The sequence below is a fragment of the Blennius ocellaris genome (genome assembly GCF_963422515.1).
Source record: "Blennius ocellaris genome assembly, chromosome: 8".
Lineage (NCBI taxonomy): Eukaryota > Metazoa > Chordata > Actinopteri > Blenniiformes > Blenniidae > Blennius > Blennius ocellaris.
The window spans coordinates 21,475,045-21,619,223 of record NC_137657.1 but is presented as its reverse complement, the minus strand read 5'-3'; the positions used below and the strand labels follow the sequence as shown (position 1 = coordinate 21,619,223).

Genomic DNA, 144,179 nt, shown 5'->3' with positions numbered 1-144,179 from the left:
TTTTCTTTGATACGTTTAATACTAATGACCATTGCAAATGTATGTGCAACACTCGTACGTTACATTTCTGTGCGCTAGTTGAACAGCTGGTGGTTATAACAGCCGACTGCCTCAGTCCACCCACCAGCAACACATGGCCTTACGCTATCAGACAAATACTATAAAGCAATAATACACAAAAGGCATTATTTTATTGGATTGCAATTTTCAAGCTCGCCAGGCTTTGAGACAACCAACTAACCCCCCCCCCCCCCCCCCCCCCCCCTTGTATTTATTAAGAGAGCACTTGTGAGCATGTTTGCAGTCTTGAAATGAAAGGCTGTGACCACAGATCATATTTGCACATACAGAACTTGGCTTTTGTTTTACAACCCATGTTTGATTTGAGGTGCAACATAGAAGGAAGATGAAATAATCACCGCAACCATGTCTTTTGAACTGAATAGTCCTCATATGACTTGAGTAAGATGGTTCTTGCAAATACCGGACACGGGACCATAGCGAACTATAGCAGTATGATATCACAGAAACAAAGATGCCATTCACCTAATGGCGACTGAAAAATTGTAAACACAAGTGACAACCTCTTTAAACTCCCACCCTGTCTTCATCTGTCTGTGCGCGCCTCTTGCTGCCCTCTTCCCCTCCTTTCCTCGTCCCCCCCCCCCTCCTCTTTCTGTCACACACACACTGTCAGCCACATCCTCCGCCTGCCAGGTGCGAAGAGGGAGATGGCAGTCAGTAATTGGTGAAAAAGCACTTTGTCACTTTGCTGGAGGATAGATTATGTCCAATATGTTTCTAATATGATGGAACACAGAGAATAGAAATCACATCGTTACACAAAGGCAAAATCCAAAATGCACTTTGACATCCGAGCGGCTTTATTTATGGAATGTACACTTAATTTCCTGCAAACTGCACATGAATAGATGAAATCAAGTAAAGCTTGTCTTAGTTTGTCAAGCAATCAGCATGCACACTTTTTTTTTTGACGATTCTGAATTTTGCATGCTAAGATGTTTTTCATACATATTTCATAGGGATAGGCAGATTTAGGTTGATTTTTTTGTGTGAAAGCGTAATAAGAAGCAACATTCACTCATCCATGAGACATTGTTGAAGGGCTGGCTTACAATATATGTGCAAATGATTTTTTACACAGTGGTTTAAACAAACCCTCGCGAAAGCGTTAGCTGTGTTTGTTGCTTCCAGGTGCTTGTAAAGTTGTTTTTTTTCCTAACTCAGCAGTCACTTCATTATTTACCTCAATATAATGCTTGGGTTCACCAACGTTTCACTTTTCTACTATTGGCAGATCTGCCTTTTCGATAGCAATCCATCAAAGTGTAAGTATCTTAATCTCTCGATTGAAAATGCAGCTGGATTATGATGATGTTTATTTGATGTTATACCCACACAACTACCCTATGATTAAATACAGTAAGACCGTAAACAAAACCCTGAAAATTGTGCAGTGTACTTAGCACCTAAATTATACATCAACAAACGTGCGACAATAAAGACACACCCTCAAACAGTTTGGCTTAGATGTGCTTTAGTCAGTAAGAATTAACCCCCAGCTGTCTGCAACAGACATGGAAACACTGTATACTTGATAAAATACCCAATATTTTTCAAGATACTTTGCATGAAAAAGTTCTTCAGTGTCCAAATCAGTGAGTAGTAGTTTCAAACATTATCAGTATACTGAGCAGTATACTTAGCAAACTATATATGAACATGTGACGAATTTAGATATATTCTCAGAAAACAGTCACCCTGACTTCCTTACTTCTACAACTTTTTACAATTTTATTTTATTACCTCTGCATTTTTTTGGTTTCCTTATTTATTGCTTCCTTTTCTCCATGGAAACTGATAATGACTGATTGACTGGACTGACTACATCATCAAGCACAGCAAAGAGCAGAGCTCAACTTTTCTCTGTGTGTGTGTGTGTGTGTGTGTGTGTGTGTGTGTGTGTGTGTGTGTGTGTGTGTGTGTGTGTGTGTGTGTGTGTGTGTGTGTGTGTGTGTGTGTGTGTGTGTGTGTGTGTGTGTGTGTGTGTGTGTGTGTGTGTGTAAATGTCATTCACACTCAAAAGGAGGTCGATAATCTCAAGAGATGTGAACCACACACACACATTGCTGCCTCATCACCTGAGGTTCACTGCTGGGACCCGTCCATGTGTGTCATCCATGCATTGTGCCTGGAGCAGGTTAGGAGGGGTCTCGAGAGAGGCATGGCCCTTTAAGTCTCTCTCACTCTCTCTCACACATGCACATGCACTCACACACACATGCGCGCACGCGCACGCACACACACCCACACACACACACAGGTTGAAGGTGACAAAATGACACTGTGTCTCCTTGATACCTTGTTTCTGTCAAAGCTCGGTGACAACTGGTCACCTCTGACATACACACACACACACACACACACACACACACACACACACACACACACACACACAGCCAAAACCACACACACACGTTCGAACATATCAGTGTCCAGTTAATTGCAGGTAAATGCATACAAATATGTCCGTTAGATACACAAACATCTCATTGTTCACACAGTGACTCTAATTTCCCTTAAAACATTGCATGCCTGATTAAAGGAATCAGCCAGTCACCTATTGTAATTATATGGTGTCACACACCGTGGCACTTTGTGGCATATACTCCCACAAAAACACAGTGCATATAGAGCGTATTGGTGTTGCTATGCAACATGCACTTTTTTGGGGATGACAGTGTATGAAAAAGTATTAACATACACATTCACGTCGAAATAACGGCAGTCTTAGGCACACTGTTTGTATACGTGTGCACTTGTGTGTGTAGGTCTACGTGTGTGTGTTGTGTTGGCCACAATCTCTACCTTGACAGTTTAGTTCAGCTTGTGTTTGCTCTCTCTACTGAAACAACCTTGAAATGCAACAGATGTTCCAGTTCACCTCGCTGAACTTGACAAATCAAAGCTAGTCCACTAATAATGAGCTCTTGTCAGTTGAGGAAGGGAGACACACGCACACGCACGCACGCACGCACGCACACACACACACACGCACACACACACAATCATTAACAGCTAAACTGGGGTCATACTTTGCAGCTGCTCTCTCTGGATAAGATAAGACTTTGTGTTCTTGTGTGTATTTATGTTTGCACCTTTGTCTGTATCTGTGCCTGAAAACACCTGTTCAAACAGGGCGTCAGAAATATGACTGAATAAATACATCTCATATATACAGTAACCAGCCATCTGTCTCTTGCAAGGGCTGTAAAAGAGTTTGTTGGGAACACTGACTCGGATGACAGTAGAAAAGTATCATAATGAAAGATTGAATGCACTAGAGTTTAGTAAAACGTGTTTTGGGCTGGCCTTTATTATTTTCAGTGGAATCGTCTTTCTCTTGGTGAGGGTTGGTAATTTGCCATTGGCCACCATGGACGAGTAGAAGAAGCAATTCAACCAGTATCCATCCATCTTCTGTACCGCTTAGTCCTGTGAAGGGTCGCGGAGCGCCGGAGCCAATTCCAGCTAACTATGGATGAGGGCAGGATTCATCCTGGACATATCATCAATCCATCACAGGGCAAACACAAGGAGACGGACAACCACAATCACATTAAGACCTCGGGAATCTTTAGGGTCACCAATTGTTGATATTGTAGCAACTTCCAGTTCAGAAACACTTGGTGAAATCAAACGCAGTGTGTCGCCGTGTATGAGGGACACGAAGCATCGATTATATAGAGAAAACACTGTGTGAAAGAGAATAAGCTTAAATGTGGTGTTGCCTTTGGCTGTTTGAACCACAATATGAAGATTGAGGGGGGGGAAATGTCCTTTCATGTCTTTCTAAAGGAAAGCAAATGACGAGAGCATTTAATTCAAGTGGTTCGAAGGGAAAATCCTGTTGGAAGCGAATGGGACTCGTCTGCTCACGAGTTCTGTGTGGGAAACGCTTGATTTAGGCTAAATAAACAAATTAGATTTCAGAAAAGTCTTTTTCAAGTTGCCATATTATATAAAGCATATTTACAGAAAGACTAGTGTGTTATATCCACCCAGGTTATTTCCATACACACACACACACACATTTTATTTTTGTTTTAATTGGAAATGAACCCTTCAGAAATATCAAAATTATTTCTGCCTCCCATAAAGAAATACTTGTACCTCACCATCAACTCAATTCCACCATCACTTTCAAATATGAAGGTCCTCTCATATAACTAATTAAATCCTTTTACAGCTACTGAATTAAGCAAGTATGTGGTCCATCCACACTCTGTAATTCCAGTGCTGTGCATTGTCAGAGTGTGATTACATACACCAAATCCACTCGTTATCCTGATTATCTTGATTAGCTCTTGCACCACCAGTATGCCTCAACCTAAGCGGCCCGGAAGGTGTTGAGTTACTGTTTAGTATTCATTGCAGCCAGACAGTTTATGCTGTGAAAATAATCAGGAGTGTGACGTCCCCGAGATGCACGAGGACACAGAGTTCATTCATTTGCATGAATCATCCCAAAACAATTAAAAACCTTTTCCTTCATTGTTTTTTTTTTTTTTGGCATCATTGTCACATTTCAGACAGTCATCTCTCTAGATTTGAGACAACACACCCGTGTTGATCTCGAACATATAAAGAATAGGACTCTGTTTTTCAATTATTATTACAATCAGTGGCTCAAATGGCCAACACAGTGTTGCACGGCTAAAAAAACAATTTTCATGAGAACTTTTCTGATTTAAGATCAACCTGTGGATTCTATTGTTTTGATACTTTCAAGAAATGTTGCATAATGTTGCATTGCCTTTCAACCATTCACGACTTCACTACCAGATACACTGAGCTCGTTTTGATTTCGAATTGGTGCGAATGTGAAGATAACTTCACCTTTTGATATTTAGCAGTACTTCAATCTCACTGTGTGGATTTGGTGGTACTGAGAAATTGAAAACTGTGTTGAATCTTTGTCTGTCAGTGCAACGTTGTACTGAGAAAGTCTTGGTGATCAATGTATTGGCAGAGTTCTGTTTCTTCGCTTTCTGGCCTTTTTTTTACATTTTTTTATTATTATTTTCTGGATACCATTAACCGCATAGAATTCGTAGTTAAAATGAGTATGCATGCCAAGTCCTGTCAGTTGTGACAGGTTTGGAGTGAAAGGGTTCACAATCAAGATTATTGCAGTGGATCATCTACTGTTATGATTCAAACTTCAAGCAGGCTGAACTCAAAAGCACGGTCTGCGACAGACGGTCAATATACACCTCCATCAATATTTCAATATGGGAAGATTTTAAGTTTTCATGAAACCGACTGGATGTGCTCTGAGTGGGTGGTTGACCATATGGTGTCAGTGCTCTGAATAACAGATGACCTCAGATCAGATTTATCTTAGGAGGGAGATGGGGAGGGAAAAGAAAGAGAGATGAGGGGCTGCTTTGGCAACGCTCTTCATCCAACATTCATGCCAGTAAAACAAATTGACCTAAACTGGGGGGGAGAGAGAGAGGGAGAGAGAGAGAGAGAGAGAGAGAGGGAGAGAGAGAGAGGCATACTGTTGCAGAAATAGAGGAGGGAATGACAGACGGGTGAGAAAGGCGTGCAGCAGAGAGGAGATGTGAAGAGCAGAAGGATGGGGGGGATTCTTTCTATGCTGCAACTCATAGAAAGAGAAAAGTACAAGTCGCTTTTTTTTTTTTTTTTTAAATAAAGCTTAGATACCATCAGTTTTCCACACTTGAAAATATATACAGTTTCAACAACTTCTGTCAGAAGTTGCGAAATAGGTCAGAACATGTTATTGCACATATATTATTTTAAATATTTATCTCTTCTTTAGGACTGATCTGACTTTCATGTGTAAATTTGTATCTTGGTTCAATAACAAGCCTGAAACTAACTTTTTAAAAATTAGTAATGTAGTTCATTTAGTTTCACAATGCATTGTAGTCGCAATATACAGTTTTTCTGTTTAACTTTAATAGATATTCATACTTAAGTGCGAGAACTTATTCGCAGTCATTTCAGTACAGTAAATTTGAAGTTTGAATTTGCTGAACAAGGGAAGTACTGATAAAAGGGACTGAAATGGGTGGAGCTGATAGAGGAATAGAATATGATGGAAAGAGTGAGGACAGACAAAAGAAAGTTGGAGGAGTGAGGGAAAGGGGGAGTAGCTAAAAGAACACCTGTTGAGATTAGGGTTGGCACGCGACCCACTCCAACTCGCGTGGCAGCTGCACCTCAGTGGAACAATGGCAGTAAAAGGGAGAGACCCAGAAAGCGAGGGGAAAGTTTGAATGCACTACTTATCCTTTTCAGGGCTTGTGTGTGTCTCTGTGTGTGTGGCATACTAATGTTTACAGCGAGTGAGAGGGTTGGGGGGGGGGGGGTACAGAGTAAGAGAAAGACAGAGAAGAAAATGTGTGCCAAGAACAAGAGATGTGCATTGAAGTTGACTGTGGGGCCACAACTTGGTGAAAGGTCTTATTTATCTTTGAGCTGTAGAACAGAATAGAATAGAATAGAATAGAATAGAATAGACACCTATTTAAAGTACTGAATGAGCTCCAGCCAACAAGTATTAATTCCCAGTGCACTAAGTTCCAATGCAGCACTTCAAATTCTGTAAACAGTGCATTTATGATCATAAATATCGACCCAGTACTAGTTTTGATGCAAACTTGCAGAGAACACGTAGAATAAGTGCTTATACACGTCAAATATTATTGTGTCATTCAAAGCACTTTTTCCATAAAATCTATACGCTACTTCTTTAGCTTCTGTTTTAGACTTGCATTCACTTGTGTTTTCCTGCATTTCCATATTGAACTGGCATTCACCAAGCAGTATGACTTTATGAGTTAACACTCTTATACCCAGTTATGCTCCATGAACACACAAATTGGAGCCCAATTACACAGTGCTTTACTTGGATGCACTGCAGATATGAGGCCATATTGGATATAATTGTACCCAGTGAAATGCATCCAGTAACATTGGTGACTCTACTTTCATACTAATTTCCCCGCGGTGGTCTTAGTCACCTCTGACTCTCCTTTCATTAAGAACATCTGACCATCTCTTTTGATTTTCTCAATGAGTTTTACACACACACACACACACACACACACACACACACACACACACACACACACACACACACACACACACACGCACACACACACCTTTCATTTTCATCTCCAATTCATTTCATATTTTGATGGCATTTTTAAATGTGCAGAGGTATGCGTGCTCCCTTGGAAGCTAGAATAATTAAAGTGGTGACGAATTTCAAACTGAGCAGGGTATTTGTTTTTAGGGTATCAGTCCCACATTGCTTTAATTTTTTACTGCCTATTCTACTTTGTTACATTCTGGATACACCTTACACACACACACACACACACGCTGCAGAACCATCGCTTGGATGCCTCCCTGTCGCACAGAGACATTATGTAATTCACCCTCGGTAACTGTTCTCAGTGCTGGGACTGATCTCTTTTACCCTCCTAAATTCTGTGCTGCAGCAGACAGCCGTGCGGCGCCCTCTCTGGCTCTGCCACGCCATCTAGCGACGCACCAACCCCGCACTGGAGTTTATCTTAACTCAGTGCATGCTCTCATCACATCCTTTTTTTTTTGTTGTTGTTGTTGAGGGTTTTTTTTTTTCCCCTTTTCTTTTCTTCTTGACCAGTGAGGAATTACACATTAAAACTTTTATTGAAAAACCAAAGCATACAAACCATCAAAGAAAAAAAGAAAAGAAAAACAAAAAAAAAATCTATCTTTATATTGACTTTTTCATTCAAATTAAGGAGCTCCCTAAGGTAAAGAAAGTAAGTGAAATTCTTAAAAATGTATTTTAAACATCTTCAATCTTGTTTTGGTATTGTAAGACTTAATTAGGCACAACGCGTAAGTGTAATACACCATGTTGAAAGCGCACCGCCGAGCGTTCTTCTGTCACCAGGTCTTGTTTGTGTCAGTATTCACGGAAAACTGCACCTGATGTCGGTTCACAGGGGTGCGGATGTGTGTGTGTGTATATATGTATATGTATATGTGTGTGTGTGTGTGTGTGTGTGTGTGTGTGTGTGTGTGTGTGTGTGTGTGTGTGTGTGTGTGTGTGTGTGTGTGTGTGTGTGTGTGTGTGTGTGTGTGTGTGTGTCTCTCTCTCTCTCTCTCTCTCTCTCTCTCTCTCACACACACGCGCGCAGTTTCACACACGCTCGTCTGTTTCTTCGCTCCCTTCTCTTTTCCCCGTCTGGGGTTTGCGGGAGAGGGATGATACGTGCTATGTGACAAAAGACCGCCCAACCCCGCCTCAGAGAGAGAGAGAGAGAGAGAGTGGGGGAGAGGGAGAGGGAGAGGGGGGTGAAAGCGCACGGCGCGCAGTTTGGCTCGGAGTCTTCTCTCACACCAGCCTAACGATCATGATGTGTCCAACAGACATTTTTTCCTGTTTGTGATGCGCTCAGTGAGGAAGAAGAGGCTCAAACTGTTGAACGTGGTCCAGTTAAACAACAGGTCAATGATTCATGTTTTCTGTCAGTGGCCCACCTGTAGGTAAATAACTGACCAATTAAAGCAATCAGGCTATCAATTATGCAAATTATACAGAAAATCTTTAGAGGTACAAGTTGATGCCTCCTAATGCAGTATACCAGACCTGGAATCTTTTTTTCTTTTTTTTTTTAACTCCCCACTGTGTCTTTAATACATTGTAAACATTAGGTAATGCTTTACTACATTAGCTGCAATGCGCCGGCTCCCACAAGCTCTCTATTCAGCGCCATTCACAACATGTGGAAGGAGAACCAGGTGGATGTAACAAGACGAATTTCTTTAATTTTGGACTGAGCTCAGTGGTACAAACTGTTCTCAGCGCTCAAACTGCCATATGGTAAAGTGTACTATTCTTCCTATATAGCGAGCCTGCATGTTAATGGTATACACATGGGCTGGTGGTAAGAGAGTAGAAGGGGAGGGGGAGGGAGGGGGGGGGGTTCATAACATAAGCCAGTGTCTCTTTAAAAAAAATTGAAGTTTCTTGTTGTATTCTGGAATGAGGTCAGACACGAGGCTCCTCATTGCACGCGCTGATTATTATTAGATTTCATTTTAGGCCAATGGGAGCGCGTGGGGCGTGGCTCTGGCTCAGAGGCAGGGTAGCGACAGCGCGCCATTGGTGGATTTTTATCGCCGTTGTATCACTGGAAAGGATAAATGCAAGCAAGGGGGGCCGGGTCTGGAGGGCTGCTTGAAACGCGACTGTTGGTCTGCAGATGGGAGGCGGACAGTGTAACTCGCTCTAGCTTCTTTTTTTTTTTTCCTCCTTTCCCCGGCATGCATGGCTTTTGTTTCTAGGAGAGGGGGACAGAGCTGATGCTGAGAAACAAAACCAAAAAGAAAAAAAAAAAAAGCATTTACCTGACACACTGCACATCGGGAGCCCGTTGTAAGTGTCCAAAACGCACAGTGTGGCAGCCAGTCTGCAATCTGCAGCTGTCGAGACTCTGTTCAGTGTCCACACGGCTTGAATTGATTTTATAACACAGAGAGAAGAGACTGAGAGAGAGAGCAAGAGAGAGAGAGAGAGAACAATTACAGGGTACACAGCGGAGAGTCCTGTTTCACCACCACCAGAACCTGGAAATTAAACTTTTTTTTTTGTTTTTGATTTTTTGTTTTTTCCCCTAACGCATCCAGCCTTTTAAAGGCTCATCTGGACTGAAGTGTTTCCGAGTTTACCGGCAACTCAGGAGTGAATTATTTCTTGCCCTGTTTCTACTCAGCTTGAGCGGTGAAGTGGGGGAGGAAAAGAGCTGAGTCTGCTTTAAAGTGCATCAGAGGACCGAGGAGAGAGAGAGCGAGAGCGAGAGAGAGAGAGAGCGAGAGAGAGAGAGGGGGAGAACGAGCCAGCATACCGCTCTCCCTCCCTGCGTTCCACCGGGCAGCATGGTGCAGAAAATGAGCCACACGGAGAGCACCGCCGAGGCGCTGTCCTTCTTCGCCGGGGACTCAAGCTCCGACTCCGGGGCGTGCATGGACCTGGACCCGGCCGCCTCGCCTCTCTCCCCGGGCTCCACAGCCTCCTCCACCGCCGGCGACAAGTTGGGCGAGAACCCGGCGTGGTGTAAAACTCCCAGCGGCCACATCAAGAGACCCATGAACGCCTTCATGGTGTGGTCCCAGATCGAGAGGAGAAAGATCATGGAGCAGTCCCCGGACATGCACAACGCGGAGATCTCCAAGCGGCTGGGGAAGCGGTGGAAGCTGCTCAGAGACAGCGACAAGATCCCCTTCATCAGAGAGGCGGAGCGGCTCCGGCTCAAGCACATGGCGGACTATCCCGACTACAAGTACCGGCCGAGAAAGAAGGTGAAGTCGAGCGCGACCAAGCCGGGAAGCGGTGGGGACAAGGGGGACAAAGTGAACAGTAGCTCCAGCAACACCAGCACCAAGTCCTCCTCCTCCTCCTCGAGGAAGAGTGGCTCCAAATCACCCAGCAGCAGCAGCAGCAGCAGACCACACAAATCACTTTTCGGGAGCGGAAGCACCAAAGCATCACTGTTTGCCTCCGAGCACCCGGCAGAGCTCCACCACAACTCGCTATACAAGTCCAAATCCGTGTCCTCGGCGGCCAAGCAGATCCCGGACGGCAAGAAGCCCAAGCGGGTGTATGTGTTCGGGAGCAGCGCGGCCAGCCTGAGCGTCAGCCCCGCGTCCTCCGTCGTGGTGCCCGCCAGCCCCACGCTCAGCAGCTCGGCGGACTCCAGCGACCCGCTGAGCCTCTACGAGGACGCGGCGAGCGGCCGGGAGGAGGGCGCAGACTCCCCCGACAGCGGCGGCAGCAGCCTGGGCGGGTCTTCGGAGCGCCGCGGCGGGCACACGTACAGCAGCAGTCGGCGGGCTTCCTCGCCCACCCCCTCCGGCTCGCACTCCTCCGCCTCGTCCCACTCGTCCTCCTCCTCCTCGGAGGACGAGGAGTTCGAGGACGACCTGCTCGACATCAACCCGAGCCCCAGCTTCGACAGCATGTCGCTGGGGAGCTTCGGCTCCTCGGTGCTGGACAGGGACTGGGATTTGAACTTTGAGTCAGGCTCCGGGGGGTCCCACTTCGAGTTCCCCGACTACTGCACGCCCGAAGTCAGCGAGATGATCTCCGGAGACTGGCTGGAGTCCACCATCTCCAACCTGGTGTTCACGTATTGAGGTGCGCAGACTAATCGAATCAAGAAGCGGGGGAGCGACAGGTAACGACGAGCAGAGAGAACCGGGGAGCTCCTGCAACGGTGGGCGCAAATAGTTTGTGTTCAAGCCACTGAAACTAGTCCCCGTCCCTTCTTGTCCGTGCGAGGCGAGAGCTGCGGATCCCTTGGAAAGCTAAACTTTGAAGCAGGTTAAAGTTGCTTTTTGTACTTTTCTTCGGACGCGTGGACTGTGGGACTCGGTACAGCCACAGAGAGCAGCAGCAGCAGCAGCAGGAGACGAGAGAAACTGACTGAAACAGACCCGGACTGTTTCTGAACAAAAACAAAAACAAAAAAAAAACAAAACAAAAAAAAAAAACTTAACTGTGATTGATTTGCACGTTACGCGGTCCGCCGTTCACTTAATCAATGTTGTTGCTGATTTTTTTTTTATTTCGAGAAAAAAAGGGACTTTCACAACTTTTTACCAATCGCCAAGTGAACTTCACCACTAGAAAAAGGTACAGAAATAGGACTGCCGTGCAACATTTTTTTTTTATTGTGGTGTGTCACCGAGTGGGATTTTTATTGAAATCGAGGTGGGTTGGTGTTTTGTTTTTTTGTTTTTGTTTATTTTTAAGTCGAATATTTTCTCAAACGCAAAAAAAAAAAAACGTGTAAAGCATGATAGCCTACTTTGTTCCTATCTTGTGCTGAGATTTTCTGTGAGAGCAGTTTAAAAACTAGTATTAGGGTTATTTAAATGGATAGGTGGCGCTCGCTTCGGTTCTTCTCTTAAAAAAAGAAAAAAAAAAAAGAAAAAAATGGACATTGAAATAATCACCAGCTGTCGTAATCTTTCAGACTTCAGGACTCAAACGCAACTTCAAATCTGTGCTGAACTTTATACACTTCTCTATGATTCAGGACCAAAATGTTGATTTCAGATAATAGCTATAGAGAAATCCTCACCGATTGTTTTCATCCTCTGAGCTTTGTTTTTGTACATGTATTCAGATGCCATTTTATATGGGATGTTGTATTTATATACTGGGCCAAGCATTTTTGACTTGATCATTTGTTTGTTTGTTTTTTTTTATTCTTGTACACATGATCTAGTCCTGTTTTTTTGTTTTTGTTTTTTTTTGTTGTCAGTATCTCTGTGTCTGTCACATTTCCTTCTCAGGCGAAGGGCTAGAGTTAAAAAACACAACTTTTGATTTGTTTTTATATTTAAATGTACACACTTTTGGACACTTAAAAGAGAGGAAACAGTTTGATTATTTTCTCAGTGTATTTTTGTACAAATCTATATAGAAAAGGGGAGTCAAGAATCGGTGTGTGTAGCCTACTATTACAGCTGGATTTCCTAATTTTTAATACCCTGGCAGACTGGTTTTCATGCTGCCTTCAAGTGCTCATGGTAAGCTCGTAAATTTATGACGCTCTGTGCTGCCTGGATTGCTTTTGTACTTACAGCCAGCGGAGCAGACCTTATAACACTGTGGTGCCTATTGTTTGAGTTTAGAAATAGTGAGTAGGTACCAAACTTATTTTTTACTTCGAGCGGGGAGGGAAGCTGATATAAATCAGGTGCATAACTTAGGTTATAATTGACTAATTATGTCTAACTTCTACCAGCAAACACTGACAAGACTTGTTTGTTTGCCTTGTGCATCACGTGCTGGCAACAAGCTCACAAGCAGAACATAGTGCAGTTTTTAAAAGATCCAATTACGATTTTTCCCGACAGCACTTGAAAGCAGCACCAGTGTGGTCTCAGCCTACCTTCTACGTTTACAGTGCCAGACTGCAGGCTTCTTAAAGACACAGGAACGCATTATTTCTTCAGGCGACTCCTGTGAACCATGTGGGTTTTGAACAGCATTACTATTTTAAGCAAGCCACTCGCTTTTTTGCATTTTCTGTCAAGATATCTTGCCTATGACAACAACGAGGAGATTGTAGCTTTAAATTTGACTTATTTCTTGATGTTTTCATTAACTGATGTCACATTTGCCAATCAACCACTGGATTGAACAGGCTATCAATATAGCAAAGCAAACAACAAGGATGATAACATCAAGCATATTCAAATTTCTGACTTGAGTTCCGCAACACCTACTTGTACTGCGTTTCTCATTGTATTTGAATATATAATCTTTTCTACTTGTCGGCTATCTACTAGCTAATAATTGTTTTAGTATCTTTATGGCATGGTGATTAGCATTTGTATTTCAGATTCAGGTTACTAGCTGTTGTGTTTTTCAGAAAAAAATGAAAAAATGAGGAAAAACGATGAAACGTGAACTCGATCTTTGTATATTTGACTGTATCATAAAGCAAAAAGATTGTGTGTTTATGTACGTTGTTGCTATCCAGGACAGGCACTGTCATGAACTGCTATCCTTTACACATCCTTACTTACATTTAAGGTGGTCAGTTCAGACTGTTTTTTTATATATATATGAAAGCATTTTTAAATATATTAACTTTATTTTTCATCCATCCTGTGCAATATGCTGTGTAGAATTATCATTTATTGTCTCTAATCATGCCATAAACAAAGGAACCACCCTTTTTTTGAGACTCAGAGAAAGGGAGGGGAACTCATGCCAGCTAAATTGTGTCCCTTCACTGCCTGTCAGATTGTTGATACAAACTTGTGTACAGAACTTTTTCAAGGAAGGAAATAAATATCAGCTGGAACTGAAACTCGACAACTCTTTTCTTGATTCAATCCATCTCATTCACTCCCAAGAGCAGCCAGTCCACTGGACATGCCTTTCAGTGGCTCTTTAATCTTTTGTGGGAACACTCAATCGAGGTGAACACTGCAACTCATTACGAACTTCATTTAAATACTTGGGACACACATGGTCTAAACACGGGGCAGTCAACTTGTTTGTCTGGGCTTTCAAACATCTACCAATTAATTGTCAACAATAGAGGGTGCAGCCTTGTAAAAGCAAAACATTGTAGAAACAAATCACCTTAAACATGCTCAAATTCTTTGCTGAGATTTGAAACCATTTTCACTGAGCTTGGTCTGAACATCCTACTGGCTTATTGCTTTTAATGGCGTATTCTGCATTGTGATAAAATGCTCCACAGATGGTCCACCAAGCTTTTGAGAAGCTGACTGAGCTCTGGGAAAGCAGAATGGACAGACCTAATTCTGAAAGAGTTTTATAGCAGGTTGGTCTTGATTCTGTGAAAAGCCTTTGGGAAGCTTATAACTCCACCATGGATCCCAGACATGGATGCATTTATATAGACTGAGAGCAAATCAATAAGATTTTCTTAACCCCATCATGACATATATTTGATCCATTTTTATGCAAAGCCCCCATAAGGCTTACGTCTACACCATGGATTCAGACTCTTAGTAGGGGAGTGTTGATCTGGGACATATCCCATACCAATGATTACAAGGCCATATGGCATGACCTAGCTCTGTGTCTAAAAAAAAACCAAAACAATACACACATTGTGTTTGCCTTTTTACTCTATGTTGCAATTTTTGTTTAGCTCAGAAATAAGCTACATGAAAAGCTTGCATTTATCTGTTCGAACAGCCATGTAAAATTGATTTGTGGCTTTAGGGGTTAAAAATCAAATGCCTAATGCATTATTTAAAACCATGACGTTACTGGCTGAAAACAGAAAATAGATTAGTATCATTTAGGTTGCATTTGCTGCACCATCATTCCACGTTATCTTTTTTGTGTAAAATGTTGTGTTAAAAATGGCCAAATGACACCACAGATGTTCACAATCGTAACTTACCATTAAAATTTCTGGCAAAAAAGGAACAATCAAAAGATGTCAGAAAGATTAGGCACTAATGACTGATGAAAAAAAAGATGTTCTGCTTGTGTCACTTATTTGTTTGCTCAAACAAGGAAATCCCCCATAAAAAACACACACACACACACACAAAGGAGGTAAAAATCCAGCAGGAAGACCAGTACAAGGAGGTGAAGCCTCAAATGTCTCTGCTGGTTCCATCATCAATAAAAGCTGACCACCAAAATTATCCGTATGAGCACAGCTGATTAGGGATTGTGAAATTGTGACTGAAACGGTAAACATATTGTACATTTTAATCCCACATTCTATTCTGTTCTATTCTATTTCCAGCCTCTTGTGTTGTATGCTGGCTTTCAGACAGTCATGATTCCCCTTCCCCCTCTCCCAGACAGACCCTTATTGTGGGGGATGGGCTGCTTCAGCAGCAGTCAGCCAAGGGCCCTCCAGCGTAGCTGACAAGCATGTCTGTCTGTCTACAGAATGTGCATGTGTCTCTGAGGGCGCGTGTGTGCATGCATGTGCATTACACTACATGACATGGGCATCTCTGTATCAGTACAACCCCATGTATGTCTATCTCATATTTCAAAAATATATGATCGTTATGAGTCATTGTTGTCTTCCATCAGCTATTTAAAAAAAACAACAACAACTAAATAAAACAAATGATGTAACCTGAGGTAATACCATGCATTCACTTTTCTACTGTATTTATTGCATAACAGTATAATTAAATTTATGACATTAGAATTAAGGTGCTCAAGCTATTAGCCTAATTGAATATGTGGAGTCATTATATATGGTGCAGTAACACTATGCATTTTTAATGCAGCAACTGGATGCAAATTTACCCTAAGATAACAAGAAGACTTAGGCATGGGAATTAGTCTTGCTGTTACGAGTTCTCATAGGATGACAGCAGAGTACATAAAAATAAATGCAAGACACAAAAGAGATCGCAAGCTACATTTAAACTGCCTGCATGTTATAGTATTTTCATATAGAGAACCATTTGTGTGTGTGTGTGTGTGTGTGTGTGTGTGTGTGTGTGTGTGTGGTGTGTGTGTGTGTGTGTGTGTGTGTGTGTGTGTGTGGGGGGGGGGGTTGCATTGCACTATATATGCGTTGCCAGTGGAAGAAATGCATTTAAATGTGATCCATTGCATGAATTCACAACTGTTATTATGATGCTGCTGCCACAACTGAGCCCTCAGCATAAAAGTAAATTGCACATATATGCATGGTTTTGCAGTTTAATTGGCTGTTTAGCAACTTGCTTTGCAGTAGTCATTTCAGCTGGCAGTCGTATGTGTTTCGTCATGCTCGACTACATTTCTCTATTTTTCTTAACATCCATATGATGAATATGCATCATGCCGGGCTATGATATCTTCAGTGCGTCGCATCTCTTCAGAATTTCTGAACAGTCCCACCTCTTCTGTGCATGTCTGTTAAGCTCCTTTAAACTGTGTGTAGCCTGTTCGGTGTGCAGTCTCATGCCTGGCCCAGCTGACTTCTCAGTGGGAGATGTGCAGGCAGCAGCCAGGGCAGAGCAGAGAGGAGCAAGAACAGGCTGACTGCTGGAATCAGTGGCCCAGTAAAACCGCAGCGGGGGGTGGGTGGGGGTGAGAGCTCAGGCGGCGTTGGGGGGAGGCGAGGGAGAGGTATGACTGCATGTCTACGTCTGCCTGCCTGTGTATGTAGCTGCTCCAAGCTCGGCCCAGAGGGGTTGGATTGTGGTGGTGATAGTGGTGGGAAGAATGGTTACTTCCTCCCCTCCTTAGTCTTTTTATGCATCCCACTCCTACTTTCTTTCCTGTTACAAATGCCAGCTGTTATCGCTACTAACAACTCCATGAGCGCAAGTGTCCCTTCTTCATTATTTATCTGCGTCTGTCTGGCATATGAATGGGAAATGCAGTGGTGGTGGTGCTGGTGGTGTGTGTTATCGTTGGTTTTCCAGTCGGTACCTGACGGGCTCCATGTAGATGTACCCACGGGCTTGGATTCACAGAAACATCATGTAAATAGCGGACTACGGCCAGTCCCTATCTATTAAAGCAGGCCCAACATGTAGGACCACACACACTACATTTGTTATCTGCCTGTGAAAGGGTGCATAGTTAATACCTGCTCCTGTGCATATTTGTAAATGCGTGCCTGGTTTTTTTTTTTTTGTTTGTTTGTTTTTTTTTTTCCTTTTTCGTTCTGTAGGACATTGAGTTATTACAGACTGGACAAATAGCTAAACTTCCAACTGAGAAAGAAGACACAGTCATTACTTCTTCCCTGCTTCTGCGAGTCTTGCTTTTCTTTGCTCCCCGTCCCAGTCTGTGCCCCCCTTTTGCCAACCCTCCCACAAAACACTGCCTCCACTGGCCTTTTGTGTTACTTTCCTTTTTTTTGCACTGCTAAATGGAAATGGTTTGACCACATGTGCACTAAGCTCTGACAGTTGGGGTTTTTTTTTTGTCACTGCTTGATGCAAAAAGTGCTCAGTACATTTCAGCACGCAGACACGTTTATATTTTCCATTAACAACAGGTGTATGCAAATAACAGCTGCCGTTTGACTAATGATGAAAACTAAGTAGTGATTCATGTTCAGGAAATTACCAGCTTTGCTCATGCATAAACAATAATTTCAATATTTGATGTATTTATGAAATGAGGCAGGTAAACTATTTAGACGTAGCTATAGCTTTTATGCTAAAATCCATTGGAAATATAAATGATAATAAAAAACAAAAATGTCGCGCATTGACTTATTTACATTTCAACTTCATCTAAATCCTTCATGGAGGATTTTATGGATCACACATTTTAGAGTAATCACTGTTTTATAGGTTTTTTTTTTGGTTTTTTTAGTAACACACAAGTTACAATTAATGCTATCACAATGACTTTTGTGTTGGACCAAAACTACCATAGAGCTGCGTTCTCTCACTGACCATTAGCAGATTTACACACAAGTGTCAGCCAAAGTGATTGTTTCTGTTTTGATGGTAACTATTTTAGTTTACTAGAGTATTTGCAATTCATCAAGCCTTAAGTCAGTCCTTTAAGAGCAGTCATTTGCTGCTTTTTTGTCATCTTTCATTAGTTCATAATTCAGATTATTTCAAGATCATGCCCAGCTCAAGCGAGTTCTTGCAGTTGACAATACCATACTGCAAAAATGATTGATTAACTCAGACACACCAAAATAACACATGTGGACCTTTTCACTTCCAACTGAGGGATGTAAATGCAGCAGCACTAAAGGATCAGTTCAATGGTCAAACTGAACCACTCAGTGCTGACAGTCAGCTAATGAGTCACAGCAACACCACAATATCATAAGTATGTATTATTAACTCCTTCTAACGCTGGGGGACTGATAAACACACTTTTTTTCCAGTAACTACAATACTTTTTCAAAAGTCATTTTGATCCCATACTAATATTCAATATCTTGTACAACACTGTTGTAACATAGCATTAACTACTATTTCTAATCTTTCTTTAAATTTAAAATGTATGTTAACAATTTTGCTTGGGTAATATGGACTTGTTTTGTTTTTCCTCCCATGGATGCCACGTATGCATATTCTTAAGTGTGTAAACAGTTTGTATCCCAACAAGAATAACGAACATGCTTAAAATCATGCATCAAGAAGCTGTCAGACCAAGTTGAGCAGAAATGGTCTCTTCCCTTTGCAGCAGCACTCCTAATCCCAACCATTATTGATATTTACATGCACCCTGTGCATGACAAAACAATGAGACCGTTTCCTTTTGTCTCATCCTTTGTTCCCCTGTGAGCTACTGCTGTCCAGACACAATGGAAGTCTCCAGGCAATCCGTCCAGGAAAGTTTTTTTTTTTTTTATCAACCAGCAGACCTTGTGTGTACACAAACACTGGAGAAGAAGATCACAAGAAAAAAGAATTATGAAGCAGGGGTTGTCTTGTGTGCAGGTTGTAACGGTGTTACTTTTTAGTGGCCAGTGGAACAAGGGATTGTGAGGAAAAACAGCTCTCAGTGGGAAGAACCTGCAAGATAGGGGTAACAAAGAGTCATGACTGGGTAAACAAAGAAATGGAATGAAGAAGAAACATTTTTTGAAAAGTTTTGACTTATTGAAGTGGCTTTAGGAAAACCTGTTGAGCGCTAGTGGGGGACGACTGATTAAAACAATAAAAAAAAAAAACCATACGTTTATCCACCATGCGTAATCCGACATACATCACAGTCCAATATTGTTGTGTGCATAGTTGTTTGACTTTGAGAGGGCGGGACTCTGTGGAGAGCGAAATGAACTAGGCGCGGCCAAAAGGAGCCCCATCCATCTATCACACGTGTAGACAAAGGGGGACTCCACAACACAAAGCTGGATGTGCCCTCTCAAACTTTTTTTTCCGCGACGCACGGCAGCGCGCACAGAGCAAAGCAGCCTTCAGGTGAGTGGTGTCCGGGCGGCATGTTGTCCTTCGCTTCCTCCCCCCGGAGCCCTTTTTACATTTATTTCCAGCTAAAAGTTGCGGCCGTATAGTTGGTGCGTCAGCGCTCAAACTTGAGCACAAAGCAGGCGGGAGAGGGTGAGAGACATAGAGAAACTGAAGCAGCGGGGAGAGAGAGAGCGAGAGGAGCGGTCCCCTTTCCTTTGTCTGACGCGGGGCGCGTTGAGGAGAGAACTTGAGGGGATGCTCAGACACGCATCTTTATAAAACTAAGTAATGCTCAACTTGTACGACTTACAAATGAACTAACATGGAGCTTTAATGGAGATGAGATGGAGTTTGTGCTGGTGCCGTATTTTTTTTTGTGTCTCTTGGGGATGTTGCGACACAAGACAAAGCAACTGCCTGTCAGAAGTTTGCGGAGGAAAAGGACGCTTTTACGCACGCGAGAAAACGACTTTATAATAAGTATTTTTCTTATAAATAGTTTGCAAATAGTTTTCTCTCTCGTGCATTAGTTATTTGACTCTTGGTCGTTGTTCTGCGAAGTTGCCAGCGCACTATGGGAATTCAGCACAATGCAATCAGGTGTAAAGTCTCCAACAAACAAAAACGCTGACTGAATTAAAGTTTTGCGCGAAAAAGAAAAACACGTTTGGAGGCAGACAGATGCCACGAAATAAAGACACAATTTGATATTCTCAAAAGTCTTCGAGAAACTTGTTAGTTTTGTTTTGTTAAATAGATCAACAGGTATAACTCGCTGCAGCTTCTTTGTTACTGTAAAGGCTCCTTTGTTCTCAGTCCATACAAAGGAAAGCAACAGAAAGAAGCGCAATTCCACCGGGAAACAACTTTTCTCAGCTCGCAACATTTATCAAACGAGATTCCAACATTTTTGTCTTACTTTGCAAATCTTTTCATATAAAAGTGTAGATTAAGCTTTGATTTGATCAATTCTCAGTTAAATATACAGAAAACTGCCTGGGGCAGCTAAGAGTAAATAATTTTCACTCAAAGTTGAAGATCAACTTTTTTAAATCCCGTTTTTGATGGGATATAGGATTTTGAATTAAGTTTACATGAATTAAAAACTTTTTTTTATTCTGGAAAGGTGTGGCCAAACAACTTGTTTGAATTTGTTGCATTCCAATGTACAAATGTCCTACCCCTAAACTTTCTATTAGGCAACAGAATAATTTTTTTAACACATTTTAGAAACATGAATATTTTGTAAATTTAAACTAAATTTGAATTGAATTCTAAATTGAATTCTGCTAAATTACCCCTTTCTGGCTTTGCAACCATCAAACTATTTTCATTCTCAGACTTATCTTTTACAAACTTTTTCATTCCAGCTCAAATTTTAAAAGATAATCAGAAATGATTCAATGTTTCAAGTTGTATTTGTTTTTTTTTTGTGTCACTGTTTTAAGCAATGAGAATATTTGTTGCTGACATAATTTTGTCTTCTGCTTTCTTTTATCCCCTCTGATTTCTCTTGGAACTGTCCTTTGGGATTTTAACACAGATTAACCAGCAAAGCGTTCCGTCCCGCTGGCGCTTTAAGGAAATAAAAATATGTGGAAGTCACATTGGAGATGTACAGAGTCACCTATCAAGCGACTTTTAAGACGAAGAGGAGGATTAAGAGGCTGTGCAGTTTTCTTTTGGAGAAGGTGAAGACTTATCTCATAAGGATTTAGACTTCAGCAGAAGCAGTGCCACTCGGATTGCATTTTTAGGCACACTTGGAAATGTCAAACTCATGGAGACACTTTGAGGATTATATAAAAAAAAAATGTGTAGCAAGACTCTCTGCAAGACACGTCCCAGGCCAAAATCCCCGGGATAGCAGGATATTGCTTTTCTGATCCTTCCTCGGCCCTCCACATGGGTAGGTAATATTACTTTTTAGTGGGATGTGCCACTTGTTCAACCACTTGTTTGCTGGGCTGGCAGAGCTGTCCAATCCCATCACTCACACACACTCTCATATACTCGCCACACCATTTATCTTCCTGTATCGGCTGGATTCTGACAGAACTTGTTTTGCCTTTATATTAGAATGTGTGTGGAGCTCAAAATAGCAAAGATGCAGAGGTTCACGTGGAATCAAAGTTGAAAAGACAAAAATAAATTCAGTATTGATAAAAACAAATATTTGGTTAAATTCCCCCCCCCCAAAAAAAAACCCCAAAACAACTTCAAACTTCTTCTTCTTTTTTTTTTTTTTATTCTCCTTTTTGGTCAGAGCAAATATGTATTATTTTTTCTTAATTTTAATATTAATCTAATATTATTCTCAAGGAATTAGGATAAAGTTAAGCAGATTAAATTTGAATGATGGTAATGATACAGAAACGTTTCCCTTGCAGAAGGTTTTGTTAGCGGAAATGTGAGTTTCGATTTTTCACAGTCACTTACAAATGCCTCAAACATCTTTAATGATGAAAAGTTATCATAGTTTGATGTGTGTGGTCTCCACTCTGTTCCACCAATGTATGTTGGTGTTTGCATTAACTGCAGTTAAAACATTATTTAAAATGAATTGATTTGTTATTTTTAAAAGAATGTCACCTTCAAGTTTGAAGTTCTGGCCTATCAAAAGGAGGACAATCCTTCTGTAAAACACCCATTATTGTGAGAGCAGTTAATTCTGTCAAGCCTGTTAGACTCAGAAAGCACCCAGAAAAACTGCCAGCAGCCTTCTTAAACTCTTATTTATACTGTACTATATATATGAGAGTGAGGGAGAGAGAGCTAGAATCCCTCTTTTCTCTCTCTGCAGCCCTTATCAATGATGTCATTAAGAGCCAATGAGAGCCTACTACGGTCCTTGTCAGTATCCAGGCTCCACCCTTCAGTCTCTTTGTGCATGGCAGCCCACATGGTCCTGCAGCATCACATTTTCACCATGCATTGCTCTGCAGCACGGAGGCAGGGAGATATAAGGATGTGGCTCCTGGCTATGTGCTCTGATGTTAATCTGCCATGTCTGCTCAGAGATTACTTGCTTATCATTGTAAACACACAGTATGCAAGGCACACATAGTATGTGACTTTTTTTTTTTTTTCCTGTTTTCATTTTTTGCCAAAAACACATTAGCCATTGAATTGAAACAAGAATATCAGCCTCCGAGGCAGTCACATAATACACTTTCTGTTTTTTTCATGTCCGTGGCATTCCGTTATTGCCAGTCAAATTCTGGCATATAGAATTTCCCTCATATTTATATTTATGTATCAGTGGTAAATGTCAAATGTGCAGTGGAAGGAATACACGTGTATTTCATGGCTCTCTGGAAGCATTATGACACATTATGTGCCCTTGTCGACAATTGAGTTTTAAGACACTTAAAAATAACATTTGCCAGTGTCCTGCTGCTCCTGCAGCACAGCCTTCGAAATGACTGGATCATCAAGGAATCCAGGTCAGTCAATGCTGTGACACGCAGGTGGGACAGATGTAGGTCAGTGGTGGGATATGGGCGATGCTGATGAGTCATGCATCTACAGGAAGCAGGAGCACAGGATCAGAAAGGGAGGGAGGGAGAAAACACCAGACATGTACAACCCTAACCACCACCGCACCTGTACTGCCATCATGGTCGCTTTATATAACTGTACTCTATATTTAACCATAATATAAACATGGATCTGACCCTTTACAAATCAAGCTGTACTCATAACTCTCCCCCCAGATCTCCAGGCTAACCCGGCCCCACCATTTACCTATGATGCACTGGATTACAAGTGTGCAGATATAATCCAGTACTCAGATAATAAAGTCATGACTTGAACAGACGCATCAGGTTTAACATAACTAATCGTTACGACAAGTCTAAGACTGAGCTCTTAACAAGCATTGCATTGCAGTGTTTCTCTTTTGCTCGACTGTATGCAGTTTAATTACACTGCTTATCACTAACGCTATTATCAAGTACAGTGCAGTTTTCTTTGCATTTTCCACTCGGCGGGCACTTTATGGGGATGTACATCCTTTTGGCATAGTCGTACTATAGGGAGCTGCGCATTTAAACCTAATCCGTCGAGCTGCATAGGACAACATTAATGCAGCAATCTGTACCATCTTTCAGTTACAAGGGTCTCAATATCCATCTGAGCTGAAATGCTCATTAAAACAGGAAGTGGTTTAACAGTCTCATGCTCAGCAGCATATGGACAACTAAATCTATTTCGCCGTAATCTTCATCTATCTCTATCTGTTGTTACACTCATAAAAAAAAAGTCAATTCAAGAGCCATGGCACTCTTCCTACAGACAGAAACATGTTTAAATGTACGTTACTCTCATCCAGTTCTATTACTGTAATGCACAGCATGTTTGTAAATTGGAGTGATGGTATGCAAAGTGTATTAGACCAGAATATAACATTAGGCCTCGAGAAACTAGTCACGGCCAGAAGCCTAATTCTTGCAGACATCCTGTGGTCAGCCTCAGGGATGTGATAAGATTTGTTTTTGCCACTTATTGCATGGAGCTTGTGGACATTTGAGCTCGTAGTCCCTCACAGACAATCGGTGTAATACATTTATGTATATAGTAGCTCTCATTTCTGGCTGATCAAGCAATGAAATGACAACAGGTACCAGTTATGGTTTATTTGTTTTTGCTGCGTTCGAAAAAGCCACCATCTCATCACTGTTTATATTAACATTATGCAGATGGTCAATTAAGTTTAGATTGTACATTTTCTTCAACATGTAACTGTGGCTAAAGTGAATTTGATACATCTTATGCATGATTTGATACTCAACTCAACAACAACAACAAAAAAAAGGTTATAATGAGCAAACAGCTTGAATAATCCAGTTACTTTTCCCCACCAGCTGAATTTAGGTTGATTTTCCTCTTGCAAATATCAGTGAGTCATATAGGACAATAAACAGTGGATGGAGTACAGTGAAATACAGTGCAGTGAAACATTAGGCCCACCATTACTAATCGTGACGACAGTCCTAATTCTCTGAGCTACAGGCATTCTGTGGTCATCCTGTTGCAAACTATCAGAGCTTTAGTTTTACCGCTCAGTGCCTGTAGCTGCGAGATAAGTTAACGTGCTCTACTGGCATGCTCATACATACCAGCACTGGGGGACAGGAATAAATTATTTCTTTATGACTGCACACAAGGCATAGTGTTTGAAAGGAGAGGAGATCGAGATAGAGGGGGAACATAGGGAGATGATTCAGAATGAAGAGACGGTGGCTAAATGATGGGCTGGAGAGAAAGGAGGGAGAGGGAGAAAAGCAGAACAGGAAATATAAGGATGCAGATTGAGAAGGAAGAAGAGATGAAACGGACGATACGTGATGCATAGTCAGCTGCATAGTGCTGTTTATATCTGCCTTAGTCTTCAGTTGTAGTAATCCTCACCATGAGTGTGGTGAGAGAAGTGAGTGGAGAAAATGTATTTTTTTCAAACTTTGAGACACACTGAAGCCAGATAAATGCCAGTGTTTTCACAGATGTGTAACATTTGAAACTATCAGCTCAGGGATGACACAAGGTCTCTTTGAGAGAACGTTGAGATGTACTCCACCGCTTTGGCCTGGAACCGCTCAGTCTGCATCCTTAAATGCGACATTTTCAGGATGTTGGTCCTACTTTCAAACAACCAAATCATGCAATGAGAAAAAAAGGCTTGTGTGCAGCATAAAAAAAAGACTGTGATTGAAATCAAAACAAAATGCTTCAATATCATTATTATGGAATATTTATTAGCTGTTTTTGATCTCTAGAAAAAAAAAACTATGATGTGGGTCACTTGTAGGTATGTAGGTATTTTATGTCATTGTTTACACCAATTAGCCATGACATTATAACCAGTGAAGTTCTAAATTTATCATGACAGTTGTTTGTTGGTGGTAGCAAGTTGTTGTTTTTTTTTTATCCCTTGAATTTGATGTGTGAAATGTAGGAAAAATGGGCAAGGGTATATATTTAAGCTATTTTTGATGCCAATCTGTAATTGTTGGGTGCGTCAGGGAATCTCCAAACTGGACATTTTGTGGGGCGTTCACGCTCTGAAGTGGCCAATGTCAATGAAAAGTAGTCCAATGAAGGAAAAACAGTGAACCGGCATCACTGATGTACCGGTACATGACAAGCAGAGGCTGGACTGTGTGGGAATAGTAGCTACTTTAGCTGAAACTGCTGAACAAGTTAATCTGGTTTTAGGACACAGTTGGGTAGGCTGGTAGTCATAATGTTATGGCTGATCCATGATCTATCCACGTTTTTCTTATTGCTTCATTGTAAACCATGTTGCTCATTTTTCCTCTGGGACGTCAGTAAAGTCAAAAGCAGACAGCAAACAGACAACGCATACACACACAAACACACACAAGTAAGCGTCAACTCAAAATTCACTGGGTGATTGCTCTCATGGCGTGCTGCACAGCGGGTCTAACTGTCTCTGAAGATTCGTTTTCGACACCTCTTTCGCTCATCTCAGCTCAGGTATATGGGATATATGGAAACAATTTCCAATAACAGCTTTAGCCAGTTGTCTGTCTGTCTATTACAGATCAACTTATTACCTCCATAAATGCACAGCATGTCGCTGTCTGGGGATGGACTGATAATCCCTCTAAAGACCAGGATTTTATCGAAGCTAAATCTGCTCCACACACACACACACACACACACACACACACACACACACACACACACACACACACACACACACACACACACACACACACACACACACACACACACACACACACACACACACACACACACACACACACCACACACAGCACACACAGGGACAAGCTTCAGGAATACCAACACACATATGACATTGGACTTGCCTGGTAGAAACACAGACATATGTGTGAAGACTGGGATTTTATCACAGACAAATCTGTTATTGTCTGGTAGTTAAGAGATTACAGAGCACTGATTTCATGCCCGCAAACATTCACATGTGTCATTAGAGGGTGAACACTGGCTTGCATACTGAAGACACTGTGTAATTGCGACCAGTATCAGTACGTTTTACTGCTATGATTGACTGTGCTTTAATAATATAATAAAGGCTCTATAAATCACTTTGGTGACAGCTTTTATTATTCACTTGCGTCTGCTTTTCTATTCATAGCCAAACCACTATAGCTTTGTCTTTTTTCTTAGATTCAGGCTTTGAGCATTAGATTCCCGACATAGTGGTTTCTTTTTCTTCTTCCTTTTATTTACTGAACAGTTCACTACAACTCAAACACTACCCATTCTGAAAATGAGGAGCAAAGACCAGTGACCCAAATGAGGGCTGTGTTGTTCCAGTTAGGTGTGGAGAAGGTTCTTGCTGTGTCAGAGAAAAGCGGTGAACTGTGGGTGCAGGCTAATTGAAATGACATCTGTTTGAAGCTAATTGATCCGTGGCCATGTCAGGCCACAGTGTGAAGACACGTTAGCCTTAAGCACAAGGTTATAGAGGGAAAAGACCCGGCTAGCATGCTGGTGTCCTGGCGCTGAACCCAGACTGAGCATGTATTATTTTTCTAGGAGGAGAGGAAGGCCTGAACAATTAGTGAACGGTCGTATTGTCTTGGTCTTGTCCTCACAGCTATCAGGGCATTTTCGATATGCCGTATTGTGAAGTGAACATACATGGTGAGGTTTTGGATTTCTTTGTGTCATATTATGAATTCATCCATCCATCCATCCATCCATCCATCCATCCATCCATCCATCCACATTCTAACTTGCAGTCATTCACAGAACCATCACAGGACAAGCAGAGAGACACATTTTCACACTCACATTCCTATATACAGACAATTTAGAGTCACCAATATCTATCAAATGCACGTCTTTGGACTGTGGTAGAAAACCACAATATCAAAATAAAACCCACTCATCCATAGGGAGAACATTGACCTTAATGGTGAATCGAAAGTTAGCAGTTAACTATCAACTTTGGGAACTTTTTTCAAACCAGATGAACATAATAATTTCACAGGTATCACGATGACAGCATCACGGCCACTTCATAGGCAGACAATCCCCAGTTCAGTTTAGCCTCCCAAAGTCCGAAAACATGCATATTGAATTAATTGGTGACTGAAAATTGACTGTATATGTAAAAGCTGCAGCCTCTTTCAACCCTGATTTGGATGGATGGATGGATGGATGGATGGAAAGCATATGGATAGATGGATGGATGGATGGATGGATGGATGGATGGATGGAAAGCATATGGATAGATGGATGGATGGATGGATGGCTGGATGGAAAGCATATCTATAGGTGGATAGATGGATGGATGAATGAATGTTAAGCATAATAATGGATGGATGGAGATAGGGAGGGTTAGAAAGATGGATGATAGATGCAATACTAATATTAATTGATACCAATTTTTTTTATTTTTACATTTTGCATAATGTCATGGCAGTTATCCCTCCAACCCTTTTTACACTTTTGAGCTAAAATCATTACGTGCATGGGAGGGTAGATCACAAGAGTTACTTTAAAATGAGGTTATAAAACCTCATTCTGGTTTTATAATAAAATCCTTCTTAGTCAATTTATCTGTATTTGTGGAGGCTTTTAAATAGTAGTGTTCACTTTCCTATGTCATGCATAATTCCAGGAAAGTGAGTCGAGTGGGGTGCTTACCTTGTTTTCCTACTTGTAAACAAATCTACAAAAAAAGTACTATCAACCTTTTCACATTTTCCTCAGCAAAATCAGCCTGTCAGGAAAAGAATAATGTTTCCCAACATTAGGTAGTAACCTGCCTTAACTGTCAGTCACAGCCGAGCTCAGTGCAACCAAAAGCTTCTGCCAGCCACAGTCTGCAAACTGAGGGGGGAAATTAAAGCCTCCTATTCTGTTTGAAAGTGGCACCCTTTGATTTCTGGGATGCTTGTAATGTTTTGACAGTAATTTTTTAAAATATTTACTCTGCAACAAAAGAGGACGATCACAGCAAAATAGCAATTTTTTTTTTTTTTATAAGGGGATAAAAGTGCAGATGAACGACTGAAAAAAAAAAAACAGTGATGTAAAACTACGAAGGGATTGAATAAATGAGCACCAACTCCAATCCAGCTGCCCTGAAAGTGTCACTTAGGCTCCTCCTTTTTTCTAGTTTGTCTTATTTATTTTTAGATCATATTTTTTGTCTTCTCTTTTTTTTAATGACATTAAGCAAAGTGAGTTCTTGAATCCCCAAACAGCTTGTGCTTTATATCTAAACTTCAGGCATGAAATAAACATGAAGCAGATGGTTTAATCTGACATTGTACTGTTTTGCTGCTGCAATATGAATTCACTGCATGTGCATCGGCTATTTTGGCACTTTTGAGTTATTTTCAGGCCGGTATCACGAGAGGAAATAATCTCGCTGACATAATGTTATCCAATTGGAGTCAGGCAACTTTGCATTTTGTCCTGAATACCTCGACTAATGTCTTCATGATTGTTTATTTATCGTTGTGTGCAAGATATTTGCCACTGTTGGGACAGTGGGTTCAAAATATTATCTTGTGTCATCTTTTCTTTACACCTTCTCTATGCTGCGGTTGACTAGTTCTGAATCGGATCTGTTTTGATGGAGATATCTTTGAGCTTAGCCAGCTGTGGTGTGATAAGTCGGATTATGCTCGCTAACATGAGCTGAGATATCGGACATGAAACCGTCCCAGTCTGCCTCTGTTGGCCCAACACACTTTTTTTTTTTATTTATCCCTTTGCTTATGTATGCAAACAACTGCACCTTTAGGAATTAGATTTTCCTTTTTACATCAACATTACCAACATAGGAGGAAAATGTCTGTGTCATGTGACTCAGTGCAGTGTCTCGCCCTTGGGGAGATAACAGATCGCATGTCGACAGCTAGTGATAGCTGCCACACAACATCCAGACTTAAATAACATGTCAGCTGCTCCAGGATTGGCTGAATGCATTCCCGCATGCACCACTTTCACTCTTGCTGTCCTCATTTTGAACCATCCTTACCAACTTATTCTCTTTTAAGAGGACATTTCTGCTGATACAGTGTTCAGAGTTAGGATTTGACTCAAAATTACCCAGAAACTGATTTTTTGATGATGTGCATCCAGATCCGGTAATGTCTGGATATGAATATGTTGCTTATAGTGTGATGGTGGATGTAAAAAGTTGGGCTTCCTGGAGGCAGATTATGCTTCAGACTGAAAGCCTTCCCGTAAGAGTATCTGCACTGACACGATTTTCCAGTTCAGTGCGAGGCATAATCTGAGTGCCGGGAAATGGGCTGAATAAGCCCGAGTAAATGTCCCGCTCTCAATAATGTAGTAGTCCCAAGCTGGATGCAGCCTGAATGTGATGGACACAGGTGGAAAGAAGCCTGATTTCCTCCCAATTCTCGTAAAACACACCCCAACAGAGAGCATTTCAACTTAACATGCATTTAAACGGAAATATTGAAACCAATAGTGCACTTGTTGATATAGACATGCATTATAAGGAAGATCAGTTCAGCATATGAAAGTCAAACTAACTCTCTATTTCTACCAGTAGCCATTCCTTGCTAATGCAGGTGTAACCCAGTTGTATAAGGTCAAAACAATCCAGATTGCAATTTGAGGATAAGGCTTTTATAGACAATATAAAAGATTGAGTGGAGAATAAAGGTTGCCATCATTTTTTTTCAGGTCTTTTCTTATGAAGTCAATGCGTAATCTCTAGTGGGAATATAGCTGAATAAGGCCAAGTCATGCCCTGCTCTTATTATTATGCATCTAATTACTATGCGTCAGCTGTTAGCTATTCTGTACTGTGCCGTGTTGCCAGCGCTGGTTCACGAGGTCAAATTCATGGTACTTGTAAATGTCCTTGCTGAATAAAATTAGATACTGACTAAAACTGTGTGTGTACGTGCGTGTGGATGTGTGACACAAACACACACACACTTGCAGGCCACACATAATGCTCGGTGTACGGCCTGTAGCGACATTCCCAACACACACAGTTTTGAGCCCCTGCTCTTATTATTTAGACTAACCATCCAGTGCTGCATCAACACGTGGACAAACCTTTCTTTTCAGAGACGATCAAATCGTTATCTTTGGCTAAGGAATGAGCAGAGTAAGCATGAGTCATGCCTTCAATTATGCATTAGCCAATTACCCAGCATGCTTTGACAGACAGGCGGTGTTAGCTTTCAGATGTCCGTCACGGGCTCGACTTACAAGTGAATCTGTCGACACGTTTCTGAGAAATTAGAGCAGTAAATTAATCATTTAAATCTGAACTCGCTCACACTTTTACGTACACATTATGTAAACAGCCAACAGATATAAATAACCCAAACAAACGTACCTCTTTCTAAGAATTTACTTGGCAAAACTACTTTTCTTTTAAATGCTGCACATTTAGAGGGAATAACTTCTTAATGAGACTAATTAGTTCCTTTTCCCCAAATTAAAGCGGTCCCATGTAAACACCTTAATTGGTCTAGAGGGAATTAAGCGTGGTCACATGTAACTTAATTCTCCATTAATGTGACTCATTTACTTTTATTACAAATTACCTGCCTCTATATCACTACTTCAGATGAACCTGAGTGGCCTCGTTGGGGCTGAAGTTAAATTTGGAGGATCCTTCCACGTATTAAGTTAATATTTGGCCATTATTGGTCTGGTAGATTATCCACTTACAGCCTCAACAATATGCACAAGTGACCGTGTGAAAGGGTTTCACACCTATCAGTGATTCCCCGTCCATTGGTGCGCATCTCTTTGTGCCTGCTGTTTGTGTTTGTTGTGTGCCGTCGTTTGTATGCAGATAGACGGACTGCTTTACCCGCCACTTAGCGAGCTCTCTGATGTCCTCAGCTATGCGTGTGGTAATGAGAGCTGCTGACACAGTGAACTGTGGCCACTCAGACACAAAGCTGTTCAGCATGAAAGCATGCAGACACGAGAAGGATCGCAGATAGGTGTTTACTCTTTCTTTCCAGCACTCTCTCCATCTTATCACTCATTCCTCATCGATTCTGTTATTTTTCCTCTATGTTTTGCTTCTGGAGTTTCGTTTCATTGGGACTGAATTTTTCTGTGTGATTTTCTCTGTTTCACAGTGAGATGATGCTTTACCACTAGAAACACAGAGAGAGAGAGAGAGAGAGAGAGAGAGAGAGAGAGAGAGGAGAGAGAGAGAGAGAGCACGGAACCAACTTCCTCTTCAGTTCACCGCCAGTTCACCGCGCGCCACACTGACAGAAATGATGCTAGACAGAAATGCAAATTTCACAGTGACAGCCAATGCCAACCGCAAATATTCATATTACTATTCAAAACTTTAGATACTAAATTTGCATTCACTTGAAAGCGCAACTCCAGACTTTTAGACACCGGTTTGTATTTTTTGTGTCTCAGTGGTGCTCGAGTTTGTCTTAGACCGATAATATGCTGTCACTTTGTGCTGATTCATCTGTCCCTGGAGCTTCCAAAGAATCTAAAAATATTCTGTCAGGCCTTGTGAGAGCAGAAGGCTTTTCATTTGATAAAATACCACATAAAGTAGCATCATTATTATTATTATTTGTTTTTTTTCCCCCCTCAAAAACAAAGTGCATTCTGGGACCTACACAGCAGAAGTAAAATGTGTCCCCTTCTAATGTCCTTGTAGAAAATATTTATCCCAACATAGTTAATCGTGTGATGTGTTCACTTTTTACAGCGGCCGCCTGATAAACTGGTTGTCTGACAGTAGTCGGAACACTTTACAGACTGTTTCATGGTCTCAGACTGCAAGTTTAATGAGAGTAGTGAGGAAAAACAAGTCGTCCTTGTCATGTGGAGTATTTTTTTATTTTTTATTGTTGGACTTTGCCCTTAGTCAAGAATGTAAGAATTCCTGCTGAGTTATGCACTCTCCATCAGTTTCTGTGCATGGCTCTCTCGTCATCTCAAGCTCTCACTCACAGACCCCTCTTGCTCTATACCTCGTCTGACTTTTTCTCTTTTTCTCCCCCCCCCCCCCCCCCCCCCCCCCCCCCTTCTAGTTAGACTTTGACTTTGTCTTCTCTATTGCCTCTCTCGCCCTCGATTTCATGCTGGAATGTTTCGCTGTCTCTCAGAATTTGCATTTTAAGTTTCCCTTGCGTCAGTGCAGTCCGCCTGTCACAGTTGGGACGCCTGTCTGTCTTTTTTTTCTCCCTTCCCTCTTGCTCACTATTTCTCTTGATCTCTGGCTGCCTCTCTGGCTGGCTGCCTGTCTGTTTCTATTTCTCTCTCTTTGTACGTCTCTGGCTATGCCTCTCTGTCTGCTTCTTCCTCCCACTCTCCACCTCTCCCTGTCTGCATTACTGCATTTGAGCATAAATGCGCTCAAGTGTCTTCTTACCACTGATGTATTTTTTAACGCCTCTTTCAATTTCTTCCGCTTCTCTTTTTTTTCTTCTCTCTGAGCCATTATGGCTCTCCGTGTTCACAATGGCTCGTTGATCAGTCCCTCTTCTCGCAGGTGTGCGCGGCTCCTGTCCCTCGATGACTGAGTCACTGTCTTGCAGAGTCACACGAGTTCATCTGATCTCTGTGAGAGTTTGGCGCTTAAGGAGGTTTCTTTTACTCAGATTACTGCTGACTTGCACGGGACGGATGATGAGTTATTACTTTCTGAGTGAGTTTCATGTTACTTCTTCTCATCCTCGGGTTACGAAATGAAAAATTCAGTCTGGATTTCACAGGGATGACTGGTGCTTAAAATGTTAAGTAGTTCACTGAAAAGTTTTATTTCTTCATGAGGACCTGTTGCTGACTGTGTACACAAGAATCTGCACGACATAGGATAAAAGAAACAAACAAAAGTCACAATATTTAACAAGTAAACATGGTGGAAAAATCAGACAGAGAACATATGTTGAACACAGCAGATTTCCATATGATGCAATGTGTTTTTGCTTTGTTTGTGTATTCGCCATATTACATGCAATCTATCTCCCAGTGCATCTGTGCCAGTGCACACTTGTTTATTTGCATGCCTGTGTTTCTCTCTGCTCGCCATGCTCTATTTGCATATACATATCAAGAGCTAATTGTGTGCATATATGTGCAATTTCCTCCGGACACAGCGCACATGAACTACTGAATACATTTGTGTTTACATTAGATTTTCTGTAGAACCCATCCTGGACATCTCACAATTGTTGACACAGAATTTCAATTCACCAATCCAAGTCGTTGGAGCCATTGTCTTTAAACTGGGGAGCCATAAAACTCAATTTCCCATAGAGAAAGGGGTTGAAGGGGGGCATTCTGAAGTCCAAATGTTCTTATCTCATGCACTATTAAGCGAGGCAGTGGGGTGTGTGGGTAACATGGTTTGGAGTCCGTCTGTCACAGCCCCAGGGTATGTTGCTTGGAGTGCGCGCACACACACACACACACACACACACACACACACACACACACACACACACACACACACACACACACACACACACACACACACACACACACACACACACACACGCACACACACACACACCCACACACGTACCGAAGTATGCATATTCACACACATGAAAATGCACTCGGGGACGCACATGCACACAAACACCTCTTTTTCTCATTCACCCATTAACACACACTCAAACATCCCAGCTGCCCCAGGGCTCCGCAGCGAGAGTCCTATACGGCCTTGGTGCAGGTCAGAGGGGTCGCCTGAGACTCTCACTTCATTAATCACATCTGGGGAGCCAGCAGCTTCTTATGTCTGTGTTTCCATATGTATTTAGCCTTTATTCAACTTTGACTTGAGGGTAACGTATGGAGCTAAAGCTGTCTTTTGATTATTCAATTTGATTCAGCAATCAATGTAACTGAGAGAATAGTGCTTCCATAAAAGAACATTTGTTACCTTATTATGCCACATTACGTCTTCTGAGAGATTCAGCACAACTTTGCACATTGGTCTCCGCTCAGAATTAATTTGAATTTTATTCAGAATAATGAAATGGACTACCTTAGCTAATTAAACCTCTCCTCACATATCACTAACAGTTTCAAACAATTCAAAATCAGCCCATATACTGTCAATTTATAGATATCTTAAGGGGGTGAACACATGGAAAAGTATGGACATTTAATAACCTTAAAATATAAACAACATATAAATCTGGCAAACATTGAACATACACAGCTATCACCATCCAAGTATTTGAAAGAAATGTGTTTGCATGTATGGAAGACAGTGTGCTAGCGGTGGCGAATACACAGTCTTTGCTGTGTGTAAATTAGTTTATTCTGGAAATACAAAGCCACTAATTTTGAAGGAATATTTTGACTTTTTAACATGCAAATTTCCACAAAAGCCCATAAGCGCTTAATCTCCAAACTAAGCTGCCCTCAGGGGGGATTTATTTTTTTTCTGTCACATTTGATGGTATTTGTTGAAAATGATTTTATATTTATTAAGTGCATCAACAAAAACTGACTGTTTTGATTAGACTTTCATTGTTGTACTAATTTTTTTTTTGTTTTGTTTTCACAAATTGTGGCAGAAGACCCTCTATCTCTTCCTTCCCAGGCTTCAACAATCATTTTCCAAATATATCCTAATCCACAATAAACACAGAAAGTACACAGTTCTACTGTGAAAATGTAATTTGCATAGATGCAACACAGTGGAATGGCTATCTACATTACAGCATTGTTAAATCAGTCACAGCACACTGTATTCGTTAATAGTCAGGATTCCTGTTCCACATGAGCTGATTACAGTTATGATGGTGTAAAAGCACAAACAGCATGTTGTTATTGACTGCACAAACCAATGTGCGCTATCATCACACACCTTAAGCTTGAGAGAAATACCTTTGGCAGAGTAGTGCGAGGTGCTGATGTGACACTTTGTGCATTTTGTGTGCGAGTTTTGCCCTTGACTACTGGCACTCCCAAATGTTTGGAGGTGGGGAGGACCTTTTGATTACGTCTGTTTATGTGTGTGTGTGTGCATATATGAGTGTGTGTGAGTGTGTCAAAGACAGCCTGCTCATTGAGCTGGAGTTAAAGATTATCCTTAGTCAATACAAAATACACTCCCCCTCTCTCTGTCTAACGCTTGATCTTTCAAACACAAACACAGAACCGGATGTCTTTCTGTACTGCATGCATTCAAGTAACACCTCGCAGTTATTTAGCTCCAGTTGGCCCACATCAGGTGTTTTTCTCCCCTATATTTTAGGAGTCTCTGTGTGTGTGTGTGTGTGTGTGTGTGTGTGTGTGTGTGTGTGTGTGTGTGTGTGTGTGTGTGTGTGTGTGTGTGTGTGTGTGTGTGTGTGTGTGTGTGTGTGTGTGTGTGTGTGTGTGTGTGTGTGCGTGTGTTTGTGTACGTGTGTGTGCATTTCCATGTGACAGAGGGGAGGAGAGGGAGTATTTTGTGTTTCTTTGTGGGCCTGCCAGCAGTAGCAATGTTTGATGTGTGTGCGCATATGTGAGGGTGACAGTGGGTGAGGGGTGTGTTTGTGTCAGCACAATCAACATGGAAGTGGGAGTGAAAGGAAGTGAAGGATGTCTGGGTGAGCATATGCACCTGCATGTTTGCTGTGTGTGTGTCTTTGCCATGTGGACATTGTTTTTTTTTTTTTTTTTTATTGTTTTATTTAATTTTTTTTAGTCTCTATACTCACTCTGAAGTACAGAGCATTTGAGGGAATGAAAAGCTGTTTATTTTGAATTAGCAGCCCCCTTGTGGTTAACACTATACAGCATCCCCTTCACTTGGCAAAACAGAATGTGCAACTGTGTTACCTGCAGAGGTCATTCATCGGTTATCAAACGTCCTCTCCTATATTGTTCTGGCATCAGTCTGAGCTCTTTATACAACGTGGGCTGTGAGCCTCCAAACTTAATATGATCTATTTTTTTTTTCTGTTTCCTTTTACTTTGTTTCCAGGTTCTCCAGGACTGTGTTTTCTGGACTGTCACACAAATCAGTAATGCGGGCTTCAAGCTTTTGCTGAGTGAGTAACACAGAGTACGACAGACTGTGTGTGAAGTGCTAAGTGAGCAGAAGACTCCACGACAGCCTCTCACAGTGCTCGCCAACAGCATGTTGCCTTGGCAGAAGAACTGTCCTTTTTGCACAGCTAGTGGTACGACTGATCAGATGTGTTTATGTGTGTGTGTGTCTTTGAGTGTGAGTGCAGTTCCGACTGAGTTTTCCTCACTTAGTTCCATACATGAAGTTGAGTCTGAGGACACAAGGGGCTTCCAGTTCTGATGATGGTGGACTCAGAGAAACTCCAGATTCATGACTTCTGGATACTAGGTACTGGCATTGACTTACATTTATTCAATGCAAATGGCTTCTAGTAAAAGCCTATCCTTAAAATATGTAACCTGTAACATTTTTTTTGTTGCCATGGTGAGTTAGGTCTCCGTGAATTAGTGTACAATCACCTCGATGTCCTCACAAGTAGAGGAGAACAAAAACAAATATACAGATGTGCTGTGTTTCATGCTTATGATAGACGAAGCATTGACAAAGATGCATATCATGCACACTTTAAACTTTAAACCTGTCTTACCTCTAACCGCTATCAACTTTCTGTCTTAATTCTGATCAATATACAAAAAACAACCACCTCGAACTAGGGCGATAAAAACAGAAAATTAATCAGAGTTGCAGAATAACAGACTCGCGGCCTGTTCACACAACAATGCTTCAAATGAGGGACCGTTTACTATGTCAGTTTTCAAAAAGATTACACCTTGGGAGCCGTTGTCAAAAAGTTGCATTTTCAATGGGTCCAAGCACCATTGCTGTGTAAACAGACAACAAAAATGCAAAGAAAGTTTCCCATTTTCACTTGAAAAATGTTGTCCTGTAAACTGGGCTTCAGGGTGCTTTCACACCAACCATATTTATGTTGACCGATGTTGACCTGAACCAGAGTTTTGCTGCTGCCTCAACGCAGTATGAAAGCCGTTTCAGAACACTGCGGACCATGTAGCCCATGGTGCCTCAAGTTTGACCTGAGAATCCTCATGTAGTCCATTGAGCAGTGCAGATGACTTTAAAAAATTATGTATGTCGTGTTCAGCCTCAAGGACAAGGGGCTTTTAATTTCTCTGTGTAACAATGCAGCATAAAGGCAAAAAGCAGTGAAGCATGTGACCGTGACGCTCCCCATGTCGGGATATCTAGTCGTCATGGAAACGCAACGCTCCACCTTGTTAGTGAGGTCTAGAGGGAAAAGTGGGTTTGGGAGCAGCCACGCCAAACCACTGTGACTCATTTACAATTTGGTCTGCATGAACCAGTGTGAAAGCAGCTTTATCCTAATCCTACACCTTACCCTCCATCACTGTAATCATACCTCACTTTCATAATGGGGATTTTTGTCTCCACAAAGAGTATGTTAGCAGATAATATGAATGTGTAAACAGATCCACGTCCCCACAATAGTAATAAATATAGGCTCACTGATGCACACACATACACACGCGAACAGAAAAATGTCCACTGCGCAACGATCTTATGACAGACCGTTGAACCCTAAAGTGGGTTTATCAACAAAGCGCTTTCCAGTCGACAGGAAGAGGAGGAGGAGAAAGGATGGTTGAAGAGTTGAAAGCGGCAATAGGGGTCTTTTCTAGTTGAAAGTTTACCTGAGAGTGAGCTCAGGATCAAGGCCCAGTAGGCCCGAGTCTCCGCTGACCCAGGTTTCAGGGGGAAAAAAGATAGAAAACACATCAATTTCGAACTTTGAAAAGTTGTAATCAAAGACTTTGCAGATGCAGAAAGAGAGAGGAAGGTTGAGAAAAAGGTGGAATGGAGGGAGAAGAGCTCCTGGCAGGCGATGAGTCTGAGTGAATATTATCACTGCATTACAGCCCGTGCCCTATCAGCACTCGTCATACTGTATATACTCTAAAATGTAAATAAACACAGAGGACCACAAATCAAAACAGACTCGCACAATGAAATCTGAGTAGCCACTTCAGTTTCCCATCAAACAAACCGCAATAATGAACCACTATAATATGCAGACCTGTGTTGGATGCTGTTTGACCTCACTGTCAGATAGGTGAGATGAGAAACCGTGATGGGGGCTTGTAACTGAATATGCAGCATTTGTGATTTATGCTCAGCTCTCAATACGGCTTTAATTAACCACCATTCAGCCTCATCACATTTTTGTAATCATATCCCAAGCTGTTTTGATATGACCCAGCAAGCCTACACGTTCAATTAATTAAGCCACAAAGTTGCCATCACAGCCAAAAATTCAAGTTTAGGGATGTCCTGAGGCTGTTTCTTTCTTTCTTTTTTTTTTTTTTTTTTTTTTTTTAATAAAACCACCACAGTCTTCTAAATTTGGATGAGCAGGCCTAATTAGAGGTTGAATTTGGTTGCATAGCATTGACTGCACCACTGAGTTTTCATCCAACCTCAAATTGCACCAGAGGGCTGTCTTAGTGTCTCAGCAGAATTAAGTGCATACCATCACGAGTGTTGATGCGGCTCACAGACCTGGGTGCCACTCTTCATTTCATGCTATGGAATTATGATAATGCATTTAGAGCTTGCTGCCTCTGAATGTTGACACGCAAATGCTAACATGCAAAAGAAAACCCAGCATTTAGATTCTTGCTTTTTTTTTTTACAAAATGACTATTTGTAATTATTGTGCAGATTTGGCAACATAATATCCTCTATATCCTTACTGCTTCTTTAAAACACCACATGAAGTAGTTCTATGGCTCTTAGAAGTACCATTATATGTAGTATCATTCTCCTGGGATGCTGCTTTCCACTTACAGCGTATCTGCATTGCCAAAAGCAAAGAGCCTGAAGTTCAGCCCATTAAATGGATCCAAGTTATCCTCGGGCCCTTCTTCAGTCCAGCAGGGTTTTATGAGGGTATATTTCACTGACTCACTGGCACAGCTGAGCAGGGAAATCCTTCTCTTCACGGTCTAGTTGGGATGACTGATGCAAATATGCTGCTGCTGAGTCCAGACACTGACACCATCATCACACTGACCCAGTTAGACGACAGAGGGAGAGAGAGAGAGAGAGAGAGAGGTGTTCCAAGTCATTGGTGACTTACATTTACTCCTGTGACTCCACATGTTTTAAGTAGTTTCCAATGCCATTAACGCTCGGAGCCACGCATCGCAGTCCTGTGATGTGGGGAAGAGGAGGAGATATATTTCAGGCCATTTCAGATCTATGTTCAGGACATTTTCCGCTCATGCTAAAAAGAAAGAGATCAACCAGATCATTTGCGATGCAGATTGTATATTTCCGTTGGACCAAATGTGCTTTTTGATCTGTGCTGCACCTTTTTTTTAAAAGACATATATGGTAGTGATTAGCTTTGCATGGAAGTTATATGGTGGTCATTTTACTGAAAAAAAAGCAAAGCACACATATATATATAGTTTCTTTATCTTCTTATCTTGTTTTCAATGTAACATTAGCATTTTCTGCTTTTTTTTGGGACCGAAGCCTTCCTGAAGTTTTTCAATGCTAAATCGTGCAGAGGAAGCCATCACTTAGACATTAGAGTTAGATATCGGTTAACTGTTTTCCTAATCACGTTGAGGTCACAAATTTAATTGCTGGCTGCATTTGTTTCCGAGGTAGTGCTTTCCCAATGAATAAGGTCCATTCATGATTTGCCTCAGACTTGCTGGGAGGTCGTCAGGGTGGACGGTGGATGAAAGGGTGCAGTGATCTGTGTCTTACGACGTTTATTTTTTTTGGTGTTCATTGTAAGCATGATTTTACCTAAAAATCTGGATTTTTTTTTTTTTTTTTTTGTTAAAAACATTCAACATCAGTGTTGGTTCAGTGCAACCTGTATTGTGAAGTTAATAATAATGCAAAAATCAGATTTCAGAGTTAATTTTTTTTTCTGTGACTCATAAATTTGGAGTTTTAATAAATCCCAATTGTTACTAAGTATATCTATAAAAGATACCTCTTAGCAATAGCAATTGTTATTTGATCCTAACATTCATGGGGTTTGGCAACAAAGCTTCTCTAAATCAACAAGAGAAACTTATTGTGAACTGCAGCTTGTTGTACTCTCATCAAGCAGCAGTTTTATCCACAGTAGATTCTTACAGCATCACACAAAGCAAGCATTAGCTTCCGAGAGATAACACCCACTAGTGTCAGGGCCACGGATCACTTGTCATGGAAATGGGACAATCTGAGCATGAAAACTGAAGCCTTGCCTCTTGGAACAGTGGATGTGACAAAGCAAGGTAGACTCAAAGGTTCAGTTATACCACAAAGTAACAGCTACAGCTAGCTTAATTTCCTGAATGAAGGTCACAAGATGTGCTTGAAAGCACCGCAGGCTTGTAAAGTGAAGAGCTCAGGCTGTTTCATTACACGAGAACACAGGTCATGTGTAGGTTCTTGAACTCACCACAAGTGCTGGTTGATTCCTCTCCAAATCATTACCCTCTCTCTTGTCACTCATTATTGCCTCCAAGGTAATTCCTTACACTGGATATAGTGTGCAGTTATTGTAATTACCTGAAAGTAAAATCCTTCCAAAAGTACTGGGAGCCACATGGCCTCTTTGTCACTCGCGTAGGGTTAGGCTTCTACTTGTTTGTATTCCATGCAAGCGGTGCTGGCTTTACTGCTCGTTAACCTTTCCTAATACGACCTGCATGTATTAATAACACTCAGTGGGAAAGGTCAATCAATGTATGTGTGCGTGTGTGTGTGTTTGTGTAATTGTTTGTCACTGGCAACGAAATGCAACCTATAAGTGGCTCAGTATAGGAGGTATATGGGCTTGTCAGAGAGGCGGTAAGGGTAAATTGAATTTGCTTTAAATAATTAACTAGGACTGATGGTTTGATGGTGTGGTGCACTCGTATGTCCTGGGCTGCTATGGTCAAATCTTAGTAATGATGGTATGCAATCAAATGCCTTGCATTTCATGATGGTTCTTCACAATGAACGGCCCCATTACAAAAACATTGCTTTGCCGTTTGAGATTGAATTTTGAGCTATTCGCTCATTTTAATGCATGTGTGTGCATTACAGATTAGTGAATAGTTTTCAGCAGGAAGCCATTCACTCCAAATAAATGCAATTATGATATGACTATAATGGCTTAATTTGAATAGGAGTGTGTTGTTCAAAGACATAATTGTTGTATCGAAATAAATAATTTAATTGGATTCAGTCTGACCTTAAGGGTTATTGTAATGATTGTAAATGTATATATTTGACCTGTATGACCGGGTTAAGGAGCTCAAATCGATGCTCTCATTGAGATGTTGCATGTGAGGCCAGGCTGACCTTTTTAGTGTGACAGTGTTTGGGATTGTAGCTCTCAAAAAAGCTCAGTAAAAGCAAACTGATGTCATTGTTACATGTCTGTAGAATAAAAAAAACCCCAACACTTTCAATAGAGTGTGGATACATGGAAATGAGAAAGAGTAGCTTGTCCACAAACACAACTGCTGTGTGCCGAATGTGCAACATTGACTCAAGAGGCCATAAGAAATACTTAAAGAAATGACAATAAAGCAGCGTGCAACCTTTCTTTAATATGCAGTTGAATTTTTTGATCTATGTGCACAGATTGAACACATCTGTTCAGAACAAGCTCTAGGCTTCATCCTCCGTCATCCTTTATTCGATGCAGAATCCGTCGAGACTTCACCTTGGAAATGCTATTGCACATACAAAAGCTGTAATGATCCTCAACTCTTAAGTCCTGGCAAAAGAACTATCAATATGTTGTTGGGTTTTTTTTAAGCTTTTAAAGATTGTTCAGACTTGAATAGTAATCAATCAGTCTAAAACAAGTATGGGCAGCATGAAAACATTTAATGAGTTGCATAAAAACAGAAACCTGTATAACATCACCTCCCTGAGAGAAAAGCACACGTTTTAAACAGTTTAGGTTCATATTACATGTCAATCTCAGCCTCAAAACCTCGCATACACTCAAAGGTGGCTTGTTTTGAGTAACCCCTTGTCCCTGGTGACGAGGCTAGCAGAGTGAAGAGTCGAATTACACCTAATCTGAACTTAAAAACATCACACAAACTCATAAGTGGCTTGTTTTTGCAAACCTGTCGTCCCCCAGTGACGGGTTTGGCAGAGTGGAGCGTCAAGGCACACCTGATGCCAGTACTTGTAAATCCAGTGAAGCTTGACTCTCGTCTGTGAAAAGCAGGGGAGGAACAACAAAGAGCACAGCTAGTTACACGCTATGCAAGTGTCAGTCAAAACAACAGCTGACTCCTTCAAATAACAGTATTACATTTTTTTTACCCCCCAAAATGACTTACGAAATCAGTCGGCCTTTACATTATGAACACCTACAAATGAAGCGATGACACTGACTCTGTCCATATAATGGGATCTGTTAATGGGTGGAATATATTAAGTTGCAAGTTTTCAACTGAAGGTGTTTGGTGAAAAGCAGAAGAAGGATTTGACAAGGGTCAACTCTTGATAGATGTGGGTCAGGGATGAAACCACAGCTTGTGTGTGTGTGTGTGTGTGTGTGTGTCTGTGGTCCATTGTGGTCAACATCTGTCAAAAGTTGTCCAAGGAAGGAACAGCAGTGAACTGGTCACAGGGTCATGGGCAGCCAAAGCTCATTGGTGTACGAGGGGAGCAGAGTCTTGCCCGGGTGGTTGGATCTAACAGACAAGCTACTGCTGTAGAGGTTAATGCAGAGTCGGTTACAAAGAGTGTATTAAAGCTTTTGGTACTTCTGCAACCAAATGGAGGCTTATAAACAATGTTGTGACAGATCAGCATCACACAATAGCCAAGGAAATCTTTCCGAGTGGTCCGAATGATGTTTGTTTTACAAAATGTTGTTTCTCAGATTTCAACAGAAATGAAGCTTCTTAGTGCACTGGAGTTCGTCTGGACATGTTGAATATAGTTAATCACAGAAAGGCTTATCCAACTGTTTTTCTCGCCCCAAGATTGTGAAAGATACTTCCATTTCATCACTGAAACTGTCTCACCAGCCTTCAGTTGAACTGCTCACAATCCAAATTACAATTATACACCTACACACTATTAAAATCCGTACGCAATTTGTTGTTCGGTTGACTGTTAGATGAATGAGAATGATTCACTCACCCGCACCCTCACCCTCATGCTCACTCTCTCCCACAAGCCAAAAGTACCACCCAAAAACTCAGAGTTTCTTGGTTCAAATGTACCCATTTATCAGTCTGTTTGTTTTGGACATCAGTGACTGAGGCGTGTCAGAGCTTAGCAACATGCACGCATAGTTCAGCTTTCATTTAATTGCAATCCACCAAAGGCCCAATTTTGGGTCCCAATCCATGTTTTAGAAAAACAGCCGACACAACCCACTGCAGATGAACATTTCATGTTTTCTCGGTGTGTGATTTCCAATCTGACTCAGGCCCGATAACGGCGACATTGCTGTTACTCATTCCCTCAGATCCCCTGCCTTCGTCTTTCCTAATCAGATTTCTCTGGTTGGGTTATTTATCATCGCCAGCTCTGACTGTGAGTGATGCTTGGCTAATGGGTTTAGCATTCAAATCTGCTGGCTTGATGCGACAGAATCCCAACAAGGGTTGTCATTCCTGCGGCTGTGGCAGCTTCACAGTGGCGTAAAGAAGAAGGAAATAACATAGATGAAATTTGCATTCATGTCATGTTTCCCTTTTTTTTTAACATTTGGTCAAATATATGTTGATTTTAAAGGTGTTGAAATTAAATGGAGGCAAGAAGTAGAAAAGAAAGAAAGACAGAAAGACAGATCTGTGCTTCAAATGTGATGAAACTGACAAATACAAAGATGTCCACCCATCCATTAATCCATTAATACATTGAACCAGCCCTCCATAAACAGTTCATTTCTTCCAGGGGTGACGGCACAAAGAGCGACCGTGACTCACCAAATGAGGGTCAGGAAATTAACAAATGAACCAACCAAACACAACACAAAACAAAGAAGCTGGCCTGCTTGACAGGGTGGAGAGCACGCACGCCTGGATGGGACTGTGTGGTGCTGAATGACAGTTACGGTTATGCCAATAATTATAAGTCATAAACCCGCAGCTGTGTGAAACTTCATCTTCGCTCTATTTTCACGACTGCACCTGCGCCGTGCGGTAGCATTATGCGGGTATCTGTTTGTCACACAGGTCGGTGTGTCTTCTTGTTTTGTATAATCGGCAGTGATGACAGAGCTGTAAATTACAAGACAGCTGCTCGTCGGTCTTCACGGATTTTTTTTATTTTCGCGCTGCGATATGGGTTTGACAGTCAGTGGGACCATTTTCTAATGTTTGATCTAAGACCATAAATTAACTTTGAGCAGTGATAACAAGACATAGCACATTTGAATGTATGTGTGTGTGTGTGCACACGTGTGCGTGCGTGCGTGCGTGCGCGTGTGTGTCATACTCTTCAGTCTTCACTGCCCTACCACCTGTTCCATGTAAATAGCTCCATATGTGTGGATGAGAGACTTTATGTGGCTCATGGGAAACATTCTGGACACCCTTATCACCTCATCAGTCATCAGTACCCCCGCTTACAAAGAAATTACTTCACTTCAAAACATGCAGAAGGAGGAGAATCACTATAAGAGGCTGTGATACTGTGACTCTTTTGCATTTAAGTCCCTTTTCTAACATTTTCACCAATCAGCCTCACTCAGATCTGCATTTTTCTCAACCTGTGTACGGGCGGTGAGCTGATGCAGTTTGTCTGGTTGTCAGTCATTACAAATTAAAAGCACGTGGCACTCAGCTGACCAGACTTTCACATCTTCATTCATGTGTGTCAGAGCACATCTGTATGACCTAACACGTCTGTGAAGCCGAACAACCTGCTCATCAGGTTCTGACACGGAGCAAAACAGCTCCAAAGTGGTGATGGTATCATTACGTGTGTGTTTCGGGTTGAAGCACGTCTCAGGTGATGTCATAATGATCTATACCGACCGGGAAGTAAAAATTACTTTTCCGTTTTCCATAATTCACTGCATGTCTAATCAGCATTTTATCTGGTTTATTTTGATTTGATTGTTTTTCTTTCTTTGTTTCATATAGTTTTGCTTTGCCCTACATTTTTTTCAACATTTAATCCCAGCATTGTTTGATGCTATTCTGTGGTTTCTTGAGTGCCCCAGAGTACATATCGACACAGAGTATCTTAATTGAAAGGCTTTAATCACCTTCAGTTATCACAGTGCGTGTACGCTTTGATGGATTGACAAGCCATTGTGCCCATGCATCATTTTGATTTAGTGGCACTGTGGGAGTGTTCGTATGCGTGACCAAATGTGTCTATGTTATGTGTCTCAGCATGACTTTGAATCTCCCACTTAGCTTTGTAATTATCTCTTTCAGCTATGACTGTTAATTGTAGTATTGGAAAATTACTGTCGTACATACGCAGAGAGAGTGACTCAGACTCTGAAGCAGCTTCGACTTAAATTAAAGTGCCGAAGTGATATGACAAATACAAGTGAAGAACCCTCCCTCCAAAAAATATAAATGTAAATGAAGACAAGATGGAGTTATTTGCATTCCTCATAATGTCCCATTACTCAGAGTTTAACAAAATAACAGATCAGTGGTTCAAAGAAAGAAAAACAACCCAGATTTTAACCTGATGTCAGCAACACATCCCACAAAGATTAAACAGGAGTATCAAAAACCTGAAACAGTAAGGAGCACAATAAACAATGTGCGCATGGACTCATTAATTAGAAATGGGTCAGTAACATGGCTAAGTATCAAAAGAGTCATTCAGACTGGTGAAATCCAAACCTTTTTTTCCCAAACCTTTTTTTTTCCTTCAGAAAACACAGCTGCCACGTCTCATGAATTGAAGAACCAGCTAGTTTATTAACATCGCACAGTTCTATAACCAACGATCTTATGGCATTGCATTAGTGACACATCTGAAAAGGCACCAGCAAATTTCAAAGGTATATAGAGCAGATACAGAGCTTTAATGAGATGTTGGAACAATACTTGAATCCCTCTAAACAGCATCTCTTTCAGAGAAGGTCTATTTCAGCAAGACAATGCCAGAGCAGATACTGCATCCATCACTAAAGCATTAATATGTGTGCTGCAGCGACCTGCCTGCAGTCCAGACCTTCCACAGTCAGAAGTCATTTGATGCATACGAAAGTAAATCTATTGCAAAGGAAACCCTGGGCTCTTTATCACTAAGAATCCTTTATCAGACTAGAATGGGACAACTTCCATTTCCCAACACTCAAAAAAAAAAAAGTTGATTCATTATGCTAATATCCACAGACCGCTTTTATAATAAATAACAAAAAACTAACTTTGGCCTGTTCCTAACTAATTTGAGATATGATAATGCTTTTCATATTCAATATGAGACATGTTGATGTTATCTCTATCCTAATGTAAATAAAATATGGGTTTATGAAAATTACAAGCAATTGAATCCATCCGTGTGTCCATCCATCCATCTTCTATACCACTTACCCTGTGCAGGGTCATGGGGTGTTGGAGCCAATCCCAGATAACTGAGGGCAAAGGCAGGAGACACCCTGGGCCGGTTACTCATCTATCACAGAGCAAACACACAGAGACAGACAACTTGCTGTGGCTATTTTCATTCATAAGTTGGTGAACGTTTTTTTTGTATGTATAGACTTTTGAGGAAAAGGAAGTGACAATCTGACAACCTGTTTTTGCATTGCTGATGAATGCAACACATTTGTACAAACACATCAAAGAGCAAGTGAGAAATCTCATTGTTCACTCCGTCTCATGGAAGCTACCGTTCAACCAGAGAGAGGAAATGTTTGATTGAAAGTAGAAAAAGATAACACTTTCTTTCAATTCTTATATTTCTTATCAGACAGTGGAAAGCTGCTCATCAACATTTGTTACAAGGCCAGGGGAAATTAAATCATCTAATACCTTTTGTGCCCCAAAGAAGTCAGTCCCACTCAAGCAGAATTGATGTTGTGGACCGTTTGGTCGGCAGTGTACTTGATAGGTGTGAAGATAAGAAGGATTTTAACAGATTATTATAATAACAAGGTTTGAATGAACTCTCACCTCACAATTAAGCTGTAGCATTAGCCACAGATTAAATTTAGAAGTTTACTTTCGAGTGTATGCCTGTATGAACTGAATGCAGGGTAAAAGCAGAGCGGGGACATCAGATAAAGGTATGGCGATGGAGCTTAAGAATAATGTATATTGTCTTTATTTAAAACACATTCATTTACAACTCCATTCCAACCACATCTCAGTTAAACCTGTGATACATGCTATGATGTAATGCAGAGATGGAATGGTTCAGGTGACATTTGTATGGACAGACGACTGAGTTGGTTTGCTATTATGCTGACTCTCAACTATAAAACTCCCAGGAGAATATGGACTGGGAATCATGACTCTCTGGAGGCCGTCATCGTCGCTCTCGTCTATCTACTTGTGCATGTGCAGAACGACTATTTGCCATGGCTGCGCTGCAAATGCGCAGCAGAAAAATTTTGTTTTCCTCACTTTCCACGTAAATGGTGTTAGAGCCTTCTCAAAGAGTTCAACTCTCGGAGTTGTTTTCAAAAAGTTCTGTTTTCAGTGGCTCCAAGCACTACTCAGTTTTTACTTTGAAAGCATTGCGTATATGAGGCCTCATAATATGTTTTACTTCTGAAAGGAGAGTCTCCAAATAGCAGCCATCACCAGATCATACCCTTTCTTAGGATTTTCAGAATGTTTTCTATTGCTCTTTCCCCCCCAGTTTTTACTTTGTGACACATTATTTCCCATATTTTCTTTTTCGTTTTGCTTCACACTTATTTGCCGTAACACTCCAATATGTTTGACAACTTCCTCCACGAACACATCCAAAAAAACTCGCATTATCGTGGGTTTAGAGTTCATTGCACAAGTTTTATTCTCAACATGTGAGTGGGGAAGAAAAGCTTTGCTTTTACTGAGACTTTAAAATACCCTTATTTGATGTGTTGGTTCCCTGTGAATTGCCTTTAATCACAATGCAGGAGAAATAAATGTTATGGATTTCCTCTCAGCAAATTGCAGACTGATTCAATGCAATGGAGCCTGAAGTCAAACACAGAGCTTGTGCAGTAGTAATCTGCCGCCTGATTTCACTGGTTAAAATATATGAGTGCCAATGAAACAGGGAATACAGCCGTGTAGGCAATTAGAGGTGAGCGAGTATAAAAACAGGTTCTCAGTGAAGCTGCCTACACATTCCAGTATGTCTACCTTAAGTTTTCACATCACCTTTTGGGAATCTTTTTCTCATCTGCATTCCTCTCTCTGTCTTTCACGTTCTTGCTCAACTTCACTTCAGCCTTCCCCACTCCTGTCATGTGTCTGTCCCCATTTAAAGAGACTCCTAAACTTGAGTAACATGCCAGACAGAAACGTACATACGAGGTGATTATCACCTGCAAACTATCAGCCGTACAAAGTTGTGAAACCGAGATTTATTTATATCAAAATGACACACGTTCCTCCTTTGATATTGATTTTTGACAGGAGCAAAGATGAGTGTGTATCTACTTTATTTGACAAAGCTGACAGAGTGACAAAAAACAGAGGGACTGAAGAGTGTTGAGAGGCAGAAAAAAAAAAGCACAGTGACTGACAAAAGTTATAAAACTCCAGCTTATTTCAATTAGATGTCACAGAGTGTCACTTACAGCCTTTAAATGTGTTCGACGCGATGCAGAAGTTCTCTGCTGTGAATAGTGTGTGCCTCGTATGTTTTTCTTGTCTTAAGAGACAAAAAGAGAAGCTGGGTCGTAAGTCACAAAAGACACCCGCTTTAGTCTGTGAAGTTAAAACTCAGTGGTAGGAAAGTCTTTTTATTCATCTTTCAGGATAAAATCCATAGAAAATATATGCATACTACATTTTAGATAACCATACTCCTGTATCTCCTCTTGGCTCTGGATTCAGACTCTCAACCAAGTCCGGTGTGAAGGAAATGTATTTAATCAAATCACAGGTTACATTTTTAAAAAAAAAGAAGGTTTTAGTATCAGGAAGTTATTCAAGATATAAGGCTTCAGTTTTGCCATTGATAACAACTGTAAGTGACTAAGTTTCCTACTTCTCTCTGTAGGAGTTTGAGCCGGCGTCTCGTGGGATGTCGATCTTCCTGGGACGCCACCAAATGTGGAAGACACTGGGATCTTGGTAAACTCCTACTGAAGCTACAAGAAGACCATCAAAGAGCAGAACGTGGCAAGTAGACATCAGTTCACACCTTTGTCATGCTCCTCCTAAATTGGGGGCAATTAGGAGACCATAAATGATGCATGGGGCACGAGAGGAAGGCGTGTCCACCAGGAGCTGTAAGAGCAAGCAGAAAAGAAGCTGTGCAGAAGAAGCACCGTCATAAAAAAAAGAGAAAGGAAAAAAAAAGAACCAAGTGTCCAATTTTGTTTGTTTGTTGCTTTTCTTGAAAATGTTGAACATCACTGAAACCTCTTTCTCGGTGTACGTGAATGCAAGTGTCAAGTTATCCACGTCCCGCTAGTAAATTACCCAACAGAGCAGAAACTACTTTTTAAGAGAAGTGATATCGCAAACACTCAGAATTTAGGCGTGCCCAGAGAATCTTTTCCAATTTCAGCAGAGAGAAACACAAAACCATTTTCTTTTCTCACGTCAAACTCTGGACATCCATCATTCTGTAGAGTGAAGGTCAGACATTGAGGAGTAGTAACAAATACCAAAACACAATTTGGAGTGTAGGAGGACTGTAAATGCAATTTCTGACCAGGCAAAACGCTCATGGATGACAAAAAAAAAAAAGAGAGAGACTCAAGAAAGCAGAACAGACACGAAATACTTGAGCATATGTTTTGGTTTGGTTAGTTCCAGTTGTGAAAACGCAGATGTTTAATTTCACATTTTTAATTTTATTTTTGCAATGCTGTTGGTCTTTACTTGGTCTTTACGACACAAAGAAAAATGTGAGCTTGTTGCCACGTTTTAGGCCAATAATCGTGTGTGTGTGTGTGTGCGTGTGCGTGTGCGTGTGCGTGTGCGTGTGCGTGTGCGTGTGCGTGTGTGTGTGTGTGTGTGTGTGTGTGTGTGTGTGTGTGTGTGTGCGTGCGCGCGCGCATGTGTGTCACAATTTTGTGACAAGAAAGCCACAGATTATTGCACATGAAATGTTATTCATACAAAGCAGCTCTAGCGTGACTATCCCCCTGCCACAGCACTCAACAGCCTATTGGAGAAATACAACAGAACAAATCTCAGTGAAAATAACAGTCTGCAAATCTCACAGGGGAGATTCTCTCTCACCTCTCATCAGCTCCGTTTTGACTTTTCTTTTTTTCCCCCAGCCGAGATGGAAAAGAAAGTGGGGCTTTTTTTTTTGTTTAATTGGCAGAAATGATCTTCTTATTTGTGTGCTGGGCAGTTGTTATCAGAGTGTTTCTGGAAGCGACCACATCGCAAAAGGATGGAAAAGTTAAAGTTAGGACATTTATCGAATCTGTTGAGTCAGCGTGCAATACTTCGTTTTTTTAGTGCACTGTTGCTGCAGTATGTAATCCATAAAGTTTAATTGGACTTCTTTGGCTAGTAAGTGTATCTGGAGCACAGAAGGTAATTAATTGCATTGACTGTAATTAATTTCAGCAATAAGAGTATATAAAATAGAAATAATCCACATTCCAGTATTTGACTGAAAACTGATGTGTGTGAAGTCACACCCTTTTGAATAAAGAATAATGGCATTGGTAAAGAAAATATTTCACTATTGGAAAATGTTGACGGAACTTGTGTCACTGCAACACTTGCAGTGCAATTAATTAAAAACTAATTTACAAGGCCCACAGTTAGGATTTCAGGGTCCAATTGTTTCTCTTTCACCGCCTCAGACCCATTTTCCCTCTAACAATCTCAGCCTGCAGACGGATCTCCCCACTGAATTGCACATCTTTTCTCATAATCCTCTTCCTGCTCACTCAGCACTTGACCATTCTGCTTAAAAATGCACATCAAAATCTGCATTCACATTGGTAGGATAAGAATGCAGCTGCATGTTAAAGTTGTTTATTTTTGCTGCTTTAGCATTTCCGTTGTGTACCTGTTAATGAAGTGTCGCATAGCAACGTTTGGGGGTGGGCAGGTAATTTATTTAATGATCTTGCATCTTTATTAATGCACTTCTTTATTGTTGGCAGGGCCATTGTGGCTTTTACACCTGTGCTTTGTGAGCATGTGATAGTAAATACTAATTCAGATAAGGATCGTGCAACTATAGGTTTGTACGAATAAACTAATGCAACGGAATCTGCTTATATATATATTTTATATATATATAATATCTAGAAGACTCCAAATCTACTTGATGCCCAAGTACTAGTCATTATGTTAGCCCCCAGGACTTTGATTGCGATTGTCTAATCACAGATAAGATTCGCCAGGCTGTTAACATTAACTTCTCAGTACTGTCAAATAGGACTCCATTATATATTGCCAATTTGCCATTAATGCAAAATCAACATGTGAAATACATATGTTGCAAAAGACTCACAAAATCAAGTTTCTATTCACTTTGCATTTATGTGCTGCATCATATGTGGCTGATGTAAGTGTCTCAGATCAGCAGCAAGCAATGAAAAAGTGGCAGTAATGACTGGTTAAAGTTAAAGTTATATTTGCACAAGTTTCACAATTCTATGGCCATAAAATCAAAACACACCCTTTCCATCTTGTCTTCGAAGACTTATGGACAAACAACCAGTTGGTCACACACTTGTGTGCAACTGCTGCACAATGTTCTGCAAGAGTGCAACAAAAAGGTAATACAATGTCACATCTCTTTTCCATAAAAATCCGTCTTTCTTGAGTGTTAGTAAATATTCCATCAGTGTAGAAAAAGATTGGAGAGATAAACAGCTGTAATTTCCACACAAACACGCCGCTCTTGTTCGCGGGGCATTGCAGTTCATTTCGTTTTTCTTCCCCATCATCATTTTTGTTTTTCTCGATTGCTTTGATGCTCTTAGCATTCCTGTGTCCTTAGATCTCAGGCCATCGGTGTCACAGTTATCTGCTCATTCTGGCTCATTTTGTTTCCCTCCGATGTTGCACTCCTCTGGATCGGATTGAGATGCCTCTTTTTACCCCCCCCCCAACCCTCTTCATTTTCCTAGCAGTTCTTTGTGATTTCTTCACTCTGCTGTTTTTTTTTGGTCTGTGTAATCTCTGTGATCTCTATGTGGGTTGTTTATAACATCTGAACATGGCACTTCCCCACCCCGACTTACTTTCCCTGAGTAACAGTGCAGAGAGGAGTGTGTTCATTTCCAAGGTGCTCAGTACACTTATCTTTTATTTCCCTCTAGATTATTATTTTTTTTTTTATGGCAGTTCAGTGTTGTCAGATGTTTTATGGTGAGAAGTAAGGGGTAGAGCAGGAGAGAGTTTCTCCTGTATTTTCCCTGTGGTGATGTTTTAACATTGTAGTTACATGTTTTTTTTTTTACAATTTTCTATTATCTTGAGTGTTTCTCCCATGCTAGAAGTGTTCTTACGCTTCATATTTTCACACAAACAATCACTTTTTTGCGTGAATGATCAAATTATCATTTTTGTGTCGGTTATTATGGCTGCTGGCTGTTCTGGAAACTGTAAAGCACAACCTGGCACGTCTCATTGCTCAGATGAGATTCAGCAAATATATAGTAGCAATAACGAACAGCAAAAACTGCAAGACATTTTTAATAAACAAGATTTAGACGTCATTTCATTCTCGCGGAAAAGTCATTGAACGGTCGCTAAACAAGCGGTGGTTGCTAGGCGACATCCGAGTGGTAACTTTTGGGTTGGCACGCTCATTTGAAAATCATGCTTGATGTGGTTATTTGCGTGTGTTTGTGCATTTTTAAATCTGCATCAGTCATTCCAAACTGCAGTCAACAAGCGGCTTTATGCCTTATCATTTACACAGCGGAGTGAGTGTGTGTGTGTGTGTGTGTGTGTGTGTGTGTGTGTGTGTGTGTGTGTGGTTCTTGAAGTAGCTGCTCAGTCTTGCTAAAATGAAGAAAGCGCAGACTTGACAGTATATAGGGGCGATCTATTTGATGTCCTGCAATAGCACGGATGAATATTGAAATGATTCCTCAAATTCGGCTTCCCTTTAGAAGTGGTGGAAGCGCTCTTCCTCTGTGGCAGTCCTCCATTGTTCCATGCGTACAAGGGAAACATCTTTACTGTACAGAAATGAGCCATACATCAGTCTAGCTCTACATCCTGGTGTGAAAAGAGAAGAAAGGGGAGACAGCTGAAAGAATAGCCTCCGTATTCTGCCTTTGACACTTATGATGGCTTCGACTTTTTAACCCCAACTTTCATTGGATGAAGAAGTACCCCCTCTTGCTCTGACTCCTTCCATTCGCTGTGCTCTGTGTCCGTCACACTCCCCACCCCACCCCCGCTTCTCTTTCTCTGTCTCATTACCCCTCTCTCTCTCTCTCTCTCTCTCGCTCTCTCTCTCTCTCTCTCTCTCTCCCTCCTCACACAATCCCTTTCTTTTCTTTTCCATGTGCCTGTGGTCATTTTCCGATTGGTGATTGAGCTGAGTTGTGTCCGTTTGAAACAGGAGTGGGGGAAAGAAACTGCTCTGGCGATGAGGACATGGCAATAGAAAGTAACAGGATAAGGGTGAAGGGGTTGAGAGAGGTGTGGAGAGTGAGAATGATGAGATGGAGAAAGAGAGAGAGAGAGAGAGAGAGAATTGTACGACCTGGTACTGACTGGAGTGCTGATACTGGCCCGCTGACCTTCCACCATCTGATATTTCTTTCTTCTACCGTCTCTTATCAGCCACCATTTCTCAATGAACCTCACCTTCTTCATGAGCATTGTGTTGCCATGATCAATTGGCGTTATTGCATGCTACATTTGCAACAACAGCGTAATTACCTTAAGATTAAGTGCATGCGGAGTTCTTGGAAAACTTAAAACTTCCTCCCATTGTCTATACCTGCCTCCCTCTTCTTGTCTCCGGCTATAATCAATCTTTCTTTCTGTGCCTCTGCCGTCTAGCATCACCCCATTCCTCTCCTTATATTCCTTCCCTCCACCATGTAATTTGAGAGGGAACACAGTGAAAAAATCCCCCAGCAGTCTGACCCACCGTTGAACCTTTGCTTGCTTTGACAGATCACTGTAACACAAGCCTTTCATTTCATCAGCGAAAAGGGTCTCTCTCTCTCTCTCTCTCTCTCTCTCTCTCTCTCTCTCTCTCGCTCTCGCTCTCTCTCTCTCTCTCTTGCTCGCTCTCTCTCTCTCTCTCCCCCTCTCCCTCTCTTTAATGTGTTGTATCTTTCACTACAAATGGACAGCAGTAAAAAGATCAAGTCCAGTTCCATTAATGTGTGTGATATGTGCGCTTTGTCTGTGTGTGCGTGTGTGTGTGTGTGCCTGCGTGCCTGCGTGTGTGTGTGTTTGTGTGTGTATATGTGTGTGTTTGTCCACCCCGGTGCCACTGATGTATACGACCACTGTGTTTTTGTAAGGGGCCCATTTGTGAGATAAAGGTAGCTATAGCAGAGATAAGAGACGGGCGGAAGGGGGCTTTGTTTCGGCCAGACGTGGTGAGAGGTCTGCAGATGGTTAGAAGGATTCATTCGGTGTCACTTGGAGCACCTCTTAATAAGAAAGCAAACCCTAAAACACAGGACCCATTCAGGTCCTTCTGAGTGCAGGCGTTTGACATGTGACAGCTGTGCAATTGTCTGAAATAAAAGAGAGAATCCATGGTTCAAACTGCAGGACTTAAAAAAAAAATACATCCAGAAAATCAAAATTCTGGGAATCATCTACAGTTTGTGGATCTGCCTCAAGTATTTAGTATCATAAACATTTTTTTACCTGTGTGTTGTTGAGTCTTTTTGCATTGGCTGCTGCTCAAAAGACATGTTGATCATCACATTTATCCTACGACAGCAGCTACAAACACATGACTCTGGTTAATGCAATACAATGTCTTTTATACAATACTCATGCAATTATAATGTTTGTTTTTCTAATATAGTCCAGATCTGAGCAATGTATACTATAGGCCAATAAATATAATTTACATAGGCTAACATAAAAAATACTATACAGACTATACAGTTTTGACCAAAACGTGGACACCGAAGTAGTTATTTCCGGAATTCAGGGGAAAGCCATGTGCTTATTTTTTGTGAATAACAGATGTGTCCAAGGATTAAACTTTGCCTCACAAGACAAACAAACTGAGGAATTCAGCCCTGATGCAGAGCAGAAACAATTTCTCCCCGACACATGTCGGAAGCTTCTTTCCATTAGGAGATGGATTTATACAAAGAAGATCTGGAATCAACTTAAGGCTCTGCCCTCCAAAGCCAGTCCCAGTTTTTCATGGGGGCCCCCCTCCAGGAAATGAATGGCCCACCTCAGATCGACAACAATGGCGGGCTAAAAGTGTTTCTCTAACTCCATCATGAATCACCTAGTTATCAAAGATAATTCTAATCTTAATGACTGTTACTTAGTATGAAATCAGCAAAACCCTATTACAAGTCCTTGTCAGGTACCTATGAGCATATCAGTCCTTTTGTTGTGGACAGAATGAAAGGTTATGGCGATTGAGAGGGAAATTAAAGGGTATAAAAGAAATGGAGTATTTCCCGCGTGGGGACATTTAGGAGATTGAGATTGTAATCATTATCATTCTAACTGACAAAGAGTCAAATGGTTTGAGGTCTATTGTGTAAACTAAATGAAAAAGTAAAAGACCTGACATTGTAAAGGTTAGACTGTTGAACTGGTGGGAATGAGAGGAGCGGAGGGAAGGTGTGTGTGTGTGTGTGTGTGTGTGTGTGTGTGTGTGTGTGTGTGTGTGTGTGTGTGTGTGTGTGTGTGTGTGTGTGTGTGTGTGTGTGTGTGTGTGTGTGTGTGTGTGTGTGTGTGTAGATAGGTGGATGGGATCAGTAAAGGAGATGAGGGAGAGATGGGCAAGGGGAAAAAATGAGAAAGAGTGGGAAATTTGAGACAGCGGGAGCGAGGAAGAGGTTAGTCGGCTGGCAGGAAGAAAAAGAAGAACTGGCCAGGTTGATTCGAGAGGTCTCAGGAAGGTCATTCATTTGACATGGTTGGCTGCGCTGTGCCAACTCTGACCCACTGTTCGGTCTCTCTCCAGTTGGTTACGCTCTCTCCGTCTGCTTCTCTCTTTCTCGCTATCTCTGTCTCGCTACATGCAATGTAATATCTCTGGTATCATTTTTTATTTTTTTTTACCTCCAGCTTTTTTTTTTTGGCGGGGGGTTCCTCTTGCATCTATCCGTGATCGCTTTGTCTCCTCCACTCAAAGATGTCAGCACAAGAATAAATAGTAAACTGCAAGATACACACCATTAGTGAGACGTGGCAAAGATTATCAATCAAAGTGAAGTTAAAGAATGAAATAAAAAATAAAAGGGATCAAGAGGCTGATTGTGAAATTGTATTGGCTGAGATTAGTCTGTGGTTGCTGGTGTGTTGTGTAAAAAGCTTTCTATTTTTTTTTTTTTTAGTTATCACATATATTCTCCGGCATACTTTTGTCTTTGTTATTTGGAAAGTCTGCAACCTTTTCAAGAATTATGTGTGTTAAGTTGACATTCTGGGGCTTTTTGTGAAAAAAAACCAAACAAAAAAAACCTTGGAACTTAAATCAATATTCATCTGTGTTTTTAATGATCCTTTAGTTGTTTTGCTGTTCTGCCGCAGTTTTCATCGTCTGTCCACAGTTTGACTCATTATGCATATTAAAGATGTTCCACACATCTCTGATGATTGTGCAATGAACTGGGCAGTGTGGATTTCTCACTTTCTTTTTATTGATTGTGGGATATTTATTTCTCTCTAATTGCACATGTAGAGGATCTAACGGAACATCAGTACTGGAAGTGCACCAATATGATGGTTATTTTTTAAGATGTGCAGACCTTTTAACCAGTCAAATACAGATCCAAAATGTAGTGTTTCAAACTGCTGCAGCATATTTAGGTGTCTGACAAGGCTATAACTCATTTGAAACAAACCCATTACTGGTGCCATTAGTTTCGCTATTGATTTTCTTCTCACGGCATGCATGTTGTTAGCTATTTTTTTTCTGCTAGCTATTTTCATAAAATGAAAATACAATTTAAAACAAGCAACCACTTAAGATGTTTTTTTATCTATGGACTTTGTCATGATGATTGAACAAGAGCCTGACTGATAGCAGTGAATAAAGCAGCACCTTTAATCAGCCTGTGCTGTTCCACAGAGTTGATGGAGACTGTATCTTCCTGACAACCAACAATATCCAGACACACATTTTGATTCTGTTTCCCTTTTTTTTTTTTTTAATGTGTAGCTTCTTTCACAATTTATAATCTTCTGTGCCTCCTCCTGCCTATTACTGTGTTCTCAGCTGTGAAAGACGCCACAGACACTGTGCATTAATTACAACGTACTTTCATGTGAGATGAGACAAAGTAAAACGCAGAACTTCAGTTTGGAGACGTCGTAAAGAATGGGATAAAAATAGTTCTGAAAGTAAAGAAAAAAGTAGTGGATCAGAGGAAAATAGATAAGACTGTAGAAACAACATGAAATTGAGCACTAAAAGAAAAGAGAGAGAGAATTTAAAAAAACAGTGCTTTAATGTTGACCGTTTCAATTTATTACGTGTAAAAAGAGACACGAGAATGAGCCAATATTGGCATGACTGCAATTCTTCAGCCAGTTCATGACTTTTGGCCTTTTAGGGGTCAGGAGGACATGCACTGTGGGCCTTCCAGCGTTTGTGTGCACAACTGCGAGTTTGTGAGTCTTTAATGTTTCCAGTCAACTGCACATCTGACATGCGCTCAACCTTTAACCCCTTGTAGAGCAAATGCTTGGCTCGGTACCCGGCGTTACTTGGCAGGCAACTCGGGGAAACAGCAATGGTGTCCTTGCATATTTGCATGTGTGTGTATTTGTGTGTCCATGTGTAATTGCTAGGGGTGTGGGAGAGGTGTGTGTGGTCGGTCTAAATTGGGTTTTTGCCCTCGAAAAATTGACAAGTCCTACAAAACAAGCAGCTGAGCACTACCACAGATACATGCACATTTCATCAAGATTTAACTACTTTAACTTTCTTCTATTAGTTTTGCAGTGCCGAAAGTATGTGTCAAACCTTTGATCGGAACGTCCTGAACTTCAACTGCATCATTTGTTCCTCTTAGTCAAGATCACGTGATCAGTAAAACAACAGTAATGTGTCAGGATATGGATATTTTTTAATTCTTATGGGTGCGTTCACATTCCTCTGTTTGATCCGGACCAGAGTTCTCTTCAGAAAAATATTGTTTCATTTGGGTGATGTGAAATCTTCCCCGAACTCTTAACCACATCTTACAAGTGACTTCTGGTCCCCTTGAAAAGCTGGGTCTCGGTCCTCATGCAAACCATCTTTCCAGCGGGTGGCGTGAGACGAGGTGACATGGTGTGCGACGCAGTCGGGGTTGTAAACAAAGCTCACGGCGCGAATCAGACGAATTAGACGCCGAAAGAAAAAGTTAGAAAATATCTCGCGGGCAGACATGGAGTAGTGAGGAAGAAGTAGAGTGGAAGCAGTAGTGAGAAAAGCACTCATTGATATCTGGTCTGAAGACGATATGCTGCGGTTGTTTGTGGCTATCCATTAGCCACGAGCTAACTTGCCTCACAGGCTAAACGCAGGTGAAACGAGTCCCAGACCCTCCGAATGTGAAAAGTCCCTAAGGATGGGCTGCCTTTTGCTACAAACATCACACCTTTGATAAATGACTCCCTTGCCTTCCTAGCCAAATCTAGATAAAAACTAACTGATGGTCACTTTGAGCAGGTGATCTGGTATCACTAATAAATTCCATGCTAAAAAGTTATCTTCCCATCTTAGTTTGCATGATAAATGCTTTTTATGAGCCTCGGGCCTTGTACAGTAAATGTCTTTCATCTATGAGACTTTCAGCTCTGTCTTTGCCTTGCCAATAAGACATGCTGTTTAAGACTTGGCAGCTTCTCTCCAGCCTCCGGAGTAAATGGTTTGCAGCTGACTTTTATGCACGGTGGTTTCTAAACTCTTCAAAATGATTTTTGTTACAGCCAGAATGGATTTTCTGAAAGAGGTGGCTGACCTTCAGTCCTGCAGCGTGAGTCGACCCGTCCACAACGCGGCAGGGAAGACTTCCCCTAAGACTTGTGCTGCAAGATACTCGTCTGGGTAATTAACATAGCGGTGCTTAGATTGTCACAGCACCTTTTGAAAATGTTCAAACTGGGCTGTAAATTATAAAGTGTGTCAGAACTTTAGTGAGTCGACTGTAAAATCAAAGTATTTGCAAACTCTCAGACTTATCATTAGTGAATAAGACGTATGTGTGTGTAGGTGAGTGGGGAGTGGGGGGTGGGGGGGGGGCTGTATGAGTTTATCAGCCATGGTGGAACCTGCCTGGGGAGACATTCCTTTCTTCATGACACGGCTAAGTAACTATAAAGACACATGCAGACACGCCCACACACATACACACCTTATCTTTTAACAAGATTGTCCTGTTGTGCATGTTCTCTGTAAAACTGACAACTACTAAATCTGAGGAAGGGAAGTTATAATAAGGATAATAGAGGTTACTGCATATGTGGGAGCTCGCCTTTGTTCGGGTGGTAGGAGAGAGCGAAGGGAAGGGCTGCACTTTAATTATTTACAGCTGAGCAACTGAAACTCTCTCACTCTCTCTCTCTCTCCTCATCTCTCTCATACGTTTCCCCTTAGTCTACCCTATAATCCACAGTTAAGTTCTAAACACAGTTAGTTTCCATCTCTCTCTCTCTCTCTCTCTCTCTCTCTCTCTCTCTCTCTCTCTCTCTCTCTCTCTCTCTCTCTCTCTCTCTCTCTCTCTCTCTCTCTCTCTCTCTCTCACCTTGGGTGGCCGGCCCCTCTTTGCTTGTTCGTCTTTGTGGTCCGAAGCTTTTGTTTGTCTGTTTTTCTCTCTGCAGATGAACGCCTATAAAAAAGAAGCTAAAAAAAGTGCAGCTTTGTGGGCCACAGTGCCACTTTTTATAAAAAAAGATTTTTTTTCACCTCAGTTTTGATGAAGTATGACAAAATAAACCAAAAACAAAAGTGTTTGAAAGTCTTTTATTGATAATTGCCCTGCTGAACAACCTTGGCAGAAAATTAGAGTCACATCGATGGAGATTAGCAATATGAGTAACAAAGAATTATAGAAACAATAGGCACAAAGGATGAGATGCAAAAACAATGTTTATCCCAGTGATATTTTCTGATCTTTCTGTGTATTACCGCTTTCACACTTTTGTAACAGCCTTGATTTAAAAACAGAATCAGACAAGCTCGTATATTTACAGAATCTGCTGAGTGTCATTGTATGGAGATTTTAAGTCTCTTCAAAAAAAGGCTTTGCCGTGGTTTAATTTGTCTTTGCTCCTGCGTAGTAACAGTTATAGTATGATGTTCTCCTGATCCCGAGAAAGTCTTCAGCATTTACTGAGGTCAGAGGGCACCGCTGCAGCTGGATTATGTGAAGGGTGGTACACTATAATCCTCCATTACCTTTTGCTGTTAAGCATATTTTCTTGCTTGTACATAATTAGGTTTGCATTTTGATTTAACTCAAGGGCGTTGTGTTTTATTCTAACCTGTGATTCCTGCACCTGGCCTTACTGCGATAATGTAATTTAGGTTTACGTTGTTATCAATAATTGAAGAAAAAGAAAGAGTTGAAAATCGGATTTCGGAATGGCATGAAATGTGTTTCTTTGCAGTTCACAACATGTTATTCTGTATGCAGGTGGACGCAGTGTTTCCACCGATGAATAAGATGAGATAATCTTTTGTTCCACAATGGGGGAAGTTTACGCTGCTTGTGGGTAATGCTTCCTACTTTCAAGGGGGGATACTGTACACAAAGTTGTTGAGTCGTTAGAGCGAGGCGCTTTGATATTTGTGTAAATGTGCGCTCAGTAAAACAGGGGGCTGTGCAGTTTTATGGTGCGTCTGGGTTGTCAGGTCTGCTCAGCCTGAATAAAACCAGTCCAGTTTGTCTGTGTGTGGGTGCACACACAGACACACACACACACACACACACACACACACACACACACACACACACACACACACACACACACACACACACACACACACACACACACACACACACACACACACACACACACACACACACACACACACACACCCCATCACCCAAACCCTCTTATTCCCTGTAAGTTACGCCTTCGTTGTGCAGGAATTGGTCACCAGTGACCAGCTCTTAGAAAGGGATGTCTGCCTTGAAAATGAAAAAAAAAAAAAAAAACCAGCTAAACAGCTTGAATATAAACATTTTCTTATAACTGAGTTGCAGATCAAATGCCGTGCAAATGTGGGTTTGCTTCATATATAGATTTGCTTATGTAATGTGAACCATCACACAAGTAGACGAAGCTTTGAAGGTCAGTTTAAACAAGGTAAAAGAGGAAGGAGCGAGGAAAATTGAGAGGCAGCAAAGCAGGATGGCAAGAGAAGTTGCTGACATGACTCTTTCGCTGCAGCGTATATAGAGTCTCTATATGATCTGTGGGTGGCCTAAAACACTTTGCTGGGAGCAGAAGGGCAGTGTGAGCGTGTTCGGTGGAAAGTGAAACCAGCCAATCCTCTCAAGTCTTACATCAACAGCAGAATGTTATTGATGTGCTCTATTTTAAGGTGAGAGCTTTGAGAGCTTCGCTCCCTGTGTGCCTCTGTTTCACCATCTTTTGCCTATGTATGCTTTGAGCATTCCTCTCGCTGCAGAGCCGTGTGAAAAAAAGAAAACAAGCTGGCTTGTCTAACTTTCCCTGAAGTTAATGATTCAGAAGAGGTGTTGGCAGACTAAATTATCACTTTCTGAAAGGCCCCATTGAAACCCTACATGTGAACCACACGTATCTGAAGCGAAGCTTAAATCAGCTAAAAACATTGAGCCTTTACCCACCCGGATAAATATTTAAATATTATAAGTGTCAAACCTCAGTTTAGCTTTTTTGTGAACTATAGAAGAAAATAACTAAATTGACTTGAATTTATTATGAATCAAGATGTAGATATTTGCTTATTAAGAGTAGGAATTTTCAATTGCGCTTTTCGCTCGGATGTTGAGTAATGTAAATAGATCGTGCAAAGTGAAGAGATCCTGAAAGGTTCTCTTTGAAGGTGTTAATGTCTTAACTACTTTTTTGTTTTCCTGCCAGGTGTGTGTTGGTTAACCATGCAAACCCTTAAATCACTTAACCCGACATATCCGATGGCTCGACTTGGGAGGTGTTCCACGCATGCACCTCCTCTGCCAGTCCTCCGCCCCTATTAAAAATCAGGAGATGAAAATTCCCCCCCTTCCAGATGAAAGGGCAGAAAGTGAGCCAGTGTAATATGACAGCTAAATTGACGGCATTGGGCAGACTAAGCTGACTGCTCTGAAGGTCTAATGAAAGGTTTCTTTGAGCGGCCGTGTCAGCAGGTGAATGGAGGTGAAATATGGAGGCTCCCTCCTCCTCTCCCCACCTGTCCTCTGTGCTCCCATCTCTTTTCTCCCTCGCTCCACCTCTTTCTCTGACCTGAAAAGAGAGCTTGTCTCTGCTCTTGATAACCAGAGTTATTATCAGCTCCGGTGGTGGTCTGAGGTCTGCACATGTGGAACGGAAAACCAAAAAGTCTTCACAGCTGTAATTTATAGCATCCTCTATCATATCTATCTATCTATCTATCTATCTATCTATCTATCTATCTATCTATCTATCTATCTATCTATCTATCTATCTATCTATCTATCTATCTATCTATCTATCTATCTATCTATCTATCTATCTATCTATCTATCTATCTATCTATCTATCATCCATCCATCCATCCATCCATCCATCCATCCAGCCATCCATCCAGCCATCCATCCATCCATGATGTCTGTGTTCAAGGCTGTCTGTACTGGCAGAGGGAGTTATTCCTCTATAGCTACAAGCTACCTTTGATGGCCCCTCTCCATGATTTATGGCAACATTAAAAGGCTGTTGCCGGCGTTTGCATTTTTATTTTATGTTTCCTCTTCCTTGCATGAAGAGATGCAGTGACTTATTAGTGCGACAGCTTCTGCAGAGGACGGTGTTTGGGTGCGTGCGCGCGGAGAGGCAGGTGGCTGAGTAGGGGGCAGATCAGTGAGGCTGCAGTCTGTGCCGCACGCATTTCAATGATTAGATATCAAGTCTCATGTCGCAGTTTTCCTGAGAAGTTCTTTTTGCTTTGGAGGGAGAAGACAGATCGAGTGATGGGTGGGGGGAAAAGTACCTTAGTGAGCAAAAATGAGCCAGATTGAATCTACTCAAAATCCATTTTTTGAGGCTGTCGGACTGACTGAACAGAATAACATGAATTAGATTTGTTTTTTCTTTAAATGTTTTTTGTAAATGCTTCTGCAACGCACCAATGGTTTGACTGACTTTGACAATTCCATTAGAGTTTTTGCTAAAACAAGAGATAAATTAGATTACAGTTTTGTCGAAGGACATATGTTTTCACATCATCCCCCTCTCCTTGTTTTTCCTTTTTTTTTTATTATTGCATCTAATTGAATAGTACTATTCACCATTCAAACTACAGCTCAAGACCAAAATGGAATCTGACACCACCTTGCATCAGGCCCTTAGGCTAGTGGGAGACAATATGTTGTTCTAATATGCTAATTCTGCATTATGGATTCAGTGAAAATGAGCATGTGAGATGATCACACCATTAAAAGTTAGCATTAGCAATGTAGTATGTTAATCAGGCCAGATGGGACCATTCTGTTTGTGTAAATTAACTCCAGCTACTTCTTTGTCGTTAGACCTGGAAAGATAATCCTTGACAAGCCTTTGAAAATGTTTTCATTAGAACTACTCCGGGTTTGTGTTTAAACATACTTAGTGAAAGGCACAACTTCAACAAAAACGTCCTTTAAATATCCTCTTTCTGGTTTGTACAGTGAATTCCAGCACTTGCTGCTATTTTCATGTTTGGACTGACTTCCCTGGCAGGGTACCTATTTCCTGTTTCTCACTATCCCCTGTAACTTAAATGTCCTTTTTCATTATGAAAGTTTAGGATACATCGCTGGTCTTTTTGCGTGTTTAGGTTTGATGTGAGGGTTATTGATTAGGGAAGTATTAGTTACTGCAACAGTTCGGAGTCAAGGGGTCAGTTTAGTTATGAATACATGTACTGTATGTGTTTGTGTGCAATACATGTATGTTTCTTTCTACTAATCAGCTTTAAAAAATACTCACACGAGAGGACAGCAATGGCGGTATCCATGCTGGAAATGACAACATATTGAATAAATAAAACATATTTTAAGGTCTCACACATTTTCCAGTTAAAGTTAGGCACATATGAGTCCAGGTGAGTTGAGTAAGTTTGCCAGTCTCACTTTAAGTCAGTGTATTTTAGTTATTAAAATATAACATGTGTATAGTTTTAATATATTTTTCTCCTCTTGCTCTACTTACCATCAGTTCAGCTGGGTTGTGTGTTTTGTTCTCCCGTCTCATGCATGAAATGTCATGACTGTGGTGCAGACTGTATATACAGTCTGACTATAATTAATGTATTAGCTCTGTGGGATTTCACTGAAATTTACCAAAGGAGTTTTGTCATTTAAGCTGCCCAGTTGCGGCGACCACATTGTATGTGTCGTTTTGATGAAATCTCAGACTTTTGATATTGATATTTTTTCACACTCAAAACACACAGACAAATTAATCCATTCACCGTTCTTACAGCACATGAAGATTTCGGACTTACACTTTAATGTTTTCCTGCCATCAGTAGATGAACGCAGTGTTGGCTAACGGTGGAACTCTGTAAAAATCCAAAATCCAATTTCATCCCCAGAATACTGTCATTATCCCAACGGCACTGAACAAACTGTCTCACACAACCCAGTATTCCTCCTTTCCAAAATCAGTATTAGTTTTCCACCACTGTCCCCGGGCATGTTCTGGTTTTCTGGCTCCATAATCCAGGGCATATTCTAAGATTCTTAACCCAGCAGCAAGCTTTGTTTTTGGGCTGTAGTCCAGCTCTGCTCTTGGGAGGTCTACCAGCCCCTCCAAAAACCCCTCTGGTCAATTTTTCTGTTTGTGTGTGTGTGTTTATGTGTGTGTGAAGGATTTTTATTTTCAATCATGCTGTCCCAGTCCCAACCCCCATGACAATTAGAGGTCATCACGGGGCAGTTTACAGAAAGTTCTTGTTTTGGTGAGTTCCATTAGTCCCTTCGTGAGTGAATTGGCTAAAAGAAGGTACATATAGAAAAAAAAAATGCTTGTATGACATATAAACTGGTATATTTACTGATATATTTATGTATAACCCTTTTTTTAAAAAGCACTATAAATATCCCTAAAACATTTATGTTGTTAAGTAAAAGTACCTCATAGAAAATTCCAGATCAAGCTCATTATTTTCATTCATTACACGTCAGATATCTGAGAATGCACAAGTTTTAAAGTATTACACAGTGTGTAAAAAAAACTCCCAAGTTTTTTTTAAAGCTTTGGTCATAGACATCTTTGTTTCAGAGGAAACACAAAGACATTCATGCCCAGACTTGAACCAGGGAACGTCTTGCTGTGGGGCACAAGTACTCCCAGCCACACCACTGTGGATGCCCTACATAATAATCACTCTATTGGTTGTTTACACAGCCTTGTCAATATGAGTCATGACCAGCATGAGCGGCCTCGGGCATTCAGGTTAGACAGCATCAGTCATAGTAGCAAAAGCCCTAAAGCAATTTATATGTATACTTAAGAGCCAAAGCCCTCAAGTCCTCATTGATTTGAACAACAGCAGAGACAAAGTTATGTACAAAATGATAAACGCTACATAAGAAGTTAGATTTGATGGATGGATGAGTTTGACAAAACACTGGACTCTCATATTTCACACCAGTGACTTTCAATGCGGTCTTTCCAAGTCCTTCCATTCCCTTATAGCCAAAAGTAAGCCAAACCATTTGCAAGAGGTTGCCACAACATCATTTGTTTACTTATTTATTTTTCAATTTATTTTTCTGTCTGTTTGCGTGGGGCTATTGCTTCCCTTTCACCTGTATGAGAAAGTGGGACCGAATAAATGTTAATTCCCAGCGTTTATGCAGTAAATGTGCATTTAAATCAACAAAGTCGGTGCTGGTTTTGGGCATACAAGGTGCCATGTACAACCAATTTCTCACATTCTTCATGTGTGAGACAGTTTGACCCATAATTTCCCTCCAAATATTTGCCTCAGTAAATGGCAAATGAATAGACATGAAGCCAATGGAACATTACAGAATTAAAACCCAGCCTGTGTTGCTGACGAGCCAGTCGAGGTTTAAAATACCCACAGTGCACCCGTTCACCTTTTATGTGTGCGTACGACTCCTGAAACCAAACAAAACACTGCTCTCTCTGTTCCTCCCTTCCCCCACTCCTCCATATCTCTCTCTCTCTCTCTCTCTCTCTCTCTCTCTCTCTCTCTCTCTCTCTCTTCTCTCTCTCTCTCTCTCTCTCTCTCTGTCATTATCTTGTCAGCATGAAGTCATTGTCTGAGTCGAGCCCGGTGATGTCATTTCCTTCATAAACAAGTCCAACTTCCTCTTAAGGGTCCATATCAGCTGAGTTTATGCTGTGAGTGCCCCGCAGGGATTAGTTGCAGCGAACCCATAACCCCCATCATGCAGCTCAATTATCATTTGATAGCACTTTATTCACTATTTTCAGAACCAGAGTTTTTTTCAAAACAGGAGAATACTGCTGATGTGCCACAATGCTTTATTTGGCGAGTTAAATGTCCTAAAATCCTGCCTGTGTGTATGCAGAGCCTACTTTAATTACTCTGTCTCACGGCACAGATTAACTGAGAGAAAGCATGTGACTTTTGGATCAACTGCGAAATAATGACACACTCAAGCTCCAAAGAAAAGTAGAACTCAAAAAGCCTTCCCACTTTTAAAAAGGCTCTAAGCGTTGGTTGTCGTTCGGTAAGTCAACAAGGTAAAGTGAATAAAGACAGGCTACACAACTACTTTGGAGTTTGGAGGAGGGAGGCACAGCCATAGCCTGCCTGCAACTTCATGGGCTGGGTTATTGTATTTAGCCAAAGTAATCACAATCTAGATGAGCTTTAAAGCTGCTGGTTTGCTGTCGGGAGGGGAAAAAAACAGCCCTGTTTTCTTTGCCAGATCCCCTCCTTGCTGCCTTTCTCATGGAAGGCTGATATGGGTTAGGAGTTGAGGACTGCTACACACCCATGTGTTTTAACAGATCTCCACCACATGTGTTATCAGCTGAGCCATGAATGTGGGAAAACCCCGCAGGCAGACTGACATCATGCCCTGTGTAGAAACGAGGTATATTTGAACTCACAAGGGTGTAGCTGGGAGAGCGAAGGAAATGGGGGGGGGGGGGGGGTGGAGATTGCTGAAAACAAATGAAGCTAATGGAAACAAAGGCAGATATGGATGCCCTCTCGCTGCTGAGTGGGAGTTTCAGCTGTGGCTTTTTCTGTGCACAGCATGAAAAAAAAGGTGCAAAAGAGCAAAGCGCACTCAAAGTTCAAAAGATCAATGCTATGTCAAAGGATGGTGGGAAACCTGTTTAGTGAGATGAGAACCTTTAAGCATTTGCATTCGGAGCATTCTTTACAATGTGAAAGTAATGTTGACATGGTGACACGTTTGCCTAGTTATAGCTCCCTCGCATGCGCTATCAGCCTCGCCATAGTAAGCAAAAAGCACAGTGGCAGAGAGACATAATATACACTTTAGAACTGACACAGAGTGAGAGGGGACTGGGAAATAGTAGGGAATCTTTAGAAAAATATGAACATTATAAAGGACTGAAAACAATGGGAATAATGATGGTTATGGCTCTGCTGGAAAGGGGGATGATGATAGGCTGTAATTCACTCACATTAGAAACTCGAGCATGTTGAAGTAATTGCTTTTGACAAGAATACAAACAGTGAGCGTTGTGTCTCATCAGCGCTGAGTATGGCAATAGAAGATGGACTGCCTCTTCATCCGTGGAGCCCCCATTCTCAACTCCTCTGAAGGGTTGCGTGCACGAGTCAACAAATGCATTTGTATTTGAAACCAGATCGGCCTAATAATTGCGCGCTTCTTTCAACATATCAGCTCGCGACTTGAAAGCGGCGGGCAGTGTTCTTGCTGATGAAAAAAAGAAAAGTGTAGCACACACTTAAAATTGGATTTTGTGCGTTAACACCTTGTCACAAGAGGTGTTTCAGCTTAAACACTCCCAGAAAGTGACTTCATGAACAATAAAGCAGTGTGTGATTTTAAAAATTGCTCTATGTATGAAGATGATGGTGAAGTTGGTTTCATTAGCAGAAAATATATTTTGGGGTTGCTCATGCAGTTATGTGGTACGTTGTTTTTAAAACTATAACTTTGATAGCGAGGTATGATAGTCACAATATAGCACAATATTTGCAAATACAACTTGATTTTCTTTCCAATTTAGTGGCAGCTGATGTTTTTTTTGCTAAACAGTTTGAGAGATATGTGACAGTCAACCAGCACAAAGAGCTCAGAGATATCTAGTAGTTAAATGACCATCACTTGTGGTCAGTTTGTTAAGGTTACCATGGCGAACATGTAAATGCAGAACTGAGAGTTCAGTGGTTATAGCCTCTTAAAGGCCTGCTCTCACTGTCAAAATAAACACACGCCACCAAAGCTGTTGCATCCTGTTTGTACCCAGTGTTCCTGAACACATCTGTTTGTTTTTAAGCTGCTGGTGTCAGAAGTGCAGCCCTAAACGTGACTTAAAATATTATTTTGTCAGCAAATTTGGTTTATTGCAGTCAATAGGAGGTTGGAACTGTGTAAGCCTTAAAAACAGAATACAAAAAACAAGAAATTATTGTTTTGTAGCTATATTTGTTGTAAAAATCCTCCATAGAATGACTCTTATACCACTGGAAGGGCTGATTATTTCCATTTTTTTAATTGGTCCCACATTTGTAAGGAACATGCATTTGTGGGATGAGCAGCAGAGCTGAGCATGTAGGTTGTATGACAGCAATTGTCTTTGCTAAAAAAACAGATAAATAATTCACTAACCACAAATGTACTTGTTCGCTTAGAATTAATTCAATATAGCATTCAAAATATCTAATACATAAGAGCAAGATATAAAAGTTCTTCAAAATTCTACAATGTTTTCCACCAATTATCAATTCACTTCTTTTTTCCTAAAAATACATGAATAAAAGCATACAGTTGGTCATATGCACTCTCACGCCAAACCATGAATGACATCTCCTCTCCCCTTCTACTAATAATGACTAATTTGTTTTATGTATCAGGCAAACAGAACAAAAAAGCTTTTAAGGAGATGATATCACCTTGTCATCACCAGCATTACCGCAGCAATGACCAGCACCTGCATCACCATCATCGCCATCATCATCGTCAGCACCGGTATTTCCCGTAGCTCAGCGCAGGAGCATAATAACTCTGAGATTTAAAGCCCCGTTGGAAAGATGACATCATTTTTTCCCCTTTATAACTCTCCAGCGTACGGCTGACAGAGCCGAGGAGCAGGGAAGTGGTTGTGTAAATGATGTGATGTGTTGGCATCTTTGCAGGAGTTGTCAGCTGCGTTGCCGTCTCCAGCTCACAGGCGAGAGACCCTCGTAGGAAAGTTGACATCATTCACATGCTGCAGGACAATAACTGGCATGCCTCTAATCCTCTGACATTAAATTGACATGTGTCTAAATATATGACAAAAATGGAAAATGCTTGGCCCCTTCTGTAGGATTCATCCGCTGCGTGGCGATCTGGGAATGAATGGAAGGAGGTTTGTGTTTTACCAGAGCAGAAGACCTGCCAGAGATACAGTCCATGAACTGTGACTGTGAGGGTTCAAACTGTCTTCATGAAACGCTGTCATGCATCTCTGTGCCATGTTCCAACTGTATCTCAGCTGTAAAGTCTGAGATCTCTTAATAACCCTGTGGAGTGTGACTTCAGTCTGCCCTCGGGCTAAATGACATAATTCCCAGGCAGCTGAAATTCTGTGTAAAACCTGAACGTGACATAAAAAGGGGGAAATTAGGTTGAAAGCTCACGAAAAATTTGATTCACATTGAGGAGCTCAAGGTTAAGAATCTGAAACCTTAAAAAAAAAAAACCTTAGAAGCAGAGGTTTACGTGCCACGATATTTTAAGGAAATTATTCTTCTATGTTGAACTAATACCATGCTTGCTCGAGGGAAAATATATCCTACTGGCTCAGGCAATGCCATCTCAAATGGATGTGCGTAAAACTCCTGGATGAGCTCTCTGAAAGTGACAGCATGGTGGGGAATCATGACCACAGTGCTAGAAAGGTGTTTGTTAGCTGTCAGTTTTCCTAAGGAGCGAGACTGTGTGTGTGTGTGTGTGTGTGTGTGTGTGTGTGTGTGTGTGTGTGTGTGTGTGTGTGTGTGTGTGTGTGTGTGTGTGTGTGTGTGTGTGTGTGTGTGTGTGTGTGTGTGTGTGTGTGTGTGTGTGTGTGTGTGCGCGCGCACAAGTCTTGCAAAGTGGTGCAGTTTTCGCATAGAACTGACGGCAAGTTATGTCATTCACTCAAATGTATTATAACATACATCAGTTTGTGTCTGTGTCACAATTACTGTACATATTTTCTCATTTAGATTTTTAAAAAGTACACCAGAGTTGCAAATACAATAACTTCCACGTTGTACTTTTACTCATCTGTGCTCACAGAATGGAATTGTTTACCTGCTGCTGCACTCTCCATCATGTGGTTCCCCCGATCGCCACTAGGTGCTGGCTTTCAAAACAAAGCATCCACCAAAACGTTCAGTATTTGTTTGAAAGATTTTTAGTCAGATTTTGACAAAATGCCACAGTCTGAATATTGAAATAAATTCCTCACATAGTTGTAAGTGACCTCACATGCATTTCAGCCACTTCAGATCTGAGTTTGATATACTATGTTATGTAGAAAATAATTAAATTATGATTAAACTGTAAATGGAGAAATCATGACAGTATTTGGCATCGGACCCCTTTTGACACAATGCATCTCTGTCCCACACAGGAACAGACAGCGGCGCTCCATGTATTGTCTAATTTATGTGGCTCAACATTTCATACATATTGTATGGCCTGGGATGAATTATGGCTTAGCAAGGGCATTGGGGGTTCTCACATAATCAGGAAGGCAGATGAGTTACTCATTTTATTGTCGGGACCACTATGAAGTGAAAAAGCCTATAAAAGGGCCTCGGGGCTTTAACAATCTGAATCACTGGGAGTCAGAGCAGAGAAGCCCTGCTATAAGTGTTTGGCATCCTCATAACAGGAGAAGACAGCATATGCTGAGCTTGACTCAGTCCTCAAAGGGGTGATGACACCACTGCATGAATAACAAAAACTTCACGCCTCAAGTGTCTCGTATGCTTTACGCTCTGCTCAGATATCGCTTTAGGCACAGCGCTCAGTCTCTGACTCAAGTGACTCATGAGAGAGAACAATATGCATTGTTTTTAAGTCGATGAGAAAACAAGTCTGAGAGTTGAATCATTAGGATTATGCAAACACTGTGGCTCATGTGCATAGATGTGTATCACATCCAGGAGCGTGATTTTACATTTCGTCTCACAGTCATTGTAATTAGTCTGAATTTATGAGTTCTTACATAATAAGTGGAAAAGTAGCACATGTTGCTTTACGTGTCTTTGCATCCAGACGCTTCACACGGGGACGTGAAGATATGCATGACAAAGCTTCAGCTGATTGACAGAAGAAGCTACATTGACATCTTTGAAGTAAACATGGTTTTTGCACATGTTTTACAGAGATTTCCTTTGGGTTTTGTTGATTTGAGGATCCAGGGGAGTCGACTGAAGACTAAACCAGACGGTGAATGAAAATGAAACTTCAGCATGTAACCGGGTCAGGACAGCTGGGGCCTCCGTGTGACTGTGAGGAACACGTGAAGCCAGCGCCGAATCGCCTTTTCAATCCCTCACAAAAACTCGTACACAAAACCACGTAGGCATCACACGGTTCGACTCGTCTTCCTTCCGACGGAGTGTCAACTCTTCCTTGTTTATGCAGATGCCATAAAAACACAATCAGCCACAAGTCAACACTGAATGACTCCAAACAAGCTGGATTATTGCTCTAATTAAGCTTTAATAAGCCCTTATTAAACGGCCGCAGGCCTCGTTAGGCGGTTCATTAAGCCATTTCATCCTTTTATTCCTTCATTAAGTCTCTTTTCTTCTCTCTTTTCTTCTCAGGGAGTGTGGGAGTGGCGAGGTCTGGGAGATCACGACCTTAATTCTCTTCAAGACAGACGGTTTAATTAACACTGGAGGAATCCTCACTGACTCCAGACCCTCTACAATGAGGAGGTGCAGGGGAATTGGATTGCCAAGGTAGAGAACTGTGCTAATGTGTTTTAACAGGCAATATACACTAATAACCTTTTAAGTTACAGCAAGTGTGTTTCCTGTATTTATGATGTAATTAGATGATAATATTAAATGCATAAAAAACTTGCAAAGGTTATTAATATATGTGTAATTCATCAGTGCCTTAGAGGGATGATGGACAGTAAAAAAAACACAGCAATGTAATTAAATGTGAGCACACTTCACTTGCGTTTTTACTCTATCCAAACATAAGATGTAGTAGAAAAAGCCGGCCAGGGTGCGATTGCAAGGCAGTGGAATTGGGCGGGGATCTACCCTGCTCTGGAAGGGTGCGCGGACAACTCGTCCACGGGACTCCGGACAACTCGTCAACGCTAATTTTTTTCAGCATTATTGATTTGAAGGATTGGATTTCAAAGTATATTTAACACATTTGGAAGGATTATTAACTTGTATCTGACACAAAAAAAAACATAAGATATATCAATACATTTGACACAATAATAAAGCTTACATGTGGCTCGAACGCAGCGTGCATAACAACAATATCATTACGCCAGTAAAACTAGTACCGACTTCAAACACTGGTTTTCAAAAAATGGAGGGGGGTGGGGGGCGTCATGTGTACAAAGAAGACCATTTTTCGGGAGAATAAAAAGCCATATGATAACATACTAAATATATATGCACATATACTAGATATATGAAACATACATAACATATCAATTAGAAATAAATGCAGTTTTGTGGACGAGTTATCCTAGACTCCTCTGAAAGCCCATCTTTTGCTCAATTATTGTTATAGTATGTGGAGGTGGAGGGGCTTAGAGTTAAAGTTACACAATTAACTCTCAAGCGCAGTAGCTGATTTTGTTTTGATGTGGAATTTCACATTAATTGAAATTGAAACAGTTTGGGCCTTGTAGTTGTGATGTTTTTTCTTCATTTCATTTACAATAGATTACCTTCTTTAAAAAAACAAAAATGTGTGCTTGTTTTTAAATAAACATTAATTTGAAACCACTTATTTCTTGTTTTGATTGTGATTTTGATTTAAAAAAAACTATTTTTCAATTAGTCTCTTGATGAGTACATTTAAAGCTGAAAAGCGAAGGAAGATAAAAGCATTCATTCGATGTACCGGTAACTCGCTGTCTGGAAATTTCCAGTATTTCGATTTTGTTTGTAGTCAACACTGACATTTTCAGCAGTTGTCAAAGAGTTAATTTTTTCTTTTTTTTTAAACTGTCAAACCACTTGTGTGTGGTTTTTGTTTTTACAGAAGCAGGAAATCTTGACCTATTATTTTATACAGCAATCAAGCGGGTGTCACAGTGAAAACAGAAAGAATTTGTCACCGTCAGAAAGCAGCCCGCAGTCAAAACGGCTAACAAGCTACTCTTTCCAAATGTTCACTGAAAAAAAATATATTACTGACTGTTAAGTTTCACAGATGCTTTCAAAGATAAGTTGGTGGCAAGATGGAGACGTTTTTAGAAACTTTGTACTGTTCTTGCTGTTTTGGTGGCATTTTCAAACAGTCGAAGGTGAACTTTCCCCTCATTATGTCGCTCCGCAGTATTCCCTCTGAACAATGTGTCAGTTTCAGGATGTAACATGGTTTAAAATAACACTTCATGAGGATGTGGCACACACACTGTATGAATTAAAGAGGTAGCTCAGACAAAAATGCAAAGGGACACCCAAGCACAGGCTCCAAACCAATTTTCAAGATTGTAATTTTTGGAAATCTAAAAACAGTCTCTTTGAAGAGCCAGAGGCAGAAATATTCAACCCTGAAGCTGAAGAAGTTAACGATTATGTTTGGAGACACCTGCAGGTTTTTTCATGTCTGAAGGGGGATTTCCCACTCTGGGATGGATACTGAGTGGAGATCCTTGCACAAACAGGCCTCCTTTTTTTTTATTCCATGTGCCAATAAACCACACCTGACTAAGTATTAGCTGTGAGCAGCAAAGAAAGTTCTACCCCTGGTAATGTTGACGGACAGGTGTTTCACGTCTTCCACATGAACATAGGTTATTATTGCGTAATGATCAGTACATGGAGACTGCTTTATCTATCAAGGAAAGTGACACGTTCTTACAAGGTTTTAGCTTCATTTGGTGGTTTTGACTACAGATGTGTATGGAATGCAGTAAAATCCTGAGCCGGTAATAAACAGAGAAAAAAAAGAAACTAAAATTAGCTGTCTAATTTGACTAAAGGAAGTGTGTGACAGAGAAATAGAGATAATGTGCGTATGCACATGGGCATGCGTTTATATGTTTATGAGCTGTCTGGATCCTGCTGAGGTGACAGATGTTCATGGCAGAGGCAGGCAGTGATAGACTGAGTGTCCAAATTAATTCACTGGTGTGTGCGTGTGTGTGCGTGTGTGTGCGTGTGTGTGCGTGTGTGTGCGTGTGTGTGTGTGTGTGTGTGTGTGTGTGTGTGTGTGTGTGTGTGTGAAGGGGTGGAAAAGTCCCTGCAGAAGTCAGAAAAGCTGTCCTTCACCTGTCTGCGTTGCCTCCACATCACTGTATGAGCGCCGGCAAAAGCTGACACGCTTTAGTGCACACAGGTAAAACGCCCACCTTCCTGCCGCAAAGTGATTGAATTTCCTGAAGCTTCCACAGATGTCCAAACCCCAGGATTCACCCTCTACCTCCTTCCATATTTCTTCCTGTCTTTTTAAAATTCTCATGAGCTCTTCAACTGTATCTTTGTTACACTGTTATGTGTGGGTTTTTTTTCTTCCCCCCACAATACCATCACAGTGGATTTAATTTAACCGACACACGCGCACACATATGCACACCTACTCAACATACAGCACACCTAAAGTACATTTGTGTTAAGGAACACACACCGCAAGCTGTTGACGCTGACTGAGAATGCAGATAAACATGCACCCACACACTGTCAGAAACCCAAGGAAGTGCTGTATGGGTTGGACGTTATGCAAAATTACAGCTCCTACTGCATAGGAGACATGTGAGAAAGCAACACACACTCTCGTCAAGTGATTAGAGGCGTGTGTTCCATTAAAAAGCAGAAGCTGTAACTATTTGTACCTTTGTGTAGGGAGAAATGAAACCACTGAACTCTACAAAGAGCCATGTGTGAGTTTAGATGTTTTACATTTTGTTGACTTGTTTGAAGAGAACATGGAGCTGTGCCTCAAATCCACTTCACTAGGCATCACTGTGATATTAGAAATAATGTGACAATATGTAATAAATCCAGTGTTTCTGCCATATCTAAAAAAAAAAAAGAAAGAAAGAAAAGATAATCATCCCCAATAGGTATCCAACGTGACACAATTATAACCACAGTGGGTAATCTCAATTTCAGTGTAATTTGGTGAAGTCTAAATTTTCGATAAATGCTCTAACCACAAGATCTCGGTATGTAACATAGTCTGCTGAGCAAGCCAACTCTTAGCTGAGTGATTTAATTGAGTGTAATTGTAGCTGCAGTCTAGTCAATGAGAGCAATCAAAGGCGGGCAATTACAAGACCTTGGTCACCAGCCCTGGGGGCAGAACTTTAGACCGTGAGACATGCACACACAGATAACACAATCAGACGTGCGTGCACACACACACACACACACACACACACACACACACACACACACACACACACACACACACACACACACACACACACTTTCATAAAGGCAGTCACCCACACATTTCCTGTGTGTTTCATGTAAGACAGTCTTTTCTTCCTTCTCCTCTGTTTGGAGAGGAAGTGTGGGTCTAATGACTTTTCCTATGCGTCACAAACACTGCATGTGGGAGGCAAACAGCCGCACTGCACGTGTGTGCATGTGAGAACCTTTATGCATATATGTATGAGTCTGTGAAGGGCTTGACACATGCAGGTTTTGTTATGCATTTGTTAGAGGCTTCATGTGTATTTACGAGCTTGTGTTTTGGAGAAAAGTTCACGTTGAATATTTCTAGCGTTTTTGAGAGAAAGTTCAGCGTGTGTGCGTGCGTGCATGTGCGCGCACAGGAAAAAAAACGGAGTGTTTTTGGTTGGCCTTTGAAAATAGGCATCAGTGAGGATTTCTTAGTTTCACTTTGTGCATTTGATGTGACCATGTGCACTTGTGAGTCCTGAATTGTCCGAATCAGTTTGTTTTAGCAAGCGATTTTTGCTTGTTTCGTGTAAACAGAGCTGCCTCCGAGACCTCACTCAGGTTGTAAACATCCTGTTTTTTCTGGTCATTTTTGGCAATACTCACACTTTTTTTTAAATCAATCGTAATCAATCTTTTATTTCTGGGGAGGATCAGTGTGTACTGAGATGAAATTTCAGTGATAATTTGTTCTGTGTCTGGTCGTGTATCATATATTTATGATGGTTGCTGCCAATACTATCAGCGTCCCACTGCATTATTTTGAGGCTTTGAAGGAGATCTCTGCACTGAAATCACAGATGAGCTGTCAAAGCCGGCTTTTGAAAATGAAACTTTTATAAACACAAACAGGATCTGATAAGGCTACAAGAAAACATTAGAATTACAAGCTACAGATATGTTCTGTGTATTTGGCTCTACAGCACATATACTACTATATGTGAGATGAGACATTCTATGAACTACGAAACTATACTCTACTATGTATTATATGTTCCTTTCAAGTCATTATCTAAATTTGCAAAGTGTAGAAATTGTATTTCTTGGACAACATAAAGCTATGGCACAACAATCAAGTCGCTTTCCCAACTTCCCTGAAAGAGAGTATCCAGTCGATGCGACCAACATGACACAGCAAATTACAGCTGTTGATGGGGGAACGGTAAGACAAAGTGCAAGCTGTGTAATAAGGAACTAAGCTTTGCTGTTGCAACATGTTTTTACTTTACAACATTGGGCTAGTTTCCCATCAATCAATTTCTCATACCAATTTATCCAGTTTAAGGGTCACAGAGCAAGGGAGCCCATTGCAGTATGGGTGTAGGCAGGGCAACACCTTGGACAAGTGACTTTCAGCTAGAAACTTGTCAGCATTAAGTAGTTGAAATGACTTATCGTTGGACATATTGATAGAAAAATTGCTACCGCTTATTTATATGACCTCTATTCTGTTCAGTTTCCATCTATGCTGATGATAAGCAATTATATTCCTCTATTGTTCATTCACACTAGACAGAAAGTTCAATTGCCTTTGCGGATAAGGGGCTGTCCACACGAGAACGTTGGTTCACGTAAATGGGCCATTTTCGATTATCCACACGAGGCAACGTTTTAGAAGTCTAAAAATGGGTTTTCAGACACGGGTCCAAGAGTGGGGAAATTCTAAAACCCTGTGGCCTAAGTGTCTCTTAACAACTGCGAGAAACTAATCACATATTATTTATCTCTCCACAAAGATTAATTGTATTTCTGGGATGGAGAGGTGTGGCCACATTATGTTGCTCCAGGGAGCTGACGGAGGTCAAGGGTCTTGCTCAGGGAACCACAGTGATGGAGCATCAGCTGTGGGGTTTGAACCTGCAAACTCCTGATCCCCTGTATGCTTCTCTAACCTCTAGGCCATGAATGCAAGTGTCTCACTCCAAACTACACATCTAGAAGGCTCAGTATTTCTTCACGGGTGTGAAGCATAGGTAGCTCATCCCACAATGATCTGTTCCCAAAGTTACAGCCACAGCGAGCATGCAAAGTTCATCTGGGACCACAGAAAATAGTTTTGCTCAAAACAAGTACCCATTTAAAGATCAAGGTTGGTTCTTAGCTATGAGCAAGTGACTATTGAAACATTATTTTAGGTGAAATGAAAAACAGAATCAGAAACAGTCTTTTGATTGGATCCAAGGCCTTTGCTGAACTCTTCCTCCAAATTCATCACACCCCATCTTTACCTTTGCTCTGCAGTGCCAACTCCATCATTTTCTTTGCTATGTCTTTCACTTAAGAACACCCACTCGCCTCCCCCTTCCCAACCGTCCTCCCTCCCTTTCATGTCTTTCCTGCTGTGTCTCCCTCCCCCTCTCCTTTCACTTGCATTACACTCTGTCCTCCGTCTTTTCATTCCTCGCACCCAAAACCTCCACCAGCTGCTCTTCATTCCCCACCCAACCCCCGCTCTCTCGCCTTCCTCACTTTCTCTCGGATATTGCTTTCCTACCTTTTACTGCTTCTGTTGGAAGACCAAGGTTTGATTCCATGCTCATGGCATTTCTGGAGATTGCATGTTCTCCCACACATACATTTTATTGGCATCCTGATGGCAGGATGAAAGATAGATAGAGGAAAAAAGGTTGCCTGTAGCTCATTATAGGAATAACAGTGAGAATATCAGCATAGTAATGTCTTTAATTTGAATAGAACTGCAAGGAATTAATGAGGTACAATGGGCAGCCCTAGTTTTCCAGGATGAATGATTGCTGAGCCTTATTTTTCTACATGCTAAAGTGTGGAAATAAATTAACCAAAGGGTGTATTCACATTCCACTGTTTGATGCGGACCAGAGTTCTCTTCAGGGACTTTCTGGGACCAACAGACTCTGGTCGCCTTCAAAACACCGGTCTTGGGCCTCTTTCAAACGGACTTTCAAATGGGCAGGGGAAAAAAGCAGGAGACTTGTAACATTTGCGTTCTCCTGGAAAATGGCTCATTTACTGACGTGGAGCAATGCATTATAGGTAGTAAACAAACAGCTAACCCCTGAATCGGAAGAAGCAGATCCAGAAAGAAATAGTTGGAAAATATCTCGCAGGCAGACGTAGTAGTGAAGAAGAAGTAAAGAGGAAGAAGTAGTGAAAGAGAAGCTTATTGATATCTGGTCTGAAGACTATATATCGCGGTTGTTTGTGGCTACCCATTAGCCACTGGTTAACTGGCCTAGCCACCACGGGCTAAAGAAGCGGGACTTCCGGTTTCAGTCCGGACTAATCAATGAGCCGTGTTTCTTCTTTAGTTCCTCTCTGGTCAGTGTTTGTGTCAGTTGACAGTGCCCCCAAACTAGCAGCTGTTGTAATTGCGTGACATTTTACAGATGGTGTGGTCCTGTCTCAAAACTGAATGTGAACGCCATCTGAACCAAATCAAGGTGCGAACATTCTCATCTCTCCAAGTGGACCAAGCCCCGAAATATCCGATGTAACAAACACCTTAATAGTCAGTTGTTGTCATTGATGTGTGTGTAAGTGAATGAGTAAATGGGGCAAAAATTGCTCTATGACATGATTTACCTTCAGAAATCTTGTTCTCACAATGTAGTTCAGGCAAAGTAAATCTTCTTTCTATTCTGTTGAATGCAAGTCCAAATTATGCTGCGGGGAGAAATGAAATGAAATGTTTTGTGTTAATTAGTCAGTTAGGATTGCTTCTACTTACCTTACCAACTACCCACAGACAGCGCTGTGCGTATCTGCTTTTGACAGTAGCTTCATATGAAATATGTAGACATGAGAGGGATATTGATCTTCTCATCTGACTTTCAGCAAGAAAGCTGAATGTTGAACATACATTTTTCATGTCATCATGCCTGTTTCACTGCTGAGTTAACCAACGAGTTGAACTAAAATGTCTTCTCAATCAAACGTTTTCGCAGAATCTTCTTTTAGGTGCTGCATAATAACAGCATTCCTGCAGTATATTGATTCCTGTATCCTGACCCAATTTAGCCTTTGGAGTTAGATTCATTTTGAGCAGAGGAATAATGAACGGTATGTGTCGGGTTTATCTTCTCTACTGTGAACATGCAAAGGGAATTAGCTTCTCCCCTCCTGATCTCTTCAGCCCTTCATATTCTCCCTCTGTTAGCTTCACATCATCAGCAGAGACACTACTGTTGCAGATGAGTTGAGTTCAGTTGAGGTCAGACAGACAGTGTTCACTGCTCGGGGAAATACACACTGCTGTACGCTCTGACCGGGTGAGCTGAAGCGAGATGTCCTGGAATTCTCTGACTTTCTTTCTATAATAATAATAATCATAATAATGATTTTTTTTTTTCACATTTTCCTACCAACCTCGCTTCTCTCCATCTTACCCCCCCACGTACACACGCACGCATGCACACACACGCGCACGCACGCACCCAGAATCATTTATTTATGTCAGAATAATTTACAGATATCATCCCCAGCATACTGACAGAGAATCTGATACTGGTCTAGCCAGGATTTTAGCAAATATATTCATTGGTGTCTCAAGCCCAGCTAATTCTGATCAGTTTGTGTCCACATATTTATGACTGTGTGCTCATGTTTGCTTAAACTCACTCGGCATTCACTTCAAAATTTGATCTGAGTAAACACCAAAGTGGATGAGGGAGGGAGGGGGAGAAAGAGAGAGGGAGGGCTATTAGAAAGGTAGAGAGGCAAAACCCCCACCATCATGGGCAGGAAGCTGATATTTTCCCAGACTTATTCTACTTTTTTTTCCTCCCTTTTTCTTTAAAGGAGAGTCTGATCCGACAATTGTAGCTTCCTCTGAGGGGCTAATAATACAACAGAGCCATTGTGTAACTTGCCGTTTCCTTGTGCCTGATTTAGCAAGAGAGAAGGCATTTGTATGCAATCTTTCCCCTCCCAGCATGGTTAGGTGGAGTTGTTTCTGCCATCAGATTGGATTGTCACACCACATAGTAATACTGGACTATTATAGTCTCACTCACATAAACACAAATACAGAGATAACAGTTGTGTTGTTGGTAGCTACGGTGCAACGTTTCACATCTTGTGTCTCTCTCTCTCTTCCACTGCCACTGCACCACTGTGGAGCAGCGATGAAGCACATGTGTGATATGTGGAGTGTACTTAATTAAAAGTAAGAGAAACAGACAGAGAGGAAACAAGCAGCAACAAAGACCTCAATGCACACAGTTCTAGATATGTAGTTGCAAATACAAGGTAGCAGGTAGTATTTGATGATTCCTGTCTTTGCACACATGGAGTCGTGATTGCACAAGCTGTGGATGAAAACACTCACATGCAAAGTGAAGGCCAAAGCGAAGTGCAAATTTGAGACAGCTACTACAACAGCAGCAGCAGCACTCAGACTTACAGAGTCAACAAAGGCTTTAAGAAGACTGAATGAATGGATTGCGGAGAGCAAAACAATGAAATACTCTCAAAAGCTGAGGAATTCATACATATACTATTGTTTTAGCATTGATGCCATCGTGCGTATGAACATCACTCACACTGCGAGTCAACTGAAATCAGAAACATCGATTGCCTTCAACGACGCACCTGTTTGCATCACAGAAACACAAATTCATGACAGATGAATGCAGCAGAAATCAGCAATCTGTATTCTCGGGGAGCCAGCGCACACAGGGAAAAGAAGATAGATATGGCTCATCACTACCAGGAACAGTTTATTCATGCCATTTGTGTGTAAGTGTATGTAAATAACAGTTCAGTTTTTACCTTGATAAGCTAACTAGGATTAACCCAAACCTTATCTAGCATGCAACATCTGTAACCGACATTGAGGGGAAGCCCTTTAAATCAGCCTCAAACTCAACAAAGAAATCATTAAAAACTCAATAATCACAGTGCTATCTTCCCTCGGTGTCTCTTTCTTTTCTACTGCAGATTCCTGAAGTCCAGTTGAGACATTTCGTGCATGTGCAGACATGTTTCACGACAGTTTTGTGCCCTTGTTGAGTTGACGACTAATCACATCAGAAATTCACTGACCTGAAATAATACAATTTGGGTGTGAACAAGCACTTGGGGTGCTAGAGCATGCCTTGGCTCTAAACGACCGATTCGGAATTAGTGTTTGGATTATTGCTGTTTCCAGCACCAAATGACTTGTTTCATGAGGTTTATTTCACTGAATCCGGGAAAATCCTAGTTGTTTCTGGGTTCGTTTGTGTCCAGCTCATCGTCATCTCCAGCAAATTAACTTGGAAAAATGATAAGCTAATAACTTGACACACATGTTGTGAGTGCATGTTATATAGTACAGTATGGTGTTATGTTGCATGGTCATTATTCATTAACGAAGAAAGCTCATTAAGAAACTTTAAATCTTTCTGTTGTGATAATAGTTGCACATCTTATTGTGTCCCTGAAAGCAAATGTTTTGAAATGTGATTATTTGCACTAAGAATGTTTTTTAGGATGTTTCTCGTAAATATACCAAAAAAATCTGTTAGCATAAAGTGGGTCAGTGTTCAAGTAAAATCATAATTCAAAGTGAAATTAAATTATTCATGGAGATGCAGATGGGGCAGTGATAGTCTGTCAAACATGTTTGTAATGAGAAGTTTGTTGCTTTGAATCCCACCAATGTGGGTCCATGACAAAAGCAGGTAACTCCCCACTCCTCAAGTATGTGTCTGAAAAAGTTTACAGCATATAAAGGACATATGCTGTAGCCTGTGACAAATCAAACATATGATACCAGAAGAGGCCTCTCATTCATGAGATAGAGTTGTGAGAAAAACTGTGAAACAGGCAGGTGGAGCTTTGAAAAAAATTGAAGTCTGAATTATACTTTAAGTTGTAGATTAATTTCATCATCGGTGTGCTGTCAAATCTCCTATTAAACAAAGAAAAGAAAAAAATAAGTGTAATAAATATTATCAGTGTGCTAATATTACATCAAACTTTGTGGTTTGTTGAATTTTAAGCATTTTCTTCCCTCAACACACAGACAAATAATTGAGTTAAGGTAAGGAAGATGCGAGTAAATATTAGTTTCTATTATGTAGACATCATAAAATTGGTGTGAGTTTTTATAGAGCTTCCGAGCATACCCTCGATCATCCCCACAGGCTAAGCACACTTACAGTAGCATGTCTGGATAAGTTGACCAGTTGTGTGTGTGTGCGTGCGTGCGTGCGCATACAAGTGTATCTGTTCATCTGAGTGCAGGCCTATCTTGCTGTTTGTCTCCATGTTTGGCTGACCATGCATCTTTCATTTTATCAGTAAGTCTATCAGCCTGTGTGTGTACGAATGTGTGTGTCCATGGGTGAAATGACCACTGGGGTTCCCGCTGTGGTGACCACATGCTCAACTCCATTCTCCTTCCCTTCAGTCCTTCATTTTTACCCCACTTGGCTGCTCTACCTTGACTCTTCATGTTGTTCTGTCTGCCCCGGCTTCTCATTTGGTGGTGAACGGTCATGTTCGGCAGACGTTTTCCATTCTCGGGGTTTCAGGGCCCCATGTGGGGTCCCTGCAGGTGAGAGTGGCATGGCATGAAAAGAAACCAGACAAGGAAAACAAAGCGAATTTGGCAAAGTGGCATACTGGATGACTAGAACTTTAGATTTCATGTAAGTGACTGAATCAAAAACAAATTTACTATTTATTTTATGCAAGTTATCAGAATCAAATAGGGTTTTAATTAAATATCTGTGTGTTGGCGGATAGATGTTTGGGCCTTTATAACACGACACAAACAGGGATACTTTATGATCACCACCTACAAAAAAACAGTAAACAATGTGATCAATATATCAAAAAAGCTCAAAACTTTTAATATGTTGGGTGGTGAGTTACTACGCCAAAGCTAATCAACAAAATCTCGTATCCTCTTTTTCTGGTTGATCTCACCTCCTCTCCCTTTGCCCCCACAGCCACATTCTTCAGTAGTCAGAGACAATAAAGGTCTAATTTGTCTTGGCTGTTGCTTCCAAGTGAAAATCCCTGACCAGTAGGCCATAATGTTGATGAGAATGGAGGGGAAGTGCACGTCTGTGTCCATGACCTTACCTGTCTGAGACCATGACATATATGGTGTTTGTGATTGTGATTAGCGATTAAGTGTGCAGATAACAGTCTTCCTGTGAGTGTGTACACACATATGCTCCCTGGGTTATTTTTCTTATCTGTCTGGCACCAATTAGCTTGGTATGAACGGGGGATTTCTTTCTTCTTTTTTTTTTGGAGAGGGGGGGGGCACAGGGCGTGAGCTGGTGTGTCTTTGCCTAAGCTGATCTGAAAGATTAGAAGGTGTGCCACAGCAACATAAAGCAAAACACAGACAATTTGGCACAGAGGGTTTCTCCGTTTTGCCTGCTTCCTTCCTTCGTTCCATTAGTTTACAAATGATGCCAGGAAAAGAGGGCTAAGCTGTGCAATGCTTGTGGTAAAATAGCAGTACAAAAAAAAGCACCTTATTTTCTCTGATTACATTACATTATGGCGTGTTTAACTGCTTTTTGCTGATTGAATTATTCCTAAACAAAGTGCCCATGAATTCCTGGAAGCATGTTATTGATATTAAGTCCACTCCGGACAATTGAAATAACTTCTTGCACCTCTTTGCCCTCCTATAAACATTCACTTGTGCCCTCTTTAAACTTTCTTCCAGACTCTATTTAAAGGGCAGACACTAGTAAAAATCCCCAGCTGTCTGCTCCCTCTCTTTCTCTCGGTAAACCTAGCCAGCTGTCTGCCCTCCACTTTTGACCTTGTTTTGATGAATGTGCGTGCATGTGTGCGTGCGTGTGCATGTGTGTGTGAGTGGGCTTTCATGGCGACCTTTGACCTTCAGAGACTGACAGGCTAAATCGAGCCACCCTGCCTCTCTTGTGAGCCCTCGTCTCTTTTCTTTCCTCTGTTTCCTGACTGATAGCTTGTCAGTGGGACAAGCTCTTGTGCTCGGGCATTATGTGTGTGTGTTTGTGTTAGCCTGTGTGCGTGTGTGTGCGTGCATGCAGGTGTGTGTGTGTGAGTGAGAGAGAGAGAGAGCGAGAGAGAGGGTGGGGGAGTGTCTGAGTGCCACTGAGACGGGCAAAGAGAGAGGGCATGTTTGAGTGTGTTTTTGTAAAAGGAGGTCACAAAGGAAGATACTGTCCAGACATTTCAAAAATAACAACCCATATAGTTGTATATAGGGTGTGTGTTTCGTTGGAAAGAGTATCTGGTAATTATTTAGTCAGGCTTTGACCTTTGATCTTCTCCTTTGACCTCCCACATCCTGCTCAACCGGGGGGAGATGGACATGCATTCATACATGGCACATCCACACACAGCCCCCCTCACAGACCTCGGGGTCTTGGGGGGTTTTGTGTGGTGGGGTGTGACTAAATGCAGACATTTAGTGGCTTTTTTGACCACAAGAGGTTCAGTCTGTGGCAAACATGTCTCAAAAACTATTAAAAGCGCAAATATATGATCAGAAAGTTTTTGAAGTCACATTTAGTACACCGTAAGATGAAACAGCAACTATTGAGCTTTATAAAGACTATAGTTTATAAGTTATTCCCTGGAGGAGTGAAGGAAAATACATGGCAAATGTTGGAAATACAGAATGAAATACAAGGTTTTTGATGATTACAGCCAACAACATTACTATTTATTGATACTGACTTGCACCTGGCTTTTGTTCATTCAATGAAAGGATTACAAATGATGCACTGATTTTCTGTGCCAACCAAGGTCCCTGCCAACACCATAAAGAAGACGAAAAGCAGCCTGTGATTGCTCTGCATCAACTCCAAGTCCCGTAATAGTGCCGGTTACGCCTGTCTTGTCATTCTGTGTTTGCGTGTGACTCCATGTGGGCATGGCAGTAGCATTTGTATATGGCATGTACAGTTTGTCATTCATCTGCTGTCCATCCATTCGCGGCATGCAAAATTATATTCATGTGAAAGGACAGCAGACAAGCAGACTTGCACTTCTTTTTTCATCTGCTTTTTACATTCTTTCCAATGTGATCACAGAGGCTATGACCTAGCGTCTGTGCTGCCACGGCCACAGAAATGTCAAGATTGTGTGGCATCTCACTATTTTTATGCTTATGATTAATAATTAGGATTATTTTTTTCTATTGGTTGCACTCTCATAATGATGTACCTTGAGCACTAGTATTCCACCCGCGAGAGCTGTGATCACAAAATGACCCCCCCAAAAAAAGAAAGAAAAACTAAGTGAAATACAGAGAAAAGTATGTATTGGCTCACAATAGCATTTATTTCACTAGTTGTCAGTTATCAAACATCATAACGCACACAATAAAAGCGAATGCCGAAAACAAAGTAAAAATAGTTTAAAAAAAAAAGCGGTGAAGTGGTATTCAATAAAATCACTTGAAAGCACAGCCTCAGTTATGGTCAGGCTTGAGTTTAGCTGGAGGGGAAACTTTGCTTTTAACTGCTGGGGCTGGGTGAATAGGTTGACTCGGTACTTGTGTGAAATATTTGTTTGGGCAGTGTGTGTGTGTGTGTGTGTGTGTGTGTGTGTGTGTGTGTGTGTGTGTGTGTGTGTGTGTGTGTGTGTGTGTGTGTGTGTGTGTGTGTGTGTGTGTGTGTGTGTGTGCGTGCGCTAGCGTGAGGGCACGGGTGTGTTTCTGTGCAGACGTTAACAGATGTCTGTGTATATAAGCCAAACAGCCCCTATGCTTAATTCCAGGGTGAACTTTGACTTCCTCCCCTTTCAAGTTTTTCTTTTTCTTTTCTTTTTTGACACAGACCAGCTCCAGCCATTTTAAAATGAGTCATTTTTTTTTTGGCAGTTCTGCTTTTTTTACATAAACTCTCGTTATTCTTAGTACTTGTGTGATCAGCGTAACGAGATGAGAATGTAACGAGGCTTAAAGGTAAAGCACATTTAAGATTAGATTGTTACTCCAAAGTAGCATTACGTTGAAAAAGTTTGTTGAATGTGTTGCTGAACATGCTATGATCCTATACAGTAAATAGACATGATAGAAGTCAGTCCATACATACAGTATACCCCGGAAGACCCTTGCAATTATATCAGCTTGTGGTTGGCCTGAGCAGTGAGAGATGTGTTATGACACAAAGTGACTACAAATACCGCTACACTACATTTATTTGTTACAAAACTAATCAAAGCTCTTTTATTGTAGATACAGTGGCATTTTTCAAATCATTCAGACAACACAAGCAGCTCACCATGATTGGAAATCTTGAAAGCGCTCGATGTATGTGCTGGATGTATTCCTTTCATGTCAGCTTCCAGGGTTTAGTTCTGTTGGTTGTCATGTGCTATGCTATTTGTTGGCGTCTTTCACCATATGACCAAGAGAGTTTGGCATGGCCAACCCAGCATCCTGCCCGAATGTGTATTGTTTCCATTTCTCCATTACAGGACACCTTGTCACCATCATGCTTTGGTGGAAGAACTTTGAGCTACGAGAGCAACAAGTCAAGGCTGAGACCAAGAAGAGCCGGATTCCTCCTGCAGCAGGTAGACAAAGGTAGATAACGCAATTTAAATGTTGTAAATTAACTGTGAATGTACAAATGAGCAAGTTACTTGGACAAGATAGCATTTTACTTGGAGCATCAATGACTGATGTCACGATTGGAGAGAGGGCGTCTCACAATGGGAAGGCTGCAAGTTCAATTCTGCACCTGTCCACGTGGGGAAGTGTCCTTGAGCAAGACGCTGAACCTCAAATCACTATCAATGGATAGATCGAGCACCTTGCATGGCAGCAGTCTCCACTGGTGCGTGAATGTGTGTGTGTGAAAGGGTGAATGTCATTAACGGTGGAAAGCGCTTTGGGGCTGCTCAAGCTGTTGAAAAGTGCTATATAAGTGAAATCCATTTACCATTTACTGACAACCTTGACAATGACTGGTGGGATGTATATAATCCTAATTACAATTGGCTCATGTGTCCCAGACCCCCTCTTCTCTACCTGGCCAGAGCATCCAGGTCAGTCTTCTGGGGGACAGCTGCTCCCTGGCTACCACTGAAGCGCTGTTCCCGCTACAAGACATAGCACTACACAAAGCTGCTATTTGGACTTTTCCCATAAAACCAATGTATATCTCCTTCATGTAGTGAAAATAGTTTCCAGTTGTTTAGGTAAAACAGTTTTAATATGATTTTATTAAAATACCAATTTCATTTGCTACATAATTAAAATGTACTTATTTATTTTTCATGAAATACCCTACAAGTGTTAATTTCCTATATTAGGAAGATAGTGGTATATCACTGAATATTTTATGGAACTTGTGGAAAGCCAACTCTGACTGTGATGACTGATCTGATGTGGTAGATGAGAGTCTGGGATCATTTCCACCCAACCACCTCCTCCTTTATGCATCACCCCCTGCTGGTAATTCACCTTCATCTGTACATGTTGACTTTTGATGCTGAAGCCAGGCGTTGTGTGACATTGGTATGCTATGACTTCAACATATGCATTCATTTGTTATTGAACTGAGGCTCTTATTTCATCTGTGCAACATAATGTCAGTCTCTCATTGGGTTTTGTATCAAGTTTTTACAATTTTCTGAATCACGCAGTTGCCCCTGTTGTTCGTTTCCCATGTTACTGTTCCTAGGGCTGTTGCAAGTCTTTATATTGAATATATTGAATGCTACCCAAGTGGGGTGTTGAATTCCCAAAGGTGCTAAAACTGCAGCTGTGTGCTTGCTCAATATCACCTCGCACCATACCTGACCCTGGCGACTTTTCACCTTAGGAAGAAAGAACTCTGACCTCCAGAGAAATGACCCTTGATCTTAACAGGTCCTAATGATGCAGAGAGGATTGGTGGTGACAGGAGACAGATGGAAACTCACATGCATGTAAAGGTAGACACACATGTGCTGGTGCACAGAGGCTGAGACACACTAATAGAGAGGAAAGGGTTGTTCTGCAGGCTTGAGGAGTGACAGGAGAACCACAGGGACATTCTCACACACACACACACACACACACACACACACACACACACACACACACACACACACACACACACACACACACACACACACACACACACACACACACACACACACACACACACACACACACACACACACACACACACAGCTCAGCTTACACAGGAAACTGCTGAGACATGCAGGCCATGTCTGTTTCCATGTTTATGGACCTTGCAGCCAAAGGCAAAGGCAAGCACACGCATAAACACTCACGACATGCAATCAATTCTCCTTGTTCAGTGTACTTTTGGGCAAACTTTTGGTAAAGACTGAGTTGTCTGTTTGACAAAGTAGCACCTGGTTTTGTTTACCCACGACTACAGGTCAACCTGACATTGTTTTATTATTGCTGTTTGAGAGCGTGTTTGCAAGTCTGCACAAACTACCAAAGAACATGCATTAATACTGCACATGCACACACTTTACCTACAGTAATTGAGTTTTCTGAAGGTTAAACTGGACACAAACTAATTTGTTTTGGCCTCTGAGGGCTTCCTTCTCTTAAAATAATGAGCCTCATAGTTTACCCTTTACTAAACCTCCCCAGTAGACCACAGATGGCCTTTCAATTACCAAGCTAAAACATGCAGAATGGCAATGCATACTATTATCAATGAACAGCAAGAGGGACCACATTTATATCTCCTCATGAGCTAGCAGACAGACACACACACATACACACATACTCTCGCAGACATGCTTAGGCACATATGCACAGACAGATATTCGAGCATACGTGTACACACACACACACACACACACACACACACACACACACACACACACACACACACACACGGGCACATGAGAGCCTGATTACTTTGCTTATTTGCTTAGCAAGCAATCTTTCTTAGGGTCACTACTCTTCACCTCTACACTGCACCAATCTATAAATCCAGCCCTCGGGGACCAAGTCAAGCCAGCATATTTGGGGAGTGATCTGAAGTTAGTTACTTTGCTGCTGCTGACTCGCTCATCTTTGCAAAGGATATTTTGACTTTTTGGATGAATGCAGCAGAGGAATATAGTCAGGTTGTTGTTTCTGAAGTTATGAACTCACTCATGTGGCATTAAGATTGCTTTTTTACGCCACTTTGCAAAAATTGTTCTGTTGCACTATTAAGTGTGAGACCAACATGTGAATCAAACTAAGAGAAATGACTAGTAATTGAATAAAACCTATGTGAGGAGAATAAAATAAGTTGGATTGTTATTTTCTCTTGATATGACTTCTATCTCTTGCTTTAGTGTAAAATCAATACAGAAAACACCCAATGTGAAGTTTCCTTCAACAGTGAATACATATTAATGACTTATAGTATTACAGTCAAATATTGTTTTTGCAATTATCTGTTAAACCATAATTTCTCAATTATGAAATAAGTTAATAAAGTTGTGCGCTCAGATTATTTAATATTACTATATTTAGTACTATCATCCAACATTTGTAGTAATGATCATAGATGTTAAAAACTGTTTTAGTTATTCAGGCAGCAAGCTCACCAACACCAAAATATAATGCATTTCATTTGTGTAAATAAGGTAACACATGTCTGGAGAAAAGTTCAGCTTTATATTCAAGACTTTGCCAAACCTGTACTTTTCTTACTCGTTATAATTCAATAAATAACAAATTGGAAGTCAGTTATACAATATTTATAGAATATATGCTGATAGATGGTGAAAACAACAGGAAGCCTCTGCGGTCTTTACATCAGTGTGTGTGACAGCTACACATTACTTCTGGATGCTTTTAGAGTGAAATGTTTGTCTAAATTTATCTTTTCGAAAAAAAGGCCCTCACTGTGACATGTTGAGAAGAGAAAGTTGTGAAAAGCTGTATGTATGCAAGTCCTACTGTTTAGGAATATATAATTCTCTATTGATATGCTAAAAAGACATTTTGGATAGGGGTTTTAAAGGCAGATATTCACCAGGGAGTTGTGGGCTAGCAGAGGGTAGCTGCATAATCAGCTAACTGATATTCTGCATAATAGAGTTGGGATTTCTGGGTCAGTGTGTTGTGTGTGCGTGTGTGCGTGTGTGTGTGTGTGTGTGTGTGTGTGTGTGTGTGTGTGTGTGTGTGTGTGTGTGTGTGTGTGTGTGTGTGTGTGTGTGTGTGTGTGTGTGTGTGTGTGTGTGTGTGTGTGCGCGTGTGCGTGCTTGTGTGTGTGGCAGTAGTGACATTGGTGGGGGTTTGTCCTTTTATCTGCATGGAAGTGTGCATGTCTGGATGTGTCCTATCTGCATGTGCATGCATGTGAGTCCTCCATGTCTGTATGTTTGTCTGCATGTGCGTGTGCATATGTGCGTCAGGGCCGCTGACCTCTCTCCTCTCAAGGAGGACGGTCCTCGACTCATTAAGGAAGACTGAGCGTGAGACAGGGAGAGGGACAGACAGCGAGGCAGAAAAATAAACAGCAGGGTGGAGGTGAGGAGGAGAGACAGGCAGCAGAGTAAGGGCAGCCACAGAGGGTTCTAGCAAGTTAAAGGTCACTCATTTATTATCACAGCGAGCAAGAAGGGCTCAGACAAAGCAGATCATGAATTTTTTTTTTTTTCCTGATTCACATTATCGCGCTCACGCATCACATACAGACACACTCATTTGTCTCCATGGGGTATATGTCACAAACCAGACTCGACTGCGGTTTAATTGAATCAAGAGTCTGTGTGTAGGTGTTTGAGGTTTAGGAAAGAGGGGAAGAGGTGGCGTCGGGGCACATGGTAGAAGCATGTGGGTGTGTGCAGTGAAAGAAAATCTGACTCTCAGATTCCATGTGCGTATAAGAGCACCAAGGGCCCTGTCTGAATTCATGTGTGGGGTCATGGACTTGAATGCATGTGTGTAAAATGTGTGGGCGTGCACACATTTGAGTGTGTGATTACTCAAAACGTAGAGCTTTTGATCCAGCCCGTGTGCCTTGTGACACAAATGGCAGGTTAAAATAACTTTTCTCTCTCTTAGATGAAGAAAAGTTTACACGCGGTGTGAACAGAAAGAAGGAGGACTCTATAGGGGCTGCTATAAGCCTGGGAAAAAAAATCAAAGGCCCAAATGTAGCTCTGGTTATTGCTCATTTTCAAGTCATTAAAGGATACTGGCATCAGAGTCTGTTGGAGAAAGAAAGAGGGATTGAGGGTGAGAGATGAGGCTGAATGATGGAGAATGTCAGGATAATCTTCGGGGGGAGAGCAGCATTGCTGTGAAGTACAAAGGGACCACAACAGAAACCCGTAACCTCAACAAAGCCCACCACCTTATGATCACAGAGTGCTGCGGTAATCTGACAGGAGGTTCCTATACTTATTACAGTCTTAATCTAAACTCCTCCTGTGTTCGGGTTACAGTATCTGGGCTTCGACGTGCCTGACAGATCAGGACTTGAACCATTGTTGGAACTGCTGCGACTCAAGCTTCTCCTACAAAGCATACTTTTAGTGTCCCTTTGGCTCAGACTGTCATAAGGCTCTGAAAACGCACCTCATCTTTCCTCCTCCTCAACTGAATTTAGATTGCTGAGCTTCAGACATTTACATTGCCTATTCGAATTGTTACACGAAGATATTATGATGTTAGATGACTGCAAATGTTATTCATGGATATGTACTGCCTGGAAGAAAGTGAGAGATGAATGGGTTTAGGATGAGAGAAAGATCGATGGATACAGAGAGGAGAAAATGTGGGGAAGCAGCCAAAGGGAAGCAGAGCATTGGACTGAGAAACAGACATAGCAAAATCGGAGATAGAGTGAGAGTTGGAGACAAGAAAAAAAAAAAGAGAGGGACAGAATTGAAAGAAACCACAACAGAAACCCAAAGCCCACTAAGTCCTCTTCTCCTTATGTTGGTGGGGTGTGGTGTTGGGGATCTGGCACAACTTCCTACAGTACAGCCTCTCTCTGAACATTTCATATATATATACACCCAGGCAGACACAAAGTCACAGCTCACCACATCACAACTGAACATATGTGTGTGCGTGTGTGTGTGTGTGTGTGTGTGTGTGTGTGTGTGTGTGTGTGTGTGTGTGTGTGTGTGTGTGTGTGTGTGTGTGTGTGTGTGTGTGTGTGTGTGTGTGTGTGTGTGTGTGTGTGTGTGTGTGTGTGCGAGAGTTTGTTAGAGTAACCACTCAGCTCAGCTGCTCCCAGGCTCACAGAAAATGTTCGCTGCCTGAGCGTGTCAGAACTGTCTCTTGATCTCATCTGTCTTTTTATTGCCTAATCCCTGTCTCTCTTCTCATTTTTCTCTTCTTCCTGAGATACCCCTCCAACTTCAACTTTTGTTTTCTTTTTTTCTCCCTTCACCCCAACAATCCATTTTCTTTCAATGCATATAGAAATATATGTGCATGGCTGACATATATTCACGGTTTTATTAGTATATGTATGATTTCTTTCTTGGATGGACATCTGCCCACCATACTGATCTTATCAAAGTTCTTTTATTTGCTATGGATGACTTTCAGATGGTAGCCAGCCCACCATATGGGTCATTTGCGCACCATGCCGATGGTTTGGGAGTGAGACGGTGGCTTGCTCATGAATGTTTCATTCTGGTTTACATAACAGTGGCTCAGCTCTTTGGTAGCTGACACTGAATGTGTGATTACAAAATGCTGTCTGTTCTGCTCACCCTCTCCTTTCTCCATGTCTGTCAGTCTCTCTTACATTTCCTGTCCCTTTAAATTTGCCTCCATTCCATTTTCTGTCTCATTTCATGAAAATAACATCATGCAACTGAGATGTATCACCATCATGCGGCATCCCCCACTCACTGTTTTCCAATTTCTATTTGCCTTATTGGCATGACATGTTACATTTGTGTTGCCAAAGAATTCAACAGAAAGAAATGGTTTAAAACAGAGACTTGGCATTATAAAATGTTTTTTAAAGACTAACTAAAGCACCAAACTGTTATAGATCTACCAAGGCTGCACAATATCTTAATGGGTTATATGTTTACCAAACATACAGATACAATTAAATGTGTACTGAACCGAATGGATTATGAACATACTTCATTGCTTTCTGCCTTGTGACGCTGTATTTAGGCTCATCAGCCTCATGTAGGATGCAACATAAGACCTAATTTGCCTAATCTGCTCTCAGTGACAATACAAGTGTGCTGATGCTTAGCAGGTCTGATATGACGACAGCAAACTTGAAAACTAGCATGTGTCCATTCTGCAGATAGGCAGTCACCATCTTGGTCAGTTCACTCAACATGTTCCGAACATGCTGAAACCAGTAATAAAATAAAATACACCTGAACTCGATTAAGGTACATAACAACAAACTTACATTTTATTGAGTTTGTGTGTGCAATTTGCCTGTGATTACTGTCTGATTTACTGAAACAGGAGATGATTGCATAATCAGTGACTGGAAGTGTGCTGCAGACTCCTTCAGGATAAACTTTTCTCAATTATCATCCCTTGTTCACACAAATTGACAAACTGATGTTTTGTGAAGCATTCAACAAAGACACCACATGCAACACTGACTGAACTCTGTTCACAGACATTAAAAAAGTTCCCAACTGCACAATACAGATTCCTACTAGGATATGAATCTATTATTTCATTGCCCGATGCATATTAAAGCACGTTCTCATATTGGGTATACCTTATAGATAAGGGAGTGGATCTGCTTTAATTGTAATAGCACTGACTGAGCACTCCATCAGTTGTGGTCCAACATGGGCTCCAAGAGCTGCTATTATGTTTTGGCTGTGGTGCTTGGTACAGACACCGCTATGCATGAGTCAGGTCCTCTCCTCCATTGAGCCGAGTCCCTCTAACCACTCATAAACGTGAAAATAGTTAATGTGTTTCCATGCTGGTTCAAAATGTCTATTCCTGCATCATTTGTGGTCCCAACCTCAGTTCCTTCTCTTTGAGACCAATACTGTGTGTGAGTCAGGTTCTTTTGCCCATTTCTAAACATGGCGCTGAGCAGACAGTTAACCATAAATGTCTGCTTACGTCTCCACCCGTTGCCAGATAGCTGACTCCAGGGGCTCCAAATGTCTCTTTAACCTTCCTCTGAATATAGTTAGACTCTTCAGGTTATGGGTCATTAAAATATGCTGGGATCATTTGACAGAAGTAATAATCTCCCTTTTTATAGTCTCTCCCTCTCTCTCTCTCTCTCTCTTTCTCTCTCTCTCTCTCTCTTGCACTCTCTCTCTCACTCTCCTTCTCTCTCTTTTAAAAGTTCACGTTTCACTGTGTCCCCTTATCTTTCACTTTGTCAGTGTCTCTGACTTAATCTCTTTCTAAGTGTTTGATAATTGCATATGAGTCAGACCTTCTGGCGTAGTAAGTAGAAGAAGATCCCTCTTTTCTCACTATTATTCTCTACCGCGTCCTCTCGGCCATTACCAGCACCCAAAGATGCTGACAGACGATGCCCATGAATGATGAATGATGACTGGAGGTCTGTCTGTTGCCAGCAGAATGCATAATCCAGCACATATACGGCATTCCCAGCCCTTCTCACAAGAAGCATGGTCCACTTCCCGCATGGCATTATGAGATGACTTGCCCTCAGCAGGACAGCAGGATCACTTAATGTGGAAATCCAACTGCAAAACAGTACACGTTGCTCATACCTAGAGGTATAAATGCAATGGTTTTATGACAAGCTGTCAAGTTATTCCTCAAGTACAGATGGATGACATAATCAGTCTAATTATGTCAATCATGGGAATCCATTTCTATTTAATTAAACAGGGTTATATTTCAGTTTTTATAAGTAATTATTATATCATAAACCTTTTCATGTTCTCAAATATAAGAGAAAAAAATTAACACAAGACCAGTTTACATAAAGCTCTCGACTCCAATGTGCTTTTGACCCTGAAAGCAGTGTTACAGCTTTCCTGCAAATCAATTCACCACCTTCAAAATTAATATGCAGCTTTTTCTTTCAGCACAGAACATTTCTGATCCTTCTAAGAGGACTGTGTCTATGTGTCTGTGTACAGGATATATGTGCATGTGAGAGGAATGAGTGAACTCAGACACCTTTGCAGCATACAGACGCGTTGACACTCATGTCTGTCTGTGTCTGTATATATCTGATTGTGTGGGCGCAGCTACACCTGGGAAGCACAGACATGTTGCTGTACATGTGTCTGCATGCAGCTCCCTGTGCACTACATTCTGTGTGTGTGCCAGTGTGGAAGCATGTGCAATAATGCTCGTATGTGTTGTGTGCGTGTGTGTGTGTGTGTGTGTGTGTGTGTGTGTGTGTGTGTGTGTGTGTGTGTGTGTGTGTGTGTGTGTGTGTGTGTGTGTGTGTGTGTGTGTGTGTGTGTGTGTGTGTGTGTGTGTGTGTGTGTGTTCCTCGTATGTAGGTCACCAGTATATTCCTGATGAAGTCTGGTCCTCTGGAGAACCCTCTACAGATATGAGGGCCTAAATTAGATGCTATTATCTGAATGTGTGTGTGTGTGTGTGTGTGTGTGTGTGTGTGTGTGTGTGTGTGTGTGTGTGTGTGTGTGTGTGTGTGTGTGTGTGTGTGTGTGTGTTAGAGAGAGAGAGAGAGAGAGAGAGAGAGAGACTATTATCAGACAAGAGCCTCACAAGCATGTGTTTTCAATTTTGTGCACATGCATGCTTTTACATGTAAGAGCAGAAGCATCCTGAGAGTGTTTGTCCATCTGTGTGAGTAGGTGTTTTGCTATTTCCACCATAATGTATTTATGCATGTGAGTGAAAATGACACATGGGTATCATCTGACAGCCTTGTTGCCTGTTATCACTGACCTGGGACTGTAAAGCACGACCCTCAATTTTAACAACTGTTAGCTCTGGAGGCCTGTCCGTATCACGAACCCACTAAGCCAAAGTGCTAATAATCCCTCAAGCACCACGCCAGTGGTCATATAACCATGTATAGCAAAGTCATGGTGAATGAGAAAATATGATTTTGTGATGGATTCAATCTTCTCATTTCTCCCACTTTCTTTCTTGCTGAAATTGTAAGTATGCCAGGTATTTAGGAGCAGAGAGTCAAACACTCATGCATGATCACATGGCTATGGTGTACCTCTATCATGTAATTTTGTAAGGACGCTGTTAAAGAACCCAGAGCAGATATAATTAGTTTTTTTAAGCGTATAGTATTACACACGTGATGTCACTTCCTTGACATAATTGCATTTCTGCATAGCAGTTGAGCCAGGCAGTTTGTTGAAACATTACACATAATCCCCCTTCATTTCAAGATGTCTACATCTTCAGACAGTCTACTGTGTGTAAGTCACAGGGACAATACCGCGCGCAGTCAATCTGTCAAACCAATTCGGAATTTTGCTCGAGCTCAGCCCAAAAAGTTATATTCAACCTGAGCGAGATGAATGGGAGTGAGAATGTCTACCTTTGAAAAGCTTCATGCTTTGACCAAATCATATGCTGTCACTCCTAAGCTTTAGAAGGCCTGCACTTTTCATCAAAGCCCTTGATGGCTACCTTTCACAGCACTGTCGAATACACCCTCAAAAGCTTCCCTCCCTCCTTTCCTCCCATCCCCTCCCAAATCTCTTTCTTCTTCCCTCCCGATGTCTACTACCCCTTTCCCCTGTCTCTACAGCCCCCTCCCTCCCCCAATCCCTCCATTCCCCTTGTCCTTAATCCCTCCCTCCCTCCCCTCCTCAATCAAAACCTCAAATCCCTCCAGGTTTTTTTTTTTTTTCCTTTTCTTTTCTGTGTCTCTGCGACTTCAGCACTGTCAAGGTAGATGAAACAAGAGAAATTCAGATTCATCACAGTCATAACCTTCCATGATAATAATCCACTACTGCTCTTCCCTTGTGGCGCGAGACCAGTGTTACTGGCCTTTTTGGGGTTTATTTGCATATTTGTTTCCCCTTTGTTTCTTTTGATGAATTATTTACTGCAGAGTGGAATGACAGCAGAGATCAGTGATGATTGCTGTCGCGGGTGGATGAGTGCCTTTCTACTCTTGGTAATTATTCTCCCTTTTTTCCTGATTTTCAATCAAGATATTCACTCGTATTTCCTGGTGACAACAGAAAAGAATTAAAAACACACAAAAAAAAAAGCCCTGGTGTAGCCCGCTGGTGGAACCTTTCCACCGTCTAACGGGAATGCGGTCTCCTTTGTTGTCATAATGATTACAGAGTAGGGAAAAAGCTGCAAAAAAAAAAAAAGGAGAAAAGGGAGAGAAGAGAGATCAAATGGAAAACTACTGTAAACATGAATGTGCTGGGAGGGCCACCTTAACCACCTCCCACACACAGGACAAGCGAGTTGAAACACACAGACATCCTGCCCTTCATCAGCCAACCTTTAAAAAGACTTAATGAGAATAATATAAACTGCTAATAGAAGATGAGCAGTGCAGTTTGTGATCCTTTTGAGTGATGTTTGAGCACAAAGTCAAATTGAGCCGCTGCGGAGCTTAAGGTTTGGACCGTGCGTGTATCTGCAAACAAAACAACGTCTCCAGAGTTGTAATCACAGCGAGTTGTGTCCACATAAACGCCTTGATTGTAAGCCTCGGAAACTGCGCTTGCAGTGTGCGTCAGGGATCTGCCACACATATACACAGTTGCACGCACACAACACACACTGTCACTCTGTCCCTCCGTTGCCCTATCCAAGAATAACAATGCATAATTCATGTCCCGAAGTCTCGTCTGCAGACAAAAGTCAGCGTTTGCATTTATTATTTATTGAAAACAGCTCACAAGATGAATCCTTTAACAAACAGACTAAGCACTATACCTATTTCTTTTTTTTCTTTTTTTTCCCATGCTGTTTGTGTTTTGGCATAGATTTAAGTGGGCTCATTAGCTGAGATGAGGATGTAAGGAGAGGAGAGGAATGGCAGGGGAGAGAGATAGAGAGTGAGAGAGCAAGAAGGGGGTGAGAGAGAAAATTAGGCCAAAAGATAAAGTGATAGTATCTGTAAAGGTATGAATTAATGAGTTTTGTGTGTGCCACATCAATTAATTTAATAATCTAAAGCTTAAGGGGCTAACCTAAGTTTTTAAAATGCTATCACATTCGCGTGATAAAAGTTCACTTGTGCCAGCCAATGGGAATTTAAACAAGGAAAGTTCAAAAACTCTGCTGTGTTTTTTTGGTTGTTTTTTTTTTTTTTTTTTACTCGATTGCTTTGCAAAACATGGATGTAATAGATTTGTATGTGTAGCATTGTGTAGTTTTACCGCGCTCACAGCAAAGCTGCACCCCGGTTGAATTAATACAAGAAAACGGTTGCACAGACGCGTGCACGTACTTCACACCCCTTTCAATGTCATCGTTACACTTGTTGTGTGGACAGTTTGCCTTGAGGATGGGAGCAATTTATCGCGGAATGAAGGGAACATTTGCCATCCTATGCTAATGCAGTCATCATTTATTCCAGTGTGCTTGAATTTTCCCCATTCTTCTGCTCCACCCCTTCGCCATCCATCACTCATGTAAGGCATGAAGTATTATCTTTGCAGAACATTTTATATTCAGTTTCCCCTTAGTTGGGTGAGGGCACACACACACACACACACACACACACACACACACACACACACACACACACACACACACACACACACACACACACACACACACACACACACACACACACACACACACACACACACACACACACACACACACACACACACACACACACGCAAGGCTATTTCTGTGAAAAAAAAATCAAATCTGGTCTAGCAAAGGTTGAATAATTGATGTGTTATGTTAAAATAGGAATGAAATAATCATAGCCTGTTGGATGTTGGAGGAACATCAAACCCAAAGTTGGAGCTTGGCAGACTGGGCTGAGCAGGGTAGGGGCCTTATGTATTTGGGACGGCTGCCCTGTAAAATAATAATGAATAGCAAAGAGTTGGGAGATTAGGACATTTTTGTTCTGCACTGTACCTGACACTTTGCGCGTGCCCACCCATGTTTTTTTACTGCGTGACCAGGGCACATCTATCCGACATGAATAGAGCGAGATTTTCTGGAACTGGTTGGTGTAATGTTCTGTGCAGACATTCCAGCACGCCCCCGCCCCCCCTAAAAAAAAAAAAAGAATACACCACCAAAGTACAAAAGTTTGATTTTTATCCATCTTGAATCTGGTGAGGTTTGTTTCTCATTCGACTGTTTACCATTGTGTGGAATACTGTTGGCTTTTATTATCATCTACAGATGATACCGGATTACACTGGGAAAAAAAGGTGTATTATTTTATGTTCTAAATGCATTCACTTGACTTGGCAAGTAGTTGATAAGAAACTTATCGACTTTCAGTTTTACTGTTCTATAAGCTCATGGCGGTGCTGTGTGAAATAATATCTGCCTATTTGCCTCCGTGGCCAAGTGGGCCTCTTTTTCAAGGCTATAAAAGTCAGTCATGAATATATACATACCATACATCTCTTTATAGATGTACACCCTGATACACCCCCTCCCCACACACACACACACATACACACACATTCCATGCATCATTGCTTGAAATGAAGATAAACTGCTTTTATGTTTAGGACCACCTTTAAGGATCGTCCCCCATTTGGGATGCAACAACTTTGCTCGATGAACATATTCATTCTGAAGCTCCAGTGAGACGCGTGCAGCCGTGCATCTCCACACCGATGTGGTTTTATGATGGTATGGATGCTGTACAGTATAGATTTTCCCGTACAGCTGCAGAGGGATATAAATGTTTATTATTATTGCTGTTTCAGCCTCTCATTCGCCATCTGTGTTTCTGCCCCAACCAGATCCTGTTTGCTTTTAATGAACGATCTCGAGGAACGAGACGCAGCAGGGTCAAGGGGTGCGTTTGTGCTCTCCTTCACTGTTGGCGCTGAGATTAGAATTTTATTGATACTTTAAGGTTCTGTATGTAAATTAATGGGTGCAGTGTGAGCTGCATGATGAGTTGCTGGGAAGACGGGGAAGATATATTGAAAAGTTGAAAAGGTTAATTTGGAATAAAGGCTGTTCTGTAGAAAAACTGAAAAGTCGATGAGATGATTGAGTGCCTGTGTTGGAAACACCAGACGAAAAGAGAAATACTGCAAGTTTTTTATAGCTGCATGTCTTTTATGACTTCGTAATGAATATCTTATGCAGCACAGTCAGTCTGCATCAAGTGTTGGCATATTTAGAGAACTATTACAAGTAGTGGCATTTTATCTGTGATCCTTTCTGTGGTCGGTCCAACCTCTCCCTTGCGTTTCTGTTCTCTGCCCTCTCACCAGTCAAATAGTGTCCGACACAGGGGGGCTTATTTTATTAATTCACTGTTTCCTCCATTACAGGCCCCCTTCATTGTAGTCCGCATGGCAAGAAGACCACCTCACAGGGATTTTCCTCTTCAGCAGGTAACCACAAAGAGTAACAGAGGCACATTAACCACATGTACAGCACCCTACTCCTCCCACACACGCAAGCTTTCAATTCTGTATAATTCTGACCACCAGCACAGCACACACACACACACAACACACACACATTATCTTTATAAGGTGTTATACACCAGTGGCCACCAACACTGGGTCTCAGTGTTCTCTAATCCATACTCAGGCTGAAAAGACTGGTCCATGCAATGGAGGGATTACACTGTCGGATTAATGGGAGTTTTAATTTGAGTCATTGTAAGAACCCTTGATAATAAGAATAGGTGCAGGAATGAATACCACTGCTCCTATACGATACGAAATGTGGTCCAACTTTGCATTATAGCGACAGGATTCACCTTAAGACATTGTCAGTCCTATGTTTTCTATCATTTAAAGAGACCTTACAGAGGGTTAAGATGACTGCAGATACTGAGAGTAACTATGTGCTTTTGCTCAAATGAGGTACAGTTTTCCTGTACTTGAACGTTTCCAATGGATAAGCGTTGCGGACTGCAAGCAGAGTACTGTAGCGTTGCAGCTTTTACTCCACAGCCATGCTATTGTAGTTTGGTATTGTTGCACTAAAATAACCAAAGCTGTCTTGAGAAAAAACAAAAACAGAGGCTTCATTGCTCCACATTATTGGAGCATTCACAGATGTGCAAGTCATCTTTGCCACGTACTTTATTACATCTCAACACCATCATGGTTGCTGATTTTTTAACTGTTTACTGATTGAAGCTCAATTGTTACTCTTAACTTTTTTGAGACACACAGTATCCATTGCTTTCAAACATCATTTAAATCTGTCAGCCACACAACTTTTTACGACTTTGTCTGAATCCACTTTAAAGGAGCTTTAGACTCGTAATAATAGCAGCATCTTTACGAACTATACATTCAAAGTTGACGTGTCTCAAGATGTGAGGTGAAATGTCTCCAAAGCTCCAAGCAAGTTCACGATACAATCAGATATAACATGACCTGGATGATTCAGTCTTTAGATGTGTATGCATAGACAGTTCTTTCTCTACAAATCTGATTATACAAAGCGTTTGTATGTGCAGTGATTAACTGTATTCACAGACAATGGTTTTCAGATGTTTTCCGAAGCCTATGCATTGATTTCAACCACACAATCATGTCTGTTTCCAATTCTATGCTCGCTCTGCATTTTTTTAAGCTTTTGAAGATTTAATTTAAGTGAGTGTGAGGGTCCACCAAGTAGTTTTCAATGTATCTCTATTCACGGAGCAGTACTTTGTTGTTCTCGTCCAAGCTTTTATTCATTCAACATCCAACTATTTTATAGCAAATACCCTTCATATGTTGTGTGTGCACTGTTTTCAAATAATACTTGCTATTAAGCAATTTGCACATAATTGAGTTTTTAATTAAAACATGACAGCAGCTCAATCTTTTTTTCTGGATATGGATTGTAGATTGAACCACTTTCTTGTTTAATGGTTAAATGCTTGAGTACAGACATTCAAATGCAAGAGAAACTCCTCAAATGTGTAAAGACATTTCAAAGAGTTAAAGAGGTAAAGAGGAGCAATCAAAAACTCAAAAGGAAAAAGTGTGTATGGAAAACTTGATGAATGGGTGGTTAGAGGGCGGGTGGAAAAGAGAGCTGTTTCACATGCATACAGACAACAATAAAATCATGGTTGTGGGCATAAACAGAGGTAAACAAGTGCAGGCTTACAGAATATAGAAGGACATATATTTTCCTCTAGTCGTTTTTGCCCATTTACCTTCTGCATCTGGCGAGAGGAATATGTCTGCTCCACTATGTTAGGAAATGAGCACTGGCTTAGAAGAATAGAAATAAGGAGACAGATTGGAAGTTCACTAAATAGAATCATGTTGAATTAAATACATATATTTTGCACGAGGTCAGACAATTTCAGTGCAATTCCATTTCCCAGTGAGCGACTACAACAAGCAAAGCCCCAAATCTCAGCGGTTGTTGATCCATTTTAATTATTAAAAACCACACTGCTGAACTGCATTGCTTTCTGAAACTGCTGCTTAGAATTTTAATCAATCCTTGTCCTTAAAATTAAAACTGGAGGCTCAACAGATGTCTCAAACAGCAGAGAGAAATTTGCACATTGATTGCTATACCCTTCCACATGTGCAAATGTATGTGGATGATATGATTTCCATCACAGACCTTGAAAAGGAAGGAACTGCACCTGTATCGTCTGCTTTTGGCTCCACTCCAGTGTCATTGTGTTCAAACACTGCTGGATTCCGCATGCAGTTCACACTGTACATATTTGGATTGTTGCACATTTTCATCCCAGTGGCTCTTTGCTGCTGCACATTTAATTTGACAAATATATTGAAGTAAAGTGCCAAACCATGGCTTTAATTTAGCTGTTTATGTGAGGTTTCCAATATTTATGAGTAGATTTACCTCAAAATCAGAAGACATATTAAGTAGGACTTTGAACGCATGCTGTTTTGAATCTAATAAGGCATTTATCTGCCAGATACCTCTTGTGAATCTGTGTCACATTTAAGTCAGCTCATCAAGACAAGAGCTCAAAGTTGATTTAGGCATTGTTTACATGACAACATTTCAAGTGAAAAACGCATCCTTTTTGCATTTTTGTTTTCTAAAAGTTGTGATTTTTTTTTTTTTTTTTTTAAACAATGTCCATTTGCACAAAAATTACGGAAATACTGAAGACAATGTTGGCATGTAGGGCCATTAGTGGATGCTGTTGTTTGTTTTTGTAATGAAACAACACACAGAAGACAATGTGCAATAAATGTAAACAATGGCAAGTTCACAGACATTCATATAGATTTGTATGGATATATCGACAACCAAGTTGGATTGCCATTACAGTGACTGTCAACTATAAAAACTTCCAAGTCCCAGGAAAATATGGACTGGGAGTCATGACACTGGAGGAAATCATTGTTGTTATTGTCCATCTACGCAAACATTTGTGGTGCACCAGTGCCATAGCAACCTTTCAGAAAAGTTGCTTTTTCTTACGGTGACACAGAGATGGAGTCAAAGCATTTTTAAAAAGTTGCGATTTTCCCCATTTACACAGACACAGTCAGACCCCATTTACACGACGACGAAAACGTGTGTCACCACAAAACTTTGGTTGCATTTGGAGTGTCCGTTTACACATCGGTGCTCAGATCACCCCCCCCCATTACAAAAACAAGCAACAGCGTCCCCTCATGGCCATTAATGCCAACTACGTCATTGTCAGTGTGTCTGCTGCAGCTGCAGTGTAAACGTAACACTTTTCTTCAATGGGGAATGTGTTGTCACTTAGAACATTGTCGTGTAAACGAGGCCTGAGAGCGTTTTCAAAAATAGTAGCTCCGAGCACCGCTGTCATGTAAATGTACCCTCGAAACACAATGAAAGTTTTCTGTTCTCACTTGAAATGTTGTCATGTAAACGGCCTCTGTGACTCGCTTCATGGTCTGAGGCCGCATTGGCGAAATATTCAAGATGACAAAAGGTGATTGCACAAGGGTTAAAAAGAATGATAGAGGTAAGAGGTAACTGCATGTCGGAGTTATTTTGTTTTTGCAAAAAAATCTACATTCTGCTTCATTCTGAAAATAGAAGAGCTGTACACAGAAACAACAGTAAGCAAAGCTGTTGACAACTATTGTGCATGAATAGAACATCATTTGTAGAAGAAAAAAAATAGAACAATTTAAAGAGAGATGCTCCCAACAAAGTAAACGTGCATTGCTAAGGAAAGACAGTGAGGCAGGATTCACCACAAAATGAAAAACTGCACTAAGAAACAGCAATGTGCCGTTAGCCAATAAAATAAAGAAATGTAACAAAGTAGAAACACTGATGACCTTCATTCCTCATCTGTGGAAATGACATCTCAATATTCACAAGAACAATGATCATAAACAAAGGGATCAAACAGATCTCTAAGCAAAGAGGCAAAATATTCTTCACTTGCAAAGTAAACAAGATTTCAGACAAAATTAGTTGCAATCCAAGTTTTGAAGTTTTTACTGATATACCGAAGACTTTAGACAGTCATTGACAGAAAAAAGATTTTTTTTTTTTTAAACTTGACTTTATTATTTCTGAGACATAAATCTTTGGCACTACAGGATAAAATGTCAATATCTCCAACAAAGATATTTTCATGGAGATATAAAACCCCCCAGATCACAATAAAGACTTGGCACACCAACACTGCAGCAGTAAGTCTTATTGTGACCAACTGTTCAAACACTTAAGTCTGCTCACTGTCGATTCTATGGATGTTAACCAAACATATCAAACAGCACTTATACACTTTGAGATTGTTTGAAATGCCTGCAAACAAGACTTTTCTTCTTCTTCGCGCCACTATACACCACCTACAGCACAAGGATTCATTTTTCGCAAAGTCTGATTGTAAACAAGGTGGTACATAGTTGCTGCTTTCCAACTCACATAAATAATGAATGGTTCATGAATTTTAAAGAAAACATTTTCACATTTCCTTCATATCCCGCTGACTGTCTGTTGAGATTGTTGATCTACTCGCCATGAAGCAACAAACTACAACTACAGACTTTTTACAGCTTGTTTTGACCTAGAATGTGGTGATATCATGCAAGACGTTGCTACAGGAGAGATTTCCAGGACAATAGTGACTTTCACCATGACAAAAAGGTTCTTTTATGCTAATCGCTGCCACTCTCCAATCATCACACCTATTGTGTTGTTGAAGTGTTGATACTTTATCCTATAAAAACCCACTTACAGATACTGAATGTTGAGAATTGCAAGAAAATCGATTCTCTCTTTGGAACAAAAAGGAACGAAGTGATGGATCAGACGTCAGTGAACTTCAATGCTGGAAAGTTGGATTTATTTGTCTGTGATAGGAAAACAAAAGAAAATAGAACAAAATAGTATTTTATTACCAAAACCGCCGTTCATGCTGAGCTGTTCACTTGATTTGAATATAGATGCTTCTGACATTGTAATGTTATAAGCACTGAATTGGGATGTGCTTCAAAAATCAGCAAATTGGGACATCCTCGTTGATTTGGAAATGCTTTTGGCAGGGAAAACGGTACGGCTCATATATTATGCTAAAAAAATACGCATTTGAAAGGAAAAGTCTGACGGTGTAAGCAGGAAATTGGGGGTAAATTGGCACATTCTGCCGGCTTAAGTTAATTGTGTTCATGCTATTGTCAGGGCAAGGCAGGGTGACAGACAGACGTGAGAGGGCTGACACATGTTTTCGGTGTGAGTTTAAAATTCAAATGCTCCTCATGGGTGAATGCAGACACCTGGGGTAATCAACTGGCTTCTTGTGTGTGCGTGTGCGTGTGTGTGTGTGTGTGTGTGTGTGTGTGTGTGGGGGGGGTGGTGTGAGTGACGTGCAAGGCGATATTTACCCATAAGCCCCCTCTGTCCCTGTCTGCTTTACTGTCAGGGTCTCTCCCTGCTTTCTGGCGTCAGGTACACTGTCATGTTTGCTGGATGATTAAGGATCATCCCGCTAGAAGGAAGAAAAAAAAACATACTGTTGCAACATTTCTTTAATAAAAAATAGGTTTAAAATATGGAGGGATGGTATTTATTTCTGTTTGAGCTCCTGGGTATGGTTGATCTCCATGCTATTAAAAATTCATTCATTGGTAATACCCTCCCACTCGCCCATCTCCCTTCCCATGTCTTCCTCTGCAGAGCGTTCATTTTCTCAATGGTATCTCTGTTTCTTTGTGTCACTTCACTTCATTTTATTGGCATTGGGTGTGATTCACTGTCTCTATCTCTCTTTGTTCATTTTGTCTTTCCTTTCTTCCCATGTCGCCATCCCTCTCTCACTCCTGTCTTCAAAAATCTGGCATGGAGGCGAGACAGAGGAGCGCCTGCTGTTTTTCTGACACACTCTTCCTCTCTTAAATCAAAACCAACTGAGGCGAAATCAGGTTATTACCTTAGGTGTGTTTCTCGCCCCCCCCTCCTCTCGTCGTTCTTCCATTTTTGCTCAAGGTCTATGAAATTTTACACTTTGAAAAAGAAAGGGCAGCTGCTCAGTCAGACGAGCGAGTGCGAGTTGAATTTGAAAGGGGATTGCTGCATAAATAAAGCAGGGAAAATAAATACTGAAGTGAGAGATGGACGTCTGACGGGGTTCAACGATATGCTTTAAATGTTGAACTTCATGCACCTCACACACATAAACACACACTTGGAATGGCTTGCCTGGTTTGTTGTGTTAAAATATTTGTGATTTCTTCACTGATATTCATCTGAGGGGGAGAATTAAGGCAAAAACCTCAATGTTTATCAGCCTTTAATTACATAACAAGGATGCAGCATATGGTGTGCTCATGAAACAATCTTTTCATGTGATTTTAGTGAACCGGGATGAGAAATGTTTGATAAATAAACCTAAATAACTTTTCGCAGACGGTAAAAGAGAGAGGAACACAGGGAAGAGCTGAGGTGAAAAAGAAATCACCCGACTTTTGATAAAGGTGAGCCGGCTCGATGGCTGGATCGTCCAAAAGTGAAACTCTGACCTGATGTGATGAATAGTACAAATGGGACCGGATGAAAGAAGTGGTGATGAATAGGACAGGATAAAGTGCTGAAGGAGAGTCGTCGAGAAAAGCAAGGGCGGTCAGTAAACAGCACAGGGAAGTCAAGCCGACATAAACAAGCAGCTCTAAAGACGGATGGTAAAGATGGAGGGATGGCTGTATCAGTGATGGATTATCAGCTGTGATGACGGATGAATGAATGATTGGATGAGAAGAGGGGGAGGGGAGGGGGTGTAAGCAAGCCTGGATAACCTCATAAGAGAGGTAAATCCACAGGGGGTTGGCTGGATAGTAAGTTGTTATGCAAAAGACTAGAGAAAGTCAGACTGACCTCCCAGCAACTCTGAGGACGGGTTGAAGAAGAGAGAATGGTGATGCATGTCGAGGCGGAATAATCCTTGGATGATAAAGAGAATGCAAATAAATCACAACAATGTGACCACTGTGTGTGAAAACATTCCACGAAGCTCTACTGTGTAATGTGTACAGCATTATGAGCACATACTTGATGTTTTATAATGCTTTATAAAACAGGAATGGGTCCATGGTTATAGAAGAACACTTTACATAAAAGATTGTATGTGCTAGATATAAGATACATTTGTACTGACGGTGACACAGCAGGATAAAATTGGAGTCGGGGGGGGGGGGGGGGGGAAGCTTATCCCACTATGACCTTTTCCTTTTCATTTCTGAGAATAAGTTCAGAAAAAAAAGAAATATGTGGAGAGTAACCTATGACTCATTATCTATCTATCTATCTATCTATCTATCTATCTATCTATCTATCTATCTATCTATCTATCTATCTATCTATCTATCTATCTATCTATCTATCCATCCATCCATCCATCCACTGGATATTGAGGAAGTGGTGGGATTGAATAACGTTTACTTCTTCCTACAAATTTTTAGACTTCAAATCAAAAGTCAAAGATTTATGCTTTTTATTAGTTGTGGATCCCAACAGTTGTTAACGATTGTATCTTACAATAAGAAACAGATTAGGATTGAGTCGAAAACTACTATGCCGCATGAGACCAGATGTGCAAATCAAGAGTCCGGGGGCCCACTGAGGTTTAAGCTGAGAGGGAACCTTGCATTAACCCTTTGTAGTGCAAGTAAATTCCAGATTTTTCCGTTAAAGTATTTGACACAAGGTCATAACAATTACAGAATATGTACCTTTTTTTGATGAAAACCTTTTTTGTTGGACTATGTGATGATTGAAATGACACAACAGGACTGTTTGAAGACATCCAATCACAATTTTAACCTATTTAGAGATTATATTTTGACTATTAAATGTGAAATACAATAGTATTTGGTCAGTTTTATACTTTAGAAGTGATATTCATACCATGTTTTTTGTTTTTTTTATTAACGGCTGTATCTCAAACACAAAAGGGTCATGTCTATTATTCTCATATTAACAATATGAACTATTATTCTGATATTCTTTAACACCAAATTGTTGAAAGTTCCAATTTCAAATTTTTTTAACAGGTGTTACAAAGAGTTAAACTAACATGATATCATAGATTATTGGTGTTATTTTTTTATTGCATATTTCATTAATGTTCTTACCATTGATTTACTATAATTGGTAGTTACATCATGATACAACCAAAGACTTCATATTCCACATAATACGTATGGCACATTACAGCATATTAAATCCACCACCTCATAGGAAGATGTAATATATAGTTATGAACATTTATTCTAATGAATAAATGCACTGTAATGCGTCATGGATGCACTCATAAGACATTATACAACAGGTTTTCATAAAAAGTCAGTTTGATTTCTGTATAATTTGTTGAGGTGCTCCTTCAAAGTAAATGTGAGAAGCCTGTGGAGTTGTGGGAGTGTGAGTCTGTGTGTGTGCTGGCACTCGTCTGCCTGTCTTGTTGAGTTGCACAAGGCCCATGTGATGGGGTCAGGCTGACACGTGTGTGTGTGTGTGTGTGTGTGTGTGTGTGTGTGTGTGTGTGTGTGTGTGTGTGTGTGTGTGTGTGTGTGTGTGTGTGTGTGTGTGTGTGTGTGTGTGTGTGTGTGTGTGTGTGTGTGTATGTGTGTGTGTGTGTGTGTGTGTGTGTCTTTGCTTTAGCCGGCGACAGCTTCGCAACACCATCACAAGACAAGCTTTCAGTGCAGCAGACCTAATGAACATGCCGAGCCACATGGCCACTAAAACAAAAATAAAACAAGGAAGTAAAACAGGCCTGTTCAAACGTAAGATTATAGCTTCACAGGCAAGTCATCTTTATAAAGACAGATTTGTCTTTTCCCACAACAATTTGACTATAATGGCTTCGATTGAAGGTTTTGTTGTTTTTTTGAAGTCTTGCCTTGCAGTCAGGGGGGAAGTTCCTTTCCAGTTCAATTCACCTGATATGCTTTTGAACTTAGAGTAGTGGAACATCTGGTGAAAAGCCCCCAAATATACAAAAAAGCTCCTGTGCTCTGGAATCAAACCAGTGGACAGACCACTGCACCACTGCCACCACGTCAGAAAAGCACAGTTCAGTGGTTTATACAGGTTCTTCTTGAGCCAGCCCTGAATTACAAAGTCATGCATATGACAATGGAAAATTCCACGGACATAAAGAGTGTGCATAGCACATCATGTATGTATAATGCAGGTCAATTAGAGTTAAATCAAATATAGAGCCCCCGTTGTTTAAAAAAAAAAAAAAAAAAAACTGATGTAATGTTCTGACCTTGAAGCAACTCTGTTTAACTTAAATATTTGCTTTACATATGTGATTTTCAACCGGGACAAATCCTAAGTCCGGGACTGATGAATGAAATTAATTCATGACTTTTCCAAATGACCCCAATTCCTCAGCGGCCCCAAACAACACTGCTGCATTCATCCCAGCGGCCCATCCTCTCTCACCTGTGTAAATTACTGTGTGTAAACAGACTGGATCACACTAGCTTCATGTGGTTAGCCACTTCCCTAGCTGGGACAGGCCCTACTCAGGAGAAATAAGCCATTTCCTGTTCGCAGAGGGGGAAGATATGCCCGACTGTAACATGCTGTAATTCTCTCCAGATGGTGGCTGGATTTGATCGTGTTGCAAAATGTACAGTACTCAAGAGGACACATGTTCATGGGTGAAGTCTCTTAAATTAAATATGTTATCAATTGTGCTTACTTCTTAAAAACATCTTAACTTGTTATCTCTTTAAAAAAAAACAACTCGCTATGACTCGACAACCTGTCATAATTTTGGATAATTCCAGAAGGGAAAAATATGAACCTGAGTGCACCGTGTGCACATTTTTTTGTGATCCTGTATTAGCGCAGCACCTTAGGAGTCATGTAATTATAGACCTGTCAGGATCAGCTTAAAGTCAGATTCAACTCGACTCATGCATTATTATTTCCCTTTGTGTCTATACCTGCTGTCGGGTCCCAATGTCGGCTTCATGTCTCGCACATATGTACGGTCTCTGTTAACCATGAATGAGCAAACCCGTGCCACAGCATGTAAGGGCTCAACGCACAGATCGAGTTAGTGGGAAAGAGCTCACAGCCGAGGACGGCTTCATTGTTGCAACTTTATCACATCTCTCAGAGATATAATGCTTGAAATACACGCAATCTTCCAGCCTCTCGTAGAGATTACCACAATTTGGATATCTGAAAATGGATTTGGTTTAAAACCCTGAACAGAAGCCGCTTTTTGCTTGAAGTCACTGAAGACAGTCTTTCAGCGGTAGATGCAAGTGAATTCATTGGTCTGCTCTTCTGCTCAATTATCACAGTGACCATCTGAGAGATTGTGCAAAAAAGAAAGAAAAAAGACCCAACATACTACTCTTAATTGGTTTTTATCATATCTCTGAAAAACAAATCATTTGCGATCATATTTTCACATAAGTTGAGGTCTTTGTAATGAATGATACTGGGGAAAAGCCTGAATACTGCTGATGGCATCTAATCTCCCTGACAGCTTATTTTGGAGTCGTCCTGATATCCCGCAGTGATATACACAGCGTGAATGTTCAGTTGTTGTTTCATGCATTTTAAACATTGGAAAGTTTAAAAATATATGCCTTTTCCAATAATGCAGTAAGTGCTGCATTAATTATACACAATCACTCAAATATTTACGAGACGCTCAAATATTAAAAGCAATATCAACATTTAAAGTGTATGAGTTAGGAAGATCATAAATACAAAATGAGCGAGAGCTACAAGAATATATTTGATGTGTTGTGTATCAGTCCTTCGAATGGATCATTTAAACATCTTATACATTTTTTTTCTCCAAATAGGATAAAAGAAAGAGCCTCACAAGGTTATCTCGAACACTGCTTAAATCTCAAAGCTTGACCTTGTGAGTGTGCGCGTGTGCGCGTGTGTGTGTATGTGTGTGTGTGTGTGTATGTGGGTGTGTGCACGCAAGTGTATGTGAGATAAAAAAGCATTCCAGCCAGAGTGGAGGCATGTCCTGGCTAATCCACAGGCCAAAACACACAGGCGGTTAAGTTTCCATGACCTCAACTCCATGCTGTTAAAACACACACACACACACACACACACACACACACACACACACACACACACACACACACACACACACACACACACACACACACACACACACACACACACACACACCATGGACACTTTTACACTCTTCCTCTGTCATCCTCCCTTCCTGCTGTCTTTCATCCCTGTCCCTTGCTGCTGTCTCCTCTCACTGAATTGCTGCATTTTGTCAATTACCATTTGGTTCATTGTTAGCCCACATAGGGGAAAGCACACTGCGTTCTGTTATACCACAGGAGTTCTGTCATCTCCAGAACAATTATGTCAATTAGCTCACATTTAAATGGTTTCCAGAGAGGAGTTCCTTGGCTAATAACAGTCCAATGAAGTGACAACCAACCAATTAATCTCACACTAATCGCTCAGTAGGTACAGTCAATCAGTCACAAAGTCATCTCTCTGGGCTTTCCGTCAGTTGAGCGCACACTCAACACTCAGTATCCTTGCCCACCACATGTCAATCAAAACTGAATTCACCCCTCTGACCTTCTTGGGATGGAGGCGCATATCTGACTTCTAATGTAACACCAGTTTATGCACAGGGGAGGATGTGACAATGACAGCAGAAGATAATGAATAGATGGAGACAAAACAAAGAATCATACAGAAAATCTGTTTATATCTCTGTTTTTTTCAAGCAGCAGGGTGAATTGCAGTCTAAGACGAACAGCGATTCCTAATCAAAAACTGACCGCATTGCCTCACATTCACTCAAAAGCTGCATGCTTGCATCTTAGATCCGGTTACATAGAAGAAAAAAACTCCCTGTCAGAGTCTGTATGTGATACTCTAGACTGCTGGATCACTGTGCCACATGTTAAAGCACCCTCTTTGAACTTAAGGTTTCACAAACTCAAATGTTATGATATGTGTCTTGTGTGATTTACAGTACGTGCAGCTGTCTGCTTCTGGCAAAGAAGCCTTGCACACATGTACAGAGAAACACATGCTCCACAGGAAAGCACAAGGCTGAGCGAGCTGACAGCACTTTAAGGAATCCATCCTGTGCTTATTTGAAAAATATGTTATTTGCAACTCAGCTTGTTTTGTAGTCCAGTTTTCTTTTCAGGTTTACTGTAAGTTTCGTATAGTTTTGGCAAAGTGGATCCGGCCCAAAGGAGATCCAAAATATAATGTTAGATGTCAACATTGTGATGATTTGGAGTTAGATAGTGATTCATAGCCTTTAAAGAATGTAAATCTGGATTGTGTCTCTTCAGAAGAGAAGCCCCTCAGCTTTTACAGAAAAGTGGAGTATTACAGATATAGCACAGATGTACTGTCAGCACAAATTAGCAAGTTGTCAATAGCTGGCCAAACCTGGCTAAGGTTAAGGTGTTGTTCAATAATATTTCTACACTTCCATCTGAACATACACCATACTCCATATATGCTTTAATCCCATTATACATTGTCTTTATGTTATTAAGCACAATATAATATGTTATTTCTACACCAAAAACACATTAAACATGACTTACAAGAGGTGCTGATAATGTGGGAATAGGAGATGCTTTAAAAATCATGGAAACGATACCATTTCAAGCAGCTCACGCTGGAAACAGTATAGACGTGATTTACCAATAAAGCTTTCTGGATTGCATGGTCACATACATAGATTGTGTTTTCATGTATGGTTTTGTGGGCGTTCAACTAAAATAACACCACGACTGACATCACGGACAAACACGAGCACCGGAATTTGAGTTTTGCGTGTTTCAGACCCAGTTTACATGAGAAAACTCTGCAAGAAATGGCAGCATCTCCTTGTTTGTGTACTTGAGTTTACCACTGAGTGATTGGACGGAGTACTGAGCCTCCACTAGCACAAAATTGGACATGTTATTGGAGGGAGTTATCAAACATACCAAGCGTTACAGCAAATAAATGAGAATTTAGCAAAAGAGAAGGGGGGAAAAAAGCAATATGTGAGACGATTGGTCATAAATTCAAAGCTGTGGGACGAATAGCAGCAGAAGACATCCAGAAGCGATTGCTGTGCCCAAGAAGAAGCACAGGACAGACGATATTTTAAGATGTGGCAAACCACACCGACAGCAGCACCTCTGCTCAAGGCTGAGCGGATTCACACCAACTCTTTGAAATCATGAACAACGCAACTGTTTTTAATTGAGTGAATCATAGTACGCATTGCAATTTAAACTGTAAACTCCTTTTATTTTATGTGATCTGAGGCACATGCCCGATATATTGGACTCATGAACACAAGCGTGCTAAATTAGAAACGTCTGTTATTATCAGATGTGATCCAGAGGAGTGCGCCCAATTAGTACATCAGCTTCCACATGTGTGCGATTTTATCACTTTTGCACATGCAATTCTTTAGTAGATTGGGCTCTGCGTGTTCATGTTATCATGAGAAATCCGACAATCATAACAACATGTCAATATTTAATATGGCTATTTATGTATTTTGTAGTATTTCATGGAATGTACCCTTATTAGTTCGGAAGAGATCAAGAAGTAGGTTTACATGATATTGGCTCAACTGAATGGCGTAAATGCGCATGACATGCGATGACCACCACTCATCGTAGTATTAAGAAGTTGTACATTTTAGGTGGCTCAGAAGACTTATAGTGATGTCTATAATGATAAGTCCATGATGCTGACGAAAGTAAAAAAAAAAAAATTATTAAAAAAATTAATGTTTGCATCTGGTGACTGTGCACATTGGATTTTTGCAGCAACATTTTTCCATGCTGTGAACTTGCTCACAGCCTGTGAATTGTACAAACATGTCAAAACAGATGCAGGAATTCCTCCGTTATGCCCATCAATTACTATAAACTGAGATTATGACGCTGTAGAAGCCCGTCGCGTTACACGTTTGGTCCTCTCACAACTGTTTGGTTTGCCAGCTTTCACAAATCCATCGAACCTTTTGCTTACTGTGGCCGAGTACATTTGTAGCCGTATTGAAAGCTTGTCTTAAGGCAACAGATTCTGACGAGTGTGTCAAGTTAAATTAACCTGTAGGCCTTCATGAGCATCTGATCTTTGGGGGTAACCAGAAGATGAACTTGATTTGGTTATTGAATAGTAAAACTGATCAGGTTTAGTTATTTTGGCTATGGTGACATTAATATACAAGTCATGCTTTTACATAAGGTAATTTCGTTTGTTTTGGACACCAAAGCTACTTGGTTTGGCTCGGCAAAACTTTATATTGCCAGTTATATGTGCTTCACTTGTATATGTAACATAACAATATAACTATGTTGTCTTTGGATTACGTTGGCCTCTTTACATGAGACCTCCCAAACCACATCCTGGCATGATTTTTTTTTTTTTTATTCATCCTGTTCCTCGGTGCATTGACTCTACCATAATGAATGTGTCTAAAAGGCGTTACCATACTTCCTACTTTGACTTTAATAGATGCAGTTTTCTATAAGACTGATCAAAAACCCACAATGCCAATTTGTCTGAACTGACAACATTCAAACTCCTGTGTGAAGACTATCCAAATGCAGGGATTTTGGCTTACCCTTTGCAAGTAGAATAATTTAACACTGAGCTTGTTTAAAATAGTTTCTGACTGTGAATGTATGTGTTCCTGTCAACTCTATTTATACTGGCACATATATTGGCAAGAATTGCTCATTAAAAGCATTTCCTCTGCAATACCATTAGAGATCACATATTTTTGTCAGATTCCCTTTACTGTTGACATAGGCAAGTTCAGACTGTATATCAACACTGACACCTTTACATCAGTCATCGCCGTCACTTCCCATCAGGTGTATGCGGCTCAGTGTGTGGATGATTCACAAGTGGAAACTTCAGAAAAACGTATCAACAAAAAGCACTACTGTAACTAATGGAAATATACTTTTTGCATGCATTCCCGCCATGCAAGATATTGTTTTTAATCAATTGCATTTTTATGAGGTTTGTACTTTCAAGGCATTATGCCTAAATACTGTATATGTCAAGCTCGAAACCCTCTTGCTCAGCTGGTTAGATTCCACTACATAAGAGAAGAACTGGCATGGAATTTGAGAAGACACAACTAAATGACACATTTGTCAGTGATTTCGTCTCATGAGAGCCATGTGGGAGCCACTTTATGTGCTGTATGTGGCACCATAACACCCCATGATCTAAAACATTGTTTGGAAATATTGTTTTCCTTCAGTGATGCTTAATTGTTCTTTAACCGGATCCCTTTTTCATTCTGGTTCTAACCACTAATTTGAAATGGAATTTAAGTGCCGATGACTTTAGTGAGGGACCAGAACACACCCAGCCATTATAAAGAACCCAGGGACCCATAATGTGGTGAGGAGCTGGCCACTGAAACCAAGGGGTGGAGAGACAGGAGGAGGGTTCAGACGAGAGTCGCTGGCTGTTTCTCTCTCTTGCTCTCTTAGTTGAATCCATTATAGACTTTGTGACATTACGAGAGATCTCTATCCATATTCTATGGAACAAAAAGAGAAAAGCTTTTCTATTTGCTTCCTGTGCTCATAAGCTTTGTTATTCTCTTAACTTCTCCTTGTTTCACTCCTGACCTCCAATCTCACCTCCACACTCACTGGCTCCTCTTCTTCCCACTCTCTCCTGCCACAATAAGGCCTAATATGAACTTTTGACAGGAGCAGGGATCTCTTTTTTATTGCCAGTGCTGCTGTGAATGCCCTCATAAATCTGATGTTGTAATGCCTTTGAAGCGCCTCCCAATCCTTGCAATCAAACACACACCACACTCTCCTCATTTCATCTCTACCTCCCACTTTTCTCTCTCACTTTTTTTTTTAATACATGCTCTCGGACACACGCACAGTCGCACACACAGAAGGGATGTGTGAATGAGGGATTTGAGGTTGTTTTTGCTCACATCAGACACAGCAGCTCCAGTGTTTGTTTGCAATTTCCACTGGCTCTGGTCCACTCCACCAAACCCATGGGAATTTGTGGATCAGCATCTTCTCAAAAAGCTCCTGGGCGTCAGAGTGCATAAGTGCGCACAGAACGAGTGCAATGAGTGCAGCCAGGCAGTTATTTGTATGTGGTCTTTCTGAGGTAGTCTGTGCACCGTGGTTCATGGAGGAGGTTAAAGGGTAAAAAAGAGATGCAAGCAGTGACCTCATTTTGTCTCATTACTTTACTTTTTAATTTTTTTTAATTTTAAACAATTTATGGTGAGCAAGTGGGATTAACAATATGACTTTAGGGGGTCATTGTTTTCCTCATATGTGATAAATGTTTCCTATTTCTGCCACATTGCCGCCTTCTTGTGAAAGTTGCATTTTTTGGAATAATCAAGTGCATAATTTCCTCGGGCTTAAAGAAAAGATCAGTTTGGAGTACAACATATAAGTTACATGATATCAATTGTTTGATTGTATACGTTGACCTGAAATGTGTTCGACTAAGGTGATGATGACTTACAGCGGTTTCACTGTTTATATAGATGAGCTGCACTGACCAAGTAACTTCATGAGCTGCACAAGTAACATTTTATTTGAGAAGTTCTGATCTGAATTCTGCACTTACAAAAACGTTGTATTTGATTTTGAAAGTTGTAGTTTTGCACTATGAGAGAAAGAAGTGCAATTTTATTAGCTTGTATGCTTTATTGCTGAAGGTTGTAATTGAAGCACCACCTTTCCCAGGTGGAGGAGTTCAAGTATCTCAGGGTCTTATTCGTCAATGATCGGAGGAAGGATCATGACATCAGCCACAGATTCTGACAGGCGGCTGCAGTAATGCAGTTACTGTATCGAACTGTTGTGTGAAGAGGGAGCTGAGCTACAAAGCAAAGGTCTCTGTTAACCGGCCAGTCTACATCCCCACCCTCACCTATGGTCATGAACTTTTGGTTACGACTGAAAGAATTACATCGCAGATACAAGCAGCTGAAATGAGTTTTCACACGCAGGGTGGCGGGTGTCACTCTTCGTGATAGAGTGAGGAGCTCAGCCATCCGGGAGAGACTCAAAGCCGAGCCGCTACGCCTCTACATCGAGAAGAACCAGTTTAGGTGCTTTGAGCATTTAGTTCGGACGCCCCCTGGTTGCTTCCCTTTAGAGGTTTACCAGGCACATCCAACTGAGAGGAGACCCCGAGGTTGGCCCAGGACTCGTTGGAGAGATTATATCTCTGGTTTGGCCTGGGGGGGTGAGACCTTTCTGCATGCAGCTTTCATGTAGTTCCTTGCATTAGTTTTCTCCTACAGTCCAACAGGGTAGATGCAAATATGTGTGTGATTGTCTGTTAATGCTAATGCAAATAATAATACCATTAGTGTTCCTTTTACACTCAGTCTTTCCAAACTAACGTACTGAGAAAGACTCAGCAATGCTATGGTTATATGTAGCCTTTACAACAATAAAGTTACAAAACAACAACAACATATGAAATGGTTCAGTCTGAAGCTGTAGCACTGAGACACAGCCGCATTTCGGTGATAGCAAATGGTGTTTTTAAGGTCAGTGTTGTCACTCAGTTAGCTGATGTGCATTTCCCATGCCTCACCAGAGAACCGCACTTGCACGCACGCTAGGAAACATTAGCACATGCTATATGTACTTGACCTAAATGGGAACATGATCTGTGCTTGGCATTTTAAATAAATAAATAAACGCACGTATAAAATGCTGTGGAGACGCACTGACCTTTTTTATTCATAGGTCAGATGTGCAATACGTCGTATAGTTGTCCGCTTTTTCAAGGAGACATTTAAACAGATCTTTAGGAGTGCCAATAAAGTTTTGACATTCTGCCAACAGCTCATGGACAACCAGCTCGGACACGGTGTAAACTCATCCTGATATACCGCTTTAGTTGTCATTCATAAACTGGAAGCAGAAAATAGAGAGTAGCATGTATGTGAACACAGCCTCTGTTTCTTTCAGGGGCCTCACAGTGGGGATCAGGGGAGAAGATAACCTGGTCTAGACAGGACTGTCGTAGTAAGTGTTACTCCTGCTTTTGTTTTCTCTTTCAGGATACATGTCTGTTTCCTTCTCTCGTTTTCTTCACCGCCCTGATTCTTCTCTCCTATTGTCAATCTTTCAGTTTCTGCTCCTTGGGCTGATTACATTAATAATTTACTGCATGTAAATCCTCAGCAGCTGCTTGCGTTTTGCTGTTTTCCTTCTTCCTTAAAGGTTAACACAGGAGGATTTTTCTAAACCCTGTCACCTCTCTCACTCTCTCTTTATCCTGTTCTGTTCCCTGTGCCTTGGGTAAAGCTCTCTCTATCTGTCTTGTCTCCTTTTTTCTCTAATTACACTGCTCTGGGTTCCAGCCTTGTGCCTTCCTATGAGTTTGTATATCCTTAATGTAAGGACTTGCTGAATGGCTTTTTCTTTTTTTTAATCTGTGTATTTGAGTGGATGCCTCCCCTCCACTGTCTGCTTGTGCCTGTAGATGAGTTACTGTATATATTGAAAATGCATTTAGGGACCTGTTGTGATTACAGTTTTTTGGCAGATGTGCCTGAGTACAAGTTTCTTTTTTCCCCCCCTGTTACTCCAGGCACCAAATCTTTAAAGAAAAGAATCTCAAATTCAAATTGTGCTGTCAAATGGGTTTTTCTTCTTTTCTTCTCTGGTACCTTCAATCAAGCCCCCAGGTTGGACTCTAAGTAAAAAAAAAAAAAAATTCCAAGTACACATGAAGCAATTTCATGTTGAAAAGAAAGCAAAAATCGTTCCAAACAAGAAAATCTATCCGCCCCAAAAATGATCATTAGAATAAATTCAAGAAAGAAAAAAAAGAAAGAGACAACAAAAGGGAGGTGTTACCTTTGGCTTTGTTAAATAATTTCTTTATCCCCTATTCAGTTTCCATTGTTCAAAGCTGGGGCCAATCTCTCCAATATTGCTGCTAATCTAACTTCAAAGAGTGGCAGTCATGTTAAAACACTTTTTAATTGTGATAAGGAATATGCTTTCATGCCTAAACCTCTCTCTTCTGTTCGCCTGGACATAACTCATAAATACTGAGGCCTTTTTTCATTGGCAATTAAAATGAGAATTGGTCACATTTTTCACTGTCAGCCATTTCCATGACATACACAGATATGTGTGGGCCGCACGCACACGCACGCACGCACACACACACACACACACACACACACACACAGTAGAGGAGCGTAGAGAAGTGCATGCAATGTTCGCTGTGTTTTTAATCAAATTAACTGCATTTAAAGTGGTCTTGCATGACGTCCTTTGGACAATAAATTTTCCGCCAAACCAAAAACAGCTCAGAGACTTTGCTGATCTGGCAGGTCTGATGATTCACCACAGGCTTCCCTGTTGTTCCAGTGACACATGAGATGCTGGCTGCGCCGTATTGTCCAGAGATAACACAATAACATGACTCTTAAGTGAATCATTTACACTCTGGAGGTACTGACATGGACGATTCTTGAGGCTTTGATAGATACACAATACTTTGAGGCAGTGGAGCAGAAAGACGTAATTCTGTTGTGACTAAATCAATTTGGATAAAAGCACATTGTAAGGAGCAAGAGTGGCATTGAAATGAAGTACTGGTTGCATTTGAAAGGGAAAATTGCCATTTTGACTCAAAGCTTTGAATATGAGTAATTCCTAAAAAAAAATGTCTGCAATGTTAAAATCACAACATTAAGGTTCATACTTTCAATGTAACATACTCTAACAATGAATGAATGCAAATATAGGCAAGATCATTACATAGAACTGACTTTCCAACAAATTTAAAGATGTCTTCAATGTTGTTCACAAAAGATCCAACAACGAAGCCTTCATATTTTTTTTCATTTCATTTTCATTTCATTTTATTTATTCTTTTTTCAAGGTAATGCAACCTAAAATAAAGCAACAATCCAACAAAAAACAAACAAACAATACATTCCATGAAAAGAAGAACAGGAGTTGGATGAAGAAAAAAAATCTTATAAACTCCAACCCCATTCTTGAAGAAAAACGTACAAACTAGATGGCCTAACCGATGTAAAAAGCAGCAACAACAAAAAAACAACAATTTCATATACACATACATACACATACACACATACACACACACACACACATTTACACACATATACACACACATACACACACACACACACAATACACACACACACAATTTTAACGTTTTTCACATTCGTCTCTGTACAAGTTAAGTGTCCTCTGTTTATACTTATATTTAAATTGAAGAATATTTGAACAACATTTTAGATCATTTTCTAGAGAGTTCCACTGTATCACACCAGATACTGAAACACACATTTGTTTAAGGGTTTTTCCTGCGAAAGGTTGTTTAAAGTCATTATTTCTTCTGCTTGTCTCACTGTTTACTGTAAAAAGCGCTTGCAGTCCATGCGGTAACAGGCAGTGTTTTGCCTTGTGAACAACTAATAAAGTTTGTAAAGAAACCAAGTCCTTCAATTTGAGTAGTCCTGACCTCAGAAACAGTTCTGTAGTATGTTCCCTTGGAGCAACTCCATTAATTATTCTTATAGCCCTTTTTTGTAAAATAAATAAGGGCATTAAATTTGTAACATAACAATTTCCCCATACCTCCAAACCATACATTAAGTATGGCAAAATAAAGGAGCAATATAGGATTCTCATTGCCTTATAATTCAACATAAACTTTACTTTACTCAAAACTGCAATGTTTTTACAAATTTTATTTCTTACGTAAGCTATGTGTGACTTCCACTTAAATTTATCATCAATGAGGACTCCTAAAAACCTAAATTCTGACACTCTCTCAATACTTATTCCATTTAAAGTCAAAGTAACACTTTCAGGGCATTGTTGATTTGTGAACAACATAAATTTAGTTTTACTTAAGTTTAAGGACAATTTGTTTTTATTAAACCATTTCTGAAGTTGAACCATTTCTTGTTCAATAGTTTTCATTAATGTTCTTAAGTTCTTCCCTGATACAAAAAAATTTGTATCATCCGCAAAAAGAACAAAACTTAAAATCTTTGATTCCTCACAGAGGTCATTAATATATAAAGTAAAGAGTTTAGGCCCCAGCACAGAGCCTTGAGGGACTCCACACTTTACTGTTTCTAACTTGGATTCATGGCCTATATGCTCTACATATTGTTGTCTATTTTCTAGGTAACTACTAATCCAGTTTAACACTACACCTCTAATACCATACGTCTGTAATTTAGATATCAATATACCGTGATCGATCGTGTCAAAGGCCTTTTTAAGGTCAATAAAAACTCCAACTGTGTGATTTTTATACCCCAATTCTGTTGTAATGTCCTCCGTGATTTTCATCAAAGCCATAGCTGTTGAGCGGGTGCTTCGAAACCCAAACTGATTGTCATGTATCAAGGAATGTTTCTCAAGGAAATTGTCAAATTTATTAACAAAAAGCTTCTCCAGAATTTTGGAAAATTGAGAAAGCAAAGATATAGGCCTGTAATTTGTAAGACTATGCCTATCACCAGATTTAAAAAGGGGGACAACCTTAGCCACCTTCATTTTATCTGGAAAGAAACCTGTATTAAAAGACAAATTGATAACATATTTTAATGGTCCTACAATGCAATGTATAGTTTCTTTGACAATGTACATATCTAAGCCATCACTATCACATGAATGTTTACTTTTTAATCTGGAGACAGTAGAAATAATTTCACTCTCACTGACTTCGCCAAGAAATAGAGATTGCATGACTCTGCTTTCACCTGTACAGCTTTTATTTTCGTTATGTAGTGGTATAGATTTGGCCAGGTTTGGGCCAACACTGACGAAAAATGAATTAAATTCCTCAGCCATTTTTTCACCACTTACCTCAGTATTCTGTTGATTCATTAAGTATAGTGGCTGACTATAATTTATTTTACCGCCCATAACCTCCCTTAAGACTTTCCACATTCCTTTGATATTACTTTTGTTTTCCATTAACAAGTTTGTATAATAATCTTTCTTTGCACGTCTCATTACAGCAGTCAACTTATTTTTATAGGCTTTATATTTTTTTTCTGCATTTATTGTCTGATATTTTACAAAGTCGCGATAAAGCTTGTTCTTCATTTTGCAAGACTTCAATATACCCTTTGTTATCCAAGGTTTATTTTTTTTTTTTCCTGCTATATCATACCGTATTTTTGTTGGGCAATTTTTATTATATAACCATAGATACTTTTTTAGGAATGACTCATAAGCTTTGTTTACATTATTTGTACTATAAACGTTTTCCCAGTGTTCTTTCATAAGATCATCCCTAAATTTATTTAGTCTTTCCTCAGTTCTGGACCGAATGACTTTGGGGCACTTTTCTTTGTTTGTTTTCACTTTACAAAAGTCAGTTACAAATATGGGTAAATGATCAGTTGTATCATTTATCAAAAGACCACTTTTGACAGTTTTATCAAGTATATTAACAAAAATGTTATCAATTAATGTGGCACAGTTGGAGGTTATTCGGCTAGGCCTGGTAATAGTTGGATAAAGGCCTCTGCTATATATTAAATCTAGGAAATCTGAACTACTGGAATGATTAGACACATTCAAGAGATTTATGTTGAAGTCTCCACAAATTATAGATTGTTTGTTTTCATTCATCCCAACTAATAATTGCTCCAACTTGTTATTAAATGCTGTAATGCTAGACCCTGGAGTTCTATATATGCATGTGACAACAATATTCCTCTGTTTGTTCATTTCGATCTCAACGGTTAAACATTCCATTAAATCTTCTATTGCAGTAGTCATACACTCAATTGTTTTGCATTTCAACTCACTATTGACATAAAGAGCAACCCCCCCTCCTCTCTTCTTGATCCGATTAACATAAAACAATTCATAGCCCTCAAAATTAAATTCTGCACCTTTCGCATCCGTTAACCAAGTCTCAGACAGAGCTATAACTGTAAATTTATTTTTTAATGTGTTCAAATAATCATGTATTTTACTAAAATTTGAATACAGGCTTCTACAATTCAGATGAATAAGAGAAAATGACCCAGCCGTTTCTATGTTACTATTAAATTCTGCGTCTGTATAATATTTACATGTATCATTTGTGTTTGGAAATAAATTTGACTCGGAGTCCAGTTCATCCTGGTCATAGACACGACCTTCTGTGTATTCAGCTTGTGTAAGGATATGTTCACACACTGCGGACATCGCACTTAATTTATACAATTAAGCACTAGCCACAATGTTATATCCATACCTTACTCGTCGTCAGTCTTTTCATTTTCATAGCCATCCAAGGAAACTCGAAGAGATTCAACACTGGCTGTTATTTCCCCAGCGGGAGCGTGTTTGCTCCTACCGCGGGGGGACTGCCATCCCGCAGCCCGCAGCGCTGAGTCCCAATCCGGTTCTTTTCTTGGGACTTCCATCGTTACGCCAAAGTCCTTTAGACCCTCTGCTGCTTCTCGTGGGTTTCCAAAAATCTTAGTCTTTCCATCCTGCAGAAACAGCATGAGTTTTGCGGGATAGAGAATGCGAGACTTGATTTTTCGCTCCTGGAGTTGTTTCCTTGCGCTCCTGTATTTTGCGCGCTCCTTAAACACTTCGGTGGTGTAATCCTCGTCAAAATATATCCGTTGATCCTTGATACGAATGTCCTTTAGAGACCATGCAGCATGTAGCACTCGTTGTTTCTCCTTAAAACTTCGAAAACAAACGATAATAGATCTGGTGAAGTCCGCAGCAGCGCGTCCCGCGGAGACACCTGTTGCTGCGACGCGATGCGCCCTTTCAATGTAAATCTCCTCCTGGATATTAAGGTGCTCACGAATTAGCTTTTCTAAGAACACAATCATATTGCTACCTTCTGTTTTCTCCGGTACTGCGTAAATTCTTAAATTATTTCTCCGTGAACGGCCTTCAAGATCCTCGCACTTCTCCTCAAGGTACTTTTGTTTACGCATCAGCTGAAACAGCACTTTAGTCAGATCCATGCTACGGTCCTCGTTATCTCCAATCCTCTGTTCGGCGTCATTCACCCTTGTTTTTAATTCTTCGAAGTTCAGTTTTATGTCGCTCACCTCCTTCCGAAGCACACCAAAGTTCCCTGCCGTTTCAGTTCGAAATAGTTTGAGTTCCTTCAGTATTTCAGACGTACCATCGACGCTGCCAGCGCCCTTTTCCTCCTGGCAGGTTTGGCTTGCTGGCGTGGCATCCAACTCGACTCGTTTTGGATTTGTTTTTGGCATTATTTGTAGTTCCTTTTTTCATTGAATGATAACTTGATGTTTCAAATTGACATACAGTTTATCTGAGTCCACAAACAGTAGTCAGTGTTTCAAGTTTTAGCTTTTGTTTGTCAAGCGTTTCACCCTGGCACCGGCTGTTCGGCCATCTTTTTTTAAAGTCAGTTGCTCATATAAACTAAATAAGTGAATTCAGTTCTTAGAAACCTGGATAAAGTATAACACAGGGACTGATGTAAGGACAATACTGCCCCTCTGTTTAATGTTGGTGTCATGTTTCTGCTCTACTCTCAATGTGCTTTACATGATTCATCAAGTTCACTCATTCACATGCACATTCACATATTAATGATGAATGCTGCCGTGCAAGGGATTCGCACACCATTGGGAACTTGAGGTTCAGTGTCTTACTCAAAGACAGTCAGCATGGATGAAGCAAGATGGGCATGCAAGATCAGAAGCCAACCCACTTTACTAACTGTGACAACTGTGACGTTTTATGTTCTATATCTTCACAACAAGCATGTTTTTGGCCTTTTTGCTATCAGGCAACTTATGCCTGCCTGGCAGGACAACATTTCAAGCTGGACATTTTGAAAAACAATGCATTTTTGTTTCAGAAAACAGGGCAATGTTTTGAAAAAGATGTCCGTTTGCACAGAAACACTGAAAAATGTAGTTTGCAGTTTGTGAACGGGACCTCAATGAACTTTCCCTTCACAGTCCTTCAAAAAGTCATAATTGATGTGCATTAAGGTAAAGCGGGTGCCCAGTTGATATCCTTTCATCGGCTCATCAAAAACTCTTCAGTTGAAGCTGCTATTCTACTAATGAGTATTCAATGACTTGTTAAGTGCAATGAAATCCATCAGTAAGACAACACAGGCAATTAATCAAACACTTGTTCAACAAGCTGGACACCGAACTGCAGAAACACAGCAAGCCTTCGACCGCTCTTGCTGCAGCCGACTCACGTTCAAATCTCTGCCCACAAAAGTCATATGTTCCACACAGGTGCGAACAGAAGATGTGAGGACACGGTTTGTTTGTCAAATCAGGAGAAACACCTGATTGATGTCTCATTGGCCAAAAGCCAAATGAAGGTTGGAACTGAAGCCTGGAGCAGACCACATTCTGTTAAACATGAGTACACCTTCAGAGGCAGGTTGATAAGTTCTCCCTACTCTTGAAAAAAACAAAAAAAAAAGCCTAATTGTGACACAGCAATCAGACAGACAGCTCCGCTCTTGACTAAAGCAGCTCTCACGTTTCACCCGCCTCGTTCAGCAGTCCGTCAACATATCTGACATACTGCGCATTGTTCAAACAGAGTTTCTCACTGACAACACCTGGAGAGACATTTGTTTTGTAAGTTTGTAGAATAAACTATTAGCGATGGGAGTGAAGGAATAGAGGCAACTTGACTTGTGTTCATCCACCCCTCGACGGTGAAGTCAGTCAAGGTGTTGACTTTTGGCTGACATGGCTGCTTTGCCTCATCGCTTGTTTGGTAGTCTGAGCTGAGACTATGCATGTGCTGCTGCTGTATGTGTGTTTCAGTGTGTGCATGCCTGCTCTTGTGTTAGAGATCGCGACTGTTGAGTGTGCCCCTATGTGCCTGCATGACCTGATTGCACGTCTACAGTTTATATCACCACGTGCCATGAGTGAACCAAGAAAGAAAGGCTTCTATTTGTCCTCTTTTTTCTTTTTTTTTTGGGGGGGGGGGTTGGATCGTGGTCTCATTACCCAGGTGTTTACCCCTAACCACAGGAAGCCCTCATGGGTGACGACTGTCTGCCAGCAAACATCGCCTGAGGGAACGAAAGAAAGGGAGGAAGGAAGAGACTGGGAGATACCAAGAGAGACAGAGGTGAAGAACTGTCTGTCTGTATTGCGACTATGCAGGTGTGTTCCTTTTCCTTAAACGTGAGTGTTACTGCATGTCTGTGCGGTTCTGCCAGTCAAACCGTCACTCTCAGGTCACTGGGTTTCTCCACTCCTTCACCAGCAAAGGGAGGGAGGGAAGAAGCAAGACGGCGAGGAGAGGAGAGGAGACGTACAAGCTGTTGACAGGGATTTATGAGCTGATAGTGTCAGACTGCAAGCACAACAACAGTCTCCCTGTCTCTGCCTGTCTGCTCACAGAGAGACAGAAAGAGAGAGAGAATGAATAGCAGGGAGAAAAGTAAAGCAGCAAAATGAGTTGAAACTGAAAGGATCCGAACAAGTGAGTAAAAACCGGGTGAGCGAGGGGTAAAGGCAGGACAGGGATGTAATTTAATTTGTTTGGAGTCCCCCCCCCCCTCCCCCAGCTCCTCCTCTTCTCACAATGTGCCTTTTTTTTTTCTTTACAGCCATCCTTTTCTCCCCTCCCCTGCATCTTCTTCGCATGAGTTGACTCGGTTGTTGTGTTGACTTGCTTTTGTTTCTGCTTGTTTAGACTCATGTGAGTAAGACACCATGTGTTTCGTGCTTTCACTCTAAAAGGAAGGCGATTGTTGCTCTCGCGTGACTGAAGAGACGATGACTGAACAGAGATGACTACGCATGCACGTACCCAACAATAACATTGACTAAACTATCCCTGTGTCACATCAGAACCTCTGAGAAGGCATATGATAAGGCCTTTGTATTGGACATTTTTAAGAACTGTGCATGAATACAGAGACTATTGACACTTTCTCGGTCACGAGACAACACTCTTTTTGTATTTATCTGTGTGTCTGAGAGTTCAGATATGCCATGATGAGTCAGGACTGAAATGCTCACTGTTAGATGACGCACCCTGATAGAGCAGAACTGTCTGACTGTCTGATATATGAGACGTACCGTCTGGTGGGTAATTTTATCTAATTGCTGTGCTAAGCAGAAATCTATAATATCCGGCCCCATTCAACTTTGATAACTTCCACTGTAAATCCTGTTTTTTACAGGCTTCATTTGTCATGGGTTCCTTTTAGTTGAACCAGTGGCTTATTTTACCCCAAATCACAAGCAGGTTGATAGTTTCTTAACAAACATGTTTAAGTATATCATATGGTGTGAGTCAGTAACAAATCAAATATCTGAATAACTCAAATGAGGAGCACAGGCATGTTAACTGCACTTACGTGTGTATTCTCTGGTCTAAAAATAAACTGCACATATAGAGATTGATTTCCAATTTCGAACTTCGGTGTAATTGCACCTGAAATAGCATAGCCTGTTAAATGTTGTGATTTCCATAATAACAGTGATCCAGATGTGAAGTCTGCCAGACTGACGTGTTTGGAAGAAAGACAGCCTGACAGTGCACAGCACTCATACCCCCTAGGAATAATACCGACTTCTAGTGATTTATATGTCAGTTCTTTTATAATGACATAGTATGAAAAAGCAGTGATTTATGAGTCTCTTTCATTTCACATAGACACTCAGACTTGTTTCAGGCTATAGCTAACACTTTCCAAAATGCTCACATGATGACTTTCCCAGAAGTGCAAATGCCATTATCTTTTAGTACAGGCGCAACGTAAAAACATACACATGTATTATCAGTTCAGTGAAGGAGGAACCTGAGATGAGCCCTGTGGTTAAAGCTTTTAATGACCCAGTTGTAGCACATGGAGGTAGGGCAGTTAAAAGTGAAGCTTTTTGTTTATTTGGTAGTGAATGCTAAGTAATAGATATAAAGAGAGACATCAGGTAATGAATGAAATTGAGCAAGCTGGTGTCTACATCAGGTTGATACCGCATGCTATCAAAAACAAGAAGAAAAACAGCTCGCTGAGTTCTTTCCATAAAAATGGAAAACTATGAAAACTAGATTAATATAGCACTTGTGTGCATGCAAATTTAATAACGTTTAAAGTAGTAAATAATTCCCATGCGTGTGAGTGATTGAAATCATGTTTGCACTTGTTAAAAGTGCAAAGCTTTAGAAGCTCATACAGGAATCTGTATGAGTATGTTTCTAGAATGACCTCAACAGAAAAATAGGAGGAAAAGTGAATTTATATTCATATTTGTGATCATCATTTCAAATGTATGCAACACTGAGAGGACCTCACATGGCCCATCAGAATCGACACAAAAAATTGTATTTGAAAGAATGAATAAAAACGTATACTATTTTGACTTTGTTTGTTACTTAGTATTTGTCAAAGATTTAGAAACAGATTCTTTTTTTCAGAGCATTCCATTTAATGTAATTTCACATGCACTTCAATTCATCCTCAGGCCAAGGGTTAGTTGATATACACTGTCTCTTTTCTTCAACTCCCTTCAAATAAGTCTTTGTGCAGTAACTTCGCTTTGGAAATTGTTGACTCATATTTTGTGTTTGCATTATGTGTTTGTAATTTAACGCCTGTTTCACTTTTTTTTGCAGCGTGTCGGTGTGCTCAGAGTAACTTGTATGTGTTTATATGTGTTTACTTCATTTTTTTACTTTGAGCATATTGGACCTCAAACAATATTTCTTAAATCATGTATGTCTTGTATGTTTACCCTCTCTGCAGCATGCCCTTCGATAAAGAAACTGAAGGAGAAAGATGAAGATCAGCAGGAAGTGAGCTGGATAAAGAAATAAAGAGAACAGAAAATGGGTTTAAAAAAAAAAAAAGGGAGAAACTGTAATGTTTTATCAGTATTGCCAATTTAGGTATTCAACTACATATACTGCAAGTAAAGTATTTTACCATAATGACTGCATCTGGAGTCTGAATTGGAAGCTTAGGATGTGCAGTCACACCAATCTGTGCTCTCATCCTTTTCCAATTCACATACCATCATTGACTGTGAAGATATCAAGAAATACATTTGCAGTTTCACTGTTAAAATGTATTGTATTTAAACATATTGATGTTTTTCAAACTTGTGACAAGCTATAATGGCAACAATTGTGTAATACAAGAAAAAAAACAACCTTATTTGTCCATTTTACAGTAAGATGTGTGTTTAGTTGTAGAGATACAGCACTTAAGTCGGTGCTTTATATGCCTGAAGATGAGGAAAATGGCTGTGGATTTCAGGTTTGCTATGATGTACCATATTCATATATGTGCATTGTGTCGGTTAAGAAGTAGCGATCACAGATTGGTCATCAGGGAACAAAGACAACATTAAGAGCATGTACTCATACAATATGTAAAGCTCTGTGGAGAAATATGTCCCAACTGCAGTGCTCTCTTGACAATACATGCGTAGAGTTTTACTTTCATCACAGCACCATCGATTATTAATGAATGTCGTATTGTTCTGTGAAAAATGTAGGTGATATAAAGCTGAATAAAGAATTTTAATGGCTACTCAACTGACTAGAGAAAACATGGAACTACACTTGTCATGTCGCGCGGCGGCGTGGGAACGGAGGACGCTATCCAGCTCATCCTTCTCTGCAACATTAAGACTGTTCGAGAAGGACTTCCACATCCAGACATGTTTTACAGCTCTTTAAGTGGCTCAGAGTCATTTGGGTATGGTATGCTGCGATAATGATTGAGCGGATGATGTAAAGTGTCTCTCTTCAATCTGACAGGTTTGACTTGTCAGCAGGTGTATTTGAGATGATGAAGCAAATTCTTTCAGAGTGTTCAGCCTCCTTATCCAACATGCTTATGGTTCTTTATGCTCATGAGTCCTTTTTGACCTGTGACGATTGACAAAATACTTCACACAACGAGTAATGAGTCACTTGTGGTAAGTGGGCCTATTTCATTGACATAACAGTTCACAGGGTTGTTGTATAACTGAACACATCACATTATTTCGTGAAAAGGTTTTCTTCCCTTGCATTTCACAGTAGACTTGTACAAATACAGACAGATTTCAACCCTTAGATTGTTTGTGAGGCCACAGAGTGGCATATTAGGCATCACTCTTGTTTGGATCTTGGTTGGCTTTCTGTGTGGAGCTGGCATGTTCTCCCCGTGCATGAGTCAAAGAAGAATCCATTTGAGCTGAACTCGCCACTCAAAGTGACCCATGTGTGTGAATGTGAGAATATATGACTGTTTTTCTGTTGCTAAAATTAAAAAAAGCTCAAACTTTTAACATTTGATAATGTTTGCTTAAAAAAGTCCAGAAATCCGATACATTCTCATTGAGTTCTGTGAAAAACTGTGAAATCCTGTTTGGTTCACCTTTACGTTAGTTTCTACTATTTGTACTGCCACTGACCTTAAATATTGCATTAGTTTGGTAAGAACAGTCACTTTCACGCATTGTTTTTATGTGTACAGTGCAAATGTTTAAGTGTAGTGTCCTAACCACATCAATCAATCGATCAATCAAAATGACCACTTCTAAGATGTTTACCATAAGTAACAGAGGAAAACACAAATTATCTCAAGCAAAAAGCAGAAGTACCATGTATTGTCAATGTTTTAAGCAACTAGTTAGCTGTGAGTTCTTACTTACGTCACTTTACCATCATCAGTTTGTGTTCAGTGTGTGTTGGTTTCTAAATTCAGTCAATTGCCCAATTAAAGATTAATATTTAAATGTGGTCTCCTTGTTATTATAGTTGGAATATCCCTCAAATGAACTAAAAAATAAAAATGGCTGACACGCGGGAAAAAGTCACCAAAGTCATCTGACCTCATCTTCTGGGAACTGTGAATGTCTGCACCAAAGATTCATATCAATATTTTTTTTAAACTCCATCATACTATAAAGATTTTATTTTATTCTAGTTTGACTGAAAGCTGGTGGAGTTACTGGTGGAGTAACCCTAACCCGAACAATGTTGTCCTTTAAGAAACCACCCTGCCACGACTAATTAACAGCCTTAAGTGTTTCAGCCAATCATACATAATTGGTCATGGAAGAAAACACTCTGGAAAGAATGTTTTCTTGCAGGAAAAAAGGCTGATTGTTCGGCAGCATGGTGAATCAACAACATCAGAGCAGGAACCAGTACTGTCACAGTCATGTATGGATCATTTCTGGGGCCTTCATATCTGTCTCGCTCCATCTTTGTCTGTGGTTACTAAGCTACAGTGGTCAGAGAGGGCACCCGCGCCCCTGTACTTTCCATATGTAGTTTATCACACTTCCTCTCCCACTGCTGGGCCCCCAGTCAGTCTGCCAGACAGGAAAATCAAAGACTTTGGGATGTATCATTATAGTGCAAATGGTATAGTGCGCCATTCAGCATGCTGATGATATATAACCTAAGTTCTTGCTGGTCCAAAACAGGAAGAAGGTCTGAACACAGTTCCTCTTTAACAGCTTTCAAGAGCACGTGTTGATGTTGGGATTACACACACAGTCGAAAATGATCCAATACAAGCTGAATAACTTCAATATAATTTATTGGAAATAAATAGATTTCCATACATTTTTGCTTTTAAAAAACTAAATTTGTTGTAAATTGACTTAATTTATAAAGGGGTTTTTACTGCTTCAGCAGACTTAAATTGCTTTACATGATCGGTCACATTCACCAATTCATAAATCGTTCACATGTGGTGATGGCTGCTGTGCAGGGTGCTTGCACCATTGGGTGCAATTTGGGATTAAGCCTCCTGCTTAAGACTTCGTAACATAGACAGGAAAAGATGAGAAGTTGAACAAACCAACCTTAGAACTGAAGAACAATCAGTTCTATTAAAAAGATCCCCACCACATGGAGATAGAAACTTTGCAGTTGACATAAAATCTTCTATATACATGTGACTGCTTCAAGAAATGTGTCTGCCCACACAAAACTGTAGAAAATTGTGGTAAATACAGCTGAGAAGAACAGTATTAGCATAAGTATTAGTATTCACTTGGAAGTTAAACCATACAAAGTCAATTATGGAAGCAAATACATGAATCAATGGCCAAATATAACGTCTTTGGTCACAAAGGATTATACAATAAAACCATCAAGTACTAGGTGAATGTCAAAATCTGTTGTGAAAGCCAAAACAAGTTCAATAGATTCTGTGGCACAAACACGGCCCTGTAATCCATTGTTGTGTTGTCAGCTGAGTTAATGCATGCAAGTTGAGGTAAAGGCAGAACTATGACGTCAACATTTTAGTGTTTTTATCGTAGGCAATGTAACAGTGTTTTCAGATTTGTACCCCCTGGGAGCAATTTATAAAGTTGGAGGTTTCGTTTCGTGGAAATGCGTGGATGGAAATGTCAATTCAATAGGAAAACTTAAAAACCTTAAAAAATAACCCTATATAATAGGCCTGAGCTCCAGGTATGAATGTGAAAGCTGAATAAAGTGTGTTTTGCCTGGTTGAGCTCTCCAGTCATCATTACAAAACAAACTCGATTTTGATAAAAATTAATTTCAAGAGGGAATCATTAATAAAACAGTATCAACATGTGGCCTTATGTGTTGAGGCTGCAATATGAATCAATTGAGTTAAAGCTCCACCTGTTCTGGATGTAGACAAAGATAAATCCAGTGTTTTCCTGGTTCCTGACTTATTTATGATCTATTTTATTATTTATCTTAATAGATCTATTATTATCTCGCATGATAGAATGGTGTAACTGCTAAATGAATGGCTGAAACACAAATACTATTAACCAAAATTGGAAGAATTAACAATTGTGAAGTAGTTTGTTCGTTTTTAAGTCTCGCTGTGTGGGTGCTGGAAGTCATCACAATCTGCGTAAAGTGACGTGAGACACTGAAACTGTGAAAATGTGCCCTATTGTAAGTCAAGTACATTTAGGATTTCAACACTCAATAATGACATTTTTGCTCAATGTTTACACCACCACGTTTCCCTTCTCTTAATATGTGTAAGACTGTTCTTACATACTGCTATTACTACCAAATTAACAAGTAAAACAAAAACACTTGTACTTGTTTGCAATGCATCAACTGGTGTTCCCACAGAGTGGGGAGTCGTGTAAAATGACAGATTACGAGGGACAATTAAAGAAGAATTATTGTCATCATCACCGCATAGTGATGTATGACACCTGCTGCCTCTAATTAATTGGAGTTTTGGAGCGATTACTCTGTGGACCACCACCGTACACATGTCATCTTCCTCCTGCTGGCTGCCATGACTCGTTCTTTTTCCCCCTCCTGTGTACCTCCGAGAGGATGTGTTGGAGCCTGCCAGCCGTTAACCCCGCAGAGGAAGTGTGCAGGAAATGAGATCAGCCTTAAAGAGAGGTAACGCCTGAGCCGAGACACTGACACGAGACCAATAACTGTCACTCACCGCACCTGATGCTGAGATGCTAAAAATGCAGCGAATAACAGGAAGGTCAGAAGCAGAACAAAACAGAACAGAATAAACACACCTGCCACTACAGAGGCATTTTAAGAGAGGAGCGTGTGGTGGGAAGGCAGACGCATGATTAAATGCAAAAACAAAGAGAAGGAGCGGGGCAGATGAAGGCAAAACATGAAACAAATGAAATGCAGCACAGCAGAACTGGAAGAAAATCACCAGCAAACTGATTCTCATGCAGGATATTTTCAATGAACTAAATGTCAAAGAGTTACGTGAAAAACATGGAAACTATAAAAATAATGTAAACTTGAAAAAAGACAAAATAGCAAACCGGCTTATTGCTATATGGAAAATAAAGTAGAGTATAGCCTGCAATGTGAAAGATTAAAGGCGATAACATCAGTGAAACCAACTATAATTCAAATTCTGTTTGGGCAAAAAAGAAAACACAGCAAACATTTTCAATAGCTTAAAATACCAGCAGGGTTGGGCCTAATTCAGTGGCTGTGCATGTGAGTCTTACTATGCCCTGCACGCCTTCTCTTTACCATGATAAAAGACACAGCTGGTAACTTCACTGAAGAAACCAGGCCTGTCAGCAGTGTGTGTGTGTGTGTGTGTGTGTGTGTGTGTGTGTGTGTGTGTGTGTGTGTGTGTGTGTGTGTGTGTGTGTGTGTGTGTGTGTGTGTGTGTGTGTGTGTGTGTGTGTGTGTGTGTGTGTGTGTGTGTGTGTGTGTGTGTGTGTGTGTGTAGACATAGATCTCAGCATGCACACAGGCAACTGAACTTTTTTATTGCCTTCTCTGAGACTGAAAAAGAAAACATAGTTGTTGGTTTAAAAAAAAAAAAAAAAATTATTGAGACAGGAGACAGGAAGAATGATGAAACATTTACAGTGCCAGCTATCACCTACATCCTAGAACAAGAACTTTTTGATAAATCACAAAAACGCAACACTTGTTTTTGAGACACAGTACACGACTGAAAAAAAAAAAGAAGAAGCTTGCTTGTTACGATGGGTTCATGTTGCACTTTCGTGTGTGCTGGTATACACTCCTGAGCACTTTGTGCCACAGAACAAATTCAGACAAACGTATCGTGCTGCAGTCCACTGACGCTGCTCGGCAAAGCAGCTATATCGCTACCATTGCAGTAGTCAATCATGAAGCGACTTGTTCACTTCGGATCTGATCATTTGAACTTCTGGCAGCTTGACTTGTTAAATGTGCAGCTGTGAGTGTCCCGTTATGGTGAGACACTTGAAATGCATCCTCCACTTTGGAATCAGGGTGCAACAGGTGAGTCATGTGTGCTTGACCCTCTTCGGTGTTTACCAGATGAACATAATGAGGCGTGCTTTACAGTGAAGGGGCATTACAAAGACTAACTCAGTTTTATGATGGCTTTATCTGATCTGCAGATGTGGCGTTGTCCGCAGAATAATACAAAGTCAGTCAGTCTCATCTAGTTTATTTATTATTATTATTATTAGTAGTAGTAGTAGTAGTAGTAGTAGTAGTAGTAATAGTAGTAGTAATGCAGACCCCTGATACAACCCAATGAGTACTACATGACGTCATCTGTCGGCAACGTCACCCGCAGGTAGACAAGAGACCATGAGCAATGTCCATGGTTTGGAGATTCATTAATATCAATGACAATGACAGAAGCAAGGCAGACTGTAAAATACATTCTTCCAAAATATCAAAAGAAGGTGAACTATAGTTCGTTCAACACCAACCACTTAATCACCAGTGACATTTGGACCAGAAGAGCTGGATGCCACTCATTAGATTAACTGCACAGTGGATCCATGACGGTTTTACTCCGAGTCGTGCTACATGCTAAAGAGTTTCAGGGCTACATGCTACATGCTTAACATGACTAAAGTATGACTGATACATTCATAAACAGCAAGCTTGAATGTGTCATGAGTCAAAGCTCAGCCTACAGTCTGCCATACGCATGGGGCAGTGCACAGAGAGACGCTCTGCCTACTGAGTGGTATACTGGAGCCTTCAAGGCTGTTGGAGGTGATGGTCACATCGAGGGAGAGGCTGTGCCGATGTGGTTCACAGCAAGGTATAGCCTTTGAAAATCGTTTGCGTATGGTGTATGAATTAGAACTTAACGACATTTAATAAGTACCCGGGATCGACAAGTCGCTAAAAGTTAGTAATTGTCCCTTAAAAAAGTAGTATAGGTGCATTCCTAATAATATGTTCTCCTGCAGAGCTGCAATGTTGTCTTTTTATTTGTATTATTTTTTTTATAAAACATTAAGCATAAAGCAACATTTTTAATCGTTTTGTTTCATTGTCCAGTCCAATGAAAACTATACAATGAACTTTAGCGCAAATGCATAAATATAACCAATGTTGCAGACGAACTATACATTTAAATGAAAATTCTCTAGACAGCACTAAAAGTCTTTTAAAAGTTGGTTTGACTGGGGGAAGTGTGCTTTTAAACTCTGTCGTACTGCTTTACAGGAACTTCTGGTTTCCAACAGTGTCATTTTATTTTTGCCCCCCCTTTGGGTTGCTAATACCCACAGCATCTGCGCTCTCACTGCCATTCCATTGTTGGAGAACTTTCTGTCAATTAGGCCCCCACATCTCCAGTGTCTAGTGTCATTTAGTCATTTTCTCTCTGCAACTGCTCCCCTTTCCTTGTTTGGGTTGGGTATTCAGTGTATTTTCAGGTCCCTCTTCACGCCCTTGTAGTATTCTGTTGTCCCACCCCACACAGCTCTGCCCTCTGTCCTTCTGTCATCGCACTGTTTCACACACATTTGTCATTTTGCATTCAAAGGCACCCATGGTGTGGAATAATAATAATATCCCATAATAATATCAAAATGGCGAAAGAGGTAAGGATTGGAAACACCCCACCAAAAAATAAATAAATTATGATGATACTGCAGTCCTTGTTTCACATTACATGAGTCAATGAGTGACTGATGAATTGGGTAAATATATGAACAAATCAATGAATAAGTAATGGTTTAATTGAATATTTAATTGCTCAAACGAACCAAGCGAGAGTGAGACAATAACAGACCTCAAAAGCACCATTACCTTATTTGCATAATTACATCTTTGCATCATCACGCCTTTGCATGTTAGTGTCCGATTCATCCACACCTTTCAATATGGTAGAATACATATTTATGAATGTTTGTTAAGGTTGTTCAAAGAACATTTGGTTAAGCTTATCCACAGCGTCTACTATTCTCCCATCCATGTATCAATCAGGCAGGGTTTAATGGGAGCGACTGTTACACCGGATCGCATTAAACCGAGCAGGTGGACCTATTGAATTGGCCAGTGAGCGTGCATCCGCTCTAAGTGTGCCATTCCAGCGTCATTTACACTGCATCCTCTGCCATTTCATTTGTTCTAGAAAACAAGGGCAAACTAATTTAGCACAAACACAGTCGGTTGGCTGATGCAACACCGTGAAATTTTGGGAGTATTCATGCACAATGAACCACTTCTGTCAGACCACCTATTGAGACGCGTGTGTGTGCCGGAGTATGTTTGCGTGTACAAATCAGTGTCAATATTTTTTGTGTACTGTACATGTGTGAGAGCCTCTGTGTGCACCTGTCACTGATGTACATAGGAAATAGGCGCCTCCACTGTTCTGCCATCCTGTGGTGAAGCCTGAAGGCAATTTTCATCATAACCTCTGTTGTTGCAAGATGTCTGTTGTGGCCTTCTCCTGCCACTGTGGCAAACTTTTGGGGGTTTGGCTATAGGAGTAGAGATTCTAAAAGCAATTTGCCTCTGGAATATGATGCCACTCCAGAAACCCTTTTTTTTCCCTTTCTTTATTTCCCATTAATTACTGGAGTAGATTTTAAAAACTTGCCCAATGGGACAGGAGGTCGGGCCCAAAATCTTCTCTCTATTTCCTGAAGATTACCGTGAATAGAAAGTAACAATAGATATAAAACAAGATAGAATCAGCTTTGTTCCAATGCCAATTGAAATATTTTAGAAATGTTGTAGTTCAACGAGTGAGAGGTTATATTCTGGTGCATTATTTAGACATTATTGATAGCTCTAAAAAAACAAGGCTAAGCAATGACTCACATGGACTATTCGGTAGACAAAAGATCCCCAACATTTTATGTAAAATCTTCCTCATGGGATAATTACTGATTTCATTGTTATGTGCTGAATAAAGCTTGAATCTAACATCGGTTGTCATATAACATTAAAAGAAAACAGTAGCAATGAGTGGATGAAAGAGGAGTGACATTCATATCGTTGTGCCATTTGCATCATACAGAGAATGTTTTTGTTATGAATTGTGATTGTGCCACAGTTATTTTCAAATGTTTTAAAGTACTGCAGTAGAACTTCACAATGACATTGTTGAGAAAAAAAAAACCCCAGTGCAGGAAAACAAAGGAAGCTACTCTTGGATATTTTTCTGACCTGGTTTACTTACAGTAATATATCTCATACTATATATAATTACAGTATATATCAATAATATGTTCAGGTTATTCTAATGTGAACATTCCTTGTTTGGTGGCTGCAGTTCATGATATAATATAGCGAGCAACTAGTGATGCAAATCGGGTCATCTTTAATCTGAAATGTGTCATTTTAACATGAAATGCTCCTTGTATGTACAAAAGGTTGCAGAAATCCATGAGAAACAGGTTGCAGTGGCTCCAAGTGGGAGACTGCTCACTCACTCATGGATACAATACACTGATTGAGTGCACACAATTTGAGGCACAAGTACAAAATCAAATGTGACACCATGGAGTTGGATTTGTTGTTGGATGAAGTTACTAAGGATATCAGGGACTGAGAGTAAACAGATATACATTTGGCAAAAGGTCTCACAAAGTCAAGTCTGTATTGAAATGTACAACAACAAAAAAAGTCACAGGAGTGTAACAACCAATAATCTCATACCTACCAATAATGCAATAATTGTGGCCTTTTTCAATACAGTGAAGTCAATAACGTAATAACTTAATAATAACAACACAATAATGTTCTTACATGCTTGAAGTGGTGTTAATCTTTTCAAAATGTAATAACTGTAGCTAATAATTTAATAATACATATATAAAACTGCATTTCTTATAAAAGTGCCAAATAATAATAAAGAAATAAAAAAATAAAAAGTGTTTTCTGCTACTTTTGTGCAGTTTCTTTACCAAAAATGTTTATAGTGGGTGAGATAAACATCATACTCATTCACTGAGGATACATACACTCTCAGGTGTAGTTGTAAAGAAGTAGTTTACTATTTTAGTACATTATTGGCTTGGTCTCTTTAGAATTGACATACAAATGACATCATTGGTGGTTATAACATTATTGGTTCTTACACAGGATAAAAGCTGAGCTTATTTGCACCTTCCATTCAAACGCATATGAAAAAGATACGATCAAAGATTACATAGCTTCTTGTACATTAACTTCTTCCAGTATTTTACCTGATATAACTTGGTCAGGGAAGTAAACACGCAAAATACATCATTTATACAATTTTGCATCCCCATCAGTAAATCAAATTCCAGAATGTGCGAAATGGTTTGTGTCCCTTTTGATGAGAGACCAGATTTTTTATTTTTTTTTTAAAGATCCAGACACTTTAAACTAGCCTAACCACACCGGCCATTTTTATAACAGAAACATAGTGTTTGTACAAATCTTGACTTGGCCTTTTTCAACAATATGGCACTTTTTTTTTAATCTGAAGCCGGACACTTTAGAATGAAGCTGAAATGTCTTAAACTGCTGTTTTAAACAAATTATTTTCTTAAACTTTCGGGAAAAACAGTATCACGCATTTTTGAACGTCATATTAAAGGATTGATTCACTGTCCAATTAAAACATGAATCAAAATACATCAGCAGCTACTTCCTGCCCCTCAATCAATGAGTAAATCGTTGTTTGCCACGAAACATTGAACACAGATTATATAACATTTCATCAGATTCTTAACAAAAACAAACACAACACATTTGGCAAGAGCAGAAATCTGCATCATACTTTCTGCTGCATTAGTAGTAGTACTAAATCAATGCCTCATAACCTGCTTTGAACTTTTCTGGACACAGCTTATCTGTTTCCGGGCTGGCCTGGCGGTCGGCTTGGCTCGATTGAATCTTCATCTCATGTCTCCCTTTGTCCTCCCCTTGATCCTCTCAGCACCATCTCTGGTCCTCGCTGCTCAGTTGAAAATGCTCCGCATGGAGCTGATCAGCCCTTGGCTATTCTTCCTGATTTGTTCCATCTTCTCCTCCTGTTTTTGCCAACTTCCAGTCGGTCGCACTCTTGACCTTTATATTCGGCTGGAACTGTGCACAGATGCTACGACTCCTCATGCCTACAGGTATTACTGTCAGTGAACTTTAAATACCGCAGACCACTTCAATAAATCAATCAAATTAAATGCATTTGGGATGAGATACCATGAATGGAGGTCAAATGTTAGGATTCACTCATTTTTTTATTATATTTTTCAAATTGAATAGTTATTTTGAGTTACTGTGCAGAGGATCCATTATCATGGATTATTATTATTCTAACATGTTGGAGTCACTCAGCTTGATGAAAGGCCTTTTCCAGTAATCCACAGAAGGGAGAAGTAACATGCTTTAATTAACTTTTTTTTTTTTTTTACTGACAACGCTTTCTGACAGATATTATACTTTGTTACCCTTCTATTAAAAAAAAAAAAAGAAAAAAAAAGCGTACTTTCTTGAGCCTCTACGGTTAATGATTCTGAGTTGCTGTGAAAGCATCAATACAGCTCTCAGTAACAGATATCAAAACAGAGGAAGTTCACGCATTTAACAGTGATCGAGTTAAAGAGTTGCTAAGAAATTACTGGTTGGTGATCAATACTTGATGTGGCACTGCGTAACAGAATTTTGTCGGATGGCCTCTCCTGTTTCTGTGACAGCTGAAAAAAAATACGTAAGAACTGAGCTCAAGCATGTTGCATTTATTCAACCAAGCTCAGGCAGAATGCACTTAATGTTCTTTACTCTGCACGATCGTCGTCTTCTCTCTCTCTCTCTCTCTGCAGAGCTGCTAATTGACCTCCAGCATCTCATAGGACTTCCTTATTTTTAAAGAGCTCGGTGCTCACAGATCTGACTCCCTTCTGGCCTGCCTCCAGCTCTGCTTGGGTCTCCTTCTACATGTGCTTTCAGTCTGCTGGAAGGCTGGTTATAAATATATCAGCGAAAGGCGAGTTATGACAGGATAGCTCTCGGAAAGAGCAGGGGAGACACTTGGAGCCAAAATTGAAGCCCACAGTATTGTAAGCTCTGCATCTGGTAAACTACTTGCTATAGTATATAATGGATATAGTGTTAATGGAGATGGGAAAGTAAATATAGCCCATGATGCTGCATCAAAAACCCTCTTACTAAAATACTCCCCCACTTTAGAAACTATAATTGTGTAGATTTATGTAGTAAATTATTCATAACCTTGGCCTAGGACACACCTAAGATATTAGTATCTTTCATTGAAATACAGCATCTCTCAATATTCCTGAAACGTTTGAGCTTGAACAACATCTTAAAATGAGTTACAACGAGCTAAGTTGTGAAGTCGCCCATTACAGCAGTAAGACACTTTGAATATTTTAAGCATTTGAGTTTCTCTGTCTCTCTGTGGTTACCTTGTGATTGGCTATAACCCGCTCAATATTGTTTAGAAGTAAAGAAGTAAAGAAGGTGAGTCTTTTCACACATGAATCTGTACTGTTGTCTGGACTCTGAATACCTTGACCACCGCAGGTGTCCCACTCGTTCCTCGTGTGTGTGTATATATGTATATGTATATATATATTAATGACCGGGTTTGAGTCATGAATCAAATTATATTAACTGTAAGCACCAGACTCAGCCTTCTGACTATAGCTCATGTCACCATGTCTCAGAAGTTCAGACTATCAATCACAGTCTAAATTTCACTGAGAAAAAAACCCCACTCAAAGCTCATTTTCTTGTGGGGTTTTTTTTTTTTTTTTTACTGGCATTCTTTGTATTCTAAGTATTTGGACAGTGACACATCGCTTGATGTTTTAATTACCTCGGATGTGAAACGACAGTAGTTATTTAATTGTTCACTCCATATGGTTGATGGTAACCTTTAATTAAAGATGTCAGTCATTTACCTCATAATTACTGCGTCATTTCATATTCAGTAAAGTAATAACAGTAGGGAGCCAAAACATCAAACAGCATGTCACTGCCTAAATCTGTATGGACCTCAACAACCTACTTTCTGTTTACTTACATAAGTGACAGTGAGGTTTTTTTTTGGCAATTATTCACTTGACAGTTATTCCATCCAGGATAATTACTGAATAGTCAAGTGTTACAGATTGCCACTCTGAGATGTTTGGAGAAGTTTTTTCCCAAATTCACATGAGAAAATATATTCTGTTTTACTTCTTCAAGATAAATAACAAATAGTTTATAAACAAGTTGGAAGAGGGATTGAAAATTGTACCTTATGTAACTTTCAGTGAGTTAAAGAATGAATTGTGCATTGTGGTGAGGTATGGCATTTGCTCAAAAAAGAAGAAATTAATGTATCCATGTACAAATTACAAGTTAGACATTTTGAACATACCACATA

The 144,179-nt window shown here is 40.6% G+C and overlaps 1 protein-coding gene and 1 long non-coding RNA gene across 2 annotated transcripts; both read left to right on the top strand.

Moving 5' to 3' along the window:
• The first annotated feature begins 9,307 nt into the window (after positions 1–9,307).
• Positions 9,308–13,904, top strand: sox4b (SRY-box transcription factor 4b). Its single transcript, XM_080501047.1, has one exon. The coding sequence runs from the start codon at positions 9,994–9,996 to the stop codon at positions 11,248–11,250; it is 1,257 nt and encodes a 418-aa protein (XP_080357173.1). The 5' UTR covers positions 9,308–9,993; the 3' UTR covers positions 11,251–13,904.
• Positions 13,905–72,882: 58,978 nt separating this feature from the next.
• LOC308133154 lies at positions 72,883–131,578 on the top strand. Its single transcript, XR_013936723.1, has 6 exons — positions 72,883–73,021; positions 88,070–88,178; positions 101,978–102,040; positions 120,080–120,136; positions 128,131–128,265; positions 130,860–131,578. It is a non-coding gene; the product is annotated as an uncharacterized lncRNA (long non-coding RNA).
• The last annotated feature ends 12,601 nt before the right edge of the window (positions 131,579–144,179 follow it).

Excerpts from the sequence above, each read along its gene's own strand:
- sox4b (XM_080501047.1), top strand. The coding sequence starts at position 9,994 with ATGGTGCAGAAAATGAGCCACACGGAGAGCACCGCCGAGGCGCTGTCC.